The sequence below is a fragment of the Xenopus laevis genome, chromosome 4L (genome assembly GCF_017654675.1).
Source record: "Xenopus laevis strain J_2021 chromosome 4L, Xenopus_laevis_v10.1, whole genome shotgun sequence".
Lineage (NCBI taxonomy): Eukaryota > Metazoa > Chordata > Amphibia > Anura > Pipidae > Xenopus > Xenopus laevis.
In genome coordinates, this window is record NC_054377.1 from 117359178 (window position 1) to 117490003 (window position 130826).

General features: G+C 39.0%; 4 protein-coding genes across 16 annotated transcripts; 2 read left to right on the forward strand and 2 right to left on the reverse strand.

Annotated features, from left to right (window-relative positions):
* Nucleotides 1–6915: 6915 nt before the first annotated feature.
* Nucleotides 6916–21457, forward strand: pdc.L (phosducin L homeolog). Of its 2 annotated transcripts, XM_041590694.1 has the most exons (4): nt 6916–7037; nt 18272–18353; nt 18609–18760; nt 20826–21457. In XM_041590694.1, exons 2-4 carry the CDS (start codon nt 18287–18289, stop codon nt 21345–21347), a joined length of 741 nt encoding a protein of 246 aa, XP_041446628.1. In that variant the 5' UTR covers nt 6916–7037; nt 18272–18286; the 3' UTR covers nt 21348–21457. The 2 variants fall into 2 exon arrangements, with proteins under 2 accessions (XP_041446628.1, XP_018114293.1); XM_018258804.2 differs by lacking the exon at nt 6916–7037 and having other exon boundaries at nt 18249–18353.
* A 5399-nt stretch (nt 21458–26856) lies between these two features.
* odr4.L (odr-4 GPCR localization factor homolog L homeolog) lies at nt 26857–50590 on the reverse strand. Of its 3 annotated transcripts, XR_001935164.2 has the most exons (15): nt 50456–50590; nt 47141–47253; nt 46465–46599; nt 45667–45762; nt 45093–45199; nt 44109–44145; nt 41190–41330; nt 39256–39351; nt 38594–38662; nt 35223–35351; nt 34939–35023; nt 33908–34099; nt 29749–29838; nt 27213–27612; nt 26857–27095 (listed from the first exon to the last, which is right to left on the reverse strand). XR_001935164.2 is itself a non-coding variant. In XM_018256971.2 (14 exons), the coding sequence occupies exons 2-14, from the start codon at nt 47237–47239 to the stop codon at nt 27548–27550; spliced, it is 1341 nt and encodes a 446-aa protein (XP_018112460.1). In that variant the 5' UTR covers nt 47240–47253; nt 50452–50532; the 3' UTR covers nt 26857–27547.
* A 3118-nt stretch (nt 50591–53708) lies between these two features.
* On the forward strand, nt 53709–80388 carry tpr.L (translocated promoter region, nuclear basket protein L homeolog). 4 transcript variants are annotated; one of them, XM_041590704.1, is made up of 12 exons: nt 53709–53997; nt 59006–59208; nt 65649–65780; nt 66403–66493; nt 68026–68201; nt 68837–68905; nt 69259–69350; nt 74026–74132; nt 74787–74882; nt 76642–76798; nt 77411–77522; nt 78449–80388. In XM_041590704.1, the coding sequence occupies exons 2-12, from the start codon at nt 59095–59097 to the stop codon at nt 78572–78574; spliced, it is 1272 nt and encodes a 423-aa protein (XP_041446638.1). In that variant the 5' UTR covers nt 53709–53997; nt 59006–59094; the 3' UTR covers nt 78575–80388. The 4 variants fall into 4 exon arrangements, with proteins under 4 accessions (XP_041446638.1, XP_041446639.1, XP_041446636.1 ...); XM_041590705.1 differs by lacking the exon at nt 53709–53997 and adding an exon at nt 57377–57568; XM_041590702.1 differs by lacking the exon at nt 53709–53997 and adding an exon at nt 64181–64751.
* prg4.L (proteoglycan 4 L homeolog) lies at nt 80226–120175 on the reverse strand. Of its 7 annotated transcripts, none has more exons than XM_041590700.1 (22): nt 120060–120155; nt 118801–118884; nt 113130–113252; nt 111348–111464; nt 108932–109036; nt 108464–108565; nt 106229–106369; nt 105852–105986; nt 103720–103845; nt 102849–102953; nt 102636–102722; nt 102118–102225; nt 100809–100895; nt 99571–99699; nt 96729–99272; nt 90900–93626; nt 88309–88389; nt 87524–87660; nt 85945–86101; nt 84797–84988; nt 82438–82563; nt 80226–80326 (listed from the first exon to the last, which is right to left on the reverse strand). In XM_041590700.1, the coding sequence occupies exons 2-22, from the start codon at nt 118871–118873 to the stop codon at nt 80226–80228; spliced, it is 7503 nt and encodes a 2500-aa protein (XP_041446634.1). In that variant the 5' UTR covers nt 118874–118884; nt 120060–120155. The 7 variants fall into 7 exon arrangements, with proteins under 7 accessions (XP_041446634.1, XP_041446635.1, XP_041446633.1 ...); XM_041590701.1 differs by having other exon boundaries at nt 98940–99272; nt 120060–120150; XM_041590699.1 differs by having other exon boundaries at nt 90900–99272; nt 120060–120175.
* Between the last annotated feature and the right edge of the window lie 10651 nt (nt 120176–130826).

Consider the following 130826-nt stretch of genomic DNA (forward strand, 5'->3'; position numbering starts at 1 on the left):
AAACAAAACCAATAGGCTGGTTTTGCCTGCAATAAGGATCAATTATATCTTAATTGAGATCAAGTACAAGATACTGTTTTATTATTACAAAAACTAAATTGTTTTTAAAAATTTCAGCTTTCTGGATACCAGGAGAATTCTGATACCAGTAATACTAATATGTATTGTAATATTGGTCACTATTGGAATGTTTGCGATGCATTTGCAATGCGAATAAACAATTTTGCCTTTGCGAACCTTTTGCCCTCGACATTAGGATAGTGATTGCGAATTTTATCATTTGCGATAGTGCGCAGTGTACGTCATAACATTTCTTAATGAAAAAGTTGTTATATTTTCTCCAAAAATTTACACCACCTTCAAGCGGGACTTAAAGACTCGCAATGCGCAATTAAGATTTGCAAAACAATAAAAGCCTAATGAAGAATAATACTTTGCAACATACAAATGCTTATTCTTATTTGTGTGCAAATTTGTTCTCTTTGCAAATTTCCCCCATAACATCATCGGGAGAGAGATGGAAAAAGATAAATTCTACAAAGTGCAGTTTTCAGAATCAATGGGCTTGTGTCATGTACTCACCAAGAGTCGGGAATCCGCGGACCTTCTGCGCGATGCGTTCCAGCGCTGCGTTCCAGTGACGTCACGGCGCGGGCGCCTTGACGCCGGCGCAGGGGAATTGCTGGGCGCAGCATGATGACGCAGGCGACGGTATTTCTGCCGGTTCAGAGTTTCCCTCAGTGCTCGGACATCGCTTCTAGCTGTTGTAAGTAGAGCTTATTCTGATAACTATTGTACCTTGGTTTTGACCCTGCTATTGCCTTTTGACTCCGCTCCTGCTTAACCCCTTGGAACCCTGCTTGAACTCCTGTTGCCGAACCTGCTTGCTTGGACTACTCTTCTGTATTAACCCTCTGACCTGTGCTTGATGTTTTGATCTCCTGTTGCCAAACTTCTGCCTGCCTCCTGACTTCGCTGCTGAATTAACCCCTGAAACCTCGCTTGTATCTGACTATCTGTTGCCGAACTTTGCCTGTTACTGTTTACGCTTTGCCTTGACCTTTGGTTTTCGACTGAAGATTGTCTTTGCTGCCTGTCTGGTAATCCACCTCTGAGTCATCCGGGGAGCCCTTCTCCTGTGATTTCTACCAACGTGTGCTTCCTGCTCAGCCTGCAAGTTCTGTGTAGCAGCCCAAGTGTCATCGGTGCCAGCCTGCTATTTCACCACGAACCAGCAGTAACACTAAGGTGATTGCCGCCAGTTCCTGCACGTCCTCCCTGTTCCTACTACTCAGCAAACTAACCCGCACCTTCCTGTACCCTCACAGCCACCCGACCTGCTCCTTCACAGACCAGCGCACCCCACCAGGAATCCAGACTCCCCTACTACACCTTCACGGATCTCCCTCTGTTCCCATTGGAGGGTGTATCGGTAGAGGAGCTGTAAGGGTTGTCTTCCTCTCGTCAGTTGGTTCCACCCGGTTCGGTAAGTCTGACAGTATGTCCGAGCCATTTCAACAGGAACCCTTAGAGGAAGCCAATTTCTTAGAGACTTTGTCCCAGCAAATGGCGGCACTGACACGTGCTGTCCAGGATTTGCAAGGTGGCTACCAAAGCATTCAAGCCCGTTTAACGGAACTCCCCGCTGATGATGTTGATTCCTCGCCAGCATCCGCTTCTGGACATGTCGAACCCAAGATTCATTTACCCGAGAAATTTGGTGGGGATCGCAAACAGTTTCGGTCTTTCTGGAACAGTTGTAGGTTACTGTTCTCTATGAAACCCAAGACCTATGCCGGTGAAAAAGTTAAAGTGGGAACCGTTATTTCCTTCCTTCAAGGCGAACCTCAAACTTGGGCTCACCGCCTCTTGATAGCCCTCTTCTTAAGGATGTAGAGACTTTCTTTGCAGCCATGGCATCCTTATATGATGACCCGCAGCGTCCAGAAACTGCAGAAGCTGCTTTACATTCTCTTACACAAGGGAAGCGCCCTGTGGAGGACTATGCCGCGGAATTTCGGAGGTGGGCTGTTGACACAAGCTGGAACGAGTCTGCTCTCAGACATCATTACAGAGTTGGACTTTCAACACAGCTGAGAGATGAATTAGCCAGAGTTGGAGTGCCTATTCCCTTGGATGAGCTCATTCAGCTTACCATCCAGCTTGACAGACGCCTGAGAGAGAGACGTACGGAGAAGTCTTCAGTTCCCGTTTCCTGGATGGTCCCCAGAGCTCCTTTTCCTGGTACTTCATCCAGTCCAACCACTGAACCCGAACCAATGCAGCTTGGTCTTACCCGTCCTGGCCTGAGTCCTGAGGAAAGATTGAAGAGAAGGCGTTTGAACCTTTGCCTTTATTGCGGTGCTGCCGGTCACCTCCTGCGGACATGTCCTCTCCGCCCTGATGGTAATATTACTTCTAGTAGGGCTGGGTTGGGACTTCAGTTGCAGTTAAGGAATTCCCATATTTCTCTTTTACTCTCGTTACAGTGGGGAAGAATACGGGTGCAAGTAACAGCAATTATTGACTCTGGGGCCAGTAGCTGTTTCATTGACTCTACCTTTGCCCGTATCCATCGTTTCCCTTTACGTCCGAAGTCTCAACCAGTATTAATCAGAATGGCGGACGGTTCACCTTTGAACTCTGGACCTATTTCTTTTGAGACTGAACTTTTAAATGTTACAATAAACAAGTTTCATCATGAAACTATCCGTTTTGATGTGGTTCCTTCACCCCTATTTCCAATTATTATTGGGCTACCATGGTTGAGGGTCCATAATCCAGTCATTGACTGGGTTTCAGGGAAGTTAGTCTTGTCGTCTTCCTTCTGTCTCAAGAATTGTGTACAGGGAGAGTCATCTGGCCTCCATCAAGCCTTGGTTTGTGCTTCTGCGAACAGTCAAGATCTATTATCCACAGTCCCGATCGTCTACCATGAATTTCTTGATGTGTTCAACGAAAGACTGGCGGACATTCTTCCCCCACACAGGGCTTATGATTGTCCTATTGACTTACTCCCTGGTTCACCTATTCCTTTTGGTCGCATTTTTCCCCTTTCCGAACCCGAACTGAAGGTCCTACAGGAGTATATTGATGAGAATCTTCGAAAAGGCTTCATTAGATCTTCCACGTCTCCAGCAGGAGCAGGTATTTTTTTTGTCGAAAAGAAGGATCACTCACTGCGACCCTGTATCGATTATCGTGAACTGAATAAAGTAACGATCAAGAACAGATACCCTCTTCCTTTAATTCACAAACTTTTTCAGAGACTGCGTTCTGCAACTGTTTTTTCTAAACTCGATCTGAAAGGTGCTTATAATCTGATTCGAGTGAGAGAGGGTGATGAATGGAAGACGGCTTTTCGCACACGGTATGGGCACTTTGAGTACCTCGTCATGCCGTTTGGCTTATGTAACGCACCAGCAACTTTCCAACATTTTATTAATGACATTTTTCGGGATATTCTAGATACTTTTGTTGTGGCATATTTAGACGACATCTTGGTCTATTCAACTTCTTTAGAAGAGCATCGTAGACACATGCGGGAGGTCTTTTCTCGATTACGCCTTCATCACTTAGTTGTTAATGCGGAGAAATGTGAATTCGAGAAGCATCAAATCGAGTTCTTGGGATTTGTGATTTCCACTAATGGAATCGTTATGGATATCAAGAAGGTCTCGGCTATTCTAGACTGGCCAACTCCCAATGATCGCAAGGCAGTCCAGAGGTTCATTGGGTTTTCTAATTTTTACCGCAAATTCATACGTAATTTTTCTGGCATCATTAAACCACTCACGGATCTCACTAAGCAAAAGGTGAAATTTCAATGGTCTTTTTCAGCTCAATCGGCTTTTGAGCAATTGAAGAAAGCTTTTACTACAGCCCCTGTTCTCACACATCCGGATCCCTCTTTGCCTTTTATTCTGGAGGTGGACGCCTCTGAAGTTGCCATTGGAGCCGTACTATCTCAACGTTCTGTTCCTCAAGGTCTAATGCATCCAGTGGCATTCTTTTCCAGGAAATTATCTGGGTCAGAACAGAACTATGATGTTGCAGACAGAGAGTTGTTGTCCATTAAGTGGGCTTTAGAAGAGTGGAGGCACCTTTTGGAGGGTGCGGCACATCCGATTCTGGTTCTTACTGACCATAAGAATTTAGAATATCTGCGTTCTGCCAAAAGACTCCGACCAAGACAAGCTCGTTGGGCACTTTTCTTTCAAGGTTTCAACTCCACATAACTTACCGGCCTGGTTCTAAGAATGTTAAAGCCGATGCTTTGTCTCGGATGTTTTCTTTGGATCCTCCTCGGTCGTCTGGAGCAGATCCTGTTCTTCAGCCAAGTTTTTTCTTACTTCTTCAACCCTCCTTTCTTCAAAGAGTGAAAGAGCTCTGCACACCGGAATCCATTCCTAGCACTCCTGGATTAGAAGCTCACGAAGGTCTTTACTATTTCAGGAATAGACTTTTTGTGCACTTAGTTCTTAGATTGGAGGCTTTAGGATATGCTCATGATGTTCCGCTGGCTGGTCATTCAGGTTTTCGTAAGACTTTGGATTTGGCTCGTCGTCATTTTTGGTGGCCTACCTTGGGAGGGGATTGTGCGAAGTTCGTTCGCTCTTGTGAGATTTGTGCCAGATGCAAGGGAGCTACTTCCAAACCTTCAGGTCTTCTTCATCCGTTACCAGTACCTGATCGTCCTTGGGGTTCCATTTCAATGGATTTTATTACGGATCTTCCTTGTTCTGAAGGGTTTTCTACTATTTTTGTTGTAGTAGATAGGCTCACGAAGATGTCTCACTTTATTCCTCTTTGTGGCATTCCTTCAGCGCCTGGACTGGCTAAGACATTCATTCAGGAGATTGTTCGACTTCATGGTCTTCCGGAGGACATTGTCTCAGATAGAGGAGTGCAATTCACGTCTAAATTTTGGCGTGCGTTATGCGAGGGGTTACAGATCAATTTATCCTTTTCTTCAGGTTATCATCCCCAAACCAACGGACAGACGGAAAGGACAAATCAAACATTAGAACAATACTTGAGATGTTTTTCTTCCTTTTTACAAGACAATTGGGCTTCTCTTCTTCCAATGGCAGAATTTCCCTACAATAATTCCGTTCATTCCTCTACTAAACAGACTCCTTTTTTTGCCAATCTTGGGTTTCACCCAACAATGATCCCAGGTATTCCTCAGGTGGTGTCGGTTCCTGTAGCTCAAGAAAGACATCTCGTGACCTTACGTCAGAATTTACGCAAGGCTCAATTGAACTTCAAGTACTTTGCTGATAAGAAGAGAGCACCTGATCCAGAGTTTAAGGTTGGTGACAAGGTTTGGCTTTCAACTGTTAATTTAAGACTTAGTTGTCCTATGAAGAAATTGGCACAACGTTTTATCGGACCCTTCAAAATCCTACAGAAGATTAATTCTGTTGCTTTCAAACTTCTACTTCCAAGTTCCTTGCGGGTTCATCCAGTTTTCCATACGGCACTTCTAAAACCAGTGGTCCAGAATCAGTTTGAGGGCAGGAGGTCTCTGGTTCCGGATCCCATTATCGTCTCCGATCATGAGGAATACGAGGTGGAATCGATTGTGGATTCTAGGATCAGACACAAGAAGCTTCAATATCTTATCACATGGAAGGGGTATGGTCCTGAAGAGAACTCTTGGGAACCCACTGATAACATTCATGCTACTGATCTTTTGAAAAAGTTTCATCGGAAATATCCAAATAAGCCTTCTCAGGTAAACGTCCAGAGGCCGTTCCTAAGGGGGGGGCAATGTCATGTACTCACCAAGAGTCGGGAATCCGCGGACCTTCTGCGCGATGCGTTCCAGCGCTGCGTTCCAGTGACGTCACGGCGCGGGCGCCTTGACGCCGGCGCAGGGGAATTGCTGGGCGCAGCATGATGACGCAGGCGACGGTATTTCTGCCGGTTCAGAGTTTCCCTCAGTGCTCGGACATCGCTTCTAGCTGTTGTAAGTAGAGCTTATTCTGATAACTATTGTACCTTGGTTTTGACCCTGCTATTGCCTTTTGACTCCGCTCCTGCTTAACCCCTTGGAACCCTGCTTGAACTCCTGTTGCCGAACCTGCTTGCTTGGACTACTCTTCTGTATTAACCCTCTGACCTGTGCTTGATGTTTTGATCTCCTGTTGCCAAACTTCTGCCTGCCTCCTGACTTCGCTGCTGAATTAACCCCTGAAACCTCGCTTGTATCTGACTATCTGTTGCCGAACTTTGCCTGTTACTGTTTACGCTTTGCCTTGACCTTTGGTTTTCGACTGAAGATTGTCTTTGCTGCCTGTCTGGTAATCCACCTCTGAGTCATCCGGGGAGCCCTTCTCCTGTGATTTCTACCAACGTGCGCTTCCTGCTCAGCCTGCAAGTTCTGTGTAGCAGCCCAAGTGTCATCGGTGCCAGCCTGCTATTTCACCACGAACCAGCAGTAACACTAAGGTGATTGCCGCCAGTTCCTGCACGTCCTCCCTGTTCCTACTACTCAGCAAACTAACCCGCACCTTCCTGTACCCTCACAGCCACCCGACCTGCTCCTTCACAGACCAGCGCACCCCACCAGGAATCCAGACTCCCCTACTACACCTTCACGGATCTCCCTCTGTTCCCATTGGAGGGTGTATCGGTAGAGGAGCTGTAAGGGTTGTCTTCCTCTCGTCAGTTGGTTCCACCCGGTTCGGTAAGTCTGACAGCTTGACTTCTATTAGATCATTGGGTAATACTGTATTCAATTTTAGAATAATATCTTTTTATGTATATAATGTTAAAAATTTAAATATATGCTTTCATCCATTTGTCGTTACTTGATTGGTTAAAACTAATGAACTATATTCTTAAGTCCCTTAGGATAATCCTATTATGTACAGCGAGCTATTTCTGCAAGTGTCATCATTATCCAGGAGGCTAAACCTCCTTCCCAATCTGTTCTCCTGCCCTGAGAGCGCAGTTGTCAGTTGACTAATCCTGCTCTCTTGAACACTCTCAAGGACATTGTCCAAAACTGAAGCCAAGCATCAGGAGAGGTAAAGATCTTTATTTGGCAAGGATGTTGTGTTTCTCAATAAAATATAGAAATCGTTAAAATAGACGTTTTCTGGAATGCTAATACATTCAAATAATTCTTACTTTCAGGGATTCCTTTAGGATACATTTGTCAGCATATAAATATCGAATATAATTAGATGTCTGGGTAAATGTTCTCCATTATTCAAAATATTCATCTCCAAGTATGCAAGTTAATGCATCCAGTGACATAGAGTAGGACTGCATTATGGAAAATGTTTAAATTAGCATATCTGTGTAGACGAGGAAGCAAGCAAATGGTATAGTGTTTTGTATCATTATGGCAATGCAATCATTTTAACATTAACAAATGACAGTTTAAAGGTCCATGATATGCATATGTGTTATTAAGTTAAAGCTATTACAAGTTATTTTGGAGAAAAAAACCCTTAGTTTGGCTTTCCTGTTGTGTTTCAGGAAACAGCTACTGCTGCTGAGTAATCCATAGAATTGTAATTCTGTTTTCTCTTAAATTGTAATGAATTCTTTAGGCCAGGAGTTGATTTTGTAATTCAAAACATTCTGGAAAGCAAAATGACCTTTAAATTGTCCAAAGGAGGGTTCAGCAAACTGGTTTCTCATTATGATGTATTTTTCAGAATTTAAGGACTAAAATAAAATAAAATGTAATGTAACAGATTGTTGTTTACGCACATACAAAGGTGGTAGTAAAATGTAAAAAGTATTTATAAGTGCCAAATGGCCAGAAAACGCGTTAGGCTATACATGAACTAATAAATACTTTTTACTATCACCTTTGCTACTGCATTTATTTGTGGATCTCCTTCCCTTATCTTGAATTTTCCAATTTTTGGTAACCCATGGACTGGGGATTTTTTGTGACAAAACCGCATGGTGACATAGCTTTGGTAAATTGTACATATCTTTTTTGATATAGATTTACATGCCATTTTTGTTTCATTTACACACATAAAACACATTTATATCTATATATATATATATATATATATATATACATATATATACATATATATATATATATATATATATATATATATATATATATATAGAGAGAGAGAGAGAGAGAGAGAGAGAGAGAGAGATAGATACTGTACATATTTGATGCAGTTGTGTCACTCTAAATATATTTATTTTTCATAGCGTATCAAATGTATAATGGGATATGGGTAAAAAATATTCTCCTTTTCAGTCCAGTATCTCAGGGACATGTTGCCTATAAATAAACTATACAGATATGTGACCAGTATATGCAGTATTTTAAGTGCTGTTTTGTGAATAAACTATTATTGAAAATTACCACTTTCGTTGGTGTCTGCTTGGAGGAGGTAAGTTCATTACTACCTCCTCTGAATTACCCATTGGGTTTTTAAGTGCTTTTAGCTATTTTTATCCTTTTGGCGCCTCTGTAGTCTTACTACAGTATTTTAAGTGTGTTGAAAGAGCTTACCACTATACACGGTGGGCCCGGGTGCACACGCCCAGACTTTCAGCAAAGGGAACAGACACCAGGAAACATCAGAGGAGGCTGTCACAAGCCTGGACCCACAAAGTAGTAGAGCCAGAGTCAGATTGTAAAAGGTTAAAATGCTTTCATTTTATTCTCCATAATTAAGAACCAAGACCTGATGCGTTCCGTGTCTACCAGGGACACTTAGTCATAGGCTCATAGCACGTCAGGCCTTGGTTCTTAATTATGGAGAATAAAATGTAAGCATTTTAACCTTTTACGCGTCACTCCTTGGCTCATAGCCTATGACTAAGTGTCCCTGGTAGACAGTAAAAGCGTCAGGCCTTGGTTCTTAATTATGGAGAATAAAATGTAAGCATCTTAACCTTTTACAATCTGACTCCGGCTCTATTACTTTGTGGGTCCAGGCTTGTGCCAGCCTCCCCTTATGTTTCCTGTTGCCTATAAATAACTGTATTTGTTTTAGGGATGCACCAAACCACTATTTTGGATTCAGCCGAACCCCCGAATCCTTCGTGAGAGATTCGACCGAATACCGAACCAAAGCCTAATTTGCATATGCAAATTAGGGGTGGGAAGGGGAAAACATTTTTTACTTCCTTGTTTTCTAACAAAAAGTCACATGATTTCCCTTGCTGCCCATAATTTGCATATGCAAATTAGGATTCGGATTCGGTCGGCTGGGCAGAAGGATTCGGCCGAATCCTGCTGAAAAATGCCGCATCCTGGCTGAATCCTGAACCGAATCCTGGATTCGGTGCATCCCTAATTTGTTTGGAGGTTAGGAATCAGTCGTTTATAGCCTACATGACTAAAAAGACTTTGTACAGGTATGGTACTATCTCTAATGCTTGGGACCAGGGGCTTTCCGGATAATGGATCTTTCTGTAATTTGGATCTCCATAACTTAAGTTTACTAGAAAATCCTGTTAATGTTAAATAAACCCAATAGGCTGGTTTTGCTTCCAATAAGGATTAATTATATCTTAGTTGGGATTAAGTAAAAGATACTGTTTTATTATTACAGAGAAAAAGGAAATCATTTTTAAAAATATGGATTATTTGGATAAAATGAAGCCTATGGGAGATGGCCTTTCCTTAATTCGGAGCTTTCTAGATAATGGGTTTCTGGATAACGGATCCCATACCTGTATTTCCATGGATAAAGCCTCTTTTTCCTTTCAGTGGGCTGTTAAATTGGTTTGAAACAGCAGCAGCAATGGAGTATTGCAGTTAAGGCTCTGTTTATTTTACTCACTGAGAGAACACTGAGAGAACATTGCCTGATAGTGGCACTTACGGACTGATGCCTCTGATCCAATCTGTTTCAGATATAAATATTAGGTATAAATCTTTAGGCAGCTAAATGACGGAATGGAATTTCTATCCTAGCATGAAATGATCACTGTTCTGTAGCTTGTCTGTTGCACCGGTAATAATGTGAGAGTCTTAATAATCTGATTTCCTTTACAGGCTAATCTTTATTAGCTATATTAGTCAGACAGTGAGGTGATTAATGGAGCTGCTAAAGTCAGAGTTACAAGTGAAACGTGTGTTTAAGCTTTGTCCTTATGGTGGCTCTATTCACGTTTGCCTAAATTTCCACTTGCTTTACAAATTGTACATCTATCAGAGAGTCATTATGGATATAAAAGACAGAATTAATTTAATCAAATAATGCCCTGCACATTCAGACTTTCAGACTTCATCGACATTGTCATTGTTCCATTTACTTCTATTATGAAAAAAAAGAATTAAGGGGCAGATTTATCAAGGGTCGAATTTCGAAGTAGAAAAAACTTCGAAATTCGACCATCGAATAGAATCCTCCGACATTCGAATTCGAAGAATTTTATACATCATATGATCATATTCTGATAGTAGTACGATCGTACTCCATTTGTACTTCGAATCGGACGATTCGAACTATTTTATCATACGATCGTACGATTTTCCTTCGAATACAAAAAACTTAGCACTTCGGCAGGTTTAAGTTGGCGAAGTATTGAAGTCGAAGTTTTTTGTAAAGAGACAGTACTTCGATTATCGAATGGTCGAATGATTTTTACTTCGAATCGAAGTCGAAGTAAATTCGAAGTCGTAGTATCCTATTCGATGGTTGAAGTATCCAAAAAATTACTTCGAATTTTGAATTTTTTTACTTAGAAAATCCACTTTGACTCTTGATAAATCTGTCCCTAAGATTTGTACTGCACCCTTAAATAGTGACTTCCATAATGTAATGTGAAGAAGAATAAAAAATTCAATGCAAGAGTGGCCATAAAAGGCATTTGTCATTTAGATGTCTATAATCTAGGTTAAATACTGCTAGCACTGTCCTTCTTCAGTTGGCTGAAAAAGATTTTACTGAAAGAAAAAAAAGAACAGTAGTCTATAAATTCCAATATAATCTGACAGAAAACAATTTTCCTGTTATTTTGTAATGTAAGGAACATGGTGATATCAATGTAAATACAAAATAGACTTAAGAAGTATATTCCACCAGTATGTTGTAGTTTAGGGCTAGTCCACACGGGGAGATAGCCACGCGTTTGCGGTCGCCGCGACCGGCGCAGGCGACAGTTTTGTATGGGCGCCTATGTAAAAACGCCTGTGCTAACCACACGAGGCGATGCGCTTTTCAACAGTCGCCTGAAAAAGCCTGGCGAGGCGTTTTTACATAGGCGCCCATACAAAACTGTCGCCTGCGCCGGTCGCGGCGACTGGCGCGGCGCTTTGTCGCCGCGACCGCAAACGCGTGGCTATCTCCCCGTGTGGAATAGCCCTTAAAGGAAATCCCTGGTATTTGCAGAAATAAGGATGAGCAATAATGGGAAGCAGGAGAGAAGGGATAACATGCACAATTGATTTAATGAATTTAATGTGAGAAGTTACAGGACAACTGTATATTTAGGGGCAGATTTATCAAGGGTCGAATTGAAAATTCGAATTTTTAAATTTGAATTTCGATTTTATTTTTGTCCAAATTCGATTTGAGTTTAAAAAAATTTGAATTTCAAAATTTATCATGCACTGTCCCAACTATTCGCCATCTAAAACCTGCTGAATTGGTGTCTTAGCCTATGGGGGACCTCCTACAATCAATTTGGAGTAGTTTGGTGAACTTTTGAAGAAAAAAAATTTTCTTGTTGAAAAAACTCAAATCAAATTCAATTTTGAATTTTGGGTCGATCCTATTCACTCGAATTTTAAAAATTCTAATTTTTTATAAACTCCCATAAACTTTAAATTTGACCCTTGATAAATATGCCCCGAAAGTTAGATGGTGAATGCCATGGCCGGAGGATGGAAACAAAGGGAACAAATATGAATGTGAAGAGAGATAAAAAAGAGTGGGAATTGCGATCTGCGCCAATATAAATAATGGGATGTATTTTATTCTACTGGCATTTAGCAATTATCTGTTAATATAATCCAAATATGTGTGTAATATTTGGGGACCACTCACTGGGCTAGGGGTTAGTGGGAGCTTATAATTAAAAAAAAATCTTCATGACTATAAACCTTTTTACAGGTTACATGAGGTCCATAGTTTGGGGGAGTTATATAAACTATAGAATAAATACAGTAAATGTAACTTGCTATGTGGTGATATTTATACAATGATAATACTACATAGTTGGATATTACCCCATAGGGTGCTGGGTAGGCACTAGGCAAGGGCATATCTGCTGGTGAAACTCAAACCACAAAGTTTACACTTGTATTTCTATAACCTAAATAATAAAGATTGATAGAAGCTAGGGTGAAACAGAGAACAACATAGTTTTTTTCATAGACCATTATATAATATATTATAAAGCTACCAGCTTTAACTAATTGCTAAATGAGGGAAATTGGTCTTTGGTTGTACCTTTTAGAATGTCGTCTGGGCTTATGGCTCTTCTAATCTTTACTGATTTTCCTCTGATTCTTTGGTTAGCTGTGCTATAATAAAATGTGCTCCACTTGAATGCTTAAAATGTATATATCTCCATCCACACTGCCAACTGCACTATGTTACTACATTCCCCAACCTCACCTCACAAGGGCTGGAAGCTGATGCTACGTCCTGATAAGGGCTATAAACAGCTGTTAAATTTCTCTGTGAACTGAGATATTCTTTTGGGTTTTTTTCTTCAATTACTTTTATTTCATTTTTCTTCTTATGGAGAGCTTTTTTTTGCTTTTTTTGCTGATCATGTTTCCACTTCACTTGGATTTTTTTTTTATAAAAAGAAGCTTTTAAAGGACAACTAAAGCTTATCTAAAGACGTAGGCTTGAAATGTTGTACCTTATGCTGCAGGCTTCTGTACAAACCCGAGGCAACCACAGTCCTATAGCAGTAAAGATCTGTGCCGCTGATTCACTGCACATGCTCTGTGCTGCTGTCACTTATGAGCTTAGGGACCGATGCACAATATACAATATATATATACAATATATATCATATAAATCACAAAATAAGGCTGATTAGTAATTAATATAGATAATTACAATGCTACATGGTAGCACAGAAACCAGTGCAACTAGCATAAGAATTTAATAATCAGTCTTGTAGCATTAGGTTATATTATCTGCTTGATAATTTAAGATGACCCCAAAGCTTAGCTTCTCAACAGCTAGTCAGAGCCCACTGAGCATGTGAGCATCGCAAACGCTTTCCAAGATGGCGACCCACTGTGACAAGTTTGAAGACCTGGATCATTGCAGCTGTTGAGAAGCTGAAAGTTTAGACTGGTGCAATAAGTTCAGTATTTAAAATATGGCATGATAGGGTTCATTTAAAGGGATTTATGATGTCGTTTTTATTTGTAAGTTACACTGCAAATAATTCACTCTACAATACAAAATTTAATTACTGAACCAGCAAGTGTATTTTTTTGTTGTAATATTGGTGTGTAGGCAGCCATCTCAGGTCATTTTGCCTGGCCATGTGCTTTCAGAAAGAGCCAGTACTTTAGGATGGAACTGCTTTCTGGCAGTTTTTTCTCCTACTCAATGTAACTGAATGTGTCTCAATGTGATCTGGGTTTTTACTATTGAGTGCTGTTTTTAAATCTACCAAGTAGCTGTTACCTGATTATCTTCCCATTATTCTGTTGTTAGGCTGCTGGGGGGGGGGTGGAAACTTACAGTACAGCAGTAAAGAGTGACTGAAGTTCATCAGAGCACAAGTCACATGACTGGGGGCAGCTGAGAAACTGACAATATAATGCGCTTTGGAAAAAAAAACAAAAAACATTTTTTCCCATGACAGTATCCGTTTAAGTAGGTGCAACAGGCAAGCTGGAGCACTGTAGGAGCAAGTGTTTTATGTATGGTGTTTGGGTATTTAGCATAAAATAGGCATATTAGTCAACTCAGTGTTTCTTTGGCTGGCAACCACACAACTACCTCAATATATGATCTCCCCATGATAACAAAGGTAAATAAAATGCATACTGCATATTCCTTTGCTCCTTACCATTTATGATACCTTGCATTGATTTAGAGTCTGAAACAGGGAAAACAAACAAAAAATCATTGGCATCATTAGCACAACAATAATATTTGGGTCATGGCTTTTATAAGTTTCCCACCAGGTCTTCCAATTGAAGGTTGGGCCTTGCAGTTCTTCTCTTGCCCACTACAGCTCAGAAGATGCTTTGAATTCTTCTGTATTCATGGATCTTACTATGTCTTTACCATCTCAGATAACCAGTTTTAATGATGGTAACAACGTCCATACTCTCATTCATGGTTCCATTCTCGATTCTTGCGTAACATTAGAAATAGACCTTAGGATTTTTCTTTAAAATATAAGGAGGAGCTTAGTATCTGGCCCACTGAATGCCCAGGTTTGTGAGGTAAACTGGAGAACTGATAAAATAAATGATCTATAAAGCTGCACTTGTTGTTTCCTAATCCATGATGTTTTGTTTGCCAAAATCATGTGTTTTTTTTTTTTTACTTCTTTGGACTTCTTATTGTGTTATGCCAAATCGTCCCTCGGCCCAATATTGTTTCTACCCGGTGGATTGTTTTCTGTGCTTACACTGCTATTATTTATGCTCATGGTCATTTTAGTAAAATTGGGCATTTTTTAGAAATAATAAGCTTGTTCATTCTTTGATACAAATTTACATTTATCATGCTGTAATTTGTTGCTTTGAACTCGGGAAGTGTTTTGATGTTATATCCAAGGTTCTTCTCCAAAATCTGCCGAAATACCGATATTTGGTGAGCATGAGCCTACTGCTTGGCCAACCATAGTTCCACACGTTGCTTAACCACCCAGTCGGAAAATATATACTACATATCTTGTGGCCATTGAGATTTGTCATCTGGAAATGTACAATTTACACATGGCCTGTTGTACACCTTAAACAGTAGGATAATTGCCAACCAGGATGTTCCTTATGAAGATCACAATAGGATGGATAAATCTACATCAAAAAAATGCGTTTCTCCAAAAACAAGGCAAGAAAAGCACTTTGATGTGCTGGAAAAATGCACTTTTCACTTATTCTTTTTAGTTAAAAATGTAATTATGTCATGACCCCTGGCATGCTTTCTTACTAGATTGTACATTGCACATTGTAACATATACTCAATGGGAATCAAATGAGGACAAGACAGACACAAATATAGCCATTTACATTATCTGAGCTTCTGCTGTAAAAGTGACATTCCTGGAGATCAAAAATCCATAGGTTATACCAGCCTTCTACTAGTAGTACAAGTAAACAAAGGCTGTAATTCCTGTGTGATTACCAAAAATAGAATAGTGATCTCATAAGCAGAGTAAGTACTTGTGAGTTACCCTAACAGATAAACTGAACACACATGGGCCCAAGTTGCAGGAAATCCACCAAGATAGATATTAGTGCAGACTATACATGCGGATGTGTGAAGGTATCAGATGGAGCGGCTATCAAGTCTCTGCGGAAATGTGGGGATGTGCAGCCTGGGTATTGTTGGGTAATCTGATAATCTGTTATGTGAAGACAGGGTCATTGATCAACCTGTTTAATTTTAGCCAGTCAACTGTGCATTTTAACACCTATTGTAATTAAAATAATGAACTTAATAATAGAAATGCAGCCTGAAAACTGTATCCAAAATGTATTTGGTATAATAGAGAAAACAGGGAGTGTACTTGGTATGAGTTGTTGAATCTTTTATAAGTAATGTACACCATGCTCTTACATTTAAACAATAAGAGTATAAAAAATAATATCTGATATATTGCATCTTATCAGAAGGTATGCCCATTCAGTCCCTCTCTTAGGACACCAATGGAGTTACCCTATTTACTGCTGTTGGTGTCATGGTCTCAGCTCCCCTATGTACATACAGTAAATAAGACATATAATACAGACACTATAAAAGAGAGGCATCATAAAATACATTTGACGCCTGCCATATAGGCAGGCCCACAGTGTACAATTGGGGGCAATCTGAATGACAAAAGGGAGCATGAGAAATGTACTTAACTTCAATCATGTTTATTCTATCCTATGCAATAGTAGTGGCTCAGTAGTGGCTCAGTAGCTGTTCAGAGGCATACTGCGATGGGGACTGTCTTGTTGGCCAACATTTGTAGGCCAATAAGTATCTTGAAAAACTCTAATTCCTTAAAATAATGTTTTAACAATGATCACCTCAACTCATAATGAATCCACAATGCAGCTATTTGATGAAAGTTGATAGAATTATATTGTAGAAACATGACAGCACTGTCATGACAGCTTGACTTGCAATCACATTAACTTCTTACCTCTGCAAGCCACACATAAGTCATTCCTGCTTACACAAACCCTGAAGTACTTACATCTCATTAGTTCAATGACTATGTGGCCTAGATATATTTTTGGAGCTGGGCCTGTACTAACAACATCAACCGGCACTAAGTGAAAGTTCTACATAGTCATGATCTACCAGTGCAAAAATGATCACAAAACATTGGAAGGTGGTTAAACACTCCTTCGCTGCTTAGTTTTCTACTCCCTAACCAATCTTAGCTCTTTATATCTAGTATAGGTCAATCTAAAAAAAAAAAAAAAAAGTTATCTTCTGTTTTGAAAAAAAAAAACTTAGAATAAAATAATCTTATTTTTAAAGGCAACCAGTCAGTCACCCATTGAAAATTGTCAGAGAAACATAGCATTGTGAAATGTATATTACCTGAATAATACTGTGTTGGTTGTGCAATAAACTGGGTTTTTTTTAATCATCATGGCATTACTGTATAATTTACATGCTCTAAAGATACATATATAATTTTTTGTCTGCACAAGTCTGTAATATATATCAGCACTTATAATCAGCCATGCTGATTTTTTATACTATAGGTGTCCATTTCTGATATTATAATACAGTTATTTTGAGTTAAATCACATGCGGTACCAGAGCTAGTCTAGGACCAAGCATTGGGTGCTCAGTGTTTGATCCTTTTTAAGTCAGCATTGCAGGATTTAACTCACACTAGGGTTAAAGGTCATCCTCACATAATGATTAGTACACCATGATCTTACATTTAAACAACAAAAGTATAAAAAATAATATCTGATATATTGCATCTTATCAGAAGGTATGCCCATTCAGTCCCTCTCTTAGGACACCAATGGAGTTGCCCTATTTACTGCTGTTGGTGTCATGGTCTCAGCTCCCCTATGTACATACAGTAAATAAGACATATAATACAGACACTATAAAAGAGAGGCATCACAAATATATTTGACACCTGAGATATAGCCAGGCCCACAGTGTAGAATTGGTGTAATCTGAATGACAAAAGGGAGCATGAGAAATGTACTTAACTTCAGTCATGTGTATTCTATCCTCACATAATAACTAGTTTCATCGATATTCCATTTAATAATGGGAAAACGCACTACACAGTTGTGTAGTGGGAATTCCTATAAGGGCTTAAAACAGGTATTTGCAAACTATGTGCTGACCCTCCAGGCAGAGGGTCTAAAAGAATAACTAGCCTGAATTTTACATAATGGGTAGCAGTGCTGCCTTGCAGCGCTGGAATCCTAGGTTTAATTTCAGCCATTTGCAAGGAGTATGTATGTTCACCCTGTGCTTGCATGGGTTTCCTTCCACATGCTCACAATCATTGATTCATTAGTTTCTTTAATGGATCCATTCCCAAGTCTCTTGTTGGTTATTCATAGAAAATAAAAAGACACAACCTTTAGGGTAGGCAGAAAAAACAGCACAAGCTTTTGGGAGAAACCAGTTAACTAAGGCCATAATAAATACCCAACAGTACATGCCACCAACGCATAAGACTACATTAATCCTTCCCCATTCAATTTTCATAGTGTTTACTAATTCACAATAAACTAGATCAGTTCTTGGTCCCCTATGAAAAACTGGTGAAGTTTGTAGGGTGCATAAAAATCAGTTAAACGACATACTGATATAACTGTGAATATATCATAAAAGGTTTACCAGATCCAGGGACAGGAAACAATATGGCCGTGCAAGGCTGTCCCCAAGCCCATAGCATAGCTGTGCTTTTTCTGGCCAGGTAAGGGGGGGGTTCTGGTATAGCAAATCTCGTCCTATCAGCTAGAAGTGTCCCACAATCATTTTGTGGGGAAAACACCTCATGGAAAACAATTAAAGAAGATAATTCTAAAAATATATGTTGTATAATCATGAAATAACAGAGGGGAATGTTGACTATGATCTTAACCAATTTCTAAATATATTTTTATGAAAAAATCTCAATGTTCTACATGCAGGTTCCATTCCTAGCCATGGGGGATCTTGATACACAAAATGTCGAAGAGGAAATTGATTTTGAAGTATCAGCCACAAACACAGGTAAAATCGGGACTGCAGGGCACAGATATGGGATATTGATTGCCCGGATACATTTCCTTACACAGTCTATTACAGCAACTTTCTGTTGAGAATTGTTCTGATAGGCTCTTACAGTACATACCTTACTTTAGACTGCCGAGACAAGGGAAATGGACATTACAATGTACATTACATACACAGCATGTCACTGTTTGTTGCAGCAATTATTTTTGAGAGATTCAGTTGAAGGTTTTTATTACATTGCCTTCCATACAGGTCCGAAAGGGGTTATCCATGACTGGAGGAAATTCAAATTAATAAGTGAAGACCAGGAATCAATACCTCCAAGCAAAAAAGAAATCCTACGGCAAATGTCTTCTCCATCCAGCAAAGAAGAAAAAGACACAAAGGAAAAATTAAGTCGTAAGGTAATTACTAACAGATGGAGAGAGCAAGGCACAGCTTTTATGGAAGAAAAAGTTTATGGAACTGATGGCTTTTTGCTTTGTTTTACTTATTAAAATGCATTTTTTATACTTAAAGGGTTATGGAACATAGGACGATTTGGCACACAGTAAAACACAATAAAAACATTTAAGGGTTATCATACATATGATAACTTATATCAATACATATGATTTTTGGGTACTCTAAAGGTCAGTTTTATATTAAACTGTTTTAATAAATTACCTGGCATTCATGGTTTTAATGAAAATTAGTTTTTTTCGTAAAATCAGAATATTGAAAAATGGGCCTCCCCCTGTAGAACTTGGATCTTGAGATCACAATAGCCTTGGATATTTGGATATGATACTTGTTGAAGAAATCATCAAAGCCACTCTTAAAGGAGAACTAAGGCTTAACCAAAGAAGTAGCTAGAAATGTTATACTTTATGTTTTGGGCTTCTGCACCAGCCCAAGACAACCACAACCCTTTAGCAGTAAAGATCTGTGTCTCCAAAGATGCCCCAGTAGCTCCCCATGTTCTTTTCTGCTGATTCACTGCACATGCTCTGTGCTGCTGTCACTTACTGAGCTTAGGGACCCACTCACAATATAGAGTACACATAGAATAGAAATGTCAAAATATAAGGCTGATTAGTAATTAATACCGATAATTACTACATGGCAGCACAGAAACCAGTGCAATTAGCATCAGAATTTAATAATCTGCCCTGTAGCTTCAGTTTATATTATAGGCCAACCTCATTTTCTGCTCGATAATTTGCCACAATATCTAAGATAAGCTTCTCAACAGCGGCTTAGAGCCCACTGCAGGGCAGCGCAGTTCTTCATTTTCGGGTCTCAATGCCGATTTGTGCATGCACAGTGGAAGACAAATCCTGACTTGGCCCAACTTTGCATGCTCCTGCAGGCAGACTTATAATATTCTTATATTTTACAAAAGTGGCACATTATTTATTATATAGTGTCCTCTAATGTACAGGTACAGGATCTGTCATCCATTATCCAGAAGTTTCGAATTATGGGAAGCCCATCTCCTATATACTCCATTTTATACAACTAATTTTAATATTTTAGAAATAGTTTCCCTATTTTTTTTTGTAATAATAAGACAGTTCCTTGTACAGGTATGGGATCCATTATCCAGAAAGCTCCGAATTACAGAAAGGCTGTCTCCATAATAATCAAATAATCCAGAAATGTTTTAATTGATTTCCTTTTTCTCTATAATAATAAAACAGTAACTTGTACTTGATCCCAACTAAGATATGATTAATTAATAATTGCAAAACAAACCAGCGTATTGGGTTTATTTAATGTTTACATTATTTTTTAGTAGACTTAAGACATGAAGATCCGAATTATGAAAAGACCCCTTATCCGAAAACCTCCAAGTCCTGAGCATTCTGGATAACAGCTCCCATACCTGTATTAATAATTAATCCTTATTGGAGGCAAAACAATCTTATTGGGCTTATTTAACGTTGAAATGATTGTAAGTAGACAAAGTATGGAGAAATTACAAATTACAGAAAGACCCCTTATCAAGAAGAACACGGGTCCCGTGCATTCTGGATAACAGGTCCCATACCTGTACTAATAATTAATCCTTATTGGAGGCAAAACAATCTTATTGTGCTTATTTAAGGTTTCTTTTATTATGCAATGAACTCGAAACAAGCAGACGGCACTTCTGGAAAGGGTTTTATTGGGGTTACTGCTGTAGAACCTTACGCGTTTCGGGAGTAAATCCCTTAATCATAGGTAGGGATTTACTCCCGAAACGCGTAAGGTTCTACAGCAGTAACCCCAATAAAACCCTTTCCAGAAGTGCCGTCTGCTTATTTCGAGTTCATTGGATGTTTGCAGTGGGGACACTGCATGACAGAGCACCTGGTTAGGAGTAGCGGTGAGCAGTAGCGGTCCCCTTTTCTTTGTTTTTTTATTATGCAAAAGCTGTTTTTTGTTTGAAGATCCCCTTTAAAACGAAAAAACCCGCATGCATCACTTGTTTGTGTTCTTTTGCAGATGAGCATGCAAGAATATGAATTAATTAATGACAAGGAGGATGAACAGTGCCTAAAGAAATACCGCAAACAGTGCATGCATGACATGCATCAGAGATTGAGTTTTGGCCCCAAATATAGTTACTTGGTGGAGCTTAAGAGTGGGGATGAATTCTTAGAGGAAATTGAGAAGGAGCATAAAACTACTACAGTCATAGTTCATATTTTTGCAGATGACATTAAAGGCTGTGAGGCCCTCAATAATTGTTTAACATGTCTTGCTTTAGAGTACCCAACAGTGAAGTTCTGTAAGATCAAAGCAGCTGATACAGGGGCTGGAGAAAGGTTCTCCAGTGATGTTCTACCCACCTTGTTAGTTTACAAGGCAGGTGAACTCATAAGCAACTTCATCAGCGTTACAGAGAATTTAAATGATGAGTTTTTTGCAGTGGATGTAGAATCGTTTCTCAATGAATATGGCCTTCTGCCTGAAAGAGACACACAAGGCATAGTAGGTGATAATGGGGAAGGAGATATTGAATAGCTTAAACATTGACAACAGACCAGCCGGTATTAGACAGTCACTGTAAAGTTTCAAGTTTTAAAGTTGAATGTTAAAACCATAGAGAACCTTTCAGAAGTGGCAGTTCGATGGTTATGTTAACCAAAGTCTACCTGTTTCCAGTTAGTAATAAATGGTAAAACAATGGTTTTATAACGGGCAACATTATCAAAATTCAAATTTAAGTTTTGATTATGATTTTTTTTTTTTTTTTTGGCATAAATCATGAAATTGGATTTTAGTCTCCAAACCTCAGGTTTAAAAAGTTGCCATTCAAAATGTGAATTCATATAGGAGTCAGTGGGAATTGCATTTTCAAACTTAGTGTTCGAGAATAAATTAAAATGAATGGTAGAATGTGATGTCACTGCATTCCAGTTGTTTGTTTTTTTTGTTTAAATAGATAAAGAGTTCTGAGGTTTTTTTTCTTAAATAAGAGCACATTCAAGATTCAAGTTTTTTTCAAATTTGAAAATCAAGAAATTAGAATTTTGATATCGCTATCCCCAATTATAATAAAAAAAACTAGGAAGGTAATGTATTTTCTCTATATCCACTGTCATAGTAGCATGTTTTTACAACTTTTCATAATTAAACATATTACCATAAAGCTTTATATTACCCGGTGCTTTTCTATGTTGCAAGACCAGTGTAACAGTATTCATATGGGTCACCAGTATTATTTGATTACTTTGCTCTATACTCTAGTAATTTCAGATGATCTTGTTAGGAAGAGAAGGTTGCAAATTGTTTTAGGATATCATGTAGCTTCAGTGTCAATGTAGAATGCAAGGGTATAAAATAGACAAACTGTGCCTACTGAAAGTCTACACCACCTAGAACTTTCTATCATTGTGTTGCATTATCATGCCACACACCTACATAATTGAATGGTGATTTTTTTGTCACCCTACTAAACTACCATCAATATTCTCTAAATATATACAATATAACTTTGTTTTCCTATTGTCACGGTCGGCACCCAACAACAGAACAAATGCCAAGCACCCTGGTCTCGGCTCGTGCTTCACCTGAAGTGTGACCGCCGTTGGCCTCAGGAGGAGCCCTCAGCTACTTGGATGCCACCAGGACTTAAACGAGAGGTGCAAGGCGAGAGGTTCTGGATAAGCAGAGGGGCACGACTGTTAGCAAAGTCTTTGGGCTGAAGGTCGTGGTACAAGGTGTTAGACGGGATCGTAGTCGCAACTGGCCGGGTCGAGGCAGGCAGAAAGTGAGCGTAAACAAATCAGGCCTGGTCTGGGCAGGCAGCATTCAAAGCGAGGTCAGGCAGGCAAGGGTCAAAACCGGGAGATCAATCAGAGGGATACGGCAGAAGAGGTAGTCGAAATTCAGGCAATGGATCAGGATACAGAGGTCAGAATTGTCAGGAACAGGCAGGGGTCACAACAGGTAGTCAAAATCAAGTTCAGAATCAGAATAGCAAACAGCTAAAGGCACCAGGAACAAACCTATAACGGGCAATGAGAATCTGTACAATGGGCCTTTAAATTTTAAAAATTTTCGCGCCATTACCCGCTGACGTCATCACGCCAGCGCGCATGCGCCAATTTCTACAGCAGAGGCACGCCACACTCGCCCTAACAGTTCGGCGCAGGAGGAAGAGGACACGGTGTTCGTCCCTGCTGTCCCCCCACTAGACCACCAGGGTAAGCCCTCACACCTATATCATTCTGCAAAAACAGTTCCTACAGGATTTAATGTGGCAGAAATGCACCAAATCCAGGATTTGTCCAAATTATTCAGATTTGTTTTTTTTTGTAGGATTTGTCGATCACTATTCTCATTTAATATTCTGTATTGCTTCAACATATTTTGCAGCGATTATATGTGATTCACATTGAGTTTCCTGTCAAGATTGATTTGGCCAAAGTAAAAGATGATAAATTTAGTGAACATAGAATTTGCCTGAAATCCTCTGAAAAACAGAAAACAAAACTGAAACTAATCTGCATTCATCTGTCGTCTCCTTTTAATCTGTATAAAAATGCAATTAAATGTTGTTTTGTTGAATAAAGTTTTTGATTCTTTTCTATTCTTTTCTATTAACTATTCAATAGAATTTCAAATACTTATATTGTTAATATTAGAGATGCAGCGAATCCACTATTTTGGATTTGGCCGAACCCCCGAATCCTTTGCGAAAGATTTGGCTGAATATCGAACCGAATCCTAATTAGCATATGCAAATTAGGAGTGGAAAGGGCAACATTTTTTTACTTTTTTGTTTTGTGAAAAAAAAGAATTTCCTCCCTGCCCCAATCTGAATATGCAAATTAGGATTCAGATTGTGTTAGGACAGGCAAAAGGATTCACCGAATCCGAATCCTGCCGAAAAAATGCCACATCCCAAACAGAATCCTGGATTCGGTGCATCAGTAGTTTATATCGACTGCCTGATAGAATTTTTTTTTCTTCCAAGTTTATAATGACATACCTTTCAGTAAATTGTGCTAAAAAAACCATCACTTACAAATACATTTGTTTTACCATGAATGCTCTTTTTGTGGTTATTATTGTCAAATATACATTTAACATGAATGGATTTATGAGATACTCACATCCACAGAATTACCACTTTAGACAGTTCTATGCTATATGATGCATTTCATTTTGGCACATTATCGATTACTATTTCATTTCTGGATGGATTTTAAAAAACAAAATCTTTCACTTTCATAACTAAATTAGAGAAAGGCTTCAAATGTATTTAAAGATAATCTATCATGATGAAAAAGATAAGATTCTTATATGGCAAAAAAAAAAAATGGGGAGGCCATTTAATCCATTTTTAAATTTGAGCAGCGATAAATGAATTTTTTTGGCAGGCATGGGTTTCACAAAATTTTTGGCCAAAGCTAAATGGGGCAGATTTGCCAATCAATTTGAGCTTTTTCAAGATTCTGCTTCTGGAATTTCTAGTATTTTTTATATCTAGGAAAAAAACAACAATGCATCTCCATGTTCCAGTCTGAATTTCCAAAATGAATCTTATGGTTTTGGCTACATCTAGGGTTGCCAACTGGCTGCTATTTTACCAGCATAGCTGGTAAAAATGATGGTTGATCCCAATGTTATTAATTAAAAAGATAAATATATAGGAAGGCCGGTATTTTTTTTCCAGAAAAGGTGGCAACCCTATCTACATCTGTGCTTTCAAATTGGTACATTACTATTTTAGATGAAACACTGCCTCCAAAGTTGTTGTAACCCCACTCACAAACTAGTAAGTACCATCATTTCTTTGGGACTAGGGTATGTAGTTCAAGCCATTTTATTTGTAGACACCTCCATGGTTTCGCTTTGATACATTTTGGCCAGGACACATACAAAACAAGTCTTATCAATTCCAAGCTTTCATTTACATTTTATCTAACCATTTATAAAGAGTTGATTATTTGCATAAAGTGTAATTGATCCTGTTCTTTGTGTTGTGGGGTAAGTGGTTTGATCCTGAGTGTATTGTATTTGTCATAAAGCAAGACAGGGTTGCACGTTTGGCCATGAAAAGGGACCATATGCTTTTCACTGCAGTTTCCCCCAAACTACACTAATTTAAATAGTAATATAGTATACTTTATTTTGTGGTGAAAGTAAACTTGGGGTAATATGATAGCAGTTGAAACTTTGCACCAGATGTATTAACCTATAGTGAAATAATCAAGCTGATTTTCACTATTCATCTCTCACCTTCTGTTTCTCTTCATTCTGCAGGAGTTGGGTGTCAGATTTTCATTGATAGTTCGATCCAATATATCTTTTAGGGGGACTCCCTTTATTAGCAGATGTACAAGAGCTCACTCAAATAACCCAATCCAGCACAAACAATAGGAAACAAAATGATGGATTTCGGTACAAGCCCTGCATGTAGGGAAACAGGATTTCTAGTGATTTTAAAAGCGTGAGCTCTAATACATCTTCTAGGAAAAACAAGACCCCCCCCAAAGGCTGTATTAGACTTAACAGTCATTCAGAATCAGACTTCCAACTCCTGCATGAAAAGAAACAAATGCTGCAAGAAGCAGAGCCAGGCCAGACGCCCTAGGCAACCTGGCCGGTCGCTGCACCGGCTGGTAGCACTCACGCGTGAAATGCCGCTCATAGCGTGCAATCGAGAATCGATGCGCAGGAGGAGCACATATACACGCCCAACTACAACCAACAGTCGGAGAGAGGGGACCGGACATGGGATATGCGACAGGAGAGGTACATGCCTGGCACCCCCCTATCTTTTGCGCCCTAGGCACGTGCCTACTCTGCCTACCCCTAGTTCCGGCCCTGAGGAGAAAAGTAACTTGATTATTTCAGAAATGGGTCAGAATTTCTAACTGATTATATTTAGAAAAGGTCTTATTTTAGTATGATAAAACATATTAAAGTTTTATTTTCGCGATAGCTCCCCTTTAACGGTTTCTAGGTTCTGACTTTTTTTTTACCGTCCTTTTGTTATTCTACTGCATTTCAATGAGAGCATTTCCATGTTTTTTAGTCGGTTTTCCCTAATTTTACACCATTTTACACCTCATTTGGCCCATATTCTTGAAAATCGTCTGTTTACCCCCTGTAAATGTTAGTTTTAACATATTTAGTTTTTTTCTACACCATTTTTACAAGAGACCCCTGATTTTATCCCCATTTCATGTTTTTCCAGATTTTACATTTTTTCCCGGGTCCCCTGGAAAATGTAAAATTTGAGTTTGACTTTACATAAGCGTTAAAGTGATGTCTTGTAGCTTACCTAAGGTTTACTAGGTAAATACACCTGCATCAGCCACTCTTCCTACAATTTTAATATATACAACTAACCTGAACTTTGTTATTAAGTATAGTTCATCAGTACTATGATTTTTCACTAGGGTTTTTCACTTATCAGTTAAGAAAAGTCTATTGCTCAGTCCATTAGTCCTTTGGTTTGCGCTTGTGCATGGAACATATCAGTCACTAAGGATTCCACACATTGTTCCCCCCATAGGCACAGACAGTCATTGTAAGATTGCAGTCAGGCCTACTACTAATACTCACCCGCATTTTATTACTCCTCCCTTATCATGAATTATGTTGTAGTATGACAGAAGATCCAGGTTTTTGTTTTAAACAATTAAAAATAATTACACATACCTATAAGACTTTTGCTAAACTATTGAACCAAATACCATATTTGGTGAGATTTAATGGAATCCAACCACAGTTTGGAGGTCTTGGGCAAATATTAAGTTCCTTAGATAACGTGTGACTTTAAAGATCTGGAAATACTTTTTATTGTGCACAGATGCATTTTTTCCTCAATATGCAAGATGGTGCCCGTGAACTCTGATGCCCTGAATCTGCACCGAGGGGCAAGTAAAGAGTAAGGAGCATTTACCAAAGGTACCACCTAGGCTGGGGGGAAGCAGGGAGGGGGGGTAGGGGTTTTTATTAGCAAGGGGTTGGTTCTCCTTTAAGCTTAAAGAAAGATATTTATGGAACCTAACAGTTAATGGTACATTGCTGTTTTAATCTTAATAATTATTGTATTCAGACCAATGACACACGTGGTTGTATACAATTCAATGTACAAACAATCTTTTAGTGGTAAGTCTAAAGCAGCTCGACTTGCTGAGTAATCTTGAAAATGTATCACCATTTATTTGTGTAGATTCTTCAGTTCAATTTGATGGGAAGGAATTTCCTGGCAGAAGAAGGGAAGTCTGTGGTTTCACAACATAGTCAGTACTGTAACAAAAAAAAAAAAAGGAACATTTGCCTCAATGAGTTTCACGGTACAATTGTGATTGGATCATGGTGATCTAATTAATATGATCACCTCATGGAGTTTCAGCTCACACCTACCTGAAAATGTAATTGGATTACATTTCATAATTTAAAATGCCAGGAAATTCCCCATCACTCAGTTGACTGAAGAAGTTGATTGGATGAAAGATGCAAAATTGCCAACCTTACTCAACAAGTTCAATTGCTTTTGACTTATCACTTTGATATACTGCATTCCATTCCAACAGACATATACAGGGTACATTGAAACTGAAATCTTAAGAAGTCCTGAGCACTGTAGTTAGTTTCTCCCAAATAAGCCCCCAGTAGTGTCCTGGTTTCTTGCACATGGTATTGGTTCAACTGGTTGCTGAAGATGCTGGAGACACGCAACACGTTTGTTTCTGAATATTTTACATGATGTAATAAAATGATATTATGATTGCTATGGAGGCTACGATTGTTGATATGACCAGCCCTAAAAGTATAAGGAAAGTTAGTTAGAAAAAAATGGTGCAATTACTTTTTACAGTTAATTGTGTTACATTAATAAATATTTCAAGATTTCCCTAATGACCCTCAATTAATCATTTTTTACACTGGTAGATACCAGTGTTAGATGTAAATTGCAGCAGGCTATACAAGTGGGATACAAGTGAATGAGGGGGATCATGGTTAATTACCGGATCCCCACTGTCTTTAAAGCTGGCCATAGACTCAAAGATCTGCTTGTTTGGCGACATTGCCAAACGAGCGGATCTTTCCCCGATATGCCACTAACGTCATGGCTATATCGGGGGTAATTCGAACGTTCGGGCATATGGTCGAACGATTGAATTACGATACGCCAAGGGGCTCCGACGGGTTGGTCGGGTAAAAATCAAACCTTTCTGATCGATATCGTGGCCAGATATCAATCGGGAAGACCCGTCGGAAGCCCCCATACACGGGCAGATAAGCTGTCAAATTGGTCTAAATGACCGATATCGGCAGCTTTATCTGCCCGTGTTTGGCCACCTTAAGCCTCCCTACAGTCGCATGCTCTGCTCCCCTTATAGTTAGGCTACTGTGGGCACAGTTCTCAAATTGATTGTTAAAATTTCAAAAGCCCATCTATGTACATCTCCCCGGGATGTATATGCAATTGGGGGGAATTGCAAGTCACGTGTGTGGTTGTGGGGGGCACAGATTTTATGTGGCTTGGGTGATGGAGGGTTACATTTTGTTAGCGCTTCTAAGCTAGCTTAAGACAGGTTCCACATCTGTTTTTTGTTTAGTTTGATTTATATCTTATGGTAAAGGGGAAATTATTTTTTTCATATGTAATTCCCCATACAGCATTAGGGAAACATAAAGACAGTTTTTATGCACTCTATCCATACAGTGAAGAGCAACAAATACACATATAACTAGGGGTGCAACGAATCCAACATTTTGGATTTGGCTGAACCCCCGAATCCTTCGTGAAAGATTCGGCTGAATACCGAACCGAATCAGAATCCTAATTTGCATTTGCAAGGGAAAATTTTTTTTTGTTTTGTGACAAAAAGTCACACGGTTTCCCTCCCCGCCTCTAATTTGGATATGCAAATTAGGATTCGGTTCGGCCGGGCGGATTTGGTCAAATCCGAATCCTGCTGAAAAAGGCCAAATCATGGCCGAATCCCGAACCGAATCCTGGTTTCGGTGCATCTCTACATATAACTAGAATGGGGAAATTGTACGGTTTTGGGTTAATTTGTTATCATCACCATTTTGTTTCTATGGGGCAAATTCACTAAAGAGCGAAGCGGCTAATGCTAGCGCAAATTCGGCCAGCGTGACGTCATTTCGTTACTTCGCCAATTTACTAACGGGTGCTGGCGTAAATTTGCTAACGAAGTGGACCTACTCTAGCGCTACTTCGCACCCTTACGCCAGGCGAAGTTGCGCTATGGCGATGGGACATAACTACGCTAATTCACTTACTTGCACATTTTACTGAACATTAGCTCTTGCGCCAGACTTGCCTTCGCCTCCTCAGACCTGGCGAAGTGCAATAGAGTAGACAGGGATTGCTTCAAAAAAAGTTGAAATTTTCCCAAAAAACACTGGCTTCAAAAAAACGCTTCATTGTTTGAGGGTGATAGGCTGAAAAAGATTGTAAATTTTTTTGGGGGTACCCTCCTTCCCCCCTACATTTCCCAACATATGGCACCTTAACTATACAGTGGGTACATGTATAGGGCAATATAACAACTCTATTTTATTTTATGAAGGTTTCCCAGGCTTGTGTAGTGTAATGTATTTGCTGCTACATATACGTCCATTGTACTTTAACTTGGCGCCGTATGCAAATTAGTCATCGCTAGCGTAACTTCGCTTTCCTTGACGAATTAACGCTAGCGCAACTTCGCTACCGTTTGCCTCCCTGAGCGCAACTTCGGATTTTAGTGAATTAGCGGCGCCCTGGCGAAACTTCGTCTGGCAAAGTGCGGCAAAGTGTGGCAGAGCCTGCGCTAGCGCAACTCCGCAGGTTAGTGAATTTGCCCCTATGGCTTCTAATGTTTAATACAAATGACCGGGGGAACCTTGAGAGAACATAAAAAAGGGAGACCACAAAACATACACATACCTTTATTTAGAAGAGATGTAGAAGAAGATCTTGCTTTATTTTCTGGTTTGCTTTCCAAGTGCTGTGATGCGGGTTCACTTTCCCTTTTCTCTAGAAAAACAGAGAAGCACATAATGGCAACAGTCTTGTTACATTTTGTAGGTACCTGTTACTTCCGAAAACAGGGTGGACTTTTCCATTGATGCGCTTCACTTTTGCTCAAGAGGACAAGCTGCTATCCTGAAAGTTTACCGGTAATAGCTTGGCAACAATTAATGTCACCAGATATCTGTCTTAATGGGCAAATATAACCTGTTTTAAAGGAGAACTAAAGCCTAACTAAGGAAGTAGGTAGAAATGTTGTACATTATGTTTTGTGCTTCTGTACCAACCCAAGGCAACCACAACCCTTTAGCAGTAAAAATCTGTGTCTCCAAATATGCGCCAGTAGCTTCCCAACTTCTTTTCTGCTGATTCACTGCACATGCTCTGTGCTGCTGTCACTTTCTGCGCTTAGGGACCCACTCACAATATACAGTACACATAGAATAGAAATGTCACAATATAAGACTGATTAGTAATTAATACAGATAATTACTACATGGCAGCACAGAAACCAGTGCAATTAGCATCAGGATTTAATAATCAGCCCTGTAGCATCAGCTTATATTACAGACCAACCTCATTTTCTGATGGTTAATTTGTGACAACCCCTAAGCTTAGCTTCTCAACAGCTGCTCAGAGCCCACTGAGCATGTGAGTGTCGCAGACACTTTCCAAGATGGTGACCCCCTGTGACAAGTTTGAAGTCCTGGATCATTGCTGCTATTGACAAGATGAAACTTTAGGCTGGTGCAATAAGTTCAATATATAAAATATGGCATTTTTAACCACATTCAGTTTTAGGGGTTACCTTAAATTCTCAGTTTTATTGCCTCTGCCCACACACAGTTATACCATCAGCAACCCTGCTCACAAAACTTCTAGGTCAGAGATGGCCAAGCTTGGGTCCTCTAGATGTTTTAGGACTTTACCTGTTCCTTGAATTGGTGGCAAACTCACTGATCAAAGTGTTGCCGTGGGTGCAGACCCCAGTAAAGGATAAAAGTTTACCAGACAACTATGCAGTTCCTATATAAGGTGAGCTAAAAATCAGGGAATATACATACTTTAAGTCTACTACAAAATAGTGTAAACATTAAATAAACTCAATAGGTTGGTTTAGCTTCCAATAAGGAACAATTATATCTTAGTTTGGTTCAAATACAAGTTACTGTTTTATTATTACAGAGAAAAAGAAATAATGTTAAAAATGTTAAATTATTTGGATAAAATCGAGTCTATGGGAGACAGCCTTTATGGATAATGGATTTCTGGATAATGGATCCCATACCACTACCTATTTGCCATAAAACTGACCATTTAAGCATTTATTGTTTGGGGCTGTATATGTCCTTTAAAAAGTTTTACCTACAACTGACATTTAATATGTTGTTATTGGTGATGATCTTTGATAGCAGTGGTAGCAGGTTTTAATTACCTAAATTCTCTAATAATAGATACATTCCAAATGTCTGCAAATGTCAAATTAATGACTACAAACAAGTCATAAAGGGAGGCTTATGTATTTCATCACTAAAAGGAAAATATTCCAAATTAAAAACAGAAATTCCACTAGTAACAGCTCTGTTTCTCCGCCTGTGTCATGCAATTTGTGCACAAACACCGCACTAATTCTTACAAAAATGAGCTCTACATTTGCATGACATTACATTTTATAGCATCAACATAATGTTAAAAAAAACAACAGGATGTGGCCCATGGATGCACAAAAGAATTTGTTGATGTTGTTCATAAGTTACTAATCTTTTCCACAGCAACATTTACACTCTGCAGTTAAATAAGATTAAGCTTTCACTGTTTGAGGCATCTGGAACATGCAACTCATGTAAAGCAGTGAAGAGCTTTGTGGCAGCTGCTCATTAAAGGGACACTGTATAATGAGAAGATTAAAAAAGAAATATATACACAAAAAAGGTTCTTGTCTATCATCCAGCAAAGTGTAAATGGCAACATTCCACGCCTTTAAAGGGGACCTGTCACGCAAAAAAATAATTCCAAATCTTATTTTATCATGTTAGTCATGCAAAATGAACTTTAATTAAACTGTAAAAATTATTTGAATCTTGTTTCCTTTTCGTCTTAGAATTCATAATTATAGCAAGCAGGCAGGAGCCATTTTGGGGACACTGTTATTAAGGCAAACCTTACATCATCTCAGAATCTTGTTTGTGCACCAGAATGGGGGACCCGATGTCCATCCCCATGCCCTGGTTACACAAATAAATGGTGAAGACAACGAGGGAATTTGGGGAGAGCAGTAAGTGCTGAATGGAAAGTGAAAGTAATTGCCTGCCCTTCTCTATGCCTAAAGCATAGAGGAGGGGCAGAAAATATTTGATTGACAGCTGAGATATTTAAATGAGTTTACAACAGCTATGAATGATTAAAGAAAAAAAATAATTTGGGTTTCATGTTTAATTTGAAAAGGACATTTATTATACAACTTTTTATGTCTGGGTGACAGGTCCACTTTAAAACAATCACAGGCAAGTTTTTGTAAACCCCTCCAAAAGCAGGGACTGAGCGCACTATTTGAAAAAATAGTAAGAGCCGGTGCTTTATTTTATAACTGTCCTGTCTGATGGCAAATTATCATTCAGGGGTTTCCTTGTCCTTTGAGATTGCCATCTGTGGGCCTACAGGAATGTGGCTGCATTAAAACGCCACGGCAGTTCTCACCAACAGGATCTTGAAACTTGCTTGACAGATATCTTGCCAGATATCGATCAAGCAATTCCTCACGCAGCCCCTACATACATTGGCCAATATGCTACTGACTCTTTGACTGTCTGCAGTGCTCAGCATCTATTATTGGCCCATGTACAACCAGATTAAAGGGCCCTTATAACAGCAGAATGGCTTCCTCCACTAGAATTGTGGCTTATAAATCCTGCACTCTGGTTGGGTGAAATGATAATATATTTGCCAGAAATTGCCCCTCATGAGTGCTTTTCTCAAGGTATGGGCAGCCACATTGGGGCACAGGCATTTTTATAATAGGTGAGCCACCTAGCGTGCTCATATACTGTACGTGTTATATATACGACTGGGGAGAATACGACCAATCCTGTCACCCACATGTGCATAAGGAGCAAGTGGGACATGTGTTCATTATGTGCATATGTGTGCCCCACATGGTTGCTGTACTGGGAGCTCCCTCCTGATGTTGCTTTCTAGGGGAATTTTCAGGCAAAAATAGTATGGTTCCTCTGCAAATGCATTGTTGCCTTTTAAAGGGGACCTGTGACCCTAAGAAATAATTCCAATTATTGTTAGTTGAGCAAAATATAATGCACTTATACTACATTTATTATTTAAAATTTGTTTCCTTGAGTCTTGGAGTTACATAATCATAGCACACAGGCAGGAGCCATTTGTGGACAATGTTATTAAGACAAGTTGTGTATCACCTAATGCCCATACACAGTGCCCAACACAATTATATAGCATAAGATGGGAGGGTTAATGTGAGGAGAGCAATGACATATAGGAAGTGCCGATTGGAAAATGAGTAAGTAATTAACTGCCCCACCTCTATGCCTCAGGCATAGAGGCGGGACAGGTAATATTTGATTGACATCTCAGATATTTAAACACCTTTAAAACAAGTATGGATGCTTTAATAAAAAAAAATAATTTCGGTTTCATGTTTAATTTGCAAATTACTTTTATTATACAGCTTTTTATGTGTAGGTGACAGGTCCCCTTTAAGCCAAACTCAGTGAGCTACCAAAATTTCTGATCAGTACATCTGCAACTGACACTCAGACTCCAGATGCTTGTGTGACAGTGACATTAGTCTGTTTGTTACTTGTGACATGACCTGATCCAATCACTGAGACAAAGACAGTGCATAACTGAAGACACAGTACAAATGTACCTAGATGTTACAAAAATGAGTGCCTCCTTTTATATTACCCACTAACCTATACCCCCCCCAAGCTGCTGAACTATAACTTATGAAGGTCATACATCCCCCGTGGAGAACTATGACTCCAGGGCAGGTATTTCTTTAGAAATGGCATTTGTAGATTCCTTTTTAGTCTACTATACATACCAGGATGAGCCAGTTCGCATTTCTTTTCTGTAAAATCGAGCTCATTTTGTTCCACCTCTTGGTCCATTATCTCAAGAAAATGACTCTGTAAATCAGATGTAGTTTCATCCCCAAACAAATAATCACAGAGCTTTAGATTGGATCCATTAATTGGTACAAATACACGCTGAGGAAGTGGGCAAGCGTCATTTTCTGTGAATATTTGAAAAAAATAAAAGCAGTTTCAAAGCACCTAGAAAAGTTTAAAGAACAAGGAACGAGGATTCTTACCATATGTTTGGGCCCAATTAAAAGTACATACACAATCCACTTAAATCTGGGTTATGTCACGACTTGTTCTGCTAGAACTGCCCAATTCAGGCTTATGATGGCCACACACAGGCTTTTTTTCTCCACAGCCTACAGGCCCAACAATGGCTCTATCTGATCAAAAAATGGCCAGATATCAATATGGCAGGGTTGATTTTCCCATCAGGGTGACGACTGCAACGGCTTGTTGATGTAGTCTTATCCTGAATGCCTGCATTTCCCTTAGTTATCATGTGATTGTTGGCCCAAGGCCCAAACAACTGAATTGATCAGATATTGCCCACCTTAATGTGGCCGTATTGGGGAAAGATCCATTTATTTGGCAACTTTGACAAAGAAGTGGATGTTCAGGTCTATGGCCTGTGCCTTTTTTTGTATTAGAGCACTATTCTATTTGATGACAGGGCTCCCTACACGGGGACTCGCGTGACCAATTCGCTAATAATTTGGAGCCCCTTGGGGAAGGTCCTTCATAACTTATAAGTACTATGGGACCTCATGATTTCTGACGCCAGCCCTGGTTTCATAAGGCACTATGCTATTGCTGATGGCAGATAGAAAGCTTATCAATTGGTGATTTTAAGCCCAAAAATTGCTGTGAGCATTTTATGACTTCATTTAAAGCTTTCATTACAGGTGATGTTGGGCTAGAAAGGGTGCAGTTCAGTACTGTGGCATATGTGCCATCTCCTTACACAGCATATAAAGCTCAATATAATTACCATTTGACGGTCCATTAAGCATCATGTCTTCAAATAACAATTCACAACGGTCCTGGATTGTATTCAGAAGATCTCTTTTAATAGCCTTCATAGAGAAACAAGTGCAATGATGATTTTCTCAGCAGCATAAACAACATCGAACACATTTTGAGATGTAGACTAAAATCAAATGTGGCCATCAGCCAAAATTAACTACAAAAGAACAAAAAGGGCTTTCAATGGATGTCACTTGTTATTTTATTTGGAAGAACCCCTACCACTAATACTGAGCAATCACAAATTACCTGCATGGCATCCTTCACTTTTGGCCTGTTGCTGTGGATAAACCCACGGCATTTCATGACTCCTTGAATAGTTAGAGATGACTTGCAGGGCTGAACCAGCGCTGTGGACCTGGTGTTGTCAATAAGTGGCTACAAGACACAAATTCTACTGGATTAGCTAATGAAACACACCAACATGCAAGCCAAACACAAATATGTACTTAATGATACTTCCCTGATAAATTGGATGCAGTCATTATATAATACTAATCCACAATTCATACTGTAGATTATTTATAGGATTATTGGCTTTTATCTTTTTCATAGCCAGAGCCATTTTAACACCAAGGATAAATCTGTTTTATAAAAAGGCAAATTAGATACTGTGATAGTTACATCCAGTGTCAGAAATTGATCTTATAAATTGTATCAACACACTGTAATATAATAAAATGTAACAAGGGAAAATATTAGCCAGGTAAACATGGGCACTTTTTGACAAGTGAATTTGCCATAATGTATTTCTGTTCATCGTTGGACAAAAGGGGCTAAAATACTAAAGCTTACTTTTTTTTTTTACCAAGCCGTAATGATGTCAGCTTAGACTTAGCAATTTGTTTAAACATGTTCTGAATGTATGCTTGCAATATGCATTGGGGCTTAATGTTTCCAAGGAGGTAGAGCTCAGTACAGAAGTCAACATATTTTGCCAAACTGTCTCATGTATCTGCAAAAACAAATGTGTCCATTTGTTAACACTTTGTCAAGCATCAGGAAAGGACATGTAAACCCCCCACAGTGAACAGCCTCTTTGAAATCTTTAGATAGCTGCAACTCTGGTTGTTAAAAGGTTAACAGTAAGGCTGCAGCATCCCCTTAATTACTTAGAATTCCTTATCCTCCTCTTACCCACTCTCCCTTAGGAATTTACTTTGGCATGCTCAGTTATTCTCAGCTCAGATTACTAAACACACCCTCCAGTCTAACAGCCAATGAAGAGATAGCACTGCTGGTTCCCATAGAAACTCTAGCTGTCTGATCCAATTTTTGTCTCATAATCACCTCTCCTGAGCTCAGCTTAACCTTTGCAGTGTCAACCCAAGCAGAACGTTTTTTATCAAAGTATGTTGTGTCTGCATAAACCTGCATTCTGCATTGCATGAACTTTCCAGCATACATGTCCTGTTTGCACACGTCACTGACAGTGCTACGCAATATGTACAGTGCTACGCAATATGTTGGCGCTATATAAATACATGTTAATAATAATAATAATGATGTGTCAGAGGGAAAATGGCCACCGAGTGAAAGCCACTATTTATTTTAGGAAAATGTGATGGCGCTGTCAAATGGAGGGGTATATGCAGTTCAAATGTGGCTTGGGTGGGGAAGATGTGCCCAACTTATATACATGGTAGGAAAATGTAGGCTTTACATGTCCTTTATGTTCAGAAGTCCTCCTCTGAATACAGAATCCCAATGAATTGAATATTTGCTGCAATGGATGCTTTTTATTAGCACATAAGGTTAGTATCAAGCTTTGCTTTGCCAGACTGTGCTAGAAGTAATTCATTCATTACAAAAACATATGGTTGTCATGGAGTCAAACCTCTCTGTAAAAGTTTGAGTCGATAACTAATATAACTAAATATATAATGGGTTTGGTTTACTAACTGGATCCTGAACTGAATCCATTTATGACAGTCCCAGAAGAAACACATAGGGGGAAATATCAGGGTGCTTTGGAGCAAGAGTCTTTTAATAGGGCTTGAGAGGCAGAACCAAAATGGCCAAAATCACAACCATTTACTAATAATTACCTTAACGGAGAAGGAAAGTCTCTAAACAACATTCCCTAAAAATCTCAGCCTTAATATAGTCTCTAACATATTCCCCCAGCTCAATGTCCTGTTGCTTAGTTTGCCTTTGTAATGGCAAAGTCAGGTCCAGCTATTAAGTACCTGTTTCAATCCAGAGCTGCTTCCTTTCTCCGCCAAAAGAATTTCCCCGGGCAAACACATGCGCATCTCACTGCTGAGCTGCTGCTGCCGTTTTCTTTTCTTTCTTCATTAGCATATTCAGCCTGTACGTGCTGAAAGTCTTGCCCTCGTTAGCCCCGCCCACTTAATCCCATTGTCAAATCGGAACTCTCCTCTATTTTTTCAAGATAGTCCTGCACAGCCCCTCTCCCTAAAGCTGCAGTTTACAGTGTAGGAGCAACGGCCAGAAGTGATGTCAGCAGCTTGAAAATGGCAACTGCAATCTATTTAAGGGCTCACTTTCAGCACAGCAAGCTGGATAAATAATGCTCATCCAGAAGAACTGCTATAGCGGTTTGGGAGGCAGAAGTATGGTAATTATATTAAAGGGATTTTCATTTAAATCCTTTCCTTCTCCTTTAAAGCACCAATGCTAGAGTGTTACTTGGAAACACAGCCAACACGGACAATAACAGTTGCCAAATGCCTCAATAAGGAGGCATTGGGAACACATATTAATTTTTTCATACAAAGAACAACAGGACTTGGTCAGTCCTATCTGAGTCGTTACCTTACTGTACCATGTAAAAGGCAGAGACAACAGTTTCCATGAACAATATACATATATACAGTATGTATTGAGGACCACAATATGTAATTGATCCTAACCTTGCCTTACAGTTCCTTCCCACAGGTATAGGACCCAATGCTTGGGACATGGAGTTTTCCCAGATAATGGATTTTTCTGTATTGGATCTTCATACCCTAAGTCTACTAGAAAAATCATTTAAACATTAAGTAAACCCAATAGGCTGGTTCTGCTTCCAATAAGGATTAATTACTATGTATCTTAGTTGGGATCAAGTACAGGGTACGGTTTTATTATTACAGAGAAAAAGGAAATCATTTAAAAAAATGTGGATTTTTTCAATGAAATGTTCCGCTGCATATAAATGTTCCTTTATAAGAATATTCATGGTTATGGCATATGCACATCTTCCAATGTGAACAGCTGTGTTTTTAGGATATATATTTGTGCTTTGACCATGGTGATTTGCCTTTTTTCCCGTAACACAAAATATTAGAATATGTACCATATTCTTAAGAGAAAGCAACCATGTTTTTCTACAATCTAACACAGAAAGGCTGATATAGTACACATGTGTCTTAGTCAATACTCATTTTCTTGGGTAAAAATATGGCTATAAAACAAGGGCGACTGTCACAGATTATTTTCCCATTTTTGCACAACAATCTGTAATTTCAGGCAATAATTTTGCCACTTATGGAATTTCCCAATGACTATTCCCACAATAGTTTCAGCAATTGATTAAGTAGCATTCAAATTCAATCATCATACACAAACTATCTCAATTTCTTACATGATAAGTTAGCATACAGAAAAGTGCTTACTGAGGCATTGAGGAAGTTTGCTGTGATAATCTGGGGACTGTAGTGACTCGAAGATCTAGAAGACTTTTTCTACAAAAAAAAATAAAGTTAAAGATCATAAATATGAATACCAGGGTCTTCTAACTAATTTTATCAGTCGTGTAACTACTACGCATCAGTCACACTCTTGAACACCCGCCTGCTCGCTATTCATTTTCAGCGGGCAGAAAAACATTAAAGGGGTTGTTCACCTTCCAACACTTTTTTTCAGTTCACTAGAAATAATTACTAATTTTCAATTACTTTCTATTACCTATTTGTGATTGTTTTTCTAATTGTTATTGTATGTTGGACAGTTTAGACCTTGTACCATGTTACACATTTTAAATATTTTATGTTAATAGATATTTGTAGATTTTGGAACTTGGGAACAAACATGTACTTGATCTGTAGTGGACAGTGGCATAACTACCGGGGGAGCACTGGTAGTGAAGGCCTTAAGAATGATGTTGCACCTTCTTTTAATGTACTGCGAGAACTGCACCCCTCATGAGGGTGTCTATGCTGATGTTGAGCTACTCATTCTATACATGTTGTGCCTTGCATGATCCTAGGAATGTAAATGCTAATACTTTAGGCAACAGAGGTTTTGCAACAGTTCTACAGCTTGGATAATTTCTTACCTGTTCTTCAAATAGATCACCATTTTTATCTTTGTATTGTCCATTAAAAAGGACCACAGAATCTTCTATTTCTTTTGTCCATTTAACAAGCCCAAGCTGCAAAACATCAACTATTAGACATTGCAGTATTTCAAACAGAAAGAGCACCAACAGGAAGGTGTTTCAGGGTACCAAATAGCAAACTGTAAGTAAACAAACCCAAACATATCCCAGACAAGAAATACTACCAAGCCTGGAACAAGATAAAAAATAAATATAACATATGTCTCAATTCCTAATAAGACAGTAAGTACCAGCTTTATTTAATATACTTTAAAAACATGCCATGATACATAACAACGTATGCCCCTTAGCAGTTAACCCATTAGTGCAATCAAAAACTCCCCTCCCAGGGTTTAATTTGGTTCACAATGTTATATAGTTAATTTGAGTTGAAAAAAGACCAATGGCACAAAACAGTGGGCATCCAGGCACTCAAAAAATGGCACAAGGGCCACCAAAAACAGTACAAAAATATTTATTGTAGGTTAATTTAAAAAGATCCCCATCTCCTTAAGCCTGTTTCTGTGTCGTACCTTTTGTTTATCTTCTTCCCAAGCTGATGGTCTGGGGCTAGTGCACCTGGACCACCTGATCTACGTGGTGAATACCGTATATACCCGAGTATAAGCCGAGTTTTTCAGCATCCAAAATGTGCTGAAAAAGTCTACCTCGGTTTATACGGGTCAGCGGTACCCGACCCAAGTAACTGAGATTGCAGTCACTTTTAATCATTCCTATACCAACAGTTCACTTGGGGAGAGACTGCAATATCCCACAATGCCCTCTGTTAGTTATATGAAAGAATAACAGTGCGCCCTCTGTTGGTTATATGAAAGATTAACAGTGACTGCAATATCACACAGCGCCATCTGTTGGTTGTATGAAAGAATAACAGGGACTGCAATATCACACAGCGCTATCTGTTGGTTGTATGAAAGAATAACAGGGACTGCAATATCACACAGCGCTATCTGTTGGTTGTATGAAAGATTAACAGTGACTGCAATATCACACAGCACCCTCTGTTGGTTGTATGAAAGAATAACAGGGACTGCAATATCACACAGTGCCCTCTGTTGGTTGTATGAAAGAATAACAGGGACTGCAATATCACACAGCGCCATCTGTTGGTTATATGGAAGATTAACAGTGACTGCAATATCACACAGTGCCCTCTGTTGGTTATATGAAAGATTAACAGTGACTGCAATATCACACAGCGCCCTCTGTTGGTTATACGAAAGATTAACAGTGATGGCAATATCACACAGCACCCTCTGCAAATGGTAGTGGGACAGTGGGACAATGCACACAGTAATCCGTTTGGCAATTCTCTGTCACCATCAGCTTTGCAAAGAAGTCCGGTTGATCGCTGGGGGGGTCGCTTTGGCAGAATGTGCGCTGCTGGGAGACAGGGCTGTAGTTGTGTCTAGGCTTATACTAGAGTCAATAAATTTTCCCAGTTTTCGTAGGTAAAATTAGGTACCTCGGCTTATACTCGGGTCGGCTTATACTCGAGTATATACGGTACTTCAGAGATTGAGTCATGTGGCCCTGTTTGTTGTTTCCCAGTATTTGAAAAAAGACCAATGTCCATCAATTTCAGCCCCAAATGACCCCAGCAATAGTTCAATTATATCATGCATGTAACAAGAATTACCAAGAAGGAAAAAAATCCAAAATATCAGCATGAAAGAGCATGAGGGAATTTTATGGAAGTATACATACTTTTCTCTCGCCTAATTAGACGTGTGGTTTAATGGGTATATAGTGTGTGTTGGCACATTTTAATAAAATTTTTTATTAATTATTATTTAATATATGTTGCACAGGCAATTGCTGGTAAAACTTGCATTTATTATGGGTAATACAGACACTACATGGATACTTACTCGGATAGATTTTTGCCGTTCCTGATAGGTTAAAGAGGGTGAGGTAAGCGGGATGGTTACATCTACACGAACATTACAGTCTACAGTCAACCAAGATAAAACAGAGTTTTGGTATTTCCAGTCTGCTGGTTTTGGGGTGCTCTTGGGAGAAACACAAAAGAAAAGAATCCATTCACTGTTAATAAATATCAAGGTTTGTGCCCATGTACTGCATGTTAGGGAATCAACAACATCATTTTGCATTTCTTATATGAGACAATGAAAAAATAATGGTCCCGGTTCAGTTGAACCGACTTTCAGTGCTTAGATCTCATTGTCGGACCTAACCTAACTTGCTTGCACCCAAGGAATTCAATATAGATTTCATGCAGTTTGTCTAAGAGAGTTGTGGCAGTCTGAATTCTATATGACAAGCTAACAGATAATTTATATTGCACTGGAGCATCTACTGTATGTTTACACTGACATTTGCTCTGAATCCAATTAGTCCAGTGCTGTGTATACTGTATATACAGCATCTCACTAAGTGCTCTGAATTTTTCTCTAAGAAACATATATGTGAATTACGGTGGTTATGGCGTATGCACTAGAATATCTGTTTAAAATGTAGACATCCACCTGCAGCTTATGGAAGGGTCATGTTCAGTTCAGTTGGTTTCAGAAATAAAGACTTTTTTCAATTAATTTCTATGTGTGAATGTATTTCTAACATAAGTGTCATTTTTTTTACCTTCTAAAGCAGCTTTGTGATTGTGGGGTCACCCACCCTGTAAACTATTCTAAATTGATATATTTAGTTGATACATTTCTTATTTGTCCCTGCTGAGCAGAATCCCTGAGTTTCATTAAAGGCAGCTGTTAGAATTGATACAATAGTTGCTAATACTCCAGAGATGCTGCTGAGAAATGTTTCAACTAAATGGTGCAAAATTGTAACAGTTTAGGGTAAGGTCACACCTGGAGATTCTGGGAAATGTAGTTGCCCGGTGACTAATCGCCTCTTCTTTGGGGCGCCTAATCTCCCCGAACTGCTTCCCCCTGTCTTCCGCCTGCTAGAATGAGAAATCGCCTGCGACATGGCACTCATGTCGCTTCGTTTTCCGAAGTTGCCCGAAGTTTCCTCGTGAGGCAGGGGGAAGCAGTTCGGGAAGATTAGTTGCCCCAAAGAAGAGGTGATTAGGCGCCAGGTGACTAAAGCTCCCGAACCTCCAGGTGTGACCTTACCCTTAGAGTCTGCACCTGAATTACTGAGCTGCCTGATTGAAACACCAGAGACAAGCACATTAAACGACAAGGAAAGTCTAAAATAGAATAAGGCTAGAAATGCTGTATTTTGTATACTACACATAAACACGAACTTACTGCACCATAAAGCCTAATCAAACAAATGATTTATGCTTATAAAAGGTGGTCACAGGGGGCTGTCATCTTGTAACTTTGTTAAACATCTTTGCCTGACCCTGACCCTGCACATGCTCAGTGTGGTCTGGGCTGCTTAGGGATCGTCATAAACAAAGCTGCTTGAGTTCTGCATGGCTGGGAAGTAAGGCGGGGGCTCCCCCTGCTGTTCATAAGTATGATTGTTTCCCTGCTCAGCAGTTAGGGACCATCTGACAAATCTGTCAGGTTTCTTATAAAAACGGTACATATTTTTAAATTAAAGTATATTTTCATTAAAGAAAGTAAAAATTGGATTTTATTTTTTTGTCTTTCCTTGTCCATTAAACTTCGATTTTGGAAAACGGTAAAAAAAAAAATTGTAAGTAATTGATAAAAGTATTTTTTGTGAACAATCTGAAAACTAGCGATGAGCAAAATTTGTCAAGTTTTGCTGCGAAAATGACGCCCAAAGACTCTAATGGGTGAAAAAAAAATTGCAGTGACAAAAATTTGTCGCACAATTTGTTGCGCACCAATGACCAATGCATTTTGGTGAATTTTTGCCATTTAGCGTATTTTTGGCAAATCTAAATATCAGATTCACCCATCACTACTAAAAAGAATTGAACTGGAAAAAGTATTTGGAATCTTCTGGTTTGCGACAACTGCGCATGCGACGAAAGAGACGTTAATTGCCGAAGGGGAGGAAGAAGACACGAAGATTTGCACCATTCTGCATGTGTGGTCACTATTTCAAGAGGGGACAGAATTCTGGGGTAAGACTGTGCAGGGGGGAGGGGCAGTGGGGACTTAACGCGGAGTTTAGTTCTCCTTTAAGGGTGCAATACCCCCAAAGGATGTATTAGACCTAACTGTCAATCAAAAACTGACTCCACCTACTGCATAAAGAAAGATTGAAGAGAGACGGGTTGCTCAGAGGGGGAGAGTGAAAAGTAACATGATTATTTCATAAATGGTACAGCATTTTTAATTGATTATATTTATAAAGTTTCTTATTTCAGCAAGATGAAGCTTATATTCAATTTTCATTTTTGCGAAAGATCCCCTTTAAGCTGTCTCACAATGTCAGTGGAGGGACTTGGCAGGACTTGTGTACAGAAAGAATATTGTTCCTCTACCTCTATATTATAGTTCCTAAGGACTTCAAAGGGACGTGTCCGAATGAGTTTAAGGAGCACACCTAGTACTTCTATACAGATGTTATCTTATTGTAATGGTGCAGTTCCCAGGTGTTTGGCCATGACACGTAATAATCAGTAAAAATTAAGGGGGCACAGCAAAAAACATACAGATGGTATGATAGCTGTTTATTACATCAAAAATAATGTGAGCACAAACAAATTTTGACTCACACAAAGTTTTGCAGTGCACTGGAAAGTTGTCTGTGTGAGCCAAACTGTTACACTGTATCCTACTGTTCACTGTATGAATTGTCACACACTGTTTTCAGACACAAGGCCTAATGTTATAGCATATTCGCCCGATATAAAACACACACCCCACACTATTCCTACTTACCTTTGGATCGTTAATATCATAGGTCCGGCAGGTAATTCTGAAATGTACAAAAGAAAATGTCTGTAACACAGCAGCTATGTTTATTTTCTGCATGTAATTACAGTATGGGAATTACACACCTGACTCTGGAGGGCCACAGGATTCCCAAATAAATAGCAAGTACTGAAATTATACCTATTAAAGGGGTGGTTCACTTTTAAGGTAACTTTTATTATGTTATAGAACGGCCAAGTCTAAGAAACTTTTCAACTGGTTTTCATTATTTATTTTTTTAGTTATTTGCCTTTTTCCTCTGACTTTCCTCCTCTTTGCAGCTTTCAAATGGGCGTTGCTGACTCCCTTCTAAAAAACAAATGCTCGGTAAAGCTAGAAATATATTGCTATTGTTACTTTTTATTACTGATCCTTCTATTCAGGCCTCTCCTATTCATATTCCGGTCCCAGCACCATGTTTAATAGATTATGTGGTATGCTTTAGATCATCAGTTGCTCCTTTCTGGAAGTTTGCATGGTTATCACCAATGCTCACAACACTCCAAATTGTTTTGGTAAAAAACTAAAATAACAATAGGGGTCAATTACAACCCCGGGGGCCACACGTGCGAGAGTGCACTGCTTAGAGCTAATTTACCTGCCCTTGCTTCCCCCAGGGTTGTTGATCTTTGCACAACTGCTCATTGTGACCTTTTTTTGCATACTACATTGGGCACTGTAAATTACTCCTAATATCTCTATCTATGTCAAAATATTTATGGGCCTAAATATATGTCAACTTTTACTGAAAATAAATAGATGGTAAATTCTCAATAGAAAGACTATATAGTTTTCTTTAAAGTGGTGTTCATTTACAGAAAGCATTTTTATTTTTCCATCATTTACAGGTTACCCATTAACATTGTGTGGTACTTATATTTTTAGCATTCTCACACAGGTCAGCTGCAATCAAATGAAGCAGTTATGCAGAATTAATATAAAGACACATACTTTTTTGTTGAGGAACAGATGTGAAGAGTCACTCTCTCAGAGACATCATCTTCATCAAAATTCCACAATCTGTTTTTCATGGATGACTTTTCAACTGCAAAAACAAGCTAACAACGCATATGATATAAAACTTGGTAGGCTTTAGTGAGAAATGTTACAAACTTTTTTCTAGAACTCAAATTAAACCAAAACCTTATCTCTCACATACTGCTTTTATCATTGCACTTATTCCAATGGCACAAGCCCACAAATAAACTGAAATATTAATTACATGAAATACGAAGAACTCATTTTTTAAACAATTACTCCCTAAGTTATTATTAAATGTATACTGACACCATTTGAAAAATCATTTGTGTGTCATCCTCAAGATCTCTTTATTTAACAGAAGGATTTCTGGTGGAATAGCCTCCCATAATTCAAGGTCTGACTCAGTTAGGATTAGGTTACAGTCACTGCGGTACTGTAGAAAATACTCTGAAGGTAATTCCCCAGGAAACCAAGTACAGGAAATAATATTTAAAATGGTGTCTGCAGACATAAGGAAGACAACCCCCTCCTTTGTTTTACTTACCTTTCGCAATATAGTTTGAGCATCTTTTGAAAGGTCTGGAGTTGTCATAAGGAAAACACCCAGTACCATTAAGCCACCAGGAAGCATGCGCCCCACCTGCAAAGTATAATGTTAAACATCAGACTCGGCAAGTATATTGCATCTCACAATGCATAATACTGGTTAAAATGCTGATTCTAAGATGGCTGTGAGCACACTATTAAAGGGAAATTCAACCCCAAAATAAAAATGTGCCTAATAAAATAAAATATAATGCAAAGCAACGTACCAATAGATAGTTATTAAAAAACGTCAGTGCTTTTAAAGTTACAGTAGAAGCCCAATTTTACATTTTTCAGGGGACCAGAAAAAAATTATGTAAAATCCAGGAAAATAAGAGAAATGTATTATGTATAATATATAGGTGGGACCACAAAACAACAATGTAAAGTGAGGGGAAACTTAAAATCAGGGGATATAAAATGGGGATTCTACTGTATTTGTAAAAACAATTGCTACTGAAAGCAGCATTTGTTACTTTTAAAACAATGTTGCAAAAGTCTTAGTTCCCCACCAAAGAGAGGTCTGTTAATCCGCTGCCTTGTCTTACATTGTATCAACAGTCTTACCGACCAGGGCAGGAAATAGAAAGGGCCAGACAGGCACTGTTTGCAATATACAAACAACTTAAAAACCAAAGAAAATTTGTAATCAATGCATATTGCAAAATTGCTTAGAATTATATTTTCTTTTATTAGGCAAAATGGATTGACATTCCCTTCAAAAAGTATTTTTAGTATAAAAGTACCTTTACTTTACCTGGCTAGCATGCATCGAAACCCATTCATCATCAATTTCCTCCAACTTGGACAAACCAGGTTTCTTTTCTTCATTTTGGTCCTCTTTTTGTGGTGTCTGAGCTGTCAGAACTGCATAATCTCTTTGCGATGAATACTGCAGTTTAAACAAGGCCGTGTTTCACTAAATACAATTCTCAACGAGACATAACCACTAGGGATGGGCAAATTTTTTCGCCTTGTTTCGCCGCAAAAATGACAACCATAGACTTGTATGGCGTATTCGCCCATCCCTAATAACCACACCAAACTCTATGAATAGGTTGGGCAATTATTTGTACACAGGCTCCTAATTTAAAGTTCATGTAATATCTGATATAAAGTGTTTTACATTAATTTCTACAATATACAGTTTTATTTTCTATTGAAATAAAAACAGCTGTGTTATTTTTACACCTACTTCACCCCACAGTTAAACAATGATGAGCACTGATCCTCTTGCTGTGAGGAGGGCAGCAGCATTCCTATCCTGAGAATTAAAGCTCATTCTTGTTAAACTGAGCTAATGCAAATGAAAGAAAAAGCAATATTTCCATTAAAGGGTATCTCTTCCCTATTTTTTGTTTTATAGAATACAGGAATGCATAAGTTGGAATGGAAAAATATGTATCTAAAATTAGGTTATTGTGTGGACTTACCTGGCCAATGATTAACCCTGTTATACAGGCCTTCTGTTGTTGGACAAGCTTAGAGAAATACTTCTCAACTCTATCATCTACATAATAACTTCTCCCCATTGTGAAAATAGTACCTAAAATGAAATAATATATTAAAGTGGTTCCACACTTGGCAAATTGAACAGTAATATCAAAAAAAGTGTTTTTAAGTAATTAAAATACAATGTACTGTTGCCCTACACTCACAAAATTGTGTGTTTTCTTCAGAAACACTACTAGAGTTATATAGTAGTATATAAATAAGCTGCGGTGTAGCTGTAAGCCATCCCTAAGCAAATTATAGTTATCTATAGTAGTATCTATTATAGGTAAATCTAAAACAACTGGACTTGCTGACTAATTTTACTGTATAATTCTAGGCAGTGCTAATCATGTGTGATAAAGCTAACAAAGTGCTGTTATTTTGCCTCTTGATATGTCCCTGGTAAGGCCCCACCTTAAAGGAACAATTCAGTGTGAAAATAAAAACTGGGTAAATAGATAGACTGTGCAAAATAAAAAGATTTTATTTTTACACTGAATAATTCCTTTAAAGGATCAGTAACATCAGAAATATTTTTAAAAAAATTCGTTAGTATACATCAAAAAAATAAAAAAACACCAAGGCAAATAAAACTTTAAAACTGCAAAGTCTTTATTAAGAAATAACCCACCAAAACTCCACTTCTGCTCCTCTTCAGAAAAGGCGACCATCCATCTTGCGGCACTGGATTGCTCCTCCCTGGCTATGGACAGCTTGTGAAGCAAGGAGTCGAGTGACGGCAGATCGGGCGTTTGGTGTTTCTTGTGCACCACAGCAGCCGCTTCCACTCACTCCGGGGTGCCATCACAGCAGCTGCCTGGCGGGGGGCACTTGCGTGTATTCCTGCCCTGTGGATTGTAAATCCCCCTCCCTCTCTATTCCTTGCCGCAGAGTCGCTGGTAGGAAGGCGCAACCGGCGCTGTTAGATTTGTACTGCCGCATCCCATGCTTCTGCAAACAGCAAAGTCAAGTAGAAATCAGCCGGCACCAGATATCGCCATTCTAAACCTGCACCAAAACACGAGCCGGCTGCAGAAATAAGTGGTAGTTGTTGACATCACTGTTCAATTCAATAACTTTTTTTTTTTGGAGCATGCGTGTATTTGCCCCCCCCCCAGTAATTCCTTAAAACTGTTTGTGCCGTTTCTGTTTTTGAAGCAGCGCTGGTGCGAACTGATCCGGGCGGCACAAACCTAACAGTGCCAGCTGATTTCTACTTGACTTTGCTGTTTGCAGAAGAATGGGATGCGGCAGTACAAATCTAACAGTGCCGGCTGCGCCTTCCTACCAGCGACTCTGCAGCAAGGAATAGAGAGGGAGGGGGATTTACAATCCACAGGGCAGGAAGACACGCAAGTGCCCCCCGCCAGGCAGCTGCTGTGATGGCACCCCGGAGTGAGTGGAAGCTGCTGCTGTGGTGCACAAGAAACACCAAACGTCTGATCCGCTGTCACTCGCCTCCTCTCAACACCATTCTGTCACTTGCTTCACAAGTTGTCCATAGCCAGGGAGGAGCAATCCAGTGCCACAAGATGGATGGTCGCCGTGTCGCCTTTTCTGAAGAGGAGCGGAAGTGGAGTTTTGGTAAATTATTTCTTAATAAAGACACTGCAATTTTAAAGTTTTATTTGCCTTGGTGTTTTGTTTTTTTTTTGATGTATACTAACGAATTTTTTTTTTTGATGTCACTGGTCCTTTAAGTGTGCAATGCAATTCTGAGCTCCAGTCCTTAAAGGAAAACTATACCCCTAAAATTAACAATTAAGCAAAAGATAGTTTACTCATATTAAGTGGCATATTGAAGAATCTTACCAAACTGGTCTATGTATTTAAGTAAATATTGACCTTTTACATCTCTTGCCTTCAGCCACCATTTCTGGATGGTCTGTGTGCTGCCTCAGAGATCACCTGACCAGAAATACTACAACTGTAACAGGAAGAAATGTTGAAGCAATAAACAGAACTCTGTCTGTTAATTGGCTCATGTGACCTAACACATATAGTTTGTGTGCACTGTGAATCATACAATCCCAGGGGGAGGCAATTATTTTTTAAAATGGCAATTTTCTATTTATGATTACCCAATGGCACATACTATTAGAAAGTATATTATTATGAAAATTGTTTATTTACATGAAGCATGATTTACATATGAGCTGTTTATGCCTAGACCTACATTGTTTGGGGGGTATAATTTTCCTTTAAGGAAATAAATGAGCTGGAGAAAGCGCAGAGAAGTGCATCTAAACTGGTAAAAGGGATGGAAGAATTAAGCTATATGGGTAGACTGTCATGGTTGGGGTTTCTTTCTTTAAATGTACATTAGAGGACATTATAGACAGATGGTAGTGGATCTTTTTTCACATTGAAAAGAACAAGAAGGCTTCACTTTTAACTTAAGGAACTAAACTTTCACTCGCAATGGCTCTTTGTTTTGAGGTAGATGAAGTTGTGCAATACCCCACCAGGTAATGTTTTGAGGGATACAAAATGTTTATTTCAGGCCCATATTTGTGGTCAGGCCGCAAAGGCCCAGGCCTAGGGTAGCAAAGATCTGGGGACAGAATGCCGCCTGATGGCTGTATACGAACTGGGGACTGGGTGGGAGATTTTGACAGTTGTTTGAATCTACCAATCAGGGGAACTGCAGTAACAGCAGTGGGGAGTAGGGAGGTGCGTGGGGGGTGTGAGGGGGGGAGGTAATGTGCAAGCTGGGCCAGTTGTGGACAGTCTAGGGGCGCGCAAGTTTTAAATCTGGCTCTGTTTATTACAGCACAAGGGGATTAGCAAATAGAATAACAGAGAAACAAATTGATTCGTTTTGTGTTGCTAAAGCAGAGAACACATCACAATAAGGAAATATTTGTGGAACTGAGCTGATTGCATTGGTTTGTTATGGGAAACGGCCTGGCTACTGTTCAATACAAATACCAAGTCTATAACAGAACAGTAGCCAGGCCGTTCCATTTGCTCACCCCCAATTCACCAAGGGGAAATGACAGCTGTTCTATGTTCCAACAACTACTCACTAAAGCCAATCATTTCAGTACAATTAAAGGCGCTACAAGCAACAAATCTGCACTTTCTCCCCAGGGATCTACAAAGTGAGCTCCTCCGGATTTTAACCCTCGATTCCCATAACAAACCAATGCAATCAGCTCAGTTCCACTTGTAGCCAATACTAATAGCGGAGAAACAGATTCCGCCCCTCCCAAGTGTCCAGGATCTGGCGGGACAGTCCCGATTTTACTTGCATGTCCCGCCGTCCCGGATAGTAGGTGAAGATGTCCCGCGGCTCGGCGCTGTTCGGATCTTCCTTGCGTCTTCTGGGTTTTCTCGGCAGTTTCCGCAGCGGCGGAGTTGACTACGCTAGTTTCCGTCACGTTCGGTCACGGGGCTCCACGTCACGGCGTCCGACGCGCTGCATTGAGCTGCCTGACTTCTTCCGGCGGTGGGAGGGGAGAGCGCGCGTCTTGTGAGTCATCCCAGAGTCTCCATCTTTGTGTCTCAGTTGCTGTTAAGCTGCCCGCCGAGCGAGGTAGATCATTTTCTGCTGCAGTGCATGTGTCATCCCAGGCAGAGGCTCAGTGCAAAAACGAACCCAATTGAATCAATCCTCAGACAGTCAGTCCAACTAGTAAGGTAGGCGGTACCGCGGCGCAGGCTGCCCAGGAGCAGGAGCCCGCGGTCTAGAGAGATTGCACCAATGGTGTGCGCTGTGACTGAGACTGTCTGTTGTGTGAGCAGCCCGCAGGCCGCAGCTGCTTCCTTTGTTGTGAGACTTCGTGTGAGAGCAGCCCGCAGCTGCTTCCTTTGTTCTCTTACAATGCAGCTTTTCTTAAAAAGGTTTCAGCTGGCCTGGAGGGCTGCTGGTTGGGATATCCCTGGTTTAATAATTCTTTATAAAGCATAAACTGTGCAGCCCCTTAAAAGCCCCTAGTGTCTCTTATGCATGATGAAACATACGGGAGGCACCCTGCTTCAGCTTGGATAAAAGGGAATCATCATGATCTGGGACATTTTCCTTTATCCAAGCTGAAGCAGTGTTCCTCCCATATGTTTCTTGGCTTCCCCTCCATTAAAGGACCAGTAACATCAAACATTTCTACAAAAAAATTTGTTACAATACAACGAAAAAAAAACATCAAGACCAATTGAAATTTAAAATAGCAAATCCTTTATTAAGATATAACTTACAGAAACTCCACTTCCTGTCTTCTACAGAAACGGCGAAAGGGCGACCATCCATCCTGTTGTGCTTGATTGCTCTTCCCTGGCTCTTCACTGACAGCGTGTCGATCTCCTCCAGCTCTTCAAAAGGCCGCAGCGGTGTTATTATGCCTGTCCCCACTGTAACATAGCAGACCGCCAGCATACAAGGGTAACCCAGAACCCCCTGCCCCTGCATTATTTTAACCCTCCTGGCACCGAGAATATTCCTTCTGCCTGCTGCTGTGGGCTGCTGGGGAGATGCGCAGTCAATGTATGGATCAGTAAAGGGAGCAGCGTTTCTTCAGATCCTGCCTTCGGAAGGTGAACCAGCAGGCCGGCATGTTTGTGAATGGCAGGCCCCTGCCCAATGCTGTCCAGCTCTCTCCACAGATCCCCAAGGCGAACTGCTGCCTTAGTGATGGCTCCAATCACCTAGCAGCGCCAAGACTCCCGCCGCTCGTTTCCTGATTCCTCCAGAGCGGAGGTTATACAATCCTCAGCCTTTTGCCCCGCTCGGGCTTCCTTATTGTGTGCAAGGCTCTCCCTTTGGTGCCGGAATTACTCTGGTTTTAGTTACTGATGTAACCGCTCTGGAGGAATCCTGAAACGAGAGGTGGGAGCTGCAGGGTCTCGGCTCAGGGAACTAGGCTGCTAGGTGATTGGAGCCATCGCTAAGGCAGCAGTTCGCCTTGGGGATCTGCGGAGAGAGCTGGACAGCATTGGGCAGGGGCCTGCCATTCACAAACATGCCGGCCTGCTGGTTCACCTTCCGAAGGCAGGATCTGAAGAAACGCTGCTCCCTTTACTGATCCATACATTGACTGCGCATCTCCCCAGCAGCCCACAGCAGCAGGCAGAAGGAATATTCTCGGTGCCAGGAGGGTTAAAATAATGCAGGGGGTTCTGGGTTTTGATGTTACTGGTCCTTTAAATGAGTTTTGGGGGAGGGGGCTATACAGCTGGGATTCAATGGAGGGCTGAATCATTTAGCTGTGTAGCACAAGGAGGTTTTCATGTGTGTCTAGCGTTAAAGGACCAGTAACATCACTGAGTATAGGGTTGCCACCTTGCCGGTAAAAATGATGGTTGATCCCAATGTTATTAATAGGGAAAAAAGATAAATATATAGGAAGGTCAGTGATCCCAATGTTATTAATAGGAAATAAAGATAAATATATAGGAAGGCCGGTATTTTTTTTTTCCAGAAAAGGTGGCAACCCTAACTGAGTAACATTTTAAGTGTATCTAAGGGCCAGGGCCTTTTTGAGGAGGTGCCATATTGATTCCTTAGACAGAACAGTATGAGGGTATAGCTTATTGTGTGCCCAGAACATTCCTTCTCTGTATATTTGTATTTATACATATGGGAGGAGGAGGTGCCATATTGATTCCCTTAGACAGTACAGTATGAGGGTATAGCTTATTGTGTGCCCAGAACATTCCTTCTCTGTATATTTCTATTTATACATATGGGAGGAGGAGGTGCCATATTGATTCCCTTAGACAGTACAGTATGAGGATATAGCTTAGTGTGCCCAGAACATTCCTTCTCTGTATATTTCTATTTATACATATGGGAGGAGGAGGTGCCATATTTATTCCCTTAGACAGTACAGTATGAGGGTATAGCTTATTGTGTGCCCAGAACATTCCTTCTCTGTATATTTCTATTTATACATATGGGAGGAGGAGGTGCCATATTGATTCCCTTAGACAGTACAGTATGAGGGTATAGCTTATTGTGTGCCCAGAACATTCCTTCTCTGTATATTTGTATTTATACATATGGGAGGAGGAGGTGCCATATTTATTCCCTTAGACAGTACAGTATGAGGGTATAGCTTATTGTGTGCCCAGAACATTCCTTCTCTGTATATTTCTATTTATACATATGGGAGGAGGAGGTGCCATATTGATTCCCTTAGACAGTACAGTATGAGGGTATAGCTTATTGTGTGCCCAGAACATTCCTTCTCTGTATATTTGTATTTATACATATGGGAGGAGGAGGTGCCATATTGATTCCCTTAGACAGTACAGTATGAGGGTATAGCTTATTGTGTGCCCAGAACATTCCTTCTCTGTATATTTCTATTTATACATATGGGAGGAGGAGGTGCCATATTGATTCCCTTAGACAGTACAGTATGAGGATATAGCTTATTGTGTGCCCAGAACATTCCTTCTCTGTATATTTCTATTTATACATATGGGAGGAGGAGGTGCCATATTGATTCCCTTAGACAGTACAGTATGAGGATATAGCTTATTGTGTGCCCAGAGCATTACTTCTCTGTATATTTGTATTTATACATATGGGAGGAGGAGGTCCATATTGATTCCCTTAGACAGTACAGTATGAGGGTATAGCTTATTGTGTGCCCAGAACATTCCTTCTCTGTATATTTGTATTTATACACATCAGTAGGAGGTGCCTGTCTTTCATGGGATAGTAACATGAGTACTTAATGACTGGAAGAACAAAGTTGTATATTTAAATATTCTGGTTTTATATGTCTTCAAACAGTGACTTATTTGGAGCAATTTCAGTCATCTTGAAAAATACATATTTTGGCACAGTCTGGTGAGTTTGTTGTTGCATCAATGTTTATTTTAACATATTAAATAAAGTTGTTCCAAATCTATAAACATCTGTGTTGTTGTTTTGTCATTGTTGTTAAAGATGCCCTGCAGTAAACATGCTGTTCTGTAGGGGTGCATGCCCTCTTTCTTTCTTTCAGCAGAAGTTTGCATTTCTTTAATCTGGGCATTGTTTTTTATCAACAGCATGTATTTAAAGAGGTGATTCATCTTCCAAATTTTTTTTTTCAGTTCTGTGTTTTTTCAGCTTTCAGGTTGTTTAGCAGAAATAAACAGTTCTTTTTACAGTTTTTTCCAAAATCTAAGTTAAGTTGAATGTCCCTGCCTGTGGTGATTCAGTCCTCAGTAATTCATGTGCAGACAATTTTGCAACATTTAGTTGATACATTTCTTATCATCATCTCTGGAGTATTAGCAACTATTGTATCAAGTCTAACAGCCACCCAGGGATTCTTCTCAGCAGGGACAAAGATAAATGTATCAACTGAATGTATCAATGTAGAACAGTTTAGAGGTCCGATGACCGACCCCCCCCCCCAAGCTGCTTCAGAAGGTGAAAAATACATAGAAAATAGAAATTGATTGGGAAATGTCTATTTCTGGTGAACAATCTGAAACTAACTGAGCTGAAAAAAGTATTGGAAGTCCTTAAATATAACCTCAACCTGGGTCAAAGTGTACTTTGTATCAGAGTAAAACACTATGATATGCGAAAGTTTGTCAGCAGGACTGACATATAACATAGATATATAACTTGGCTTCCCCACCCCAGATATATTAAAGAGTAAACATATTTTACCAGGCTGAGGTTATATTTTTCAGTTTAAACGGTTCGACCTACTGTTAATTTATCAGTGACTATAATGGTTGGTATTGTTTTTCTTTCACCCCCCCAATGATAGCTTTTACAGAGTAACTACTAAGCAATTACTAAAAGAAATGGCTGATTACTGAGAAAAAAGCTAAAAGGTTCTGTCTGTTTAAAGATAATTGGCGGAAAGAGCACCCATTTCTGCAGAAGTCAAGGCGAGGCTCATCATATGCTTTTTGTGAGCTTTGTAGGGCTGACTTTACAGTTGGTCATGGTGGCTACAATGACGTAACAAGACACATTGCCACTGATAAACACATTGGGTCGGCAAAAGCTGTGACACGCTCCAAAGGATTAACATCAATGTTCTCTGACCCAGGAGCTACAAAATGTGTAACTAAAGCGGAAGTGTTGTTCACTGGTTTTCTGGTTGAACACAATATTTCCTTAGCCAGTAGTGATCACGTCAGCCATTTATTCAAACAAATGTTTCCAGACTCTAAAATTGCAGAAAAATATGCATGTTCATCGACAAAAACTACACACATAATTCAAGGTGCAATTGCACCAGAAGCATTAGCCAATGTGAGGAGTGTCATTTCTAATAAAAATAAATATTTTGGGCTTTCGCTAGATGCAAGCTCTGAACAGTTTGAAAAATATTTTCCAGTGCTAGTTACTTACGAACATCCAGACACTGGGCTAATAGTAACAGACTTTTTGGATATGGTAGCTTGTGCATCTAGCAGAGTCCAGGATCTATTTGAGGCTGTCGATGTTATGCTTAAAAAACATCATGTGGATTGGAACATGTGTGCAACATATTCAACGGATAATGCTGCTAATATACAAGGGAAACACAACAGTGTTCTTTCAAGGATAAAGGCAAGCCAAACATCTGCACAGAAAGTATATGCTGTTGGCTGCCCATGTCATTTAGTCCATTTGATGGCTGAGCATGCAGCAAAAATGCTGTCGGTAAATGTCGAAGACTTTTTATTATTGACGTCTATTACCACTTCCAAAAGAGTGGCTACTCTTCAGGATTACATGTCATTTTGTAACACGGGAGTACGGAAAATTGTGAAGCATGTTAAGACACGTTGGTTGTCATTGGAAAAAGCAGTGGAACGGACACTGCTCACATGGGATGCACTTAAATCCTATATCATCAGCACATTTGAGGAAGAACAAGGTGTTAATCTCAGTGCCAGAGAGAAAAGGATTTTACAGACAATACAAGACCCCATTTCAAAGTTATACTTTTTATTTTTGCACTCTGTATTTCCAGTATGCAATACATTTAATGTACTTCTGCAAACAGAAGCTCAGATGGTTCATGTCTTGCATCCAGCAATGCAGACATTATATAGGGACCTGTTAGTAAGATTTGTGAAACCATCAGTAATTGCTGGGGTACAGGACATAACTGACATCAATTATCATGATACAGCACTACATCTACCAGCAAATGAAATTATGCTTGGTTTTGAAACCAGGAATTATGCAAGGAGAGAGAATCTGATTGACACATCCAGGTTCAAATCATTTGTCAAGGAAGCTGTAAATTTTTTTTGCAAGGCCCTTGACTACATGAAAAAGGCAATGCCTTTGGAGGTAGTTTTTTCAGGTCCAGGGTTCCCTCCGAACCACAAAAAAGAGTAGCATTCCATTGCATAGTAGAATCGCTCTCTCAAGAAAAAGTAATTATTACGGTTCCAAGGATTCTACTCAAACCTCTTTATTGTGCCAAAAAAGATGGAACTTTTCGACCCGTGCTGGACCTCAAACAGCTAAACACCTTCATTCGTCCAGCAAAGTTCAAAATGGAGTCACTCCACTCGGTAATAGCAGGGATGAGACCCAACGCGTTATTGGCCGCTCTGGATATCCGAGATATACCTCCACATTCCCATTTTCCCTCCGCATCAGAGATTCTACATTTTCAATTTATAGCAATGCCATTCGGCCTCACATCAGCTCCGTGGGTGTTTACCAAGGTGATCACGGCCGCGGCAGCCACACTTGAAACCAAGGCATTTCCATAACTCTTAACACCTTGCCTACAGGAAGCCCAAGACACCTTGTCAAAGACCATACTCACTTTTTCGACTCTAGATTGTCCAACCTCCTTCCATCTCAACGTTTAACATTCCTTGGCATGATATTCGAAACAAAGCTTCAGAGTTTTTCTGCCACCAGACAAGATTGACAACATTAAGCTTGGTTCGGCATCTCTTGACAAAGAACACTACAACAATGAGAGCATCCATGAGAGTTCTAGGTTCTCTGGTAGCCTCCTTGGAAGCTGTTCCCTTTGCCCAATTCCACCTACTGGAACTTTAATGGAATATACTAGCACAATGGATTCGCAACCGCCTCAACCAACCAATACTCATTCAACAAAATCTCCTTGACGTGGTGGCTCTGGCAATACAATCTCTCCAAGGGTCACTCCCTCTCGGATCCTCAGTGGCAGATACTTACAACAGACGCCAGTCTGATAGACTGGGGGGGGGGGGTTCAGAACCAGAGGGTTCAGGGGACTTGGTCAAAGGCAGAAGCAAGACTCCCCATCAGCATTCTAGAGATACGAGCGGTCAGACTAGCCCTCCAACATTGGCAGTAAGACATGGCAGGCCACGCCATACGGGTGCAGTCCGACAAAGCGACCACAGTAGCTCACTCTACTAGGGGCATCAGCACTTCCTGGGCCTTCCGGAATCAAGCCTCAACTGAACAGGTATGCAAAGCAGCTATCTGATCCTCGTTACACTCTTTCTCCAAATTCGAGGTCTTTGCGGCATTGGATGCACATTTTGGCAGGAAGGTGCTACAGGCTGCCTTAAACTAAGGTGGTCGTGTGTTTATTCGCTTCCTCCCACCCTGTTCATGGGACTGCTTTGGTATGTCCTTAAAGTCCCTGTGTCCCACAGACACCTGCAAGAGAAAAGGAGATTTTGTGTTACTCACCGTTAAATCCTTTTCTCTTCAGTAGTCTGTGGGACACAGAGCATCCCATCCTTGAAGCGATCCTGCTGAGTTCCATTGCCAGGTTTAACATTTTTTGTATATAGTTCAGGTAACGGTTCAAGTTCTCCTCTTTGTTATAAAAACTGAAGTCCTCCAGTATTCCTGGGGGGGGGGGTATAGCATAGAGGGAGGAGTCAAAATTCTTCTAGTGTCCTGCCTCCTATTGGTAGATGCTATACCCCTGTCCCTGTGTCCCACAGACTACTGAAGAGAAAAGGATTTAACGTGAGTAATACAAAATCTCCTTTTTAATAAGGGTGTTTCACTTTTAAGTTAACCTTTAGTGTGCTATAGAATGGCTGGCTAATTCTAAGTAACTCATCCATTGCTCTTAATTTTTTTCTATAGCTTTTTGAATTATATGTCTTCATCTTTTAACTCTTTCCAGCTTTCAACTGGGGGTCTCTGACCCCCATCTAAAAACAAATGCTCTGTAAGGCTGCAAATGAATTGTTATTTCTACATTTTATTTCTTGTAGTTCTATAAGAACTAATCATATTAGTATTCAAATCAATTCATGGTAGCTAGGTTAATTTGGGCCCTAGCAACCAGATTGCTGGAATTGCAAACTGGAGAGCTGCTGAATTTAAAAAAAATAAAATAAAAACAGATAATAAAATTTTTTAAAACCAAATGCAAATCGACCCAGAACATCGCTCTCTGCATCATATTAAAGCTAATTTTAAAGGTAGAGATAATGAGGCTCTGAAAGTAAGCCCTCCATTTCTCTAGAAATCCTGCCTTGCCACTATACACCGGTTAATAAAGGAGCTATTTGCTTGTGTAAAAATTAAAAGAGAACTAGAATCTGCTTATCCGCATTACCTAGATTTTTTTTTTTTTTTTTACTTTTATACAAGGGGCCAGATTAAACAATACATTTTGTAGGGAAGTGTTCGTTCAGACATATGTTGAATTAATTTAGTCATTCAACAATACAGTTTAGAAAAAATGTTTTAATCATTGACTTCATTGACTTTTTTTTTTTTAATTTATTTTTTTACAAAACCAAGTTATGTTCCAGGGCTTGCCATGAATGAAAAGTGTTCATATACTTATTCCCGCATTCCTTATGTTTTGGCACATTCAGTTTTAATTGCACATACACACATAAGGCAGACTTAACTATTTGAATTCTATTTGTAGGGGTTAAGGAACAACTTACAAGAGAGAATGACGATCTTAAACAGAAAAATGCCAGCCTTGAGCAGCAGAAGGATGAGCTGGAAGTACGAATGAGTGCTCTGCGTTCTCAGTATGATGGGCGGATTTCTCGTCTAGAGAGGGATTTAAGAGAGCAACTAGAACGGCACCATGAACAACGTGAGGAGCCTCAAGAAACTACCAGGGTAAGATAAATAGCAAGCCTTTCAAAGTTGGATGAGTACAGAATATAAAGTGTTGCAGAGGCAGTTCTTGAAAGCAATAGCAAGATGACCAAAGCTGGCCATACATTTACACATATGATCTTTATGCTATTATTTCTGTGTTTATGCTACTCGTTTATGCTACTCTAAAATCATTGTCCTATGGATATCTGTTCGTGTAGATTAGCAAATCTCATCTGCCGATTCACCATATCGGCCGTTGAAAGGTGCACTGGCAGAAGTGTAGACAAGCTGCAGTTCCTTCAGTTCCTGCTATTCCCATTATTTTTAATCTCTTTGCTGCCCTTCTATTGTTCCAATAGTTCATGCAATGTCTTGTGTAGCCCCTTGTACCCTTGTAAAAAAACTGCATGGAGGTGCTGGTGGTCATGGTGTCAACAATAGAAGCAGTTCCCTTTGCACAATTTCACCTTGGGGAACTCCAATGGAACATTCTCTCATCTTGGAAAAGAAAATCACTCCTGCAAAAGAAAAGACTATTGAGAAGAACTCCAGACTCTCTCCTCTGGAGGCTGCAAATGCATAACATCTCAGCGGGCAGTCATATCGGCAAACCACAGTGACGCCTAGTGACGACAGATGCAAGTCTCTTCGGATGGGGAGCAGTGATGGAGTAACGGACGGCACAAGGTTGGTGGTCTAAGGAGTAGACCCGGCTCCCAATGAACTTATTAGAGATTCGGGTGATTCACCTGCTCCTGAGGCACTGGCAAAAAGACCTGACAGGTCAAGAGGTAAAGATCCAATTTTTCAGTGGCCTACATAAATCACTGAAAAAAACAAAAGGTACCCATTTTCTTCGCTCAGTATCGGGACCCACTAGCAGCAGAAGCAGACGCCCTCACGGCAACATGGACTATTGTCTAGCCTATGCCTTCCCTCCACTTCCTCTGATTCCCAGAACGATCAAGAGGTTTCACAGAGAATGCACCACGTTGATTATGATAGCCCCCAAGTGGTCCAGGCGCACATACTTAGTTACATAGTTATATTGGGTTGAAAAAAGTCAGTCCATCAACTTCAACCCCTCCAAATGAAAACCAGTATCCACACACACCCCTCCATGCTAGATCTCCTCCAATAAGGTCCAATATGGCACCCAAATCCGGCGAGTCTAAATTTGACGGCGTGGTTTCTGAGATCAAAATCCTGAAGAAAAAGGGATTCTCTGACGCAGTGATGGACACTATGCGGGCGGCAAGAAAATCTGTTTCGTCCAAAATGTACCACAGGGTATGGTCTACTTACCAAGACTGGTGCCATAGCCATGGAGTGGACTTTGAAGTGTTTTCAGTAACAAAATTACTACAATTTCTCCAAAACGGACAGGCCATCGGGACTATCCCTTGGGTCCCTTAGGTCCCAAGTATCTGCTCTCTCAATCCTTTTCCAGAAGAGATTAGAACTAATGCCAGACTTGAAAACATTCCTACAGTGGGTACCTCAAGTTAGCCCCCCCCACCATTCAGGGCACCAGTACCTACGTGGGACCTTACGGTAGTCTTAAAAACCTCCTTTTGAACCCTTGGCCTTGTTCGATCTCCAATGGGTCACATGGAAAGGATCCTTTCTACTGGCAATAGCATCAACCAGACGTGTTTCTGAGCTCAGTGCTCTATTGTGCAAATCTCCCTTCCTCACCTTCCACCATAACAGGGTGGTCCCTCGTACAGTGCCATCTTTTCTGCCAACGGTAGTCTGAATCAGGAGTTAGTCATCCCAACGTTTTGTCCTCCGGCCAATCCAAAAGAGACAGCGCTGCACAGTCAGAGCTCTGAAAGTCTACCTACGCAGGGTACAAGAGATCCGCAAGTCAGGCACTATTTATTCTGCTTTCGGGACCAAAAAAGGGGCATCCTGGCCATGAAGTCTTCCATCTCCAGCTGGATTAAACAGACTATACAGTGTACATTTCACAGGTACGAAATCCAGCCACCAGAATAAAGGCTTATGCTACCAGAGGGATAAGCACATCCTGGGCATACTGGAATCAAGCTTCGGCAGACCAGCTTTGCAAAGCCGCCACATGGACTTCCTTCCACTCCTTTGCAAAATTCTATCATTTTGATACTTTTGTGGCAGATGACACACTCTTAGGTTGGAAGGTCCTGCAAGCGGCTGTGGCTTCTTCTACTTAGGGCCTCATTCCCGCCCTTGCCTTAGGGGACAACTTTGGAATGTCTCCATTGTCCCTGTGTCCCCCAAGCAGATAATGAAGAAAAGGAGATTTCCAATACTTGCCGTAAAATCTTTCTCTTCCGTCGCTTGGGGGACAGGGGCTTCCCTTGCTAGATGGAAGCCCCTCTTGATCTTCAGACATGTTTTCCAAACTTAGATTTTGGAAAACCTGTAAAAAATGGAAAGTCATTGAAAAAAAAAGTATTTATTTCTGTGAACAATCTGATAACAATTGAACAGAAAAGTGTTTGGAAGGTGAACAACCCCTATACGGTCAGGGCACACGCTCCGATTCGGGGAGATTAGTCACCCGACAACAAATCTCCTCTTCTTCGGGGCGACTAATCTTCCTGAACTGCCTCCCTCCAGCTATAGAATGTAAATAGAAGAGTTCTGATCCACTGATGACTCATCAGAGGCATTGAGATGGGCGACGTCAGCCTTAGGGCTGCTTTGCCTTTTGCGCTTTTCACGATATCTTTGATTCAGTTTGGAAAGAACCTTCCCCAAATTGCCCACTGCAAACAAAACCAATCCGAATACAAAGCCACAATGCCACCACAGTGGCATAAATAAACCGTCAAGTAGGAACTCGCGGCACTCGCAGAAGCCCGGCAGATTCTAGGTTGGGCAAAGGACAACAAGGTGAAACTGTCCGCAATTCACATTCCTGGAGTATCCAACGCAAGGGCAGATTACCTCAGTCACAACCGACTAGACCCGGGGGAATGGGAACTGCACCCAGAAGCGGTCTAAGATCTTGATAGATCTGATGGCGTCCAGAAGCAACCGAAAAGTTCCAAAATTTTTTGCTCGCTGCTGAGATCCAGCAGCAGCAGGAACAGACCCAATGACGCAGAACTGGAGTTTCAATCTGGTGTACGTGTTTCCACCATTTCCAATGTTACCTCGGGTACTGAAAAAGATCAGGCAATCTCATATCACCATAGTGGTAGTAGCACCATACTGGCCACGAAGGACATGGTTCTCAGATCTGCAGGACATGTCGATAGATCATCCAGTACGCCTGTCTCCCAGGGCTGACCTTCTCTGCCAGGGACTCATAGCCCATCACAACCTGGGGCTGTTCCTTTTGACGGGATGGCTGTTGAAACAGCCATTTGGCGGAAACAAGGATTTCGGAAGAGGTCATCACCACAATGCTGAAGGCTCGAAAACCGACGTCACCCAGAGCCTACCACAGAGTTTGGAAATCATACCACAGTTGGTGCTCTGGGTTGGGCCTACCATTTCTCGAACTTAACATCCCCAGAATTCTATCCTTTCTCCAAAGGGGCATTCATCTGAATCTCAAACTTAGCTCACTGAAAGTTCAGATATCTGTGTTATTCCAGACAAGATTGGCATTAGATTCCATTCATCCAGGGTGTGAAACATATACGACTTCTGTTCCGCTCACCTGTCTCAGGATGGGACCTGAAACTAGTACTTGAGGCATTACTGGACCCACCATTACCATTTGAACCATTGAGGTCTGTGTCGGATGCAATACTTACCAAAAAAGTGGTATTTTTAGTAGCAATCTTATCAGCAAGAAGAGTCTGAGTTGAGCGCTCTCTGATGTGATCCGCCGTTTGTAATCTTCCATAAAGACATCTGTGCTCCACACCTTGCCTTCCTTCATGTCGAAGGTAGTTTCCCAGTTCCATGTGAATCAAGAAATCGTAGTCCCGTCCTTATGTCCGGATCCAAAGAATGATCAGGAGCGACGACTACACAAGCTTGATGTAGTGAGAGCACTTCGCTGGTACGTAGAAAGATCAAGATCATCTTAACAATCCAAAGCATTGTTCACGCACCCCTCTGGACCCCCGAAAGGGTCAGGCAGCTTCCAAAGCGACAATCGCTAGGTGGATTAAAGAAATTATACGACAGGCCTACCTGTCCAAGGGAAAGACTCGGCCAGAAAATGTGCAAGCTCACTCAACAAGAGCTGTGGGAGCTTCATGGGCCTGGTGCAACTCTGCTTCACTTGAACATATTTGCAAAGCGGCTACCTGGTCCTCGGTTCACAGTTTTTCTAAATTCTACAACCTTGACACGTTTTCCTCAACGGAAGCGGCCTTTGGTCGCAAATTATTGCACCCTGTGGCGCAGTAGTGTGTCACTGTAGAGGAGGTCTCGTTAACCACTTGTTGTTTTTGGGGCTGCTTTGTTAAGTCCCCTACAGTTCCCTGTCTCTCCCACAGACGACCGAGAAAACAAGATTTTTGATACTCACCGTTAAATCTTTTTCTCTGTAGTCAATAGGGGACACAGGGCTGCCCGCCTTAACGAGTAATAATTACCTTGTTGTTTTAGAGGGAGAATACTCTCTCCGGTTACCTTTTGCCATGTTGGTGATTTATTGTTGTTTTCAGTTAAATTTAGCAGTATCTTTGGTACCAACTGACTGAGAACAGTGAGGGGGGGGGGTTAAGCTGGTCCTTCAGCCTACTACTGCAGCTGGAGAAAGTGGAAGGTAAGTTGCGTGCAAAAACAAATCACAATTAAATTAATAAGTTCTGGTTACATATGGCAACATTTTGGACCCTATAACAATATGAGACCATTTAGAACACATTTTATGTGAAGTTGTAATCTTGTTGTAAATGTATCCCTTTAACTTTTTTTTTTTTTTATCCATGATAATCTATCTGGGAAGTAACGATTTATGAAATATCTTGCCTGCCAAAATATAACTTAATTGTGTAATAAAACAACCTATTTAAACACTCAATTTTGCTATTTCCAGTGCAAGCACTTCTGAAACTCCAACTGCAAACATTAAGCCAACTCCAAGTAAAGTGATTACGGCTCCTGTACCGGTAAACAAATCCACGCCTAGAGCTAGCATTCGTCCTATGGTTACTCCTGCAGCTGTTTCCACTCCAACCCCGACAGCAACAGTCATGCCTAAAACCCAAGTTGATACACAAGAAGGTATGGACCAGATATAAAATGTCTCTTCATAGTAGGGATGCACCGAATCCAGGATTTGGTTGACCAGAGCAATCCCTGGGTGGAGTAATTGCACAACCAGGTCATACCTTCTAACATTGGACTTGAATACCAACTTGAACTTTTATACTAAAACTTTTATTGCTAAAGCCCTGTTTCAAGCCAAAAGGATGCTTACTTTGCATTGGAAGGACTCCTCTCCCCCATTGGTGCGTGAATGGCATAAAGCGATGAAAGATCAAGCAGCAATGGAAAAAGCAATAATGGTCAAAAAAGGCCGCTTGGACAAAAACACCCTTATCTGGCAGTACTGGACGGTAAACCAAAATACACCGCCCTTCCCCTCTCGGGGGAAACGAAAATGGGTAAACACCCTTTAACAACTGGTGCAGATGTTGCTTGGGCTTGCAGTTGGTTGGGTGGGCTTAGTGGGGTTCATCTCCTCCCCTGGTTAATATGTTAACCTAGGATTGCCTGTGCTTTATCTGGTGGAACTGTGTTAAACCACTCCGTATGAATACCTGTCATGTGAGAATTATTCTAATAAAAATCACTCTTGAGCAATAAAAAAAATCATAAATTCTGCATATTTTTTAATTAGTGTATACTGCAAAGTTGCTTGAAATTATGTTTACTTAATTTCTTACTATTCGATTTAGTACCTTTTTATTTTCTGAAAGTTGTTGAAATGCTTTATTAACCGCAAAGCCATCTTTACAGAACACCAAAATAATATATATTTATGTATTTCCGTTTTACACCATATTGTTTCTTGTACAAGCAAACCAAACCCCACTCAGGTTCTTTGTATTGCATACTCTGGATGGAGCATTCCAGTACTTTATTAAGGGGCAGGAATGTATATCCAATATATATAAATGTAGTATATGCTGGATAAAGGTCTGTAATGTTGACGAATATGTTCATTTTATTACTAGGATATTACTTTTGTTTTTAATGCCCAGTAAGAGATTATAGTTTATAAATAGCTTCAATGTGCAAATAAATGTGTTCTCTTAATAAAGTTATGCAGACACCTTAACCAGAAATGATCAGTCTGTACATCCAGGAATGCGGTTTGGGCTAACAAATCTAGTGCAAAAGCTACAGGTGTTTTTGTGCGGTTTGTTTTTTGTGTGTGATTTACTGTAGTATTAAATTATATGAATATTTCATGCTCTGTTTTTTTGTTATCATTACTAAAGCTTTAAAAGTTACATATTATACTTGCTCACTTAACATGCCCCTCTTTACGTGGCCAGGGTTATGAAGAAGAAGAGCAAGAAGATGACGATGAAGATGAGGACGACACTGGCATAGGGGAGGGGGATGATAGCAACGAAGAGACTGGCAGTGCTGATGGTAATGAAGATTATGAAGGAGATGATGCTGAAGTAAGTCATGGCAAGGATGCCTTTTATAAACTGTGTATGAAAAAAAATCTGTAAATCAGAAATCTTATAATTTGGTATTCTATGGGTTCTCCAACAGCAAGCAAGACTTCCTTGCTAGAGGCAGAGTTAGGAATTAAAGGAAAGGCTAAAATTAAGTAAGCTTTATCAGAAAGGTCTTTATAAATACACCAGTAAACCCTCAAAGTAATGCTGCTCTGAGTCCTCTGTCAAAAGAAACACAGCATTTCTTTCCTTCTATTGTGTACACATGGGCATCTGTATCAGACTTCCTGTTTTCAGCATAAATCTCCAGGGCACGGCCTTGAGCATGCTCAGTTTGCTTCTCTCCCCCTCCCTCCTCCCATCCCTGCTGTAATCTGAGCTCAGAGCTGTAAGTAAGCAGGGAGAGACTCAGGCAGGAAGTGATGTCACACCAAGCTTAAATGGCAGCTTCTATCCTAAACAAACAGAGACAGTGTCTAGAGCTGTTTACTCAGGTATGGTAAAGCATTCTGCAGAATAAATATTGCGTTCTAGCTTGCACTATTGTGGCTAATTTCTTGGCAATAAACTGTCTTGAGCTTTCCTTCTCCTTTAAGTGCTTGTTTTATTTTGTTTACAGGGAGCTGATTGTACAGATCCTGATACTGAGACAGAGGATGGCATGATTGCGGTAGAAGACAACCAAAGGGCAGCAGACTCGCAGAATATTGGTATACACTGATTTCTTTTAACCCTTCCTATAGAGATCTGTACCTACTTTGACAAATGTACTTAAATAAATAATAAAAATATAAGGATAAGTTACAGAGGAGTTCCACAACCATATAAAAGCATGAGGTAGAAGTCAGTGTTGTTAGACAGGTCATGGAACTCCGAGGTGACTTCTAATAGCCTCATATTTTGCAACAGGGGGTACTTTATTATAATACACAAGTTTCAGTGAGTCATGTTACAAATAAAATCACTAAACGCCGATTATAACCAATGACATCGCTAAACACCATTTATATGGATATAATTTACACAGATATTCATGGCTCTTGTGTATTCTATAAGTATAATGAATTATAGGAGGGATAGGCACTACATTGGTTTCTATATTTAAGCACATGTCCATTCTGTGATTGTGTCACAGGACTAGCTATTAATTACTTTGTGTTTTTGACTATAACATTAGTTATGACTGATAGTAAATGTTTGGAGGAAACATTTCCATGACTGACCCTTTAACATTGTTCATTCATCACTGTTAAGGACACCAGTGGTAGATTTTGTGAATTTTGAAGCCAAATTTTGGTATAAATGCAAAACCTACATCACTGCAGTGTTTTGAGCCCCTTGATAATATTTGTCAAAAGGTTTAGGTAGCAAAATTTAGAAGGGTTGTTCACATTCAAACATTGTTTAAATATATTTCACCAGAAATAGACTATAATCCATTGCTTTCCATATTCTATTTTTAGACCATTTTTCTAATATTGAAGTATAAAGTTTAATTTTTCACTCTCTTTCTTAAGCTGCTCTGAGGGGGGGGCGGAGTCACAAATTCGAATATGTTCTAAATGGATACATTAGTCAATACATTTCTTTCCAAATTGTAACAGTTCAGAATCTGCACCCGGATCATTGAGCTTCCAGACAGAAATGCCAGAGACAGGAACAATAAACTTCAATTTTGGAAAAACGCTAAGAAATAAAACATTGAAAATAATTGACAAAAGTATTTATTCCTGGTGAACAACCTAAAAACTGAACTGAAAAAAAGGTGTTTGGAAGGTAAACACCCACATTAACCAGGCAAAGTGGCAGGTTTAAATGATGCGACTTTATAATAGAGTTAACTACCCAGGCAAGCACTAATTTAAAAATGTATTTATCTATATCTTTGTTTGTAAAGCACTGTTAAGGATCCGCAGTGCTGTACAATATATACTTAAAAATATACACGGGGAAGACCAATCACACATTAAATATACACAGAGTTCATCTCAGGACAAAGAGCTTAAGTGCTATGTGGTAAGAAACCCCGTGGGAAGGAGGTCACTGCCCAGTAGAGCTTACAGTCTAAGTGACAAAAATCCATCAGAAACTCGAAAAGGGATGTTTGGAGGTAAACCTCCTGTTAGTGCTAAAGTTCCTCTACCTCTACTGTTGTTGCTAGCTGCTGTATATAGGGTTATTAACCTAGTAATAGAACCAGTAGAGAAATTCTAATTGCTACAACAGTTGCCTTGTCTTGCAGGGGATTCTGGTGCAGGTACTGCAGAATCTACATTTCCTCAAGAAACAAGAGAACAACCTTCATCTGCTTCAGACAGGCAAGGCCCCCGGCCTCCACAATCACCTCGAAGGCAAGCCCACCCTCCACGTCTGACCATCCTTGCTCCACCACAGGAGCTAGGACCACCACCAGCACAGGTATATGTATATTCTTGTACAGAGCTTGAAGGCCAAGCTTTTCAAAACGTTTGTGGCTAGAAGTTCTTAATATGTGGCAAAAAATAAATTCTCCAGTTTCTCATTGACTCTTATAATTATGGAGGCTTTTGCCTATTGCCTATGCAGTGGGTGACAAATAATTACTGAGGAACTTTGGGGACTTTTAAATCGGCATTCAGTTTTGGATGATTTTATGGAAATCTAGTCTTTGTACACAAATATATGTGGAAATATTTATTTGTAGTAAATACACTTGATATGAGGAAGGTGTGTATATGCCCTGAGGAATCTAATTGGGAACTTTTGGTTACCGGTTTGGTTTTAATGGAATGCAAATTGTATTGAAACAATGCAACTTCCGCATCAGGACTAGTTTTCTGTATGTACATAGAATAAATCGGTATTTCTTAAACTGTATAGCTTGATTTAGTGCACTGCTCCTTTTATAGCAACCTAATAAAAACAAAATGCTGAAATTAATTGCTGTTAGTATGTAAGACCTCTTGTCTTTAAGGGCTTGCCAACTAAAGTTTTCATCTTAACCGTAATTAACAATTGCAGTGTGTCTGTTTAAGATGTCATTTTCAGTTAACTTCTATTTCTGACATGTTTAGAGAATTCCAGTGCCACGCAGGCAATCTGTGGGACGTGGCCTTCAACTTACACCTGGTGTAGGTGCCATGGTAAGCAGAAAAGTGAATGTATTAGTTCTGTGAAAGTTTAGTGTGTTGTTGATGTTGCATGCTCAATGTGTCTGGTGCATAATAGGGTTGGAAGGAACCTGTGGCATGTGGTTGCCATTTAACTATATGTAGATTTTTTTTATTTATTTTTTTATCTCATTCTTATTGTTTGAATGTTTGTAATTTAGAAGAAGGTTAGAAGGTTAGTGGCTTAAGCCCTCTGGCACACATGCACTGTTTATAAAATATCCCACCCAGTCTGTTTCTCAGCTTCTTGTCTTGGCCCACTGGGCACTGCTTGTATCTTTGTGTAGGCATTCAGTGAAGAGTTCCTTTTTTTTTTTTTGTTGCAGCAACACTTTTTTGATGAAGAAGATAGGACAGTGCCTAGCACACCCACACTTGTGGTACCGCATCGGACAGATGGCTTTGCAGAAGCTATTCAGTAAGTAATAGGTTGCCCTTCAAAACAGGTAGCACAGTTGGCTAATATCACTTACATATGACTTACTCTTATGCATTCATGTTAGAAGACCATGAAAACCGTTTTTGCTGTTTAAACAGCCTTTGTTGTGGGACACCGGCACCAAGAGATAAAGATCCTGCAACTGGAGAACAGACACTAAACTGTTAAAGAATAGTAACCTCTAAAAATTAGTGTTTTAGAGGAATGACAATATATGTACTGTTGCTCTACACTGATAAAACTGGTGTATTTGCTTCAGAAACAAAACTATAGTTTATATTAACAAGCTGCTGTGTTGCCATTCGAGCAACCATTCAATCATAGGATACTAAGTAGATAAGTTATGTAGAATCCCATTGTATACTACAGAGCTTATTTATCTGCTGTGTAACCTGTCTTTTCTCCTTTGTCCCCTTGTTTATATAAACTATAGTAGAGTTTTTGATGCAAACACCAGTTTTACCAGTGTAGCACGACCAGTATATTATAATTATATTTTCATTAATTTGAAACACTTTAATTTTTTGGTGTTTCTGTTTTAAGTGACTCCTCCTGCTCAGGGCTTCATCCCCTGCCTGGAAAATACCAGATATGCCTACGCCTTTCAAGATCTTTAAAAGAAGACCAAAATGTCACCCCTGCCAATTTCCAACCAATCTATTCATGCACAGGCACCCCTGAGATTTGCCCCCTTCCCCCAGTCTTCTTTGGGAAATGCAGCACAGAGAAGTTGTTTACCTTACATGTTCAGCCACTTCACCCTCATTTTCGATCTCTCTGGCACTCCTTGTGCCTTGGTTGTGTTGCATGTGCTCCATTATCTATATATTAATTTTGCTTGTGATGAGCAGTAACAATTATGACCAGTTGTGAGCTCCTAACATGCATCTTTCTCTAGTGTGTGCTTGGGGGACACAGGGAACCATGGAGTATAGCTGATGCCATTAGGAGGTAGGACACAACAATAAATGAAAACTAGCTCCTCCCTTGCTGGCTATACCCCCCAGCAGACGGAGCCTATTCCAATTTTTTGTTGTGTCCTCGGGAGGTCAGGACATGTCCTATTTTCTCTTCAGTATATTTTTTTTTATACATGGTATTTTATGATATATGGAGTTATGCCAGTCACCTACACTGTGTGGGATGTCTGTTGCATATTTCTCCCAACGTGGAAAGTGTGCCTGGGGTTTTTATGCTTTACAGCTCTAACCATCCAGTTGTGACCACCCTCTCTCATTGTGAACAGGAGGAGTTAACTGGCCAGGACACGGAAGGCACTTGGCCCCTGGGGGGGGGGTAAGTACTTAACCTTCCCCTAGTCCCTGTCTCCTTTCACAGAGGAGAGTGTTCCCTATCAGGCCGAATTAACTAATGCGAGTTCTCTGAGACCAAGGCTTATCGGCCCCCGGGGGGGACCCCGGCTACCTCAAATACCTGGCTTGTGGCAAGTGCTGTAAAAGTATCCCCTCATGGCACAAGGAGCCTATATGCAAACCACCTGAGCCTGACAAGGAACCCCCAGGTCCTGCTCCGGCTCAAAAAGATCAAGCCACTCAGGGTCCTACCGCTAACATTCAGGATGCCCCTACAGTATCTCAAAAAGTTATTCCAGACTGGGTAGCCCAGTTAGCGACAGGTTTACCAAGGCTGGCATTGTCCTTAGACAAAATCCTTTCCAAATTAGATAAACCCAGACATAAGGGTTCAAAACGCAGAGCTCCCTCCCCATCAGATGAGGAAAGTGATATCAATCCCAGAGACTCTTCACCGGCACCTCCGGACAGAGAGGAGGGACTCTGTCTATCAGATTGTGAATTATCTCGCAGCTCAGACCTTCTAGAAGAGGAACCATCTAAATTCTCTGCCGAAGCAGTAAATGAATTAATCTCCTCTGTATTAGAAACTCTCTATATTCAGGAACCAGAAATCAGCACAGAATCTTCCAAGGCTCTGTTCAATGGGAACAGTAGGTAGTCACCAACTTTTCCTAGTCATTCACAGCTTGAGCAAATTATTCAACAGGAATGGAACAAGCCAGAAAGCCACTTCCAACCAAACCACAGATTCCTCAAGCTTTACCCATTCTCTGCAGATACCACAGAGAAGTGGTTTTCACCGCCTTCGGGGACGCACCAGTTTCACGACTATCTAAGAACACGGCCCTGCCAGTCCCAAATGCCTCATCCTTTAAAGACCAGATGGACAAAAAAATGGATGGGTTACTACTTCCCTTTTCTCAGGCACTGCCCTTCGTCCTATCCTGGCCACAGCATGGGTCAGCAGGGCTGTCCAAACCTGGTCGGACTCCCTGGTTCAAGCAATTCTCTAAGGAGTTACGCGCCTAGAGCTGTCTCATCTGACAGCCCAAATCAAAGATGCAAATGAATACATATGTGAGGCGGCCTTGGACGCAACTCAAGTAGACAGCAGAGCTTCAGCCCTATCAGTAGCCACCCGACGCTCCCTCTGGATGAAACTATGGTCTTCCGATTTATCTTTCAAGAAATCTTACATCGTTACCTTTTAAGGGAAAACTACTATTTGGCCCAGATCTTGGCAAGATCAGCCGCCAAGCGACCGGAGCAAAGAGCGCGCTTCTTCCACAACCAAAAGCCCGCTCTTCCTTTCGTAGAGGAAGGTTTTTTTCGTCCCTCACAAAACAAGAGCTGCAGTGGAACGTTCTCACGTCATGGAAAAGAAAGTCATTATTACAAGACATACTGTACATCTCTCACACAGAACGCGAATATCCCTGACCTGGTGGTTACGAACACTGCTACTCTCCAGAGGAAAGCTTCTCGGAGAGCCACAGTGGAGAATAATGACAACGGATGCGAGCCTATCAGGTTGGGGGGCAGTCCTGGAGGGCAAGTCAGCGGAAGGACCGTGGACTCGGGAGGAAAGCCGCTTATCCATAAATCTTCTCGAGATCAGAGCAATTTGGCTAGGGCTATGACATTGGCATGCAGAACTGTTGGGCCAACCAGTAAAGATACAGTCAGACAATTCGACAGTGGTTGCTTACATAAACCACCAAGGGGGCACAAGTAGCAGAGTGGCCCTACAAGAGGTCAAGCACATCTTTCAGTGTGCAGAACAAAACAACCTCGGATTATCGGCCATATACATTATGGGTCTACAGAATTGGGAAGCCGACTTCCTCAGTTGCCAGACACTAGATCCAGACGAATGGGCTCTAAAGGAGGAGATATTCCAAGAAATAATCGCAAGATGGGGTCCCCTGGAACTTTCAACTGGCATACACATTCCCTCCAAATCCCCTGATACCCAGAACTATCAAGAAGGTACACAGAGAGAGAACCCACTCTCATCCTCATAGCTCCAAACTGGCCTTGACGTTCCTGGTTCTCGGATCTCATCAACCTGTCAATAGAGGATCCGTGGATTCTACCAAACGTGCTAGACCTTCTACATCAGGGTCCAATTCGACACCCCAAGCCTCACAGCCTCAACTTGACTGCGTGGCTCTTGAGACCAGCATCTTAAAGCGAAAACGATTCTCAGACTCTGTAGTCCGCACGATGTGGGCAGCACAAAAACCTACTTCAGCCAAATCATACTACAGAGTATGGATCAGCTACAAACGATGGTGCATTAAGCACAAAGTAGACTTTGAAACTTTTTCCGTACCAAAACTTTTGGCATTTCTCCAAGAAGGTGTGTCCTTGGGACTGTGCCTCGGTTCTCTCAGATCCCAAATCTCGGCTCTCTCCATTTTATTCCAGCGAAGGCTAGCTCTCTTATCCGATGTCAGGGAGTAGCACATGTGGCCCCTCCATTCCGTAAACCAGTGCCAACATTGGACCTCACTATAGTTCTTAAAACTCTCCAGAGGGCTCCTTTCAAACCACTGGCATCCATCCCATTGCAGTGGGTAACATGGAAGACCGTTTTTCTATTCGCAATTGCCTCAACAAGACGAGTGTCTGAGATTAGTGTCCTATCCTGTAAACCTCCATTCCTCAATTTTCAGAATGACAGAGCAGTACTTCGTATGGTACCTACCTTCCTACTGAAGGTGGTCTCGGCGTTCCACATCAACCAGGAAATAACCATCCCTACCTTCTGTCCTTTGACAAAAAATCCCAAGGAAGCAGCGATTCATACCTTGGATCCAGTACGTGCCCTAAAATTCTACATGACACGTAAAATCTTTTTCTCTCTGGTGGCTTGGGGGACACGGGGCTTCCCCTTCCCCCTGTATGGGGGACTCTACTGTTTTTTTCCTCTGTTACACTGTGTGATAAGTTTCAAGTTAAAGGTTGCAAAACTAAGATCTACTTCGTTCTTTCTTTGGGACAAACTGGAATAGGCTCCACTTGCTGGGGGGTATAGCCAGCAAGGGAGGAGCTAGTTTTCATTTATTGTTGTGTCCTACCTCCTAATGGCGTCAGCTATACCCCATGGTTCCCTGTGTCCCCCAATCCACCAGAGAGAAAGATTTTATGGGGAGTACACAAAATCTCCTTTACCTTGTAACAGATTCTGATCAGTCTGGTGTGGATAATGCTAAAACGGAATGTCAGGGTTTCCTTCTTTATTAAGCAGTCTGTACACAATCTATGTACAGTAATAATTCTTGTTACTAGACATCATTTGTGTTCTTACTAAAGTGTTTTTTTTTTTCTCCCAGTTCCCCACAGGTAGCAGGTGTACCTCGTTTCAGATTTGGTCCACCAGAAGATATGCCACAGGCTAGCTCTAGCCATTGGGACCTTGGCCAACTTGCCTCTCAAGGAGGTATGTCCTGTTAATTGCTTAGAAACACAAAGCCAAGGTAACATTGCAGTGACTCAAGAATATATGTTGGACAAAAAGCTTAGATCTGTTTGTTTATATTGCCTCCTTATGCAAATGACACATTTAAATTTTTTTCTTGATTTCTAGCATTAAACCATGTCTTATTGGGAAAAAATGGATTTCTAGTGCTAAAAAAATAAATATTACAGAGCAATTTCAGTGAAGGAATTGTTCAGTTAAATCAGAGAATTGGTCCAGTGTCTGACCACATTTGCAAGGCATTGTATAAATGTTCATGCCCCCCTAAGCCAGATGGAGATCATTTCCATGGCACGAAGCCTCTGAGATTCATTTTTCCTTGTTCTATTTCCTTTGATGAAAACCATATGTCACTGACAAAAGACAATGATGTAAAATGATGAATACCTGGCTGCGTTGCATCAGTGTGTTGTAGATGCCTTTTATGGGCCTTACATTTTATTTTTGTATGTAAACTCGAGAAAAACTGCATTTCGAGACTAAATTCATGGTTTGCATTTGACACAGCTCATTCAACTTTTTTGTTGTTGGGCTAATCCACCCCATTGTGTTCCCATATAGCTGCATTAGATTATACCCACTGCTATAATATAATTGGTTCTATTCTGTGTTTAGGTTTAGGAATGTATGAAACTCCCCTCTTCCTTGCACATGAAGAAGAGTCGGGTGGTCGCAGTGTTCCAACAACACCACTACAAGTTGCTGCACCTGGTATGCACGTTTCAGTTTCTCTATGACCCTCATTTTGTGTATGTTAACAGTTTCAGAGCTGCCATGCTGAATTACACACACAGCCCAGCAAACTTCTTCAACACCTCCTAGAGCAAATAAAGTAGTGTGTCCATATTTTTTTCATCTTGGGATCTGATTTGTAGTTGCATGACAGTCAAGAAAATGAAAACTGTCTGGATTTCCATAAATCCACTTTAAAAACATAACACCCAACAACTAGCAAGAATGAGTTCAAACCTGTGTATGTGTTCCAGGGGGTCTTTCCATCAATCGAATAGGACTAGAAAGCACTGCACATGCCTTTGCTTATACCAGATAAGTATCTTTCAATGGAGACACCATTGTTCAGCCATCAAACTCTAATCCAGGGGTTAAAGTATTTATAGCTACTGAATTTTTCAGCCCCAGAGTAAAGTTGCAACTAGCAAATGGAGTAGCCATACCTAGGCAGATTTGACAGCTTATTTGCCCATGTATGGGGCCATCTGATGAGCCTACTCAAGCCATATCTGACTGGTTAATAATGCTGTTAGGGCTCAGAGGGCCTATATGACCAAAATGATCAGATCAGCCTAAAATCACCCACCTCAAGATTGTGACCTTGCTAAACAAGCCGATCTTTCAATGTATGGCTGCCTTAAATGAAAACTATACCCCCCCCAAACAATGTAGGTCTCTCTAAAAAGATATTGCATTAAACAGCTCATATGTAAAACCCTGCTTCATGTAAATAAACCATTTTCATAATATAATTTTCTAGTAGTATGTGTGGGTAGTCATAAATAGAAAATTGTAATTTTAAAAAATAAGGACCACCCCCTGGGATCGTATGATTCACGGTGCACACAAACATACCAACAAACAATACTTGTTAGGTCACATGAGCCAATTTACAGACAGAGTTGTGTCTTTTGCTTCAACACTTATTCCTGTTAGAGTTGTCGTATTTCTGGTCAGGTGATCTCTGAGGCAGCACACAGACCATCACAAAATGGGGGTTCACGGCAAGAGATGTAAAAGGGCAATATTTACTTAAATATATATTCCAGTTTGGTAAGATTCTATAATATGTCACTTAATATGATATGAACTATCTGTTTCTTAAGTATTCATTTTGGGGGTATAGTTTTCCTTTAAACAGTGCTGTAGAGATGGCATAGAAGCCAGATTCCTATCACATGCAACAGATCTCACCTGAAACTCCCTCTCAGATCCCATACAGTCACCATTCCTGAGAAATAACTGGCACATGTGCAACAGAATATGGTTTTGTATTTGTATCCTGTATGGAAGGGCATCATATACAATTTTTTCCCTCCTATGGGAGAACCTACAAGGCTATGGCATAAACTAAGTCAGAGTGTGGCCAGCCATAAATGTACCTCTGCACCAGGAGTAACTCCCTTGGTTTTCCTACAGCCTGCTAATACACTCTTTTCTGGTAGAGAGCTCCTCTGGGTATAGTGACAATATAACTGTATAAGCTGGTGAAACAGGAAAGGCAAATTTGCAGTTTGTGGATCTCCAAAAGTTTCTTACTCCCCACTAAACTGCTGTTCCTTAAGAACAAACATTTTTAATCTAAGTTAGAATTTAATTTTTTTTCTTGTATCATAAAGCACTGGAACGTTGATGCTGAATGAATAATTTTGGAAAAAAAACTGCAGTAGCTCTGTGACACACAGAATAAGAGCCTGTCATTTTACCATTACACCAAATTTGTTTTTGTTCCTTGCAGTCTCAGTCTTTGCTGAGAATCCAGCTGCCGATACTTCCGATCACGCCTCCCAGTCTGTTCCAATGGTGACCACATCTACTGGGAATGTTCCCACATCTGTGGACTCTGGAGCTGCTGATGAAGGGGATGAAGTATTTGTGGAGGCAGAATCTGAAGGGTATCGGACCTTTCTTCGTTTATATGTGTAACGTTACATTTGTAAACTGGTGTAGTCTAGTAGCTTCTTACCATATGAGTATTTAAAGCAAACATCTTGGCACGGAGTTTCTAATCCTGCTCTGGTTCCTAGTCAAACATGCAGGTGGTAATAGTGAATGTTCATAGCGATGAGATCTTTGTGCTTTAAAGCTCAGTTCTGATCATTGTAAATAGCTCCTTAATGGCATTTGGAATATTTAGATGGCTGTGTCTTCTCAGGTAGATCAATACTCCCATTACGACAAACGGCTGTAGGAATTCACAAACTAATCTTGCCTGCTGATAAATCCACCTGCAGTAGAGCCTCGGTGGTCAAGACTAAAGAACCCCCATTTGCAGTTAAAATATAAGTCAGTGCTTTCATTTTCTTAAATGTAAAATATTTTATGCATGAATGGAACGTATGTCACTAGATCATTGCAGCTATTAGTGTGCAGATTCTATTTCTGATAACTCATGAAATGCATCTGAATTGAACCCTTAACGCTCACGCTTCTAATAAGTTTTAGCCAGGGAACTTGCTAAGAAAAGGCCTGTTAATATAATGGTTATTAATATTGTATGCTTTCAGAATTGGTGCAGAATCCACACTTGAGATGGACACCCAACAGGAGGAACCTGTTCAACCTTCTGAGGCAGATCTTCCTTCCACGAGTCAAGACCCACCTACAGTTCTATTGCTGGTATATTTAAAAACATTTTTTTTAAAAGAACAGTAACACCAAAAAATTAAAATATAATGTATTGTTGCCATGCACTGGTAAAACTGGTGTGTTTGCTTCAGAAACACAGCTGTAGTTTATATAAACAAGCTGCTTCGTAGCCATGGAGGCAGCCATTCAAACACAGGATATATAGTAGGTAACAGATAAGTTCTGAAGAATCCCATTGTATACTACAGAGCTTATCTGTTATCTGCTGTGTATCCTATGCCTTTTCTCCTTTTTCAGCTTTGAATGGCTGCCCCATGCCTACACAGTGGCTTGTTTTATATAAACTATTTTAGAGTTTCTGAAGCAAACCCACAAGTTTTACCAGTACAGTAGATTATATTTTCATTTTTTTTTTGGTGTTACTGTTCCTTTAACTACAGTTTCTATTATGCCCTCTTTAGTATATGCAAAAAAAGCAATACATTTCAGGTTTCCAGGTTGTAGAGGCAGCACAAGGGAAGTCTCTATACGCCAATAATATACCATACAAATGTATCCTCTTTCCTTACTTGATAAATGGTACTTGCTGGCTAAATACTTGGAAGTACAGCTTCCTCCCCCCAAGAGTCAATAACAGTAGCACTGTTACAGCTTTCCTTTACTGGCAGATAATGGCATGAGTAAAATACACAAGTGTGGAAGTCTCACATGATCAGACATAGTAAATCTCTTGCCCTCTGGTTGGAAAATGTTGTTTTATAGACAAATACAAGAGATCCTCTCTGCACTCAACCCATTATCAATATATTCAGGACCTATTTTGTGCCTTAAACTACTAAAAAAAATGCCTTACCCTTTAAACAAAACTAGGATTGATTGTCCATATATTGCAATATATTTAAGCTGGCCAACTTAATCAGCTGTTTTTGTATAACACTATATAATTACCTTTACAGACACAAGCAGTAGCAAACCAAAGCCCCGAAGAGTATGGCTCCAACCACAGCCCGGTGGCCGTCCATTTAAAAGATCAAGAGGTTTGTGTATTGTTTAGTCAAACCCGCCTGCTACCTTATATTTGAGGACATGCCTACTAGGTAGAAAAGATTTTGCTCATTTGTTGGCAATTTGTGAATAGGCTGTAGTCCTCAAAATTGTATTTTTGAAAATATGCTGTTCGTCTTAGACTAGGTTCCTACTTAAGTCCCATATACAGTTGTGCTGAACTGTCCTGGTATTAGTATTCTATAACTTCAAAAAAGATCTAGGCCACTTTAATAACTCACTCAGATATAGCAGAACATTTATTTTAATCAGTAGAAATAGCACTACAACCATTTTCATTTAGTTACATGTCTAACTATAGTTAAGAGTAGGGATGCACTGAATTCGGGATTCGGCCGAACCGAAACCTAATTTGCATTTGGGAAATCACATGACTTTTTGTCGCAAAACAAGGAAGTAAAAAATGTTTTCCCCTTTCCTCCCCTAATTTGCATATGCAAATTAGGATTTGGTTCAGTATTCGCCCAAATCTTTTGTGAAGGATTCAGGGGTTCAGCCGAATCCAAAATAGTGGGTTGGGTTCACCCCTAGTTAAGAGATTCCTATGTTCCCTGCAGTTGTTGCCTTTGAGCACACAGTAGCTGCAGACCAGGTAGTTAAAGGAGAATGAAATTTAAATATACCACTTTAAATCGCCCTTCCCAAAATGAATACTCCATGAATATGCCAAAACTGGCACTCTGAAATCAAAACCGGAGTACTCCTTTTGTGGCTACTCTGTTACAAGTCTATATACTGAATATTCTGGTGCTGCTCTGGTATCTGTGCCCGAGGTTCTGTGAACTGCACATGAATTCTGGAAAATGGAGCTCTCTTCTGCTCATGTACCAATTGCCAGCCACACCTGTAGTGTTGCCCACATTTGGCTCAAAACAGGATTGGGCCTGAGTTTAAGGGACCCTGAAAAAAAATATATACGTTCCCCTCTTAAATCTGCACATAGACAAATACCATGAGAAAATAATAACATGAGAAGTTCTGTAGCTTATGAACGATCATCACTGCCTGATCCAAGTAACCCACAGTAGAATGTTGAGCAGAATTTGATTTAGTCCAGGAAAGTTTCCCGTTTAATGTATGAATGAAAAAATGAATGAAATCACTGACCATTCACACAAGCTTGTTAAAGAAACTAAAATTTATTCATATAATATTTTGTTGTGGCGAGAGACCAGTTATAAAAATAGACGCAATCCTGCAGTTTCTGGTCTTTTCTGCTATGGTGATGGTATATTCAATGACATCACTGCAAAAGTTACAGAGTAAATAGATGTATCCCCCACACACACATTCATTTGCATTATGTCTGGTTTCTGCATTTTATTTTTGAGACCCCTATAATTGCACACAAAGAGGTTCTTTCATGCAACAATTGATATGGTTGCTACAGTCCCCATGCCTTTTTTTTATTTTTTTTTATTTAGTTTGTTGACTTGTGAGCTAGTTAGTCAATATTAATGTATGTCTTTTGTTCCCCCCCCCGGTGGCTCTGAATTTCGGGGAAGAGGTGGAATAAACCGAAGTAACATTTAATGCACGTTTTCTGCATTTGTGAATAAATAGGCTTTTCTGTTGTGTTTTTAGAATGATCGTAAATCTTAAGCTTTTTTTTTTTTTTTTTCTATGAGCGAAAATTAAATTCTTTATTAATAAATCGTTTTCTTTGTCTCATTCTTTGCATTTGTACCAGTCCTTTGATATTTTCTGTTCAGAGTTGGGCGGCGGCTTCACTGCAACTTTACTGGTTATGTTTATGTTGTAATATTTCTCTGGAATAAATAAAAATGACACGTCAGAATAAATGAGAAAATATACACATTTCTGGGTTATTTAAAAAAAAAACTTATTTAAACAAGTTCAGTTCAAATATTGATTGTAGAAGGCAGAAACCTAATTCCTTTCACATGGGGGAATATGAAAATCTAGCAGTTGCTCCAGTATCTGTTTCTTGGGAAAAGATGTTCAACTCGATATTCGACTGCCGAATGTAAAGACTTCGAATATCGAAGTCGAAGGATTTACCGCAAATAGTTCGATCGAACTAAAAATCTTTTGATCGAACAATTAAATCCTTCGAATCGTTCGATTCGAAGGATTTTAATCCATCGATCGAACGATTTTTCTTTGACCTAAAAATTGTTAGAAAGCCTATGGGGACCTTCCCCATAGGCTAACATTGCACCTCGGTAGGTTTTAGGTGGCGAAGTAGGGGGTTGAAGATTTTTTAAAGAGACAGTACTTCAACTATCAAACGGTCGAATAGTCGAATGATTTTTAGTTCGAATCGTTAGATTCGAAGGTCGAAGTAGCCAATTGGATGGTCGAAGTAGCCAAAAAAAACATTAGAAATTCTTAGTTTTTTTTTTATTCTATTCCTTCACTCGAGCTAAGTAAATGGGCCCCTCAGTGTGACATGACAGATGAGACCACGGGTGATATTCATGCTGTATCTTGGATCTGCCACTGAACACAAGGAGAGGTCTTCTAAAACCTTGTCACATCTAGAAGCAGTAATTTACTCCATGTTTACTAACAAAGTAAGTACTTATTTTGGAGAATATTTGCTACAGATGCATAAAACCATGACTTCTAAATTGACCAAAGTTCCTCTTTATCCCAGTTTTAAGGTTTTCCATGCAATGTCAGCATTTCTCCGAAAACTCTTTTAGCAGCGCTGAATACTCACAGATGTTGTTTCCTCAGGTAAGATTGTCAGGTGTCAGCCCTTTGGAACTGACATACTACTAGCTGCATATCGAGACATGCTTGGTATTTGAGGAGCATAAATTACTGAAGTTCATAGCTGACATTTCCATACCAACAAAGTCAAGCAAATACTTGTTATATTCCCTATATACAGTAGACTTTGTAGGTACACTACCAATCTGCTAACCAAGAAGGAAGCTCCTGTTGGGGGTAACTGTAGTTTCCCGGTGCGAGCGGCCATGTTGTGCAGTGTGCTTGCACATAATGAGCGGCTGACATTCCACTCATGCACATACTGAGCAAATTGCGGCATTCGCTCATTCTATCCATGCGTCTGCCCCAACATGGCTGCTCCAACCGGGAGCTCCCTCCTGGTGTGGCTGTTCTAGCGCTGGCTGGGGCAATTTTTTTTTTAAAAAAAAAAGAGCTACGGTTACCCCCAACTGCAGTGCAGGCTCTATTCTCCTGCACCTTTGGCAGGGGAAAATGTTTTAGGCCAGCAGGTGCCCTTTAAAGTGGTTGTTCACCTTTGAGTTAACTTTAAATATGATTATGAGACAATTTGCTCTTGGTTTTTATTTATACTTTTTGAGTTCTTTAGCTTTTTATTCAGCAGCTCTCCAGTTGCAATTTCAGCAATCTGGTTGTTGGGTCCAAATTACTCTAGCAACCATTCATTGATTTGAATAAGAGACTGGACGATGGATAGGAGAGGCCCTGAATAGAAAGATTAGTAGTAAAAAGTATCAACAGCAATACATATATATTTTTACAGGGCATTTTTTTTTGTTTTGTTTTTTATTTATATCGGTCTGTGACCCCCATTTGAAAGCTGTAAGTAGTATAAGAATTCAAATAATTCAAAAACTAAAAAAAGTCTATTGCTTAGAATTAGCCATTCTAGAACATACTAAACATTAACTTAAAGGTGAACCTTTCCTTTAATAGCTTGGTCCATTCAGAGTTTTCCCAAACTGCCCCACTGGGGGACTCCTAAGCTGCTCCGTGTCTACTCATGGGGAATTGGCATTTAAGGATTACTTGGAAGGACCCGAACTGGAGAAGGCCAAGCCATAAAGAAGCCTGTTTTTAAGCAAGAACCCTTTAATTATAAGAAAAGACAATTGTACTTTGAGCTATAGCAATATAAATAAATCTTCATATTGAGACATACCTTTGGAAAAAACAAAATAATCAAACCCATCCGGCTTGTGGGAATTTGGCAAAGATATTGCAGATACAATGCTGTTTGGGATCCCCCTCCAAGTTGATCGAACTGAAATCTCTTGGTGAAGAATTCCTGTGTAAGGGAAAATGGCCTCATCATTGTAAATATTGCTAGCTTCACTCTTTATACATGTGACAGCTCTGTATTGAATGGACAGTATATCCCATGTTGTGTTCAATGAATAGGACTTGTGCTGAAAATTCATTTTGCCTATTTTAATTGGGAATGTTAATGTTGCATTGTACATAAACACTTCATTATAAATGGGGAAAATATATAGTACCCATGATAAAAATTGGTTTCTGCCTTATTTTTTTTTAATCACTAATGGTTTTGTTTTTACACTTCATTTTACCACTTCATCAGTTTCTAGTTTAAACAGAGAAAATTTGATCTGTTTAAACAACACCTTTCTTTGATGTTACCATGTTTCTTTAGGCTAAGGCCAAAATCAGCTTGCTGAAATCCATGGGCCAGTTTCAGCCTCTCACCGCAAGCAGTGTCCTCTTCTTCTTTCATGTCCACTCCGGCACGAACACACACGGCAGATTTGGCATATAAAGTTTTCAGTTTCAAACTAGCTTGATTCTTGGCAATTGTAAAAGGAGGCTGTCATGGTGATGGCATGCCAGATTAGTCGCCCGTGATAAATCTCCTTTACTGCAGGGGCTATTAATCGGTAAATCTTTCCCATAGACAATAAAAAGGATCTGCTTCTTTTTTCCAAGGTTGCCCGGCGTTTCCTTGTGAGGCAACTAACTTCTTGTAAGTCTACAAGGCTAGTGCCAGATCAGGCTGAAATCCACATGCCAGTATCCTCTTCTTTCACGTCGTCTGGATCCGTGTCTGCTCCGGCATGAACACGCACAGTGGGTTTCGGCACTAAGTGCAAATTATCTGGTTTCTTTGTCGAAATCAGCCTAGTGTTCATGCCAGAGCAGACACAAGGGTTCCTCACAAGGAAATGTTTTTATTAGCAGAGGTTATTTCTGTCTGTGGGAGAGCAGTTGGATTAATCTCCCCTGCAGAAGAGGTGATTTATCACGGGCGACTAATCTGGTGTGCCGTCACCATGACAGCCTCCTTTCACCATTGCTAAGAACCAGATAGTTTGAAACTGAAAACTTTTTATAGTCTTCATATGCTTTATTTAGTTTGCGTGCAGACATAGGGGCCGATTCACTAACTTCGAGTGAAGGATTCAAAGTAAAAAAAAAAGGTTTTTTTGGGCTACTTCGACCATCGAATGGGCTACTTCGACCTTCGACTACAACTACGACTTTGAATCGAAGGATGCGAAGTAAAAATCGTTCGACTGTTCGACCATTCGATAGTCGAAGTACTGTCTCTTTAAAAAAAACTTTGACCCCCTAGTTCGGCATCTAAAAGCTACCGAAGTCAATGTTAGCCTATGGGGAAGGTTCCCATAGGCTTGGCTTACTTTTTTTGATCAAAGGATATTCCTTCGATCGTTGGATTTAATCGTTCGATCGAAGGAATAATCCTTCGATCGTTTGATCGAACTATCTGCGCTAAATACTTCGATATTCGAAGTCGAAGGATTTCAATTCCTAGTCGAATATCGAGGGTTAATTAACCCTCGATATTCGACCCTTAGTGAATCGGCCCCATAATATTCATAGCTAAAATGCTATTTTGATTGGAAAAATAACGTCATACTTATAGGTCAGCACATCTGTTCATATACTATAATTGAAAAAAAAAAAAAAAAAAATCAATAAATACTACAAACACAGAAGTCGCTCATTGAGCAAGACTTAAAATTAAACCCTAAATTCCCATAACAGTAATGACCTAGGTTTTCAAAGTTGTGCATGGATGGTTGCCATCTTGGGCTTTGTGAGGAGTGCCCACAACACTGCACATTGTCAGTTTGCTCAAGGGAGCTAAACTTAGGAGTTGTTGCAAATCATCAAGCAGAAAATGAGATGTGTATATCAGAAGCTGATGCTAATTGCACTCGTTTCTGAGATGCCATGTAATCAAAATCTGAATTCATTACTAAGCCACATTTTCAGGGGGCATACGTTATGCATAATATATGTGGGACCATAAAAAAAATCACCGTATGTAAAATTGAGGTTTCACAATAGTATATTGTGACTGGGTGCCTAAGCTCAGGGAGCTACTGGGGACATCTTTGGAGGCACAGATCTTTTGTGGTGGCCTTGGCTGATACAGAACCCCAAAACATAATGTTCATACTTTCTGCTTTAACGCTTTGTTACACTTTAGTTCTTTAATGCAGTACACTTGTCATGCTAGTATTGACTTGAAATCCTACCTAATGGCTCCTGCTTAATGGTTATCACGGTTCTCTGTATGTTTCTCTGCTGTTTCTGTATATCTCGTGGATAACGGTACTTTACGGTTTGAATATTGTGAGAGTAGATTGGGTATTGTACAGTCGGCTGCCTTTTTTTCGTGCATCGTTTGGATTGTTCTTGCCGGAAAGTGTATTTCTGAACGTTTCCACCTGCAATAATATTCTCAATGTTTAGACAAAGGAAGTGGTTATTAGATCACCTCTCAATGTTCTAAAAGCAAAAGGAAGCACACAGCTGACTACACAGAACACTTCCAGGTTACTTATGGTTTGGCAACTGCAGTCTAGTTTTCTAGTTTCTTAACAGGCCAGTTAAATGAAACATTAAGGGGCAGATTTATCGAATAGTAAATTCGAATGTGAGATTTATCACACCTTGACCAAGGGAACAGTCCTAATTCTAATATTCGACACCTATAACCTGTAGAGTTCATGTACAAGTCAATGGCAGAGGTCCGTTGAGTCATTTGGTGATGGTAATAGCCTTCCTGACATTCGAGTATTTTTTCAGGAGAAAAACTCTTTTATTAGTACGAATTCAATATGATTCAAATTTTCAGGTCGGAACCATTTGATTGAATATTAAACATTCAAATTTTTTTTTCTTAAATAACCTCCCAGTAGAATTGTGAGTATATTTAAATTAAAAAAAAAAAATCACATGAATTTGAAATTCGACCTTTGATAAATGGGCCACTAACTTATGCATCTAATAGTAGTACAGGCAAGGGACCTGGAGTTTTACGGATAAGGGATACTTTAAATCTACAAAAAAAAATCATGTAAACATTAAATTATCCCAATAGGCTGGTTTTTCTTCCAAAACAGATTAATTATATCTTAGTTTGGATCAAGTACAAGGTACTGTTTTATTGTTAAAGAAAAAAGGAAATCATTTTTTACATTTGAATTATTTGATTAAAACGAAGTCTATGGAAGAGGGCCTTCCCGTATTTCAGAGCTTTCTGAATAATTGGGTTTTCTGGACAACAGATCCTATACCTGTACAGGTACAGGATTTAAAGCTACAGTACAAAGTGACAATTTAGCCTAGACTCCAAGCCTTCTATCTAGTTTATCCCAGGTTTTAAAGAATTCCAACGTACCTCCTTTGAAGAAGTAAACAGACTCTGGTCTTGTTTTGAATCCAGCCACAGATAGGACTGCTGTGACTTTACCTTTCAGACCACCAAATCCTGTGGAAATTTCTTTAGGATATCCCTTGTCCATGACATCATTGGTGAAACGCCAATACTGTGGACCCTGCAACAAAAATAAGTACATTTATTTATGTATTTATTTTGAAAATAACTGGAATTTGACTAGATAGCACAGATGTACTACAACAATTTCTTGAATAAGGGGCTCTGAACAAAAACAATCTAGTCACTGTTTTCAAAGCCCATCGCTGTATGCATGCTTGATCCAATGATGAAACTCTGACTGTTCAGTTAAACCTGAAGATGGGGAGATGCCTCGATAGCTTTTGCTCTCCATCTTCTTTTTATACAGTAGGGCACTTGACCCGAAATTCTTTCCTTCTCCAAATGTTTGATACTTTCTGAAAGATGCTCCCCGTTACAATCTATATACCACTATGCCAGAAATTTTATCAGAGTGATAATGATACAATCCAGTTGGCACATTTTTTTTATTACAGCAACATCCATGCTTAGGATTTTTTCTGGCTCACCCAAATTTATTCTTATTCTGTATTTTTGCATTCCTCCAGATTAATTTAAAGCTAAGTAGGCAGTGTTGGACTGGGGTATCCAAAGCCACTTCAGGGCCCCAACCCCAGCTCTGTATGGCAAACCCAATGACACCCCATCGGGGGAACCCTGCCCTAGCTGCAAGATCTGCCACATGGAAAAGCCAACGCCCCAGCCCCTCTGTGCACGCAATTGCTCATGGCCTGTACCCTTTTGACAAATCGGGGATGGGGCCCCACAGATACCCAGTCCATTCTTGTAAGTAGGTATTCTTTTCTTTACTCTGATATACAGAATATGAGCAACTGGTCACAGCTCTATTGAGTGTTTAAGGATTTTAGTGTCCTGGCAAACTGCTGTCAGCTTACTGTTCACCAATCACCATTGATAAATAGAAAATATGACTTGCCCTGGGAAATCCATAGTGATGGTGTAATTCAGAAAAGTGATGGTCTCTAAAGAAATTTATAGTCTTGGGGCCAAATCAGGCTGACAAGAGGGAAACATGAAACAAGGGTCGGTTGAAAGATTGTCAAAGGATATTGTGACACCAGAAGTGATAGAGAAATTTGGAAAATAATGGAATATGGCTGCTTTCAAATTAATTAAAATTTTGCCAGTTCTGATATGAGAATAACGTATAATCTTTCTATATCTTGTTTCCAGTTCCAGGATGTCCCCAACACAACGCTTCCTGTTTTATATCTAACAACTTAACAAATTAATTTAAATTTTGCCAGTTCTGATATGAGAAAAACGTATAATCTTTCTATATCTTGTTTCCAGTTCCAGGATGTCCCCAACACAACGCTTCCTGTTTTATATCTAACAACTATAATTAATATTGTGTATTTATAAACAGCAGACACTGTATATACTGTGTATACACTGGACAACATAAGAGGTAATGAGAGCCCTGTTTGATAAAGCTAACATCTAAAAGACTGTAAATCAAACTAAAATAGATCCGCACCTTAATAAAGAATGTTTTTCCAGCACAGTTGCATCGTGTAAATACTGTGTCGACAGGAGAAGGGATGCCCCACACGTCACTGATTTTCCTTGCTTGTCTGACAGCTCCTCCCTGGTTCAGCGTCCAGAAATAATGACCTGAAAATAATCCAAAATTAGATTTTCACTTATTAAACCTAAATAAATAAATCTCCAGCTGCCTCAGTGACGGCTTTGCAATCCTCTACTATGAAAATCTGTATTTCTAACCAACATAATGAAAGCTTGTTGTTGAATTTTTGGTAGTTGGAGTTGCATGGAATGAAACGCAGTTAGATTTTTACTGCAAATGAGAAATTCCACTTAGACATCTTTTAGAATTAAATATAGAGCAACTGGACTTGCTGAGCAGATTTACCCATACCATGACCTGGATGTATAAAAACCTTCATAGACAGATTCTACTTGGACATTTCCTAAAATTCTATTTATGCTTACAGCCTGCTCCCTTTTTTGTATCCTTGGCCACCACACCTATGCATACACCTTGTGGGTCAAAAGTCATCACTAGAAATCATGTTGTAATGGTGCATTGTATATGTGTACAAAATATGACTTTCACTGTATGGATGGTGAATAAGAATGGTTTGGTATCTTCTTATTGATATTGTCTCATCTAGTAACATTGTTATGAAGGAGTAGTTTGTCAAGCTTTAACAACCCCATGCTCGTTTGTGTTCTATACATTCTGCTTTATGTTCCATATATTTATCTAAATATGTTCTTGCATACATTTGAGAATCTTACCTCTAAAAACTACCATGGAGCCATTTTGCAGTGTGGTCATTCCATTCACAGGTTGCCCATTGCATAAATTCATCTGGGGATCTAAAGCAAAACACGGGGAGGCACATTTATCAAGGGTCGAATTTCAAATTCGTGTGAGTTTTTTTAAACTCCCCTAAACTCACATAAATTCAAAATTCAACCAATCGAAATTCACTATTAAAATCAAATTTTTTAAAGTTGGGCAAATTGAAACATCCTGAAAACTCTATTCGAAGGCTGCAAACATCTTCAAATTGATCCCTGAACCTTTCCCATTGATTTAAATAGCAATTTGGCAGGGTTTAGGTGGCGAATAGTCGAATTCTAATTCCAGAGTATGAAAAATCTCGAAAATCAAATTTGTATTTTTTAAAAAAGCTCGAATCAAATTTGGATAACTCCCTAGTCGAATTTGAAAGTTTTGACCATGAAATAAAATTTGAAAATTCAAATTAGAATTTTCAATTCGACCCTTGATATATCTGCCCCTTACTGTTAGCAGTTCTTTGTGCACACGCCATTGTGAAGGTGAAAGATGGGACATCCCTAACTTTTTTTTACCCATGAGCCACACTCAAATGTAAAAAGAGTTGGGGAGCCCCTATATGGACTAGCAGCCTACAGGAGGCTCTGTTTGGCCTACACCTGGTTTTTATACCACCAAAACTTGCCTCCAAGCCAGGAATTCAAAAATAAGCATCTGCTTTGAGGTCCAAGGGATTAGGTTTTTGGTGCAAGATGGCTAGGCCACATTTTAGGTGTTGAATATTAAACTTTTTGGCGTAGAGATGCTATAAACTACAATATTAAAACATTTGTTTAAGTTGGATGGTGGGTTAAAAATGGGAGATATTCAGCCTGTAATCTTTGCCATATACTGTAGGGCCCACAACCTAAGTGTAGCAGCACATGGATTAAGATATACAGTGCTTAGATGTCAGGCCATCATGGGATCAACACATGCCATGCATTATAAAAAAATAATTTTTATAGGATGGATTAGGAATTTGTACTTATAACCATATTTGCTGATTTTATTCTTTTCCCCTTGTGCTTGGTGTGTGGTGTAGGTTTTAGCAATTTGGTGCATAAATTTTGCTTGGATATCCAAATAAATTGACTAACAGATATTGTACAAATTGTGTGTATATATGTGCTAGGACAAATTGCATTCATCCAGTCATTTGGCCCATGGACCAGTACAATGTGTTGCAAGCAAAGCTTGGAAGGTGGTGAGGCCCTTGTCTCATTACTTTACAAATGCACCTATCAGGATATCAGATTTTCTTTTTGAACCTAGGGAAAATAGGATTGCAAGAAGATCTTGCCTGAATATTTCCCTCCAGCCAGAAAATTAGTCAGACAACTCCGTCAAACCAAGTCAATTTGCACTGCATCAAACTGGTTTGAGCAGTGGTTCTTTTGGATTCAGACTTGGATTCAAAATACCTTTTCAGTAGAAATGAAAGGGAAATTCCCAGTATCTTGCAAATGACAGGCTTGGCTTTCTGCTGAAAATATAGCGGATTTTATAGTTTTATGTTGGTCTTGGCAAGCAGTGGTAGAACTGATTGTGCAACAAATAACATTTCATTTTGGTAAAGTATTTCTGAGCAAAATGAAATGGGCTGTTTGTGCTAATGTATCTCTTCCAGTTAATACTCACACAACACTAAATTTATTTCAGTAAATTAGTTTACTTTTTTTCACTAATCCCCATGCTAAAGTATACATATGGGAAATTTTGGAATTATCTCCATCAAGGTAGGATCTACAATACCTCCTGTAAAGCGGTTTCCCTTTTTATTTTGACATTGCTCTTCTCAGACCTTCATTGCTGTGCTGTTGTTTTCCGTGGAAAAGTCTGATGCATGGTTCAGCTTGTTTTGTGACAAAATGCCTTTGACAATTATGCTGATCAACATCACATTGTCTTCTGAAATCGCTGCTTTTCTAACCCGGGACCTGCCAGTTATTCCCTTAGTCTGTTGCATTTATAGTTACTACTGACTTGTGCAGAACTGACACCATATTAAAAAAATACAGTCAGAAAAACATGCGCTGTGATTTGCCAAAAGCTAATTTGACTTGTTCATCTCATAGAATTTGCAGTGGGTGCTACTGCAATTAGACTGCAAGAAAAGGTTGCATTTTGGATTAAAAGAAAAAAGAAAAAAAAGTTGCTTCCGAATAAGCACTATGCACATTGTACTTGGTTTGTAAGACAGATCTTTGATTTACAAATACTAAAGACTGCTATTGCACATGCAGTGGTCGAAGGATATAATTTGATAGAAGGTGTGGAATTAATAAATTGGCGATTGCCTGCTCTATTCGATTAGTTGATAGGTAAAGTAAACACTCAAACCATTCTGTGCTAACTGTAAAAGTGCCGTATTCTGTTGCATTTTTGGGGAAAAAAACAAAATACTATTTTGTGATTAATTTTAAAATTTGTTCTCATTGTGTTTAGGAAATGTTTGTGACTAAATCAAAAGCATTTGTCCAAGTATTTTGCGGATAATCACAATTCTGATACACAGAGTAGTATTTTAAAAGAAGATACTTACCCTGTGGACTTCTGATTTTCTTAAGCAGCAATATCCAGGCTGCTGATTTATTTGTTTTATGAGATGGAAATAGCAAATGCTTCCTGCTGATCTCCTCCACAATCTGAATGATTGTTTTATTGGGCAGTAGTTTTTCATTTGGTTGATCCACTCTGGATTGGGTTGTGAAGTGTTTCGGTGGACTATCACTAGGATTTTGAGAAGGCAGCTTTGTTTCTGAAGAAGGGGTACTTACACTTGTGAAGTTGGAATGTATCTCCATACATATTTTTCTTATGAGCTGGAGGTCACTCTCTGATATTCCAAGTTTGTTCTCTTTATCAAGAAGCATCTCACAGATGCTAAAGTGGTCAAGTGAATGAGGAGGGTTAGCGTTATATTTATTTTCCATCTGTTCTACAGAGATGACCCTTGAACTTGAAGTGTTCCTGTTATCACTTTTTGGCACAGTAGGCCTCTTTTCCACATCATATTTCACTGTGCTTTTGGGAAACGAAGAAACTGAAGGGTTTTTAGTCTGTTGTTCTCTTATCAATGGCTTATTAGTTACTCCTTTTGTAGTGTTGTCTTGTTTTTCTGATGATTTAACTGTGGATTGCAGAGAAGCAACATTTACTTGTGTTGTTGTGGAAACACTTTTCATTGGTTGTGTGTCTGAACTGGTAGTTGTTGTCTCCTTAATATCTACAAATGTTCTGTTGCCAGATGTATTCACATCAGATGAAGTGAGTTGTGGTTTAGAAGTTGGTAAATCTTCTGTTTTTTGTCCTGGGGTCGGAGATGAATATCCATGTGTCCCTTCTGTACTTGAACTATTCTCTTTACTTTCCACTGCATTGCTAGTAGGGACTGAAACAATAGTTTGTGTTGTAAAAAACACTGTGCTGTGCCCAGAAGAAACTGAAGGGTTGTTAGTCTGTTGTTCTGTTAGCAATGGCTTAGTAGTTCCTTCTTTGGTAGTATTGTCTTCTTTTTCTGATGATTTAACTGTGGATTGCAGAGAAGCAACATTTACTTGTGTTGTTGTGGAAACACTTTTCATTGGTTGTGTGGTTGAACTGGTAGTTGTTGTCTCCTTAATATCTACAAATGTTCTATTGCCAGATGTATTATCAGATGAAGTGAGTTGTGGTTTAGAAGTTGGTAAATCTTCCGTTTTTTGTCCTGGGGTCGGAGATGAATATCCATGTGTCCCTTCTGTACTTGAACTATTCTCTTTACTTTCCACTGCATTGCTAGTAGGGACTGAAACAATAGTTTGTGTTGTAAAAAACACTGTGCTGTGCCCAGAAGAAACGGAAGGGTTGTTAGTCTGTTGTTCTGTTAGCAATGGCTTAGTAGTTACTTCTTTGGTAGTGTTGTCTTCTTTTTCTGATGATTTAACTGTGGATTGCAGAGAAGCAACATTTACTTGTGTTGTTGTGGAAACACTTTTTATTGGTTGTGTGGTTGAACTGGTAGTTGTTGTCTCTTTAATATCTACAAATGTTCTGTTGCCAGATGTATTCACATCAGATGAAGTGAGTTGTGGTTTAGAAGTTGGTAAATCTTCAGTTTTTTGTCCTGGGGTCGGAGATGAATATCCATGTGTCCCTTCTGTACTTGAACTATTCTCTTTACTTTCCACTGCATTGCTAGTAGGGACTGAAACAATAGTTTGTGTTGTAAAAAACACTGTGCTGTGCCCAGAAGAAATGGAAGGGTTGTTAGTCTGTTGTTCTGTTAGCAATGGCTTAGTAGTTACTTCTTTGGTAGTGTTGTCTTCTTTTTCTGATGATTTAACTGTGGATTGCAGAGAAGCAACATTTTCTTGTGTTGTTGTGGAAACACTTTTCATTGGTTGTGTGGTTGAACTGGTAGTTGTTGTCTTCTTAATATCTACAAATGTTCTATTGCCAGATGTATTATCAGATGAAGTGAGTTGTGGTTTAGAAGTTGGTAAATCTTCCGTTTTTTGTCCTGGGGTCAGAGATGAATATCCATGTGTCCCTTCTGTACTTGAACTATTCTCTTTACTTTCCACTGCATTGCTAGTAGGGACTGAAACAATAGTTTGTGTTGTAAAAAACACTGTGCTGTGCCCAGAAGAAACGGAAGGGTTGTTAGTCTGTTGTTCTGTTAGCAATGGCTTAGTAGTTACTTCTTTGGTAGTATTGTCTTCTTTTTCTGATGATTTAACTGTGGATTGCAGAGAAGCAACATTTACTTGTGTTGTTGTGGAAACACTTTCCATTGGTTGTGTGGTTGAACTGGTAGTTGTTGTCTCCTTAATATCTGCAAATGTTCTGTTGCCTGATATATTCACATCAGATGAAGTGAGTTGTGGTTTAGAAGTTGGTAAATCTTCCGTTTTTTGTCCTGGGGTCGGAGATGAATATCCATATGTCCCTTCTGGACTTGTACTATTCTCTTTACTTTCCACTGCATTGCTAGTAGGTACTGAAACAATAGTTTGTGTTGTAAAAAACACTGTGCTGTGCCCAGAAGAAACATTTTTCTTTTCAGATAGCTTAAGTGTGCTATATTCTACAGTACTTGTTTGATTAGGGGTATCATACATATTTCTGACTATACTAGAAGATGGCTCATTTGTTTGGCCAATAGAGGTACTGGAATTTAGCATGGAACTGGTAGATGTCTGCAATCCTTCAGAACTGGTTGTATGACTATTATCGTTAGTTTTATTATCTGGTGTGCTTTGTTCCTGGAGAGTGGTCACTGCGTTCACTGAAAAACCAAAAGAAGGTGTAAATAAATTATTGGTACTCTTTGAAAATGTATCTTCAAGGCTAGTATTTACTTCCGTTGTGCCACTGCTTAATTTTGGGATTGTTTCTGTTGTGCTTTCTGGTGTATTAATAGTATAATGGCTGCTCAGTCTAGTTAAATCTGTGGCTTCTGTAGCTGAAATGTTTGTAAAAAGTACTCCTGGTCCAAATGTAATGTCTGGAACACCAGCATGCTTTGAACTCAACTCTGGTGGCTCAGCTACTGGAGACTCATATTTAGTTAACTGTTTATGTAAAGTGGATATGGGGACACTGCTTACATCAGTCATAATGGGAGTGTTGGATGGATGATCTTTCTCTTTCTGCATATTACTAGGAGGGTAAGATTCAGTGCTTGCATTACTTGTAACTACATCCGTTTTCTTTGGTTCTAGTGTCGTAAACTCATTAAAGAATATTGAAGTGCTTGTTGTATATACAGTTGTGTCTCTAGCATTCTCATCCCATTTCCCTGTAGACACTGAGGACTGTGGTGAACTAAGTGAATGCATTGTGCTTTCTTTGATGTTTTCTGTTGATGTCTCTAAATCTGCCTTTAGAGAACTAGTGTATACTTTGCTTGGTCCTATGGTTGGTGATACCGATTTCCCTTCCTTGCCATCCGTGAACAAAGATGACATAATATTGCCTCTAGTTGTCTCAACTAAACCTGTAGTCAAAGGAACAGATTTTTCACTAGTTTTATCTAGTATTGTAGGTACATGTTTCACAGTACTGTTGGCTATTATGTGATGCTCTTTTGAAGTTATTGTGGATGTTTCTGGACTTTTCTGATCTGTATTTATATGTGCAGTGAAAAATGATGACTGGTTTGTAAGTGTTCCTGTTGTAGAAGAAGCTGGTGAAGATGTATCTGATGAGGATACATCAGAATTTGTTTTATCTGTAACCAAATGTTCCTTTTGTTCAACTTCTTTATATAATGAAGTGCCAATTATGGGGTCTGTGTAACTTGCACTGCTATGTGTAGTTAGCTCATTCTCAGGTGATGTTTGCCCTTCATGTAGTTCTTCAGTGACAGCCCTGGTTTGTTCCAAAGATGCAGTACTAGATCTAAAAGTATCAAGCATTGTTTCTGTGCTGGCATCACTTGAATTGTAGGGTAATAATTGTGCTGTTGAACTTATTGTATGCCTTGTACTTGTTGTCCATATTTCTGTCTTAGGTTGTTCTGTACTTACTCCTACTGTTGAGTCTTTCTCATTTGCTAGATTTGGCATTTGAGAAGCTGTTATGCCAAAAGTAAGACTGTTTCCAGTGGCAGCTATAGTAGACAAGTGTTCTTCACTTGCTGATCTATTTAAGCTTTTCCCGTCTGGGGTATCTGGAGTTTTTCCTATATTCAGTGTTCTATCTGCATTTGTTACAGTTTCAAAGTGTTCCACAAGGTCATGGGTGGTCTCTAGATTAGGTACTGTTTCACTTAGTTTATTAATATCTTTATTGGTTTGTCCAGTCACAATAATGGGACTAGTGCCAGAGATTCCATCTCCTGCAATTGCTGTGAAGCTTTTTTGGGGGAAATCAGTAGGGTATGAAGTTTCAGATACCTGACCTATACTCTGTGCATCTATGGGTTTCAAACTTGCTGTAGAAAGAACAGATATAGATTTTGTACCTGTTTCTGTTTTTACAACCACTGGAGGGTTTTCTGTGATTTCAGGTACACTCATTGTTAGTCTGAAATTACTTGTGAGTGCTCCTTCAGTAACCACATCACTTATGGTATTTAGATCATTTGTATCTCTAGTGGCAAGTTCCATACTAATAATTTCAGTAGGTACATCTGTTTCTGAAGATCTTGGTTTTTCAGATATTTCACTAGGAAAAGAGGCTGCTGGGGATTGATCTATTTTTTGTTCTTCTGTTGTCACCATACATTTTTTTAAAGTCATAGCTGGAGAAGTATTTTCTCTTAAGGGTGCTGTACTTTCCACTGTCGTTGTAATTTCTGGTATCTGGGAGGCTTCAGTTATGGTTACCATTGGCCTAACATCTGGGGTTTTATTTATTGCGCTTGAGCTTTCCTGACCACCGGTTGATGTTGTTCCTTCAGTTACTATGTTGGGATCTGTAAAGACATCAACTTTGGAATCACTTGTATGTTGGTTTAGTGTGTGAATATTGGGGGTTGTATCTAATATTTTATGACTAGACAAGTCTCCTGTCTTTGATCCCACTGTTACTGATAGTGAAGTGTCTATAGGGAGTTGTGTCGTTCCAGATATGCTTGTCTTTTGCATCTCAGTTTTATCTGAAGACAGTGTTGATAAAATGATTGCACCTAAAGTATTTGTTTTTGAAGTAACCGTATTGGCACTTGAGGTGGAGTGTGAGGCAGCAGAACCAATATCTTTAACAGATACTGCATGATCTGCAATGGTATCACCATTTAATTCCACAGGCTGTGGAGCTTTTGATGATTGGTCTGTATGCTGCCATTGTGTGGGCTCCACAAATGCTGAATCTGGTGTTTTGACACTAACCATACCCTCAGTGTTTCTCTCATTTGGAACTGTCTTTGGCATATCTGTAAGACTTTGTTTTGTTTCAGGGGTGTTTACTATAGCTTGCTCACTTGTAGCCTCATTTATTGATGTTTTATGTCCTAGATTTACTGTTACTGTTGGACTTAAGATATTATTTGTATTTATTTGTTGAGTGTTCATAGTAGAAGCATCTGTGGGGGCTTCACTACCCTTTGTATCTAACAGATTAGTATATCCTTTATCTATATCTTTATTTAAAACTGTTGATAAATGTGCTTCCTTAGTCAGAGTAGATTGTTCTGTACTCTGTGTAGAATGTGTGCTGTAAATAACTTCAGTTCTAGTGTCAGTGGCTGACTCAGGAATCTCTGATTGATCTTTTTGTGGTGTTTGTGTGACAGCTGGTCTACTCTCATTTTCTTTTACAGTTGTTGACTTGTATATATTAGATGAGTGTTCTGTTGTACTTGCTGTTTGCTCTGTTATATCTAAATTATTGGAGCTGGAGCTACTTTGTGTTGGAACTTTAGAATGGATATAATCAATATAACCTGGTGTCACAGTGTCTCCTGTATGTATCTCTGAAGGCTGTTTTGCAACAGTGGAGGCCAGCTCTCCATTTAAGCCTCTGTACATTGTTATTGTTGAACTTTGTGACTGGCGTGTGCTGTTTTCTTGAGCAGGACTCAAAGATTGTGGTGCATCTACTGTTGGCAAGCTAGACCCAACTAAATCGATAGGGAGCTGTGTCGTTCTAGTTATGCTAGCCTTTTGCATCTCAGTTTGAGTAGTTTTATCTGAAGACAGTGTTGATAAAATGATTGCACCTAAAGTATTTGTATCTGAAGTAACAGCATTGGCACTTGAGGTGGAATGTGAGGCAGCAGAACCAATATCTTCAACAGATACTGCATGATCTTCAATGGTATCACCAGTAGAACTGTGTATACGTTCCTCATTTAATTCCACAGGCTGTGGAGCTTTTGATGATTGGTCTGTATGCTGCCATTGTGTGGGCTCCACAAATGCTGAATTAGGTGTTTTGACACTAACCATACCCTCAGTGTTTCTCTCATTTGGAACTGTCTTTGGCATATCTGTAATACTTTGTTTTGTTTCAGGGGTGTTTACTATAGCTTGCTCACTTGTAGCCTCATTAATTGATGTTTTATGTCCTAGATTTACTGTTACTGTTGGACTGAAGATATTATTTGTATTTAATTGTTGAGTGATCATAGTAGAAGCTTCTGTGGGGGCTTCACTACCCTTTGTATCTAACAGATTAGTATATCCTTTATCTATATCTTTATTTAAAGCTGTTGATAAAGGTGCTTCCTTAGTCAGAGTAGATTGTTCTGTACTCTGTGTAGAATGTGTGCTGTAAATAACTTCAGTTCTAGTGTCAGTGGCTGACACAGCAATCTCTGAATGATCTTTTTGTGGTGTTTGTGTGACAGCTGGTCTACTCTCATTTTCTTTTACAGTTGTTGACTTGTATGTATGAGATGAGTGTTCTGTTGTACTTGCTGTTTGCTCTGTTATATCTAAATTACTGGAGCTGGAGCTACTTTGTGTTGGAAGTTTAGAATGGATATAATCAATATAACCTGGTGTCACAATGTCTCCTGTATGTATCTCTGAAGGCTGTTTTGCAACAGTGGAGGCCAGCTCTCCATTTAAGCCTCTATTCATTGTTGAACTGTGTGACTGGCGTGTGCTATTTTCTTGAGCAGGACTCAAAGATTGTGGTGCATCTACTGTTGGCAAGCTAGACCCAACTAAATGGTCTGGACTGGTTTCCACTGTTACAAGAGCTGAGCTGTCTGCAGGAACTTGAGTTGGCTCTTGCACAGCTGTCTTGGGCACTTCATTTGTTGGACTTGACTGTCCAGATTGTGTTATCTCAGTAGATGTTATATTCAGTGCATATGCTGTGTATAATTGTTCTGTGTGCCCACTTAAGTTATTATCAGAACTTTGGCCAATGGAGTTAGATACACTTGTGAGTACTACTGTAGTAGTTCTGTCTGTGTATTCCTTTGAAACCATCGGTGGATTGTTTCCATCAGGCTCACTGGGCAAAACAAAACCAGATACATTATCTGTAACTCGTGTTACTGTTGAGTCTGTTGTTGATATGCCTCTTGATATTTTTGATGTTTCAGGGTGGCTCATTGATGGACTCATTCTCAGTGTTGTTAAAATAGTTGTTGACATGTCTGTGAACACGGTTTCAGCGGAAAATGAAGAATTTTTACTTTCAGAATGTGTGGTTGTTAAGCCATCATTGATGCTCCCTTCTGTACTAGCAGTTGTCTGTTGTATTTTTATCTCTGTGGGTAACAAAGTAAAATTCTCCATATTCTGTGATGAAACAGTAGGATAAATAAGCAATCCATCCTTATTTGCTTCCTCAAATAAGGGTGTGTTTTTATCCATTTCTTCTGTTGTCATTGATTGTGTTGTATATGGTGTCCATTTAATAATAGTTGAGTTTTCTACAGTTATTCTTGAATCCCCTGTATTTCCTTTCTGGTTTCCTGCCCTTTCTTCATCAGTAAGTGGATTATTTGTATGAACTAAGGTTGTTTTGTCAATATTTCTATAAAATGAAGTCACTGTGTCGCTACTAGTTGTGATTTGCGGCTGCTTTGAAATACTGCCTACATTTTGAGAAGGATCAGTACTTGTTTCATTTACTGGTCTACTTGTCAAAGCAATAGAAGTTCTCACATTATTTTCATCATTTGCAGTTGCCTTACTTGTGCTATCTTCTGTTGGTTGGGCAGGATTTTCTGTTTGCTTGAAAGGTTCTTTCGTTTTATCCGTAGAAGCGCTTGAAAGGTCAGTAAAAATGTTCATCACAGGGGTAGTTTTCAAGGAATGTTCATCTGTAGATAGAGGTTTAGGTGTTTCTGTGCTATAAAAGGTTTCTTTTGGTAATGAAGTAGGTAGAGAAGTAGTTGATGGGGTTGTCTGCAGAAAGACCATTCCACTCCCATCATCTCCAGAGCCTTCATCTCTAGGAGTTGGTTCAGGTGTTCGAAGAAAGTCCTTGTCCTTTTTTCTCTTTGGGGGTATTAAAGGCTTTACATCTAGAAAGCAAACCTTCAATTAATGTATGTTTTCTTGACCAGTACATCTAAGAAAGGCTAGTAGAAGAATTATTAATTTTATATGTTTTTAAATGTAATCTTAGTATGAAGATGTTCCACAGAGATGAAACCTTGTATTAAATACACATGGGCAACAAAGGAGCAATAGATCAAAAAAATCTTAAACATTTAAACTGGGTGTTTAACAAAGTGTCACAAATAGGCAGGGTTGCATGCTTAGCACACCCAGAGCTTTAACATAATAATCACATATCATAAGAGAATAATCATCTCTTACCAGGAATCTTTTTGTTATTTTTATTCTTGACATCTTTATTATTTTCAGACATCCGTCTGGTCGTTGATTTGCTTCTGCGACGGGAAGATGATGATTGAGAAGAATTTGTGAACTCGCTTTCCACAATTTCTGATTAAAATAAAGAAGCACACTGAAGGAAAGAATAATAATGTTTTTATACTAATTTAGTTTTTTCAAAATTGAATGGTGTAGCACTGAAACACAATAGTAGGCTAATGGCACACAGGTCATATATGCACTAGTGGACCAACTGCGTATTATAAGTCTTAGGGTCATTACCCTACACAAGAAATATGAGGCTGAAATTTGACAAACAAACTGTATTACATTGAAGAAAAACATACTCAGAATTTCATTTGAAAATTATCCATAAATTCCCATTATCATTGATGCTGTGTAGCCAGGCAGAATCATAACTAATTCGTTTTACATATAATCAACATTTCTTATATCAAGAAAACAAATTGTTAAAGGAGAACCAAACCCTTTATATTAAAAATCTCATACCCCCTTCCCTACATAGACCCCCCTCCCTGCTCCCCCCCAGCCTAGGTGGTACCCTTGGTAAATGCCCCTAACTCTTTACTTACCCCTCATTGCAGATTCAATGCATCGGAGTTCACAGGCGCCATCTTCTCTTCGGTAATCTTCATGTCTTCTTCCGGCGCTTTGGCAATTTCCGTGGATGCACAGTTGTTAAAAAACCAGCAGACTGCTCCAACTGCGCATGCGCCGATACGCCACTTACTTCATGAAGATTACCGAAGAGAAGTACATGGCACCCATGAACTCCAATGCCCTGAATCTGAAAAGAGGGGTAAGTAAAGAGTTAGGGGCATTTACAGAGGGTAACACCTAGGCTGGGGGGGGGGAGCAGGGAGTGGGTCTATGTAGGATAGTGGGTTAGGGGATTATAATATAAAGGATTTGGTTCTCCATTAAAGCTAGGACCTCAGCAAATTTAAAATACACATTACATACAGTATTTCTTTAATTGAGGGAATTAGTCATTAGCAAGGGAGCACTTGCAGAACCAATGCTTCCCCAAACATCTAAGCTTTCCTTACCCTGATCCGAACCCTTAAGGAAGGAAGATTCTATGACCAGTTACAATGTCTAAGATTTACAGATGCAGCAGTATAGCATTCTTGTATATGGTCTAATTGTATGTATAGTTTGTTCCCTTCTCCAGTTTGTCACATTTTTTATTGTTGTACCTTGTCTTTCTTCCTTTGAATCAACCTTCTTTTTTCTATTGATGTCTTTAGGTGGAGGTTTCTTTTTGTTGACTATTTTTGATGGTTCTGTAAAAAAAGAAACACTTAACCTTAAGCAAAATCGATCCTACATTGATGTTGTACACAAAAGATACCCATATGTGCACCTAGCAACTTCCAGAGAGTACCAGTACATTCTTCCACTGTGGGCTGATTATTATTGGTTAAGTGTGCAAGCGCATGCCTAGACATGGTGGCAATTGGACACAACTAACAAGTGTCAACTAAATAGGGGCTAGCACTGTTATTGATTGCAATAGAAGGGGCACACCTCCATATGTAATAAAAGTCAATAAGTTTCCTAAGTAGCAATAATCCATAGCAACCAATAAGATGTTTGCTTTTAAACAGGTGACCAGTAAATTCTACCTGCTGATTGGTTGCTTTGGGATATTGCTCCTGGGCAAACTTAGTGCCTTTTATACATAACCCCAATAAGCTTGTCAAGATTAATGCTATACAGTATTTTTGGCAAAAACACAACATTGTGGGTATTCAATTCCAAAATCTACATCTAGTTTTGTAAATGTGCCCTAAAAACTTAATGACATTATTTAATTCTATAATATTATCAATGTCTTCTATAAAGAATGTGGTATGTGTCAGAATAACGATCAAAGACCCACAATTATTCTTGTAAGGTCCCAGATTTTAGGGGCAAATCACTAGTAACCAGGTGAAAAAAAGTATAAGGCCTAAAACCTGTGTCAGATATACTAAATATCAAACTGGAGAACCCAGAAGGATTCCAGGCAGCTTAAAAGTTAATGAAATTACACATTTATCAAAGCATTTACTGCGTAGGTTTGTGTGTCAGAATCCATTAATCGTTCAGCAGTTAAACACAATTTTGCACTATAAATCAGTTCCCATCAGTGGCGGAACTACCGGGGGTAGTCCAGGGGGTGCGACTGCACCGGGGTCCGCACCCCCTCAGAGCCCGCCTCTGGTCCTCTCACACGTAACACCTCAGTGAAAATTGGCTCGGGAGGGGGGTGGCCTGCACCCATGCCCAACAGGTTGTAGTTCCGTTACTGGTTCCCATGAATGTAATACATTCTAGTGGACTGTATTGATTTACTCAACAGGAGCCAAGGTTGGGAATTTGCTAGCCATTGCTTTGCTACTACTGACTGAAACTCAGCTGTCGTAACAGTGGTGAGGTTTGCCACAAGTTGCCAAGAATCTGCAGAACAACTGCTTTATGGTTTACACTTTTTTTAATTGAAGGTTTGTTTTTTTACTATACCTTCTGTATCATCTTCCAAAAAATTTTTTATTATTCTCTTCCTTGGACCTCTGGAGACTGGTTTCTTTATCTGCTTTTTTTCTGATGTATCTGGGCCCTTAGAAGGATCTGCAGAAACACATGTATCCTTGTATACAGTATGCTATAATGGAAACCTGTTCTGCTGTAACTTTTTGTGCAAGCGTAAAGTTATGCCTTTGCGCAAACAAATTTAGCTTTGTGCAAATTTAATATAGCTTTTTGTTTGTGAATTTCATAGTTTGCGCCAATGCTCAGTAAATGTAATAACACTTCTTACTGAAAAAGTCGTTTTGCTCCAAAAGATTACAACACCTTCAAGCACTTTTAAGAGTGCGCAATTAAAATTCGCAATGCACAATTAAATTTTGCAATGCAATAACAGTTTAAGGAACAATATTACATTGTGAGATGTGGATTTTTATTCTTATTGATGCAAATTGCTTTCCCTTCCTTCAGATCTGTGTATTTTATATTTCACGTGAATACCACATTACTACCTTTCTTTTCCCCCTTGGGATTAGTCTTCTCTTTTCCTTTTATATCTTCAGGTGAAGGTTTCTTTTTATTGCTTTGCTTCGTTAGCTCTGTGAAAAAGCAGAGGAAATTAAATAAATGGATAGTCATTAAATGCCTAGATTTTTTGCCAAAGTTTAATGAATTGTTTATATGTTTTGGGTGACATAATAGATTGGCGATTTCTATTTGGTTACCATCTTTCTCTTGATTTTTATTTATCTCTTTTTTGTTTGTCTTAGGTGGAGACCGTTTCTTTGCAGTCTTTGGAGTAGTTGATGAGGGTGGGTTATCAGTAGAATCTGAAACAATAAAAATGTAAAATAAATGATGACATTGTGTAAATAGTTATACAGTGCACATGCAATTAGACCCTCCTAAGGGCAGAGACACACGTGGAGATTCGGGGAGGTTTAGTCACCTGGCAACAAATCGCCTCTTGTTGTACGACTAATCTCCCCAAAACTGCCTTCCCCCCGCTAGAATCAAAATCGCCGGCGGGATGGCACTCAGAGTGCTTCGTTTTCCGAAGTCACCTGAAGTTTCCTCATCAGGCAACTTCGGAAAACAAAGCGATCCGAGTGCCAGCCTGCCGGCGATTTAGTTTCTAGTGGGGGAAGGCAGTTCAGGGAGATTAGTCGCCCGAAGAAGAGGCGATTTGTCGCCGGGCAACTAATCTCCCCGAATCTCCACGTGTGCCTCTGCTCTAAAACCAATGTTCTAGATTTATAAATTAGTATGATTGAGATAGCCCACCAAAGACCAGTAAGATTAAAAAGTAAATGCATCATATTAACCTCATAAAATCACATGAACTAAAAGAATACTTTTTTACCAATTATGTTTTTTGTTCACTAAAGCAATGCAGAAATTTTCATATTAAATAATACCTTTTTCCAAATTGATTTTGATGAGTGGGTCGTGTTTTGCACTACAGATATATACTTAATTTAAAGCCTATGATTAACACATAAGGCTATATTTTTATACTGATATGTTTTTGACACAGCCCTATTTTTTGGCTGTGTTGCAAATCAATATTAGCCAACAATTTGGTACTGTCATTACCTTCCTTTGAGCCATTTGGATCTTCAATATCATCACCAACACGTGGAGTTTGGGGTGTCATTAGTGCATTTTCATTATTGTCAGGAGGTGGCGGTAAAGAAGGAGTGAAACTTTCTTTAATTGGTTCTGGAAATGGGAACATGTTAGTATATTAGAAATTATAGCCACATGTGTACTAAGGGGTATATTTATCAAGGAGAAAGATAATTCTCCTCTCATTATTATTATAATTGTTATTATTATATCTTTGCATAATATTCAAAAAGCCTTGGCATCGTCTCGCACTCAAGACTGTAGGGATTTGGTGACTGTCCTCTTCCTGCACATTTCCTTTGTATTCATGATTTAAAATACTATGGTCACAAAATAATTTTCAATATATTTGTTAATGTTGTAAAGATTTGTAGTTCTGTTCTCGGTGTTTCCATTGCTATTCTAGTCTAAATAGCCTTGGTACACATAGCCACAGTGTTATTTCTTGCCTTCCTCCTTCCAGTGCATTTCCATACAGTATATGTAGTGTTCCTATGTGACAAATCATCTTTTCTCTTCCCATCTTACTCTCTCATCCACACCTCAAACCAAAAGAATATTTTGTAGAGCAAATATCAAGTTGCCTGGTATGAGGTCTATCAATTAGTAAGTGAATTTTCATAGAGTAACAATTATAATAAACTCATAATTATTATAATGTTACATATAATATTATAATACCCAAGAGCCATGAATATCCTGTAAATTATATCCTTATAAATGGTGCTTAGCCATGTTATCAGTTATAATCGAAGCTTAGTGATGTCATCAGTTATAATCGAAGCTTAGTGATGTCAGCGGTTATAATCGAAGCTTAGTGATGACATTTCTGTCACATGACTCACTGAAATTTATTTATTATAATAAATAAAGTGTTGCAAAATATGAGGCTGGAGGCCTCGTGTTTTTATATGGTCATGGAACTCCTCTGTAACTTATAATATCCTTATATTTTACAAGAGGGGGTACTTTAGTCACTATATAATATAGCAGCATGAAGGCTGGTGTGTATTTGCTTCATAAACACAATTATAGTTTATATAAATACACTGCTGTGTAGCCATGGAGGTAGCCATTCAAGTTGAAATAGGACTAAATGGCACAGGTTACATAAGAGATAGCAGATAATTAGTGATGGGCGAATACATTTGCCTGACGCGAGTTGAGCATCAAAATTATTCAGACGCCCAATGACTTTAATGTATTTTGACCAAATAATCATGCGTATAAAAATTGATGCTCACGTCAAAATTATTTTGACGCCCATTGACTTCAATGCGTTTCGCCAATTTTTCGCCTTTTCATGAATTTCTCTGTAAATTCGCGAATTTGTCGGTGAAGCGAAACTGCATAGATTTGCCCATCACTACAGATAATGTCCATAGAATACAATGGGTTTAGTTTCCTGTTTAAGAGCTAAACTTATTGTACAGTATGCTACAGAACTCATCTTCAACATGAATGGCTGCCCCCAAGGCTACACTAGAGCTTTTTTGTATAAACTATAGTAGAGTTTCTAAAGCAAACACACCATTTTTAGCAGTGCAAGTAAACACTTCATTATGTTTTAATTATTTAAAAACACTTTCTTTACTGTTCCTTGAATAGAATCAAATTTACTTTTTAAATGTAGTCTGTATGCTGAATAGCTTAGATATCTTTTAATGTAACTAACTTTATAATTTATTAAATAGCCATAAAAATGCCATAATATAGTGGACAAAGTTGGCCTGTAAAGTATTGGCATCATTCCCAGTAATCCTGCATCATGGCAACTGGCAAGACAACAAGACTTTATGCACTAAGGATTTTTGCTGAGAAAAGTTGCACCACAAATCTCAATATTGGTGACTAGTGATTGGCGATTCTGTGGGGAATTTACAGCGAAATTTGCAAAACACATTGAAGTCAATGGTAGTCAAAATAATTTTGATGCACATCAATTTTGACGCAGGTGTAAATTTTTATACATGTGAATATTTGGTCCAAATGCATTAAAGTCAATGGGCGTCTGAATAATTTTGATGTGCGACACTTTTTCTGTGCACGGCAATACTGACGCTTCAACTGGGCTTCAACTGTGAGTCGTCATTGTATACCTGTTGCATTTGCCTTTGGATTCAATTTTTTATCTTTTGGCTTCTTTTTCTTTGGGTCTTTTCTAGTTCGTTTTATTGTGGTCCCCTTCGTCCGAGTAGTAGAAAACATAGATGATGTCTCATTTTCCTCTGTTTCTATTAAAAAGAAAAACATAAACATTAAAAATATATACATTATTTCTATAAATGGCATTTTGTATTTATGATATATAAGGATTATTGGAAAATGTTTCCTCAAAACCCTAATCGAAACTGCACATAGGCTGAGTTGTTCACAATCCACCAATGATATTGAGGCACGTGTAGCCAATAACAGTACAGAATCAGTTTTCTGAGGTTTATATATTTTATTTTGTCAAAACTGGTATTAAAAATACCTTCAATGTCCTCCTCTGTCTCTACAAGTTTCTTGGGTTTCTTCTTTGGGATTTTAGGTTTTTTAGGTGGTTGCTTTTTCTCTTTCACTGGTTGTGGGGTTATGACGTTTGGGGGTGGTGTTGTTGAGTCCTGGTCAGGCTCTGGAACACAAAACAAGAATGGCTTTGAGAAAAAAAACACAAAATGACTCAAGTTTGAGTTTATTAGTTACATATGCCAAATATAAAATAACCTGTGGGTACAAAATATTTTGCCCACCGAACCCAGAGTACAACATAGAAAAACGGACAAGCAAAGTACCGGTTGGTCTAGGGCACAGAGATCTGAGCTGTACTTGGTTTTGCTCAAATCTGTGTTCTTTGTGGGCAGAAATTCTACCCCCAAACATGCCCATTTTTCCTAAATACCTTCTGGTTCATCTTCATATTGTATTATAATCTTCCTTCTCCTTTTTGCTGGTTTAACGGTAGTAATTTTAACTTTCCTTTTTTTGTTCTTTTTTCTTGATGATGGTTTTAAACTTGGAGAGGAAGGTGCTTTTTCGTTGGCATCTGGATTAGAGTTAATGCTTATTATTACATAGAGAGCTTAATACTGAGCACAAGAAGTCAAGAGGACAGACGGAACACACGCGTAGTGGCCAATGCCACCATGTAAGATTAAGAAGTGAAAAGAGGAGCTGAGATATATGTATATGTATATATACATATATAGTTACTGGTGAACCCCTATTTAGTCACCTTCTGTGTCTTCTTTTGGCATTAATGCTTTCTTATTTTTCTTCTTTCTTGAATTTTTGGGATATTTTTTCATAGACTTTTTAGTAGAGAGCTTTGAGGATGAATTGTTCCTTTTTAGGTCTATAAGCAAATACAAGTTATAATATTTCATTACATGTCAGTGTGGTTATCTCATTGCTATTAACTTAAAGAGAGTGCGGCTTGCATAGTTTAATAAATAATAGGTGGAATTTAGTAAAGACAGATGGGGGGTTGGAATAACTGGAAGATTAGTTAGCAAGAATGAACTCTTTTTATACTCAGTTATACATGTATTAGATTTATATAGATAAAAAAAATTGAATGCATATACTAGTATACTATGTGGGGAATACATAATTTATTTATATATGTCCCCCATAAATCCAGTCGATTGTTCACCTGTTTCTTCCATTGCAACTACAACTTTCCTATGTTTCTTCTTTCTTGTTTTTTTGGGATTTTTTTCCAAAGGATTTTTAGGGGAGGATAGTTTGCTTCCCTTTAGGTCTATAAGTAAATACAGTGAAAATTACCATTGTCTCAAGGTGACATACTTCAATTTATTGATGACTACCAAGAAGTGTAATGTTCCAGTGAAGAATGATATATGCCTTAAATAAAATAAACTACATTTTTACCCAAAAAATGTCTAATAGGTGAATGCTGTTGATCATCTCATAATGTGAAACATTAGAGATACATTCATGTCTAAGACTAATCTGTACCTTCTTTTTCCATGATCCTTTCTTTCTTTGGATTCCTCTTCTTCAAAACTCCTGTGTTCAGAGTTTATGCGGTTTAATGCCACACCCAGAATATTATGCAAAACACAGTAGCACAAGAGAAGTTGATGGACCCTTGACAAGGTGACTTCACATAAACCTACATATTTCCTTCACAGATTAAAAGGTTCCAATCTATATTATCTTTGCAATCAGGGCCGGATTTACATACTGTAACTCGGAATGCTGGTCAATAAGGAGTTGGGTATTATATGGAATGACCATTTCAATGGTAAAGGTTGTCCTTATTGGAGTGTAAGCAACAGAAAAGTCATATGAGTGGGAGGGAAGATTCTAAAGCCTAGGAGTACAGCTCTTAATTGTGTGTTGGTAAAAGGAACCATTGGTGATTCTGTAGAAATCCTTCATGATCATATATAAGCTAGTTATGATGGTCAGTGTTACAGAAAACTAAACTATGGTAACCACCAGGAGATCCAGTGTTACCAGCAAAGCAGATAAACTCTAAGCCATCCCTTTTCCAGAAAAAATATCTCTCATAAATAGTCCAATGGAACGTGCTATATGCTGGTATTAAGCAAGATGAATAATATCTTATGGATAAATATGCATACTTCCTTCTTCGTTTCATATTTCACCTCCTCCAAAATCATTCAGATTCTTTAGAAACATTTAAGAAAGGCAGGTTTAAAACAACCTACACTTATTTTGTAATTTTCAGGAGTTTTACCTTTTGGCTGCTGATCAGAACCATCTATTTTGTCACCAATTTTGTTTTTAGTAGGCTTTTTAGGTACTTTCCTTGGCAGATCTCCATTTCTCTGATCTGTATCTGATTCATATAAAAAATGAAATAAGTCATAGACCATTAAGATTCTAAGGGATTCTAGTAACACCTAAAAGTCAGTGAGATGCCAACTGTACTAAACCAGCAAAACCAGAAAACATTAAACTATAGGCCCACACTCCAAACACTTTTTACTTCTCCCCCTCACTTAACCTCTTTATTCTCCTAGTCTATTTTCTTTACACAGAAAATAGGAATAAGAAATAATTTTAATACACCATCTTCCCGTTATAACCAAATAAGGATAATAAAAGTCACTGAAGACTTCCATAGTCCTATAAATAGGGCATGAGAGACCTCTAACTGATGTTTAGATGTGGACTTCTTAGAAATGCTAATAATAATATTTACCTTGTGGCACTTTATCTTGTTCCTTCTCAGTATCTTGTTCCTTATCAGGTAGATTACCTCTCTCTTCAGGGGGTCGTGGGGCAGGCGAGCGTCTCTGAATTGGTTCTGTATTTACAGAAATAATAAGGAAAATATCCCAATAAAAAATACATGCTTAAATGTTTTGTTTATAATTTATTGATTATATTTATATAAAAGCTGGTTGACTTTTATGTGATTAATTCATATGTGTTCATTATAATTCTGTGCCTTTATGAAAAATATTTTTTACTGCTGTATATAAATATATATATAGTTTTTCAATAAATTGACAGAACGTTCCACATTTTGAAACAAATGTGCTTTTCACCACCAGCATTATGGAACAGGAAGATTCCCAGGGGCTTGCTTGTTTTGTTTTAGGGATAAAAAGGATATACAAAGCATATTGGATGGATATATGTATGTAGGCTAGGGAAAAATATTGAACCAGATTAGAAAAATCTGGTTCACCAACTACACCCTTAAAGCAATCACCAATACTTTATTTTCTAACCTTCAACTTTAACACATAACTAGGCCAGCTCTCTTAAATAACCTACAATAAGAACTAAAATCTAAATCCCACAGATACCAGTATCAGTAGCAGAGAAAGATTGAGACTGTTGCACAGGTAGAACTAAAGTAGGTCGTTTTATGTGATCTTGGTGGAGCAGTATCCATGGTTGAGTGGGGAATCAGTTCAGGAAGGGTATGTTTTATAAAAACACAAGGTAAATATGAAGGAAGAAGTGGTCTGATCAGTAAGGGGGTCTCATCAGAGACATGGGGTCTGGGTGCTCTGGGCCAGATTTACTTAGGGAGGCAAACTAGATTAATCAGGCTCTTAAGCAAAACCCACAAAAAGCAATTTAATGGAAAAGTAGAGCTTTATGTCCAAAATGTAGGACACACTATAGCGTTACATGTTTCATGCGCACAGGCCCTTAACCATATTCAAGTCAAATCAAGTAGTTGTTTATTGCCATTTGTGCTAAAAGTACATCTGAATTTCTTGTGCAGCATAAGGCAGTAAGACGCAACTAGATTTTTTGCAATATAATATATATAATTACAGAGTACAATAATAAGTAACTAATTAATTAATTAAGAATTAGTTAATCAGTTTTTTAAGGCACTTCATAGTAGGGATGCACCGAATCCAGGATTTGGTTCGGGATTCGGCCAGGATTCGGCCTTTTTCAGCAGGATTTGGATTCGCCCGAATCCTTCTGCCTGGCCGAACCGAATCCTAATTTGCATATGCAAATTATGGGCAGGGAAGGCAATTGCGTGACTTTTTGTAAGAAATCAAGAAAGTAAAAAATGTTTTCCCCTTCCCACCCCTAATTAATCTTTCATGAAGGATTTGGGGGTTCGGCCGAATCCAAAAAAGTGGATTCGGTACATCCCTACTTCATAGCAACTGGTGTTAATGCTATGGGTCTTTAGTAATGAGGCCCTCGATTATCGGCTTCTATGTAACAGGTGTAGTCATAGAGGTCTTGAAACAGTGGGGTACTAAGGCTTGCTTAAGGGAAGCATTGATGATGTCTGTGTAGGTTTCGGCCAGAAGATCTGCGCATATTTGAAGAACTTTTGGAGAGACTCCATCTGGAGCTGCGACTTTTGCGAGGATTGACCATTTTAAAGGATTTAAGAACATGTGGAATAGGAAACATATAGAATAGGGTCAGATTGTGTGGTCTGATGATCTGTGGGCAGGTGTGTCATTGTTGCCTGAAATTTTCCAGCATTTTCTCTATAGTTTCAAAACATAGAAGTTGTTGAGGTCTTTATACAAGATATTGGCGGCCTATTATTACATCCCTGTGTGCATGAAATGCGTATGGCTATGGTGTTTGGTATAGTTTAATAAGCTTAATAGTGTGGTTTAGTTGGAAGTCCAACCAAGTTTAGCACATCAGACAGAAAATGGAAGCTATGCAGAAAAATCAGAAGTACAGATCTTTTAGAAATGCCTATGATACTGCAGATATTGTGTGTGCACAGTGATAGTTAAAACCATTGCTGACACTGTCTGAAGGAATGGGTTGGTTTCTGTCTATGTGTTTTCTCTGACAGCATTTTAACACCAGCATAGAAAACTCCAGATGTGACAATAGCCTAAATGGCAGGTAAATAAATATTTATGATCAAACTTTGACAAAACATGCAAACAATCATTCTGTATTACTGAACAAAACTGCAGTTTTTATTTTCATGCACCAAAAATAATGGAAATGCCACTTTATCAAACAAGCACTCCATGTTAATTCCAGCACATATTCTAAAGATCTGCTCGTGTTCACTTAGTTTATAGTATCTTGTAGTGATAATTCTAAAGTACCTGGAGGAATGATCATGTTCATAATCAGTATAAAATACAAGTACTTACTAGCACAGATAGAATCATAGTCTGGACAGCACTTGCCATAATTCAAACAGTTGGGGTCGCAATCACACGCCTGTCCCCTTATGAAGCCTTCATGGCATCTTCCACGGCAGGAGTTTTCTGCATGAAATTCATAAAGAGACGCTAAGTCTCTAGGAAGTTGCTGAGCTGAACAAGTTTTCAAGTATAATAAATGCATGCAACACAATTTTGGGTCAATAGCTGTACATTTCAGTGCTCCAGTCTCATACCATGTTTACATAAGGTATCTATTTTTGTTAGTTCCCATGTATATATCAGGAAATCCAACCAACGTCCCCCTGACAAATGTCTTACAACTTTGGATTTAATATACCTGCTATTAATTCCTTTCAGCTTCCCAGGAAATCAAGAATGACATTCAAAAAAAACTTTTATTTTTTTTACTTTACTTTTAATTATTACTAAATTGACATCTTTCAGAATATACAGTGTAGGCTCCTGTGTTTATTGTTCTTGTTAAGGATGGAGTGGAAGTAGCCATGTCACTGTAAGGTGACTCCAAGAAGTTGTGGAAGGCAATGCCAAATGCTCTCCATTGGATTCAATTACAGCAAAACAAGAATTTTAGAATGACTCCAATACTCCATAGTCCTAAAACTTTCCATATTGCCCAATTGCAGATCCTAGGGTACCCTTTGCAGCTGAGCTGGGTGGAGATCCTGTGATTTGCTATTCAGCTCAAAACACATTCAAATGTATTCATCCTTTTGACCAAGTATTATTTTCAGGGGCCCATTTACTTATCTCGAGTGAAGGAATAGTGGAAAAATAGTTCGACCATTCGACCATTCGATAGTCGAAGTACTGTCTCTTTAAAAAATTCTTTGACCCCCTAGTTCGCCACCTAAAACCTACCGAGGCCAATGTTAGCCTATGGGGAAGGTCCCCATAGGCTTCCTAACAATTTTCTGATCGAAGGAATATCCTTCGATCGATGGATTAAAATCCTTTGAATCGTTTATTCCTACTATTATTCCTTCGATCGTTCGATCAGAGGAATAGCGCTAAATGCTTCGACTTCAAGATTCGAAGTCGAAGGATTTTACTTCGACGGTCGAATATCGAGGGTTAATTAACCCTCGATATTCAACCCTAGGTAAATGTGCCCCTCAGTGTTCAATGCAAAAATATGTTAAAAAATAAACATCCTAGGTTACCATGAAACCAACCTGTTTTATTTGTCTTACTTGTATTTACACAGTGGCCATAAGCATATTTCTGGGTATTTCCTGCATTCATTGTTATATAATTGTTTTATAACTGCCTATAATGGCACAAGCATTATCTGCTGTTTAGCTGGTCATTACCTCGTCTTGTAAAGAGATATGAATCGATATATTTGTGTTCAATTTGTATATTCTTTGCTTTTTGTATATTAGTAGTAGACTCCATTGCTTGGTCTGGAGTCATATAGTACTTGGTACTAACTGGATCTCTTCATGTCAAAAAAGTCTATGTGCAAGTTGCATTATATGGTTAAATTAGATGGACAGGTATAAGAAGTCATTTGTCTGTCTCCAACCCACTTGGCATGTGAACATCTTCTATTTGTATAAGGCTTTAATTGTATTTATTTTAAATTAAAGGTATTTTTGCTACCTATTAGCCCACCTCAACATAATCTTCCTGTAGTACTGTAAGTAAGGGAGCAGTAATCTTAGAAACAAATTAGTGTACAACTGAAGTATCCATATTGACTCTAAAACCAGAGCTCTTGGAAACCTCTTTGAGTGTTCTCATTACCTGTTGTGCACACTGCCTTGAAGTCCCGGCAGCATTCCATATAAGACATACAGTTATAATCACAATGGCAAGAATGCCCTCGAAAATACCCTTCACCACATCTCCCAACACAGCTTCCTTCACCTATAATTAAAGAGAGACATGACCTAAAATTACAAAACATCTGTCAAATGCATACACCAGACTTAAGCTGGGTAAACACAGGCAAATCGTTAGGCCCAATCGTCATAAAGAGGGTGGACCTAATTTTGTATACAGGCCCTGATTCAATAAGTTCCACTCTCTACCAAACATTTAGATGAGGTGGGTGAGCTTTTATGTCCATTCTGCCAAGGCTCATTTACAAAAAACCAAGAATTTAAATCTCAGAAGAGTTAAGAAATCAGCTTATTATAAGGCACATGTCAGATGGTTTTGGGGTAAGCTCTTGTTTCCCAACATCTAGAAACGCATAGCAACCAACCAAAGGTGTTTTCTCAAATAGCTGACCAGTAAAAGCTACAGTACCTGCTGGTTGATTGATATGGGTTAGTAGAGAAGTAGCAAGACCCTTGGTTTGAAACTGGTTAATGTTATAGGCATGTGTTTACCCATCTTAAGGACACTCTGGATGTGACACAGCAAAATATTTCTATGCATTTGCTTATGTAGTTTTATTGTAGGATTTATGTAACCTTTTCATGCTATAATAATATTGAAGGTTAAAGTTTTATATTAACTAAAAATAATAAACCCAGAAGATATGCAGTAATGAATTAATCAGATACAGCATTCCAAAGCACCATCCAGCAAACTGACATACAGTGCAAATAAAAGTATTACAAGTATCTTAATGATCTCAGTTGACTGGAATATGCTGCATTCAACTCTATTGTACCTTAATTCATTACTTCTATAATATAATTCATGGCCAGGCTTTGGACAGAAACAAATTAGCATAAACAACACTTTTACAAGTGTGCGGAATTCAGCTCGCTGTATAATAAGAATCAAAAAAATGAAACAATGTTAAATAACACATATATCTGTATGAAATTAAAATTTGCTAACCATGTGCATTATTTCCCATACTTTTATGCTTGCTCAGACACAACCACATGCTTTGTTTATATTGAATTGCAGCAGGCTGAAAGAAAATGATTATCTTCACAAACATTGAAAGGATCTTGGCTAAAATTAAAGTTGGGAATTGCTGAATGGTCATAGACAGGTGACCAGGCTGAGGTCTGAAGCAAATTACTAGTTGAAGGTCTGTTGCCATTTTGCTGAAGAAATTGTGTGTCAACATCTGAAGAAATATTTGTATGACTGAGTGAATAAGATAACACTACCCAGTGGATGGAGCAAAGGAGAGGTTTTGTGGAACAGTGGTTTTAAAGAGGATTCCTCCTTCTGATTAGTGGGAATAGACTTACAAATGTTAGTTAAACACGGACTATACATAGTTTAAGAATGATCGGCAGCCAACTCCAGTATTTTTCTGCTAAATCCTATAGACCATAGAGTTTCTTAGGTTAGAAACTGTCCAAAGTATTAGAGGGGAGGAAGAGAGGGCAAGTACAAGTAGTGCATGTTACTTGATTACTTAAGAGTTTATCTAGAGTGCAAAAAATAGAGGAAAACAATTATAAACCACTAACATGATGTGGTTGAAGTTGAGGTTTATGATTGAAAATCGACAACTTTAGAATAAAAGAACGTCAATGGACTGGGACAGGTAACCTCACATCAGACAATCACCAGATTTTACTACAGACATGGTATTTGCAGGAGTCCCTAAATAGCCCTCATATTCATTAAAATGTAGTTTGAGTTATACCATACACAATAACTAATGTGGAAGAGGTTAAACTGGAATAGCTCTTTGAAGATCTGTAGCACCTTCTAGACACAGCACCAAAAAAACAAAAACAAATGTAATGTTCATCATTCATAACTGGAATGCTAAGACTGGTTGCCACAATTTAACTAGCAGGTTTGGTCTTGAATGAATTTGGTGATGAACTGGTTGACCTCTTTCAAGATAATTCTTGAGTCATAACAAATACCCTCATCCAACAATCCAAGAGATGACTCTATAGATGGTTCTCATAACCATAAAATGGTTCTAATAAAATGCCATCAGACTAACTAGACACAGACTACAAGTTTATGATGGTCAGAAGTTGAAGACATCATTGGCGAGGCAGCAACAAGTCTCATCCCAAACAGGACAAGAACATGAGCAAGGTAAATTGACTGCTAATACTTTGGAGAAAAGGACAGCAAAGGTTGGACTAGAAAAAGATATGTCCAGCTGAATGTAAAGTTCTGAAGAACCAGCATACATATTCTGAAGAACATCAACTCAAACAACTTATAATGACTAAACAATATAATAAAAACAACACAAAGGAAAAAAACAATAGATGCTTTCAATAAGATAATAAGAAATTAATAATAAGATAATAAGAAATTACTTATATCTTCCAACAAAAATTAGCATGTTATAAGGGAAGTCTTAGGAATCATTAAGAGATAGTAGGAACACATAAAGGATTTTTATATATGTGAGGGACCCAAGCATCACACATATGGTATGTTTCCTGATTTGTAATCATACATTTTTGGCATTGAAGTTAAATGAGTCCTAGAAAGTATTAGTGATAACAAGATTATAATATTCACAACGAGATTCTAGAAAAACATTTATTTTTTTTTTCTGCTTCACTGACAAAGATAAAGCCTTTGACCATGTAGAACATAATAGCATAGCTAGAGATATCACATTGCTAACAAAGGTTTGTATAGTCCGAACTATGGTCCAAGAGTTCCTTGAACTACAAAAAAAGAAGTCTGCACTAAAGGAAAATAGCTGATGGTGAAACTGAAGTTTAATTCCTTTGCGTAAAAACCCTGGCAGGAATTACCATGTTCACAAAACTCTTTTGGAGTACTAGACTTTCGGAGCCAGGACCACTGTAACAAAACAGCCTGTCAACAGAGTAACAGGGGTAGACAGGAAATGACACCAGAGTCTTGGCCAAAGTTCAGGACAAATGGCAGACAGGGGAATTTTATAAACAGGCTGAGATCAGGGCAGGCAGCAACTTAGTGTGACCCTGGATCCAGACAGAGTCAGGGCAATTTGGCCTATAGTAGAGATGGGTAAAGCATTTGATCTATGGGAACAAATGCTAAATTATACCATAAAACAATACCACCTACGATAATTCTGCCCTCAGTATAGCAATCAAGTGAAATTCTCTGTCTATGAGTAATAATACACTGCTGGGATTAATCATTAAAAGGGGTTTGATTTTGTTACATAACCATATGTAAGCCATTTATAACATACTTTCTAGGTTTGAAGGTATGCCTGAAGTCTTGTTTAAGGTTTGTATAAAACAAGACTGAGATAATTCCTAAGCAATCACTCACAGTCAGCCGGCAGGGCCAAGACAAACATACAGAAGGACAACAAGCCGTACAAATGCGCAGTTAAAAAGCTTTGGTCATTTATAACACACCCACTTAAGGCATATTAAAAACGAGACAAATTCTGAAATGCTTACATTTTCCCATAAATTTAAGACCAGTGATTATAGACATATGTTATGCCAACATCAAACTTTCCAAAATGAGGTTATCTTTCCTCCATTCTCTCAGGGGCTAAGTAAATGTTGTTTTGCCATCATCCACTACAGTGTATAGATACTGTATATATTCACCTACTGTACAGTATATCTATAATTACGCTGGCAGTTCACTGTTCAGAACAGGGGGATAAAGCATTCTATGAAGTCCTATAGGGTATATTTCATTTCAAAAACTGAACTAGAGGGTTGACTTTGTGCTGGAATTGGAGCAGAACAACTCAGGCTGCAGAGGGAGACCCTCCTCGCTGTTACTGGGAGGCACAGTAGGAGGGGGCAGCAGGGGTACCAAAACTACTTTAAGCAAATTTCTTGCTCAGGGCTATGCAAGAATGGTTAAAATGTCAATTTGTCAAATAAAAAATTATATTGGGGATATCCAGCCTGCAATTAACCTTCAGCTGCTGACGGCATGCTTGGAACAGAAGTCCAGAAACAGTTGGAATGGCACAAGTTGTGTAGCTCTAACAGAAATTCTTACTAAAAATCTTATTACAGAAACAGCAATAGAATGTTCCTTTACAAGTGCCCTGGGTACATGATCTAGATTGTCCTAGTTTAAAACCCTACTGGAATAGATTATTTTTGCATTTATTTGCTTTAGGCACATCTTACTGGGAGCTGAAATAAATGCACCCTGTCAAACACACAGAGAAGTTCATAGACATTATATACAGCATGCTTTTAGTAGGTTATAGAATAGTTAATTCTACGCGACTTTTCAATTGGCCTTCATTGTTTTCTTTTTTTTTTATAGCTTTTGAATTATTTGCCTTCTTCTGACTCTTTCCAGCTTTCAAATGACCCCATCTAAAAACAACTGCTCTGTAAGGCTACAAATGTATTTTTAATGCTACTTTTTATTACTCATCTTTCTATTCAGGGCCTTTCCTATTCATATTCCAGTCTCTTCTTCAAATCAATTTATAGTTGCTAGGATAATTTGGCCCCTAGTAATCAGATAGCTGAAATTGCAAGCTGGAGAGCTGCTGAAGCTAAATAAAACCATTAAAAAGCTTACTAACTCAAAAACTACAAATGATAAAAAATGAAAACAAACTGCAACTTCACAATGCTAAAGTTAATTTAAAGGTGACCAGCCCCTTTCAGCAACCTGTACTGCCCATGAATGGCACTAAAACAAACCCACAATGTCACAAACACATTACAACAAGAAGTAGTATTAGAAATCAAAGTCAGACTAACAACTGTGGGAAGCTGCAGACAAGAGTATAAATATTTGGGAACACAATGTCATTAACGTAACTGCTTGAGACAGCAAACAGAACAAATGAATGCAAATAAGCACTTGACTCAGAATTCAATAGGTAGCACTCAAAGCCACAAGCACCCCATCAACTGAGCACACAGGTACTGAATACAAACAAATCTTTCCACTTAGACCTGTACGTTCTGTGCTTGCAACAAATAAGTGGAATGAGCACCTGTTTCTTTTTGGCTCACCAAATACATCAATTTACATTCCCATATTAACACTTTAAAGCAAGTTCACATTGTTGAATACATTGCAATATGTTCTAGAACTAAATATTTATTTATACGTAATATTTGTAGCTGCCATTCTAATTGTCTTTGCTGAAACATTTTCCATCAGAAGCACAAGCAGCACCGTCCTCTTTCAGTGATGTTGTTTTATTGCCTACTGCAAATCTGTAGATATGATTAGCTCTTACGTACATGTAACTGTCCATAGAAAGAAGAATCTGAGCTCTCAGTAAGTTACACCCTTATACATTGCTATAGGTTTAAGGACGAAAGTACAGAATGAAGCCTTGGATATATAATTATAGTGAGATTTAATCATCTAATGAAACATTTACAATCCAGTACATTGTAATGAAATGCAGTATGCCACAAGTATACTAAAAATGTTATAATAATCTTACATTATCCAAAATCTCATCCTAGAGATTCCTTAGACCCATAATTACCATGTAACACAGGGCATCATATCTGCCTAGTAAAATTAACTTTTAGATGACCCTTACACTGCCATATCATTAACTGGAACTTACCTTGAGCTGACACCACAGAGAAGCAGATTAAAAGGCCAACAGCAACTTGTGTGATATAATATATCCTTTCCATTATAAGAATTCCTGCAGAACACAATACAATTAAAGTTAGCAGAAAAATACTTGTAAAATAAATTGGATGTAGAATAAACCAGTCTACTTTCATAGTAATTAAAAAAGATGGATTTAAAGTAATGATAGAGTATTGATATCCATTGTAACAAGGGGCACTAAAGGTAAAAACAAGAACTTTATATAAAAAAAACCTAAAACGTTGTAGCATTCCTCAGTGTAAACTTTTATAGAGAGATCTGATTCGAAGGAAGTGAGTGGTGCAAATGACAACCACTTCCTTAACACTTACAATATATATGACATGTTAATAATATATATATATACCATATATACAATACATAGTGCACACCATATACTACATATATAACTGGGTGCCACAGTTACAAGAGATTTAAAAAAGTACCAAAAGAAGTTTATTTAGCTAGAGCACATGCAGAGTATTCAACGTTTTGGTCCTATTCCCAGACCTTCATCAGAAATGTAAAAAAAGTTTTTTGTTACTTCTCTACATTCTCCTGATGAAAGTCTAAGTATAGGGCCAAAATGTTGACTATTCTGCATGTGTTTTTAATCCAAATAAACTTCTTTTGGTCATTTTTTTTTTTTAAATCCTGAGAGTGCAGCAGTTTTGTTTGTTTTTATATACAGATTTGGGATCCGTTATCCAGAAACCCTTTATCCAGAAAGTTATTCAATTATTTTCATATCATTTAGCTTTACTTTATTTATTCTTTGAAGGTTTTTTTTTTTTAAAGTGATACTGACACCTGCCCATTGAAAATTCTAAGTGATGCGGAAGTGCCATTCCTAGGATGTGATGTCTTGGGGTTGCTCTTTATTTCACGGAAATCATTGTCTTTTTGGAGCTAGAGCAGCTCTAAAATACAGCCCTGACATTACTAAAATGCAAAGCTTCAATTCAGCTTCAGAAATGCTATACAGTTCCTTAAATAATCAGTTAAATAAAAGTTACTCTTCAATGTCTCGTCTGATTATTTCACAATTGGTACATTTAAAGAACATTTTCAACAGAGGAAGTTAAAATGATTTTCGAGATAGATTTTCAAGACAACTCCCCTTTAAAATGAATTGCAAAATATAAGTATTAATAAAAGAATCCATTCCTCTCCCTATATACATCATATGAAGTCAGGAGTGATGCATTACTGATAGTCTGCACTCACCTTGTATGGAAGAAACAGTGAAGCTGTGTTCCCACGCTGGACACGTTGGATTATATAGTGCTGTAAATACTGTATATTGGTCACAACCAGTCACAGAAAAGCTTAGTGGAAATGGGTGTTGACCTCTGATTTAATGAAACTTAGCTTTCCACTGCTGCTGGAAAATGCAGCAAAGTCAATTGCATTGAGCAATAGTGTGTGACACATAGAATTACAAGTGAGATAATCAGTTTAGTATTTTTATCAATATTTCTTGAGCCAACCAGACAATGAAGGGCTTCTGGGAGACCTGGTTCAGTTACAGATCATTTTGCAATGAACGTAGAAAGATATTTTCTTGTAGCAAACACTCTGCATTTCATATGTTATTACAGTGGTGATGCATTGCTATGTTTATGGAAACAACAGGATAAAAGGGGTAAGAAGGTCCAACATCAGACATTTCTTCATTGATATCTTTTCAATGACATGTCTCTTAGGAATGACAGACACCCCCTCACCTGGGAAAGCTTGTTGTTTTCACATTTAATTCATTTTAAATGCAAGTAGCTTTGGCAGAAAATGTTCCTGAGGCATATTTCTCAAATGTGTCACCTTTACTATCTGTATTGTTTCATGGTGTCTCATGTAAAGGTGGTTGTGAGGTTCTTTTTGCTTTTTGTAATGGTTGCTTAGATATTGAGTGTCATTTTACAGTGCTATTAGTCGGCTTTCAGTTCAACAGTAGTGATGGGCGAATTTATTTGGCAGCCACGAATTTGCGCGATTTGCAGCCGGCAAATAAATTAGTGAAAATTCATGGCGGAAATTCACCGGCGTCCGTTTTTCGCCGGCGAATGTGCACCGGCATCCAAAAAAGGGACGCCGGCGTCAAAAAACGGACGCTGGCACTGTTTCACAAATTTTTCACCGTATTGCAAATTTCGCAGCAAATTCACAAATATATCGGCGCAAATTCGCCCATCACTATTCAACAGGTCCTATTGAAGAACACTCAGATTGTCAGCAGCCCTACCTGTCTATACAATTCTCATATTCAGTTAACCTTAGAGGCCAAGTTACTAAACGTCGAATTTTAGTGGTATTAGAGCTTTTTGAAACCACGATTAAACTCTATTGGGGTTATGTAATTAAAGGCACTAATTTTGCCCAGGGGCAGTAACCTATAGCAACCAATCAGCAGGTAGAATTTCCTGGCCACATGTTTAAAAGCAAACATCTTATTGGTTGCTACTGGTTACTGCTCCTGTGCAAACTTAGTGCCTTTTATTACATGTGGGGGTATGGGCGTTATGTAACAAAAGACACTCTAAGTTTGCCCAGGAGCAGTAGCAACCAATCAGCAGGTAGCATTTCCTGTTCACCTGTTTAAAAGCAAACATCCTATTGGTTGCTATTAGGTACCACCCCTGGGCAAATATAGTGCCTTTTATTACAAAGGGTATTTCTCTAAAATCACTAATGCCATGAAAGTTAATAAAATATATAGAAAGTATGAAAGGAAAAAAAGTGCTGAACGATCCGAAAAAAAAACCCCTTGAATATCTATAAAACTTCTAAAAATTAAATTTTTACTGACAATTACAAATGGAAAAAAATCCAAAAACCTCTAAAAGTCTGAATGACTAAAAAAAGTCCAATAGGATTGACTTCTATGGGACCTCAACTGCTTTTACTTGGAGAAGTTTTGCATGACGTTTTTTTTGTGGCTTTTACACTTAATAAATCTTGAAGTTTTGGAGTCTTAGAGAAATAAAAAAAACAATATGAATTGTGAATAAAGGGAAATCTGAATGTTAGCAAATAGACTCCTTAGAGTTGTTGACTCTCAGATGTGCCAATATTCAGGTATTTTTAGGTAGTGGGTAGTTTAATAAATGGTCTTAAGTTTGCTACTTGTATAGTTACCCATAGCAATACATAACAGGCAGCATTTACCATTTTATTACATTACCCCACTGTGAATGCAAAGTATCTCATAAACCACTAAAATGTTGTTAACAATAACCCATGACATCATTTATCATTGTATAAACAGTATTAATGAGCAAGTACAGGTATGGAACCTGTTATCCAGAATGCTCAGGACTTGGAGTTTTCTGGATATTTCCGTAATTTTGCTCTTCATACCTTAAGTCTACTAGAAAATTGTGAAAACATAGTATTCCCGGTAGGCTGGTTTTGCTTCCTATAAGGATTAATATATCTTAAGGTGGCTATAGACGCACAGATAATATTGTACGAAACACATTTTTGTACGATATTCAGTGAGTGTATGGTGGAAAAAGAGCTGACCGATATTGGCAGAAGACTTGGATATCAGTCGGCTGGACGTAAAATTTTGATCGGCTCCTTTGAAGGCCCCAAAAAATCAGCCATTGTCAGTGCTGAATCATCAGATACAGGTAGAATTCTATTGTTTCTACCTGTATATCTGAAGATTCAGCTCTACACGTGGGTATTGAAACAAACAATCTTTCTTGGAAAGATCTTTTCCAAGAAAGATCGTAATTGTTACGTCTATGGCCACTTTTGTTGGGATCAAGTACAAGGTACTGTTTTATTATTACAAAGAAAAAATAAATTATTTTGAAAAATTTAGATTACTTGGATAAAATCAAGTCTATGGGAGATGGCCTTTCTGTAATTCTGATTCCAGTGGCCATTCCCCCAGCTCATGGAGCCATTCAGATTGAGGACTTTTGTTTAAAGGGATCCAATCATCGGAAAACACATTTTTTTCAAAATGCATCAGGTAATAGTGCTACTCCAGCAGAATTCTGCACTGAAATCCATTTCTCAAAAGAGCAAACAGATTTTTTTATATTCAATTTTGAAATCTGACATGGGGTAGACATTTTGTCAATTTCCCAGCTGCCCCCAGTCATGTGACTTGTGCCTGCACTTTAGGAGAGAAATGCTTTCTGGCAGGCTGCTGTTTTTCCTTCACAATGTAACTGAATGTGTCTCAGTGGGACATGGGTTTTTACTATTGAGTGCTGTTCTTAGATCTACCAGGCAGCTGTTATCTTGTGTTAGGGAGCTGCTATCTGGTTACCTTCCTATTGTTCTTTTGTTTGGCTGCTGGGGGGGGGAAAGGGGCGGGGTGATATCACTCCAACTTGCAGTACAGCAGTAAAGAGTGATTGAAGTTTATCAGAGCACAAGTCACATGACTTGGGGCAGCTGGGAAATTGACAATATGTCTAGCCCCATGTCAGATTTCAAAATTGAATATAAAAAAATCTGTTTGCTCTTTTGAGAAATGGATTTCCGTGCAGAATTCTGCTGGAGTAGCACTATTAACTGATTCATTTTGAAAAAAAAATTTTTTCCCATGACAGTATCCCTTTAACTGATAACTATTTCATATATTTCCCTTTTTGGTTTTGTTTTAATAATACACCACAAGCGAAAAAAAGGAACATGTGTAGGAAACCAAGAAGCATCTCTCCAAAATGCAATGTTTTATCAATGGGGCAACAACAGCTAGTGAAGTAGTCAATCATTTATGGGAAGAATGGTATATTTATTGTTAAAAAGAAAGAAGTGCATTAACCCCGCATGCCTCCAATAGTTGCTATAGATTAAACCAACTATTTCCTGGGATCGAGTTTGATTGTATTAATGAGTTGTGCTCTCACCTGTATCAATTCACTGTGTCTGTATATCAAAAATGAGTTGACTCAAATTGTAAAAAAATTATTAAAGTGCTAGGTGCTTATCCCCCTTAATCAATTATCTTATTGAACAGATTTATCAAGGGTCGAATTTCGAAGTGTAAAATACTTTAAAAATTCGACCATCGAATTGAAATACTTGGACTTCGAATATCGAAGTCAAAGTATTTTTCACCGAATTTGGACATCCTGCGATCGAAGTAAAATCGTTCGATCAAACGATTCGAACAATTTTAACGTGCGTTCGAACGATTTTACTTCGATGTATAAAGACTTAGAAAATGGTTATAGAAGGTCCCCATAGGCTAACATAGCACTTCAGCAAGTTCAATTTGGCGAAGTATTGAAGTCAAAGTTTTTGTAATGAGACAGTACTTCGACTATCGAATGGTTGAATATTCGAACGAAGTAAATTTGAAGTCGTAGTATCCTTTTCGATGGTCGAAGAATCCAAAAAATGACTTTGAATTTCGAATTTTTTTACTTAGAAAATTCCCTCTAATTCACTTCGACCCTTGATAAATCTGCCCCTTAATCTATTTTCATCTGTGTATAATAAATCAATTGTTATTAAAAATAAAGTGCTGTTTACTTGTCTCCTTTCTTCACAACAATTCAGAGATGCAATTCATTAACTTCAGTGTGATTATAATTCATCCAAGGAATTAATAACATTTCTAAAGTGCTAAGTGCTTTACAACAACAATGAATTCATTCATAAAGTGCCGACGCGCGCGTTTCGCTAAAGCTTCATCAGGGCAGTCTTTTTTTTTCTGATTATATTTGCTAATATTCTGCAAGACCATATTTCTAGAGACTATGCTCCAACTGCTGCATTGAACTAACCTCCTCTGTGCTATAATTAGCATAAAATTGGATTGGTCCACGCATGTGTGTGGAGGTAAGTGCCAAGAAATGAACATGTATAATTGTAATTACACCAATTTGTTAAATATAATAACACATAATCTTTATTTAATCCGTGTGGTGCCAGAGTGTTAAGCCTATGTATCCACCACACTCCCTATCACAGCCCCTTCTGGGTATAGGAACTGTCTCCAAAACCACATGTGTATATCTATGAAGCAATTCCAATGTGCTCTGGGGATGTAATCAGTGGCGTAACTTGGTAGCATTGGGCCATCCTAGAAAAAAATCTACTTAGGGAGCCCTGCGCAAACAATCCTTTTGCCCTGCCCCCCCCTCCCGACGCGTTCGCTCCGCACTTCCCGGGCCAGCACTGCAACAATATTTTAAAGGTAGAAGGTGGGTTGGGGAGGGGGACTATGATGCAGCATAGGTATAGGTAGTTACGACAATGGACGTAATTTTTTCTATTTTTTCTTTTTTGAGATTTTTCGATTTTGTATGTGTGTGTGTATATATATATATATATATATATATATTATATAAGCAGGTGCTTAATGAACTGATATATACTGTATGTATGTATATATATATATATATATATATATATATATATATATATATATATATATATATATATATATATATAAATTATATATCAGTCAGTTCATTAAGCACCTGCTTATATAATGCTTTTTTTTGTTTAAAAAGTATTATATACTGTATACTGTATATGCAAAAAAAATTAAAGCAGGACCAGCACTCTCTGTAGGATAAATCAAATTCTTTTTATTCACACATTGTACAAGAAAAGTACATATGAAAATATATTATTAGGCTGCACCACTTTCTTTAAAAAAATGGTCTTTATGTCTCTTTACCAGTGCATTTATGAGATGATTGTTGTGTTGCCTGGACCCTAGTCTGAATTTAAAGTACCGAATCTAGTTTTGATCTGTGTGTTAATTATTACTGGCACATCTATGCTTAAAGTCCAGGATTCGCAATGTAAAACCATTCGCTGGCGAATATTCCATCGCTTAATATTGCTAAGCAAAGGTTAGTGTTAACACCTGCTCTTGAGATTTGTTAAATAATTTGGTGCAAAATACCCTTTGTGATTTTGACATTTTATTACATACAGTGCAAAATGTTTCGCAAAAGCCATTTGGTCTCAAACTTTGAGGTCTGTAATGGATCGAAAAGGACATGGTCTCTAACATTCGGAATGGTCTTTGCAAATGTTTTTGAGCTAACGAAATGTAACCCTATTTTAATCTCTTCCTTTAATATAGGAAATACATCACCAATGTCTTACCATATACAGATCCTGAATTCCCTTTGCTAAATTAAACGGTACTGGTAATTTAGCTCTCATGGGAAAGTGCTGTATAACAAATTAAACTTTATATAATAAGAAATGTGCAGATTAAATATACAATTCACATATTAATGACCCACTACCCTGGGGAACCCTTTGCAGTCCAATCCTGGCACATCCTTACCAAAGTCCCACACTCCACTCCTGCTCGACAAAGAGAGTTTCAGTCCCTTTTCGCCAAAGAGCTCTTACACTTTCCCCAGGTAGCGCTATCTGCCCAAATACCTCTCAGGCTGGACAGAAGTAGTTGCTCCCATGTGGCAGGCACACTAACAAAGCCTGTTTCACAAACAGGGGAGATGCTGGATCCTTTCACTACCCTCCCACAGGCACAACTCACCCGGGGACTCACACAGATGGGTCAGGCATCCACAGCAACGTAATCCTCCAGCCAAGCACACAAAGCTTGCTTTAATCTTTAGGGTACAACTCCTAACACAATCCCCAGTGTGAGCACAACAAACCATCTTTACTCCTCACAACACAACTCCCAGCACTCTCCGCAGTGTGAGCACACAAAAGCCCTCATTACTGGACTCCAAGCTCTAAACCCTGCATGGTTGAGCTTACTAGGCTTTGGGGTCCCCTACCCCAAGCCCTTCAAGGGGCTCTGAAATTATTTTAGGCCCCTACAGTAACGTAACTAGAGGGGGGCGGGCCCTGGTGCGTGACACGCAGCCAGGCCCCCCTCCGTACGTGATTTTCAGGCCGGATTACAGTGGCACGCGAGAAAATTCACTAATGGGCAAATTTTCTCCAGCGACCGGTTCGCCACAATCCGTGCCACTTTGCCAGGCACAAATTCGTTACCACTACACTAATTCACTAAAATGCAAAGTTGCATCTCAGCAGACAAATGCTGGTGAATTTTCTCTAACCTTACTTCGGCAGTGCGAGAATTTCATTGCAAATTCTCGTTAATGTTCATTTCTGCCGAGTAAAACAGGACACTTTATGTCAGGTCACTGACATAAAATTGAGGAAAATGCTGCTTAATTTTATCAGAGGTTGCGAAGTAAACGTGGTGAAAGAGTTACGTTCAGTAAAATTCGTGCTTTACTGGATTTGCAGAGTAACGACGGTTTGCCATCTGTCATCTGGCGATAGAGTGCGAACGAACGATAGTGAATTGTCCACTATGCCTGTTAGTGAATTGGCAATGTCCCTGCGGATGAGATTTCTGGCTAATCGTCGCTAGCTCCAGCTATATGAAGCAGTTACACAGCAGTGACACCTTCTCGCCAAACCTGGTATCTTCCAGAACACACTGAATTAGGGACAGAGGTCTCACTCCCCTAACTTATCCAATTTAGGTCTAACCCGTTGCTGGCCTGGCAGGGGATTTCCCACCATGTGGTACTTTTAGGACCATTGGGGAAATTAACCCTGCGGATCCCTGAAGAAATATATTACATTCCCCAAAAAGAGCTTTAGCTCACATCCATGGACAGTTATTAAAAATAAAGCCCACTTAAATTCCTGTGTAAATGCGGTCACATAGGTTAGGCTTTTATATCAGCACATGTTCATCTTAGGGTAGAGCTATAAAAACAGCACAAATAATGTTGAAAATAAACGGCGAAATGTTGCTGACGTCCATTAAAGTCTATGGGCGTCAAAATGTTTTTGACGTGCTGCGAATTTTTTTTTTGACGCGTGTCACCATACAAGTTTGTGGGCGTCATTTCCGCGGTGAAACAAGCCGAAAAAATTCACCCATGCCTAATTACAACCCTTTTATTCAGTTGCTAAACCTGGAAAGCAGTGTGGTTGCATATTGTGCCAATGGGGCAGAACTATTATATTTCAAAGTACTGCCCAACCAGACCTAAGAACTATTTAATATGGACAACCTAGTGCTCCAGTTTATGTAATATGGGTTAAAAAAAAGTGTCAGATTGTTCCTTGGATTTCCTGAATGGCATTTCATTTTTGCACATCAAGAATCACAAACAGAAAAGATTTATTACTTTTATCCATCTACTGCTGCTGGTTTCCAAAACATCTGACCACCTTATAAATACTTTTCTCCCATAAATATTTTGTATTAGGAAAGATTATAGAGTTAAAATGTTTAAATGAATTACTTTCAGACAGAAGTACGCCGAATGTGAGCAATACCAAAATCTGCAGAGAGTCATTTTCTCTAGGAGATGAAAGGAAGAAATATGAAGAGAAAGTGCAAATGATGTTCTGAAACGGGTGGGACTTTTTTTGTGGTCAGTCCTGGCGAAGACAAACATCTGATGATTTCATAATATCATCACTCACTTTGCTGACTGGATTTCCTGTCCTACTAAGATACCAGATGTGTCTGTGAGATGTCCCGCTATGGCACATGGTAACTGGCTGTGAATAGTTCTTGCCAGAACACTTGTTCTCTCTTGTTGTGTCTGTTGTTTTAAATGGAACAAGATTTATGAGAAGTGAATGAGCAAGTGTAATTTATATTGGATGTACTCCTACAAAATATCTCTGCATATGTACAGCTACCTATAAACAGTAGACCCCAGCCTAGGAAAATTCCAATCGGTCCATTTTTATTTACACCAAGGGACAATATAAAAATGTATACCATCCGGCACTCTATTTAAATAGTTGTTGTGAGAATGGAAATACTGAATGGAGTCAGTATTTAGTAGGCTGGTGGGGGCTGTTTGGGCCTCTGTGTGGGCTGATTGGGTCTCTGTGTACCTGAAATGCCAGGGCCTATTTTAAATCTCAGTCCGGACCTGCTTGGGGATGCCAAATGTTAGGCACCGCCTAGTGATTGTATTTACTTACCTGTAACCCCCTGGCCAGTGCTCCTTTCAGCAGAAAACTGCACCGGCCCGGGGTTATTCCAGCGAGCACCACGAAACACTTCTCTTCCGGCTTCTTCTATCTTCAAATTTTCACTCTAATGCGCATGTGCAGCCGTGAAAAGAAAGAAGCCGGAAGAGAATCGATCCATGGTGTTCGCTGGAATAACCCCGGGCCGGTGCAGTTTTCTGCTGATAGGAGCACCAGCCCGGGGTTTCAGGTAAGTAAATACATTCACTTGGGGGTGCATAAAATTTGGCATCCCCAAGTGGTTAACGACTTCTCCTTTAAAAAAAGACAACTGTTCATCAGATTCAAACTTTCTGTTTGAGCCACCAGCATAACTTACTAAAATTAAGAAATAAAAGAAAAACTTGCTGAGTTTTGCCTCTCTATGTTGTAACAAAGTGTCTGTGTTTTGTTGTTAAAGGTGGACGGGTGGATGTCGTACAGATGGACAGGTTGTTGCACAGTGTGTGCCATGGTGAATAGAATAATTAGGCTCAGAGAGATGTAGGCCTGTGTATGTCATGATAGGACACAATCTCTTTTGGGTCCCTGAGTTTGGAACAAATGGAAAGAGGGAAGGCTGTCTTTTCCATTCTACTGATCAAACTGAATAACAAATTCAGTCCATGTAATTGACTTAGCTCTAATAAACAAGATAATGCCACTGATTCTGGTCTAAAAAACTGTAGTAGTGTTTGGGATGACTGAGCAAAGAGAGCTACAATTATTATTAACAATTTTTGCAGTTTTGGACTAAGTAAGCTTTATCAGAAAGGCACACCTATAAACACCAGTAAACCCTCAAAATAGTGCTGCTCTGAGTCCCCTGTCAAAAGAAACACTGCATTTCTTTCCTTCTATTGTGTACACATGGGCTTCTGTATAAGACTTCCTGCCTTCAGCTTAGACCTCATTGCCCTGGGCAAGAGCATGCTCAGTTTGCTCCTCTCCCCCCACCCCTCCCTTCTCTACTGTAATCTGAGCCCAGAGCTATAAGTGAGCAGGGAGAAACTCAGGCAGGAAGTGATGTCACACCAAGCTAATACTGCAGCTTCTGTCCTAAACAAACAGAGAGCTTCTACAGCTTTTTACTCAGGTATGTTAAAACATTCTACAGAATAAATATAGCATTCCAGCTTGCACTATTGCAGCTAATCTATTGGCAATAAAATGCCTCTGTAGCTTTCCTTCTCCTTTAAGAGGGATATAAATGAGCTGGAGAGAGTGCAGATAGGTGCAACTAAATTGGTTAGAGGGATGGAAGACTTAAATAAGGAGGGGAGACTGTCAAGGTTAGAGTTGTTTTCTCTGGAAAAAAAAGGGCTTTTGAGGGGACATGATTACACTTTACAAGTACATTAGAGGACATTATAGACAAATATTACCCATAAAGTGGATCACCGTACCAGAGGCCACCCCTTCAGACTAGAAGAAAAGAACTTTCATTTGAAGCAACGTAGGGGGTTCTTCACAGTCAGGACAGTGAGGTTGTGGAATGCACTGCCGGGTGATGTTGTGATTCAGTTAATTCTTTTAAGAGACAGACATAATATCAAAGGCTAATGTGATACTAAACTCTATAGTTAGTATAGGTATGGGTATATAGAATTTATGTGAAAGTAGAGAGGGGTGTGTGTATGGATGCTGGGTTTTTATTTGGAGGGGTTGGACTTGATGGACTTTTTCAACCCTTTTTAACTATGTAACTATGTAACTGAAGAAATTTGGATCACATGAAAGTACCCCATGCCCTAGCATAATAGTGCATATGGTTATTTGAATGAGAAGATTGAAGCTATTATGCCAGTTGTATTGAAATGAATGTAGTTGTAAAGTGACTGGATGACTGCTTTAGTTCTATTATCCTTAGCTCAAAACTCAACTGGCAAATTGACTCTGCAATGTTTACCACATATAAAATTTGAGGCTTATTCCCTGCCCAGTGTCAGCGAGTTGATAGAATAGTTGTGTAAAGCCTGATATTGTATAACTATTAATGTGACAAAGGCTATCGGCAGGTTTACCTTA

What these genes read in the sequence shown, in the direction of transcription:
- pdc.L (XM_018258804.2), top strand. Translation starts at nt 18,257, where the DNA reads ATGTTCTACATGCAGGTTCCATTCCTAGCCATGGGGGATCTTGATACA. An exon ending in AGTATCAGCCACAAACACAG is followed by an intron (nt 18,354 to 18,608) that starts GTAAAATCGGGA and finishes CCTTCCATACAG; the next exon opens with GTCCGAAAGGGGTTATCCAT. An exon ending in AGGAAAAATTAAGTCGTAAG is followed by an intron (nt 18,761 to 20,825) that starts GTAATTACTAAC and finishes GTTCTTTTGCAG; the next exon opens with ATGAGCATGCAAGAATATGA.
- odr4.L (XM_018256971.2), bottom strand. Translation starts at nt 47,239, where the DNA reads ATGGGGAGAAGTTATTATGTAGATGATAGAGTTGAGAAGTATTTCTCT. An exon ending in TTTCGATGCATGCTAGCCAG is followed by an intron (nt 45,763 to 46,464) that starts GTAAAGTAAAGG and finishes TATACTTTGCAG; the next exon opens with GTGGGGCGCATGCTTCCTGG. An exon ending in CTCAAACTATATTGCGAAAG is followed by an intron (nt 45,200 to 45,666) that starts GTAAGTAAAACA and finishes ATGCGTTGTTAG; the next exon opens with CTTGTTTTTGCAGTTGAAAA.
- tpr.L (XM_041590702.1), top strand. Translation starts at nt 64,557, where the DNA reads ATGCTTACTTTGCATTGGAAGGACTCCTCTCCCCCATTGGTGCGTGAA. An exon ending in CTCGGGGGAAACGAAAATGG is followed by an intron (nt 64,752 to 65,648) that starts GTAAACACCCTT and finishes TTACGTGGCCAG; the next exon opens with GGTTATGAAGAAGAAGAGCA. An exon ending in AGCAGACTCGCAGAATATTG is followed by an intron (nt 66,494 to 68,025) that starts GTATACACTGAT and finishes CTTGTCTTGCAG; the next exon opens with GGGATTCTGGTGCAGGTACT.
- prg4.L (XM_041590699.1), bottom strand. Translation starts at nt 118,873, where the DNA reads ATGGAAAGGATATATTATATCACACAAGTTGCTGTTGGCCTTTTAATC. An exon ending in TCCAAAGGCAAATGCAACAG is followed by an intron (nt 103,846 to 105,851) that starts GTATACAATGAC and finishes TCCCATTTCCAG; the next exon opens with AACCAATTAAAGAAAGTTTC. An exon ending in TGTTTACTTCTTCAAAGGAG is followed by an intron (nt 84,989 to 85,944) that starts GTACGTTGGAAT and finishes ATATTATTGCAG; the next exon opens with GTGGAAACGTTCAGAAATAC.